Here is a 144,179-nt window from a genome sequence, read left to right as displayed (position 1 = left end):
TCTTTCATATCTTTTCAATTTTAAATTACATCTTTTCCTATCATACTTATCTTTTCTAAATCACATTTTCTATCATATCTTTTCAAAAATTTTCGAAAACCCACCCCCTTCCCTTTAAATCCTCGTTCGGCCTCCCCCTCTCTTCCACAATTCAAACTTGGCTCTCCCTCTATCCCTCTTCTTTCCTTTCTTTTGCTTGGGGACAAGCAAACTTCTAAGTTTGGTGTGTTTATCTGTGATCACTAAGCCAATACCCCCCAAGATCATGGCTCCTAAGGGAAAACAAACCACCTCAAGAGACAAGAAAGAGAATATTCCAAAACCACTTTGGAATCAAGGGAAGTTCTTAACCAAAGAACATTCAGACCATTACTACAAAATAATGGGTCTAAGGTCAGTGATCCCGGAAGTTAAATTCAATCTGAAAGAGGACGAATATCCGGAGATCCAAGAGTGAATTCGAAACAGGAGCTGGGAAATCCTAGCTAATCCTGAAACAAAGGTGGGAAGAAACATGGTTCAGGAATTCTACTCTAATCTGTGGCAGACAGACAGGCAGAGAATAGCTGGAACCGCATTCTATGACTATCGAACTCTGGTCAGAGGGAAGATTGTTCACACCAACCCTGATAAAATAAGGGAGATCTTCAAGCTGCCTCAACTGCAAGATGACCCAGACTCCTTTAATAGGAGAATGATGAGACCAAATCAGAGCTTGGACAAAATTCTAGAGGACATATGTCTCCCTGGAGCCAAATGGACAACCAACACAAAGGGTGTCCCAAACCAACTCAAAAGAGGAGATCTCAAACCAGTCGCCAGAGGTTGGCTGGACTTCTGATGCGGGGAAAACTTGTCTCTCAACAAATCTTCCTTCGACAAGTGTATCGAAGTTGTCGTCAAGTAAAAACTCACAATAGAGTGAGGTCGAATCCCACAGGGATTGATTGATCAAGCAACTTTAATTAGAAGAATGTTCTAGTTGAGCGAATCCAGAAATTGGGTTGAGAGTTGCAGAAAATAAAATGGCGGGAATGTAAATAACAAAAAAGTAAATGCTAGAATTAAAGGACTGGAAGTAAATGACTGAAAATAAATTACAGAATTATAAATGGGAATGGGGGATTTGCTCATAAAAGTAAATCGCAGAAATTAAAGAGAATGGGTAAGATTAGAGATGGGGAGTTCATTGGGCTTAGGAGATGTTGCAATTCTCCGGATCAAGTTCATTTTCATCTCTTCCTCAATCAATGCACTCAATTTGGTCACTGATTATACCACATGCATTTCCCAAACCAAGTATTGAGAGGGTTACAGTCACATACCCATCCAAGCCCAATTTGGTCCAGCATGAGAAAGCATTTCTAGCTTGATCTCTTCATTCCTCTTCCAAGGTTCAAAAGAGATCCAAGTTTGAATAGCTTCTCTTCCAAGATAACTACTCAATTGGATGAAGATCGAAAGCTTTCAAGTAAAATCAAGAGGAAAGATAGAAGAAGAACAATGAAAATTAGTATTGATCCATCAAATTACAACAGAGCTCCCTAACCCAATGAAAGGGGTTTAGTTGTTCATAGCTCTTGAAAATGAAAACAAAGATGGAGAATACATCATAAAACTAGAAATTGCAAAGAAAGTAAAATACAGAGAGTGGTTCTTCAGCCTCCAGAACTCTCTTACAATTCAAAGCTACTCCTATATATACTAGTCTTCTCAGCTTCTAGTTCACTCTTCAAGTCTTGGGCCTTTGGATCTTGAGTTTGAAGCAGTTCCTTTCTTTATTTGGGCTTGGCTTTACTTGCAGAGAGAAAGTGCGGAGTGGGCAGAGACTTAAGCTCAGGGCGTAAGGAGTGTTAATCATTTAGTGAAAGTCCAAGTTCAGGAACGTTAGTGACACTTAACATTGTCACTAACGTTCCAATGCACCCCTTTTGCCTCACGTTAAAACCCACGTTAACTAGGTTAACGTGGCTTTTAACGTTGCCTTGTCAACCTTCGAGAACGTTAGTGACACTCAACATTGTCACTAACGTTCCAGTGTGCCCCTTCTTGCTTCACGTTAAAGCTCACGTTAACTAGGTTAACGTGGCTTCTAACGTGGCCTTTGCCATCCTTCGAGAACGTTAGTGACATTCAACATTGTCACTAACGTTCCAATGTGCCCCTAGGTCTCACGTTGGAGTCCACGTTAACTAGGTTAACATGGCCATCTTTCAGCCATCCCAACGTTAGTGACAATGTTGAGTGTCACTAACGTTGGCTCATCCTTCATTTCTAATCGTTAGCTTCCACGTTAACCAAGTTAACGTGACTCTTGGGGGTTGTGTAGTTACTTCAACGTTAGTGACAATGTTGAGTGTCACTAACGTTGTCGACAACTCTTCATCTTCTACGTTAGTTCCCACGTTAACCAAGTTAACGTGGGAGTTAACGTGGTACTTTGCACCATAGGCCAACGTTAGTGACAATGTTGAATGTCACTAACGTTGGCTTCTCTTCCCCCCTTTAACGTTAGAGGCCACGTTAACTAGGTTAACGTGGCTTCTAACGTGGCCACTTATGAGTGATTGCCAACGTTAGTGACAATGTTGAGTGTCACTAACGTTGGCTCAACTTCTCTTCTCCACGTTAGAGTTCACGTTAACTTGGTTAATGTGACTCTCTAACGTGGGCATTGATGGCTTTTTTGAGAGTGTTATTGGCAATCACTTTTCTCATTAATCTTGCAAGTTACCTCCCCTTTTCTTGCTTCTTTTTGGTCCTGAAATCAAGCAACAAAATGCATCAAAGCTCTAGTCCAAGTCATGAGTAATGCAACATAATATTTGTCACTAAACTTATGCAAAATCCTCATGAAATCATGTAAAATGCACAATGTATGCTTGAGTCAAGGCATAAGTGAATATTTACCCAAAACTAGCTTATTTCCTAAAGAAATGCATGAAACTAACCTAAAAACAGTAAAGAAAAGGTCAGTGAAACTGGCCAAGATGCCCTGGCATCACAATACCAAACTTAAAGCTTGCTTGTCCCTAAGCAAGTACTGGAACAAGAAAATGATGAATGGAATATCCAGAGGAATGAGTCATTCTTGTGGAAGTCATATTACTGATTTTATGGTGGTTTCATGCATAGCAACTTAGGTTCATTCCATTACTGGCTTTCAGACCTTTATCATGTCCCTAAACACTTACTTTGTTTATATCTCATGAGACTTTTATTCATTGATCCTTTTATTGTTATTTCAAGGGTTATTTGTGTTATTTAGGCTAAGTGCTCTGTAAGGGGGCAACTCTTTAAGATAAACTTTCAGCCAACACTCCCGAACCAGTTGGTTCAAGGTGCTAGGTGTTGAAGCACCCCTAAGGACTTACTCCCTCAAGTCTCTCCCCCATACATACACACTACAGGCATTTAGTTTATTTATTTTCTTTTCTTGAGACCTTGGTGTCCAGCACCTCTTTGGGTTACTAAGTGTTCTGTAGTGAAGGTTACTCTTGATAGTGGACTTTCAGCTGATAATCCCGAGTTATTTAACCCAAGTTACCAAGTGATAAGGCACCCCTAAGAGCTTATTCATCCAAGTAGATCCCTCACACATGAGCACCACAGACACTTGCCTCAAGATTAAACTATTGATGCCTAACCTTATTGCTTACTCTTTTTCTTTTGTTTTTCACTTCCATTGTTCTTTCCCTTTTCTTTTCTTAGGATCTTGTTATTATCTTAGTCTCATGAGTATATCCAAAGTCAAGTATTCAGGATAGATAGTTGTCCTCCTAGCCTTGTGGTTGAACCAACTTAGCTAACTTATGACTACCCCAAAGATTCATGAATGCACTTCCACAATATGAACCCTACTCTGGTCTTTTAAAAACATAAACATTCTCTTCTTCATTTGATAAAAAGGGACAAGCTTACAAGTAAATAAGGGAATGATGCAGTGACATTTAAAAGACAGAATTTTTTTTTTTAACATGACATGGAAGCAGGTTCTATTTCATACAAGATCTTCCTTATTTAAAGCATAGAAAACGATGGACTAAAAGGAACTCCACCACCTTTCATTCATGTGGATGCCCGTGCTCCCCTCCTTGCTTGTCCTCATTGTGTCTCTCTTGAGTGCTTGTGCTCCCACTTCCTTTGCCTTTTCCAAGCAGCTTCTTCCAGAAACCACTATCTTCCATCTTCTTCTTGAGTGTCTCCTTTTGCTGTTTCACTTTCCTCTCTTCTTGTTCTACAAATTCTTTTTGGACCTCATCATATGTGGGGATGGCATAGTGTAGATGATGCATATTACTGGTCATGTAGTTTAACTCGGCTTGAGTGTTTACATAGAACTCCTCCCTATATAGTTGCCTTCCTTCATTGAGTACACTGAACTCATTGAAAGTTTTCATTTGGGCTATCTGCCGCTGGTTGAGCTCTTGCAAGTGCTTCTCTTGAATCTCTTGCTTCTCATTCACTTGGTTGATGGCTTGAGTGAGCTGGGAGTATTGTTCCTGCTGCTGCTCCATTTGTTGTTTTTGCCATGCTTCCTGTTGACTCAGCCGGTTCAGTATTTGCTCTTGTCCTTCCATATGTCTCTGTCCTAAATCTTCAATGGCTCTTAGAAGGTGAGTCATATTCAAGTTGGCTGGGTCATGATGCTCTTCTTGTTGATATTCTTTCTGATGGTATTCTTCTTGATGAGCTCCTTCCTGGGCCCTTTGCCTTCCTATATGTGGCCTTCTTAGTTGCTGAGCCGGTGTGGTATAGACCATTCGCTCGACTGTGACTGGCCTCCCTGGGTTCACCCAGTCTGGGCTGCTGTCCTCAAATATTACCTTGGCCTTGTTGCACAGGTGGAGAATGGTGCTGGGGTACCAAAGTCTGGCACCTGAGTCAGCTTTCTCAGCTGACTCTTGAATCCCTTCGGCAATGAGCTCATGCACTTTGATTTCCCCACCTTTGTACTAAGCATTGTACCATAGTGGCTCGATTGATGTTGACCTCTGAATTATTAGCAGCTGGTAGGATGGACCTCCTTACAATCTCAAACCACCCTTTAGCCTCAGGGTGGAGGTCTCCCCTTTTTATGAATTTTGGTCTCCCATCTGAATACCTCTCCCAGTCAGCGGCTATGACACAGATATCTGATGCTATCTCTGAAAGCTCATCCTTATCGGGGCTTCTACTTATCCTTGCCTGATAACTCTCCTCATCAAAATGAGGTGATTTCAAGCGAAGAGCTCTTGTTATGGCACTTGGGCTGAAGTCCACCTCCCTTCCTCTCACATAGCTTTTGAAGGTTGGGTCTTTGGTCTTATCCTCTCTAACTGCATTTGCATAGAATTCTTTGATGAGGTTTCCATTGATCTTCCCCTCTGGACTGGTGAGCAATTGCCACCCCCTCGGTTCGATTTTTCTCCAAATCTGTGGTGATTCATTGGCATTGATTTGGAAGATTAATTCTGGCAATATCCTTCTGGCACTTATCCGCTCAAATTCATGCTCATGAAAGGCAGTCTTGAATCTTTTGTCATCAAAAGGAGTACTCACCATAGGTTCCTTCCTCTTTTGCCTCTTTGAGCTTGATGATGCCATGACTTGAGTTGTTGTTTGAGGGGGGTTTGAGGCTTCGGATAGATGAAGAGTGGGTTGGTTAAAGCAATGTGTGATGAAGGGTTTAATGTGCCAATAGAAGTGTGGAGAGTGGGGATTTGAATGTGAGGAGTGAGCATGCACTAAGGTTCACTTATATAAGAAAATCATGAGTGAATGAAGGGTGTGGATTGCATGAATGTTTACTAGATGGACGGATGGGGTTGTGTATGATGGAAAGACAAGGATCATTACTTAATGAGAGTGATTGGTTCGGTCTTCAAGGGTCTTCTTTCTCCAATGTTGCATGGCAGCGTTTCCCCATGCGTTCCCTCTTGAGACATGTGTGTAGTGCTCTTCATTAAGTGGCGAAATCTCCCCCATTTAAGTGTCCAATCAAATCCCTTTTTATGCTTCTTTTCCTTTCCTATAAAGATTTGAAATAAGGGAATTAATATATAAGAAAATTAAAACTCTACGGCTAGAATAAAATGAAAGAAAGGATTTGATTGTTTGTTTATGAATTTCAACTAACTAACTAACTATTGGTGGTTCCTTATATGCATTTTGGTGGCACCATGGGGTGACATCAAACTTAGTTTGAAGCACTGTGATGAAAGTTTTGTGTTCAAAGCTCCCAAGACTAGCATGCAACTTGGTTTGCTTTGAACACCAAACTTGTTCCTCACTATATTCTGCATAAGAAGATTTTCACCAATTGTTTGTTAAGTTTGGATTGAAGCTCATAAAGATTGACTTATTCATTATCATCTGAAAGCATATAAAACATGGGTTGCCTCCCATGAAGTGCTTCTTTAGCGTCACTAGCTTGACGTTTTTCTTTCATCACGGTGGTTGGTAGTGCTTAAAGTCCTCCCCTCTTGCTGTGGACTTGTATCCATTGGTTGGATCAATGATCTCCACATGTTCCAGGGAAAGAACTCTATTGATAGTGAAGACCTTGGGTAATTGAGATGGCACAGTAGGGAGATTAGGGGGAATATCTGGGAAGTAGGCTGAGACAACTCTATCCCCTGGAGAGAAGTCTTCCGTAGGGATCTTCTTGTTCCTCCATCTCCTTGGTACCTTCTTCTTTGTTTCTTTTGAGGTTGCCTTCCCCTTGGTGACCTCTTTTCTCCAAGGAGTTGTGACGCTGTCTTCACCTGCCTCTAGAGGTTTGGGTTCTTTCAACTTTTCCTTGAGCTGTGGCAATTGCTGTTTTCCTTGTTTGTCAGTTAAGGGGGTCTTAGAACGAACTGGCTGTGCTTCAGTGCTTGTTTCCTCCTTTAGTGTCTCATTATCATTTGTGCTTAGTTCCTTGTCCTCTTAATCTGTTTCTTGTGAGAGTTTGAAAACATTGAAGCTGAGTCGTTCATCATGGATTCTCAATATTAGCTCCCATTTCTCTACATCGATAAGTGCTCTGGCCGTAGCTAGAAATGGTCTTCCCAATATGATTGGGTGAGTGTGACTTTCTTCCATGTCCAGAATGACAAAGTCTATTGGGAGAAAGTACTTCCCAACCTTTAGCAACACATTTTCCACCACTCCTATTGCATGCTTTTGAGTTTTGTCAGCCAGTTCGATAATGACATCTGTAGGCATTATCTCATTGATCTGCAGCCTCTTCACCAGGGATAAGGGCAGTAAGTTGATGCTGGCCCCTAAATCGCATAGTGCTCTGTCGAACATGTTTTCACCTATGGCACAAGGGATATGAAAACTTCCTGGGTCTCTTCTTTTTGTAGGCAACTCAGGTTGAATAAGGGCACTACATTCCTTGTTCATCACTATAGTCTGCCCTCCCTTGAGTGAGCTTTTCCTGGGAAGAAGTTCCTTCATATACTTGATGAATGCAGGCATTTGTTGAATTGCCTTGATGAATGGTATGTTCACATGCAGAGATGAAAATAAGTCTAGGAACCTTGAGTATATTCTTTTTCCCACAGCACCATTGAGCAGTTGAGGGAATGGTGCATAGAGCTTCAGCAGCTCTTGTTGTGAGATTTCTGGTTCTTTGTGATCTCTATCCTCCTCCTTTGTTGAGTTGTCTTCAGGTTGTTTGCACATTTTTCCTTGCTTGTCTTCAATCTCTTGATCACTTGTAGTGACCATTTTGCAATCTTCCCATCTTACTTTCTTTGCTTCTCCCTTGGGGTTTTTCTCAGTGTCACTTGGGAAGCTATCAGTAGGTTTGGAAATTTTTTCAGCTAAATATCCCACCTGGAATTCCATCTTCCTAATGATTTCTCCCTGGTTCTTAATATTGGCTCGCACCTCCTCTTTGAACACCTTATTTTTTTGAATCTCTTGGCATATTCCTTCAAGTAAGGCTTCAATCTTAGAGAGCCTGTCATCAATTGATGAGTGGTTCGGAGCAGATGTGTTGTTTTGGTTTTGATAAGTATGTGGAGAAGTGTTGTTGTGGGGGTGTTGAGATGTCCTCTGGGTGAATTGTTGGTGAGCTGCATTGTTGTTGGAGTTGTAACATCTCTGGTCTTGGTTTTGATCTTGCTCACTTCCCCACCCAAAGTTCGGGTGATTTCTCCATCCAGGGTTGTAAGTCTTGGAGTTTGGATCATAGTTTTTCCTTGGTGAATTCCCAATGTAGTTGGCTTGCTCCTGACTCCCTTCTGCTTCTTGGTTTACTCCTTCTTGTGTTGTTGATGAAGTGGAGATTGCTGCTACTTGGTTCATCTCCATCTTCTTGGTGAGGTCAGCCAGCTGCTGGGTAATGAGCTTGTTTTGGGCCAACAGAGCGTCTACATTGTTTAGCTCCATCACTCCTCTTGTGTTCCCTCTTTCGGAAGCATAGAAGTAGTCGTTTTCTGCTACTATTTCAATAACATCTATGGCTTCCTCAATGGTCTTCTTCTTGTTCAAGGACCCTCCAGATGAATGGTCTACTGCCTTCTTTGACTTATAAGAGAGCCCTTCATAGAAAATGTGCAGCTGCACCCATTCGTTGAACATGTCAGGTGGACACCTCCTTGTTAAGTCTTTGAACCTCTCCCATGCTTTATACAGAGTCTCACCATCTTGTTGCCTGAAAGTTTGAACCTCAGCTCTCAGCCTATTGATTCGTTGAGGAGGGTAGAATCTTGCTAAGAATTTGTTCACCACATCCTCCCAAGTTGTCAAGCTCTCCCTTGGGAAGGATTCCAGCCACTTGGCTGCCTTGTCTCTAAGTGAGAAGGGAAATAAGAGCAATCTATAGGCGTCAGGATGAACATCATTAGATTTTACTGTGTCACATATTCTCAGAAAGGTGGTCAAATGTTGGTTGGGATCTTCTTGAACACCTCCTCCAAACGAACAGTTGTTCTGAACAAGGGTGATGAGCTGTGGTTTAAGTTCAAAGTTGTTGGCATGGATTGTTGGCTTTTGGATGCTACTTCCACAATTTCCTGGGTTTGGATTAATGTAAGAGCCCAAAACTCTTCTATCCTCCCCAGCATAATTTGCTCCACCTCCTCTGCCATAGTTGTGAGTCTCTCCTTCATGATGATTTTCCATGTTTTCTTCCATGTTTGGTTCAAAGTATTCCTCAAACTGTTCCTCCTCTTCTTCAGCACCAACTACTCATTTTCCTTTTGCCTCCCTCCTTAGTCTAAGGAAGGTTCTCTCTGGTTCAGAATCAAAGGAAGTTGAAGCCCCACTTCTTCTCCCTGTCATACAACCAACAAGTACAAGCAAAGAAAATAGGTGCAGACAGTATTTGTGTCAGAGTTATTGTTAGTTGTGGGTGATGCAATATATCAAACAGTTAGTGGGTTAGCAAACAGAATTGAAAATAACAAAGAAAAACAAACGGGTAGAGGGAGAAGGGAAGAAGTTTAGCTAAAACAAAAAGTAAATCACTCAAACAGGAAAATGAAATTCACAAAATAAAATGCTCAATCTAGTGATCTTCCAATCTAATCATTGTTGATCCAAGTTTGAATAGCTTCCCTTCCAAGATAACTACTCAATTGGATGAAGATCGAAAGCTTTCAAGTAAAATCAAGAGGAAAGATAGAAGAAGAACAATGAAAATTAGTATTGATCCATCAAATTACAACAGAGCTCCCTAACCCAATGAAAGGGGTTTAGTTGTTCATAGCTCTTGAAAATGAAAACAAAGATGGAGAATACATCATAAAACTAGAAATTGCAAAGAAAGTAAAATACAGAGAGTGGTTCTTCAGCCTCCAGAACTCTCTTACAATTCAAAGCTACTCCTATATATACTAGTCTTCTCAGCTTCTAGTTCACTCTTCAAGTCTTGGGCCTTTGGATCTTGAGTTTGAAGCAGTTCCTTTCTTTATTTGGGCTTGGCTTTACTTGCAGAGAGAAAGTGCGGAGTGGGCAGAGACTTAAGCTCAGGGCGTAAGGAGTGTTAATCATTTAGTGAAAGTCCAAGTTCGGGAATGTTAGTGACACTTAACATTGTCACTAACGTTCCAATGCACCCCTTTTGCCTCACGTTAAAACCCACGTTAACTAGGTTAACGTGGCTTTTAACGTTGCCTTGTCAACCTTCGAGAATGTTAGTGACACTCAACATTGTCACTAACATTCCAGTGTGCCCCTTCTTGCTTCACATTAAAGCTCACGTTAACTAGGTTAACGTGGCTTCTAACGTGGCCTTTGCCATCCTTCGAGAACGTTAGTGACATTCAACATTGTCACTAACGTTCCAATGTGCCCCTAGGTCTCACGTTGGAGTCCACGTTAACTAGGTTAACGTGGCTTCTAACGTGGCCATCTTTCAGCCATCCCAACGTTAGTGACAATGTTGAGTGTCACTAACATTGGCTCATCCTTCATTTCTCATCGTTAGCTTCCACGTTAACCAAGTTAACGTGGAAGTTAACGTGACTCTTGGGGGTTGTGTGGTTGCTTCAACGTTAGTGACAATGTTGAGTGTCACTAACGTTGTCGACAACTCTTCATCTTCTACGTTAGTTCCCACGTTAACCAAGTTAACGTGGGAGTTAACGTGGTACTTTGCACCATAGGCCAACGTTAGTGACAATGTTGAGTGTCACTAACGTTGGCTTCTCTTCCCCCCTTTAACGTTAGAGGCCACGTTAACTAGGTTAACGTGGCTTCCAACGTGGCCACTTATGAGTGATTGCCAACGTTAGTGACAATGTTGAGTGTCACTAACGTTGGCTCAACTTCTCTTCTCCACGTTAGAGTTCACGTTAACTTGGTTAACGTGACTCTCTAACGTGGGCATTGATGGCTTTTTTGAGAGTGTTATTGGCAATCACTTTTCTCATTAATCTTGCAAGTTACCTCCCCTTTTCTTGCTTCTTTTTGGTCCTGAAATCAAGCAACAAAATGCATCAAAGCTCTAGTCCAAGTCATGAGTAATGCAACATAATATTTGTCACTAAACTTATGCAAAATCCTCATGAAATCATGTAAAATGCACAATGTATGCTTGAGTCAAGGCATAAGTGAATATTTACCCAAAACTAGCTTATTTCCTAAAGAAATGCATGAAACTAACCTAAAAACAGTAAAGAAAAGGTCAGTGAAACTGGCCAAGATGCCCTGGCATCAACTTCATTGGGCGCTCTATACTGCCCACTAGCAACCGCTCTGAAGTCACCATCGAAAGAGCAGTGATGATTCATTGCATTATGCTGGAAAAAGAAGTGGAAGTTCATCAGCTGATTTCTTGTGAGCTTTACAAAATTGCAAACTAGAACTCCAAAGATGCCAAATTGGCTTATCCAAGCTTGATCTCCCTGTTATGTAAAGATGCTGGAATAAAAATGGGAGTAGATGAGTATATTTCAGTTGAGCAACTAATCACCAAAAAGTCAATGGAAGGGAGAGCACAGGAGTTCCTCCAAGAAATTCCTCAATTTGAATACTGGGGGCGCCTAGAAGCATCTATCACCAAGTTGCAAGAAGCTATGGATCAACTGAAAGAAGAACAGCAAAATCAAAACAGCATGCTCTGCAAACTGCTTAGGGAACAAGAAGAGCAAGGACGTGAACTGAAAGAGCTGAAGAGCCAAAAGCTATCTCTTGAAGGGCCAAGCACCCCACAGACTAAAGAGGCATCTACCTCCCAAAGCAAAGGTTGTTGAGTCCTAACTCTGTGATAACCTTTTATCTATTTTAAGAGTATATGAGTATTAAAATTAGAGTCATTTGTCTTTATGTCTTTAGTTTCTTTTCTTTTTTTGCTAAGTGTCTGCTTTTATGCCTAATTTATATTATTTCCATCAAATAATAAATAAAGATTAGAGTCTATGCCTTAAAGTTATGAATATCCTATGAATCCATCACCTCTCTTAAATGAAAACTGTAACGACCCAATTTTTGGTACGTCATGATCATACTAGAAACTGAGCTCTACCAACTTGTCTTCCTAATTATTATCTATTATTTATTATATGAGCCTGAGTCATTGTTAAAAGCATAATTAGTTTGCGAGGTACCTTTTTTTTTAAACATTTGGATTAATAAATAGAATCATTCATAAGCAATTCACAAATAATAAAGGATAAAACGGTTATAAACAACCACACATAAATACATCTCAAGCAGTTGATAACATTCCGTGATCCAGCTTTATTAGAGTATAGCCTTTTAGTTAGAACACCCCTAGATATAGCTAAATAATATCTATATACATATATATACATACAACATCGCAGGTCCTGACCTGTTCAAGAAGTCCCTAAGCTGGCGCCCAGGCTAGCCTAGACTCTATACTCACCTAGTCCCTCTAAACTACTAAAGCGAGGGAAAGTACGTTCTAGGTCTTCAAAACTCAAGTCAGGTGGATCATCATCAAAAGGTGGAAGGTCGTCTACTAATCCTCTGCACGATCATATGTCATCAAAGAACGTCTCTCAAGTACTTCATCGAGTGGCCACATAACAGCAACATCGTACGGAGGACTTAGGCTAAAGTGCGCATACGAACGGGGTTCAGACGTTGGCTGGTCTCATACTATATACATATAAATCCTGTGTACGAGATTCACCCTAGACTCAGAAGACTACCTAGAGCAGAGTCCTTTTTGCGTACGATCGTTAGCGAACTACGGAAGGGAACACATGCTTCCTTCTGAAGGGGGAAGGGAGAGAGAAGGGGTAAGAACTGGGGAGTTCTTAGTAGGGCCGGGGTTATTAGTTAAGTTCATTAATTCCGTGTTGTTTAGCAGACGAATAGCAAAATACCGAGAAGTAGTGAACAGAAGATATAGATAAATAGAGAAAATAGAAAAAACATAAAGCAGAACGCAAACAAAAGAATACAAGAAAATAAAACACAAATACAAAGAATAGAATACAAACAAACAGAGCATACATTCATTCAATAATCATAACAGAGGAAATGCACAACCAAGTATGATGCATGTCTGTCCTATGCAGGCCATGAGCTCACGTGTCGGTTTACACCCTGCAGCCCGACATTACCTAGGAACAAGTCCCAGATATGGTTTCCCTTTGTGTCCTTAGTGCATACGTGTCGGTGGTAAGAATACCACTCCTTCGTGACTATTGGCAGTCGGCGCAAAGCTCGACCGCATAATATACGCACAAGGGAAAACAATGATCCTCATTTCGTGGGCGTCTCCGAGATCAACATACAACAACAAACACGATCCTCAGTTTGTGGGCTATACCCGAGGTCAATACTCAACAATATAGTAATCTTCAGTTCGTGGGTTATACCCGAGATCAACATACAAACAAAACAACGATCTTCAATTCGTGGGTTATACCCGAGATCAACATACAACAGTTCATGGGTTATTCCCGTAATCAATGATTATCAGTTCGTGGGTTATTCCCGACGTTACCCAGCAACCTCTGTCTGGATAAGGCTTTCCTGTTGGCAATATGCACTGCAAGCAACCTTTGTCTTACAGGGCGGAACTTATTAGCCGATATACGCCCAACACACTCACTGTAAGCAACCTCTGTCTTACAAGAGCACACTGATCTCGATACCTCTGTAAGCAACCTCTGTCTTACAGCAAAGCATTATAACAAGGTATCCCAGGAAAGCATTCTCAGTGGTCGTACTACCATCCATCTGACTGCCACAATGCAGCAGATGAACACATAGATATCTCTGGGGTTGCCTTAACGCAACAAATGACCTTTCAACAGGCCCTTTACTTGTTCTCTATTCTCCTTATCATATTACTCTTTTCTCCTTATATCTCTTTACTCTGTTCTGATTACTCTTTTCTTTCTTTATTCTACTCTTGTTACTCTTTTCTCTGTATCTCTTTACTTTTTTTCCAGTTACTCTGTTCTCTGTGTTTTTTCTACTCTGCTCTGATTTCTCTGCTTAACGTATGTATTTAAAGCTTATGTAAATTTCGGTATGAATAGTTATCCTATCCCAAGTATAGGTTCATTAAGTCTATACTGAAACAATTTAACTTTTCATATAATACCTAACCCTAGTCGCAACTCAAGGACTAACTATGTTGCCCTAGTTCGTTCACTAATTTCTGTCTGTTTTTCTGTCATTAGAATTTTATAGACTTTTCCTTGATTTTTATATCTTCTTTAACTTTTTATCTTTCCTTTTTCTTTGCCTCACTAATATATTTTTACCACTCCCTAAGTGTTTTATGAAGGTAATTATGAGATTCTGCACTTAAAGTTTTTTTTCTAAAGCTTTTACAGAAAACTGCCTTTTCCGCATTATTTTATTATTTTTATTAAAATATTATTTTTAATTAAATATTATTATTTAATATTTTTTTATTTTTTTTATTATTTTATTATTAAATTTTCGAAAATTAACTTACTTTTACTTTTAACCTTTAAAATTCACTTTTTACCACCCGTAACTTTTAATATTTCTACTTTTACCACCCTAACTTCCAGAAATTACCAAATAACCCCCCAAACACCAAAATATTTACTTCCTTGCCCTTTTATGGATCAAAAAGTTGTTCTTCATTGTTCTTCATCACACTCAAAGTGTTCTTCATGTTCTTCATAAATTCTTCAGATTCTTTCTCTGTTTTTACCCGTTTTTCAGTCTTTTCAGCAACCGATTTTTACTATAATTCATAATAAATTAGCAGCCACTAAAATCACATCTTTTTTACATGATTTCAACACAAATTGAACCTCAATTTAAGCTTAGGGTTTTGTTTTTCCAGCTGCCCAAGAACATGAACTTTAAAGCTTGAATTTCATCAAATTTCATCAAAATTTCACCAAATTTTCACCAAGAATCAATCATATATGCAACCAATTTTTAGCACAGCCAATTTATACAATATTCACACAACTCAAACACAAATAATCAAGATTAATTTTGTGACACCCTACCTGGTTTTGCTGCTCCTAATTCGGTTAGACTTTCAGGTGGTCCTTAAGCACTTTTTCCTCCTAAATCACATCAAGAACAACTTTAAATTCAAAAACCCTCAACTAACCAAATCTCACTCAGCATGTTAGGAAGTGATTTCTAACCTTAGACTTGTTGTAAATTCACGTTTCTTGGCCCTCAAGTCAAGTTAAGCATGATTCCTAAGGAAAAACATCAAGAAAACACATGTTTTGCATGGTTTTCCTTGAAAACCGAATTGAAATGGGAGGGAGACAGACATCTCACCTTATTTACAGCCTTTATATGTTATATGGTTATGTAGAGGAAGAAGAGAGGATCATTTTGGTGAAATCGGAGTTTTGATTTGAGTTTTAGTTCAGAAGAAATCAAGCTTTGAAGATTAAGTGTTCATGAAAGTTTCTCTCTTTTCTCTCTTGTTATTTTCGGCCAAAATGATGAAATGAGACATCCTTGGAGTGTCTTGGGGGTGTAGGGTGAGTTTTGATTGGTTGGCTTGAAGGTGGATTAAAATAATATTAAAATATCTCAAGTGTATAACTACTAAAACTAGGTGTATCGGAACACTCGTAAAAACATCTCTAAAAATTATTTTCTGAGCTACTAGCATAAATGACACTAGTAAAATATTTATTATGAGAATAGAACATGTATAATGAGGCCTTAGCATTGTTAAATTCATCAAAGAGTGCTGGTGCTAAGCTGCACCAGTAAACCGTAAACCCGGTTAAACCGATTTTCTGCTTTTTAACTAAAACAGACCAGGTAACCTTATAATATCATTCAAGCATTTTCTAATACTAATATAATGATAATATTATCCTATTATCTCTCTTCTCTCATGAATCAAGTCCGGTTCGTCAAACTGAGACTATTTACGAAAAACAGAATCAAAACTCCTAACCGATACTGTTCAAAAACTTGGCTCTTCGTGACTGCATTGTCGAGCTTGCCTCATAAAATGTTCTATATTAAAGATGACATAATGACAATGAGGATTGAGATACTTGATGATATATCAGAGGTTCTCCCCTTACTGATCTTCCGGAGGATTCCGTGCCTTCGAAAAAGATCTCGCATACTCGAAAATCAGGGTTGTTACAAAAACTGTTCTAAAAACAAAAGAACAAGAAGTACATGGTTTTGAATTCATCCTTGAAATTAGTTTAAATATTTTGATGTGGTGACAATACTTTTTGTTTTCTGAATGAATGCTTGAACAGTGCATATTTCTTTTGAATTTGTTGTTTATGAATGTTAAATATGTTGGCTCTTGAAAGAATGATGAAAAAGAGAAATGTTATTGATAATCTGAAAAATCATAAAATTGATTCTTGAAGCAAGAAAAAGCAGTGAATACAAAAGCTTGCAAAAAAAAAAGAAAAGAAAAATGGCAAAAAAATAGGAGAGAAAGAAAAAGAAAAAGCAAGCAAAAAAAGGCAAAAGCTCTTAAAACCAAAAGGCAAGAGCAAAAAGCCAATAGCCCTTAAAACCAAAAGGCAAGGATAATAAAAAGGATCCAAGGCTTTGAGCATCAGTGGATAGGAGGGCCTAAAGGAATAAAATCCTGGCCTAAGCGGCTAAACCAAGCTGTCCCTAACTATGTGCTTGTGGCGTGAAGGTGTCAAGTGAAAACTTGAGACTGAGCGGTTAAAGTCAAGATTCAAAGCAAAAACAGAGTGTGCTTAAGAACCCTGGACACCTCTAATTGGAGACTTTAGCAAAAGCTGAATCACAATCTGAAAAGGTTCACCCAGTTATGTGTCTGTGGCATGTATGTATCCGGTGGTAATACTGGAAAACAGAGTGCTTAGGGCCACGACCAAGACTCATAAAGTAGCTGTGTTCAAGAATCAACATACTGAACTAGGAGAATCAATAACACTATCTAAATTCTAAGTTCCTATAGATGCCAATCATTCTAAACTTCAATGGATAAAGTGAGATGCCAAAACTATTCAAGAGGCAAAAAGCTACTAGTCCCGCTCATCTGATTGGAGCTAAGTTTCATTGATATTTTGGAATTTATAGTATATTCTCTTCTTTTTATCTTATCTGATTTTCAGTTTCTTGGGGACAAGCAACAATTTAAGTTTGGTGTTGTGATGAGCGGATAATTTATACGCTTTTTGGCATTGCTTTTACATAGTTTTTAGTAGGATTTAATTAGTTTTTAGTATATTTTTATTAATTTTTAAATAAAAATCACATTTCTGGACCTTACTAGGACTTTTTGTATTTTTCTGTGATTTTAGGTATTTTCTGGCTGAAATTGAGGGACCTGAGCAAAAATCTGATTCAGAGGCTGAAAAAAGACTGCAGATGCTGTTGGATTCTGACCTCCCTGCACTCAAAGTAGATTTTCTGGAGCTACAGGAGTCCAAATGGCGCGCTCTCAATTGTGTTGGAAAGTAGACATCCAGGGATTTCCAGCAATATATAATAGTCCACACTTTACTCGAATTTAGACAACGCAAACTGGTATTCAACGCCAGTTCTCTGCCCTATTTTGGCGTTAAACGCCAGAAACAGGTTACAAGTTGGAGTTAAACGCCCAAAACATGTTACAACCTGGCGTTTAACTCCAGAAACAGCCTAGGCACGTGTAAAGCTCAAGTCTCAGCCCCAACACACACCAAGTGGGCCCCCGAAGTGGATTTCTGCACTTTCTATCATAGTTTACTCATTTTCTGTAAACCTAGGTTACTAGTTTAGTATTTAAACAACTTTTAGAGATTTATTTTGTACCTCATGACATTTTCACGTTTTACATTGTATCTCTACTGCATGAGTCTCTAAACTCCATGATTGGGGGTGAGGAGCTCTGCTGTGTCTTGATGAACTAATGCAATTACTTCTGTTTTCTATTCAATCACACTTGTTTCTGTTCTAAGATACCCGCTCATACTTAACCGTGATGAATGTGATGATCCGTGACACACATCACCATTCTCAACCTATGAACGCATGCCTGACAACCACTTCCGTTCTACCTTAGATTGAGAGTGTATCTCTTAGCCTCCTGGTTCATGATCAAAGTCTTCGTGGTATAGGCTAGAATTATTGGCGGCCATTCCTGAGATCTGGAAAGTCTAAACCTTGTCTGTGGTATTCCGAGTAGGTTCTGGGAAGGGATGACTGTGACGAGCTTCAAACTCACGAGTGCTGGGCGTAGTGACAGGCGCAAAAGGATCAATGGATCCTATTCCAACATGATTGAGAATCGACAAATGATTAGCCATACGGTGACAGCGCACTTGGACCATTTTTACTGAGAGGATGGATGATAGCCATTGACAACGGTGATCTACCAACATACAGCTTGCCATGGAAGGAGACCTGTGTGCATGAAGAAGAAGACAGTAGGAAAGCAGAGATTCGGAAGACAGAGCATCTCCAAATCCTCAATCTGTTCTCCATTACTGCATAACAAGTATTATTTAATTTATGCTTTTTACTCTTCATAAATATAATCACTCTTATCATTGATTTCCTGATTAAGAATTACAAAATAACCATAGCTTGCTTCAAGCCGACAATCTCCGTGGGATCGACCCTTACTCACGTAAGGTATTACTTGGACGATCCAGTGCACTTGCTGGTTAGTGGTACGAGTTGTGAAAAGTGTGATTCACAATTCGTGCACCAGGGACCACCTTAGTGATGGCGACTACCACTTCCTCTAGAGAATACAATAGAGCACTTAATGTCTTCAATGTCACGCCCTTGTCTTTGTTGTTCTTCTCTCATGGCTCTTTGATCTTCTCTAAATTCATTGAGGATGGTGGAATGCTCTTGATGCTCCACCCTCAGCGGATTCATGTTAGAGCTTAATTCTCCCATAGAAGTATGCCATTGATCCCAATAGCCTTGAGAAGGAAAATTCATCCCTTGAGGCATCTCAGGGATCTCATGTTGAGGCGGTTCCACATGCTCATGTTGTGGTTCATGTGCCGGCTCTCTAGTATGCTCCATCCTTCTTTTAGTGATAGGTTTGTCTTCCTCAATTGGAATGTCACCTTCTATGACAATCCCAGCTGAATTGCATAGGTAATAGATAAGATGAGGGAAAGCTAACCTTGCTTGGGTGGAGGACTTGTCTGCCACTTTGTACAACTCTTGAGGTATCACCTCATATACTTCCACCTCGTCTCCGAGCATGATGCAATGGATCATGATGGCTCGGTTTATAGTTGCCTCGGACCGGTTGCTAGTAGGAATGATAGAGCGTTGGATAAATTCTAACCATCCTCTAGCTACGGGATTGAGGTCAAGCCTTCTTAGTTGGATAGGCTTGCCTTGGGAATCTCTTTTTCACTGTGCTCCTTCCACACAGATATCTGAGAGCATTTGATCCAGCCTCTAATCAAAATTGACTCTTCTAGTGTAAGGATGTAGGTCTCCTTACATCAAGGGCAAGTTGAATGCCAACCTCACACTTTCCGGACTAAAGTCTAAGATTCTCCCTCAGACCATGGTGCTCCAATTTTTAGGATGTGGGTTCACACTAATGTCATGGTTTTTCGTGACCTATGCATTAGCATAGAACTCTTACACCATTAAGATCCCAACCTCCTAGATGGGATTTGTTAGGACTTCCTAACCATTTCTCCGGATTTTATGTCGGATCTCCAGATACTCATTCTTCTTAAGCTTAAAAGGGACCTTAGGGATCACCTTTTTCTTTGCCACTACTTCATAGAAGTGGTCTTGGTAGGCTTTGGTGATGAATCTCTCTATCTTCCAAGATTTGGATGTGGTAGCTACGGCCTTTCCTTTCCTCTTTCTAGAGGGTTCTCAAACCTTGGGTGCCATAAGTGGGAATGGAAAACAAAAAGCAAGCCTTTTCCAATACCAAACTTAAAAGCTTTGCTCGTCCTTGAGAAAAAATAAACAAAAGAGAAGCATGGAGTAGAAAAAGAAGAAAATAGATGGAGATGGAGGGAGAAGAGCAATCGGCTAGGTGAGTGCTAAAGGTGTATGAGTAGTGTGTCGGATAAGTGGTCTCAGGGTGATATTTATAAGGAGGTTATGGTTAGGGTTTTGAATGAATGGGGGGGGGATATGAGTGGGAAAATTTAAATTTTAGTGGGTGGGGGTTGGTGGGAGTTATGATGGTTTGGGAAAGAGGTATGGATGTGATTGGCTGAGGATTTATAGGGAAGAGTGTATGGAAAAGTGTGAAAAGAAGAGAGAAGAAGGTGGGGGTAGGTGAAGATGCTGTGGGACCCACTAGTCCTGAGAGGCTAGGGAATTCAAATTCCCTGCCCCTTTATGGGCATTGAACACCCAGCTTATGCTCCATAGCTGGCGTTCAACACCAGCATGCTCAGGGCGTTGAATGCCCAGGAGGGACCTCCTTCCTAGCGTTCAACACTAGGTCTTATGTCTCTGTTGGGCGTTGAATGCCCAGCTTTTGTTCCTTGACTGGCATTCAACCCTAGTAATGTTAGCCTTTGTGGGCATTGAACTCCCATTCTTGCCTTCTTGTCTAGCGTTCAATGCCAGCAAGTGGTGCAGATTTTATAACCACAAACTAACCGACAAGTGCACCGGGTCGTACCAAGTAGTACCTCAAGTGAATGAGGGTCGATCCCACAAAGATTGATGGACTAAGCAACAATGGTTGATTAATTTACTTAGTTAGACAAGCAGAAAATGGTGTATTGAGAGTTCAAAAGCATTAACAGTAAATTCAGAATATCAAAAAGCAAGTAGTAAACAAGTTGTGAAATATATATGGAGAAAGAGTTAAGGCTTCAGAGTTATCTATTTTCCGGATTGACTTTTCTTACTAACTATTTTAATCATGCAAGATTTAATTCATGGCAAACTATAGGTGACTAAACCCTAATTCCTTAGAACTTTTTAGTCTCCTCTAAAATTCTTCAATCGCCAATTCCTTGGTCACTTGATTCCAATTAGAGGGTGAAGTTCAATTCTAGTTTATATGCCACAAAAATCCTAATTACCCAAATATAAGAGGATTATATGTCACGTATCCTGTTAAGTCCAGATAATTAGAAATTTAGAGAATATGTTTTCAAGATATTGTTCAAGTAAAGAGCTTTTCCAAGTTAAACAAGAACTCAATTAGAAAGAGGGTCATACTTCCGTTCCACCCAAATTCATAAGATAAAGAACAAAAATAATTCTTGAAATATAAATCAGTACATGAATTAAAATAGAAAAATAATAGAATCAATCCATACAATAGACAGAGCTCCTAACCTTAATAGTGGAGGTTTAGTTGCTCATGGTTCAGAGTGAAAACTAGGATTCTGATAAATTTTAAATTTTGAATGAGGTAGAAGAGAAGAAAGATTCTTTTTCCTTTTATATCTAATCCTAATTAATGTAAAATATATTTTCTAAAATTAAAATAATATCTTTTTCTATTATAAAATAAAATACAAACACTACAAGATTAATATTGATTTGAGGGAGTATTTTAGTGGAGGTTTTTAAAAACCTCCACAATACATTTTATTTATGGCACTTTAAAAAACCTCCACTCATAATTAATTAAAATTCAAAATTTAAAAAAAAAAGTCATTTTCTTTTTTTCTCAAAATGAAAGGTGCAGAGTTAGCTGAGAGAGAATGAAACCCTAAGTTTTCCATGCCATTTTTGCTATCGTTCTCGTTGCGGTTTCTGGTGCTGGTGCCGTTACCACTGCCGTGCCCGTTGCAATAGAGAGCTTCTGGATCGAGCCGCCCCTTCTATCAACGCGTTTTCGGATCTGTTCTCTCTGTCTGTCATTGCTGCCACTTTGCCATCGCAGTTTCTACCGCCGTTGCTGCCACAGGTTTTGCCGTCGATGCCACTGTAGTTGCCGTGGTACAATGCATTTGCAGATCTGTTCACTCCTGAGCTTCTTCTTCAACGCCGCTTTATCTCACTCCAATTTCTCCTTTGAATTGACGTCAGTACTTCTTTTTCTTCTTCTTCTTCTCTATTACTTTGCTGATATTTCTTCTTTGTTAACAATAAATTTCTTCTCTGTCTTGCCTCCTCAGTTCTGTTGCAACTTTCTTATTGTATCCCCTCTTGCTTTGTATTTTTTTTATTGTTTTTCATTTGTGTTGATAAGGAGTCTTGGAAACAAGGCAAGAAAGACATGATAATTGTTTATTGAAGCTGTTTTGTTTCATGACAATAGTTAGTGGATTTTTTTGTGTTATGAGTGATTATTAGTTACTTTGTTAGGATTTTGATTGAGTCTTCTATAGATTAATAATGGTGATGTTGACATGTGTGTTGTCTTTTAAATTATGCAAATTCAGTGTTGTTACTAGTTGAGGCTAGATTATTCTTTACAATCACTTTTAAATTAATGGTGAATTGACAAGGTGTTGAAAAACAAGGATTTATTTAACACATTCAAACAGTATCACTTGGAAAAAGGCTAGTTCCTCATGGCTTATTTGTAGAACTTTAAAGGAAGAAGTGAATATTACAGGTTAAATCACTGCAGGGCTCCATCTAGTTTCTCTCAAATTTCAATTGGGTTATTCTGATTTAAAAATTAATGATTGAGTCTTTACACTATTATGCGTTTAATAATGTATTTGAGGTGTTGTATTTTAGGACCACTTGGATTTCAAAATGAGGAATATAATGGGAGCTTGCCTACTTTGGTCTATAGGCCATACTTATGAACAAAGGTGTGGATTATCTGCATTTATTTGCTGAATATATAGTTTGGCATTCATTTTGTTTATTTTATCAAATCCTTTTAGATTTTTCTTTTAGTAATTTTGTACATCTTTGTTAATGCCTTTAGACAGTGAGTAAAAGAGGTATGCATTATAGCCAATTTGAAAAGTTTAACAAGTTTCTGCATAGTTCTATTCATCTGTATTTTCCATTATCTCTGTGATTTAGGAAAAAACAGCTTTGGGTTGGTCATGAGATTGGTTTCCCTTAGATTCTTATTGAGTTGCATCTTTTTGCCAAGTGAGCAGAGAAAGACGGTGTATCTTTATTTCATAGAAGAATCTACAGTTAGCATAAAGTCATCTAAATAGTCTTAATTGGTATTTCTTGCTACCTGTTGCAATGTTCAGTTATGACATTCTATATGTTTTTACTTTCCCAATAAGTATATAAGCTGACATTCAATTGAAGCCAATTAACTATTGCCTAGTAACGTGGATTTGCATTTGTTAACAAATCGTCTATGAGATAATTTTAATTGCACTAATTTACTCTACAGTTAACAAATCCTATACCTCCTTAAATTTGGATATGCTTTTTGTAACTTCTGCTTTTTGTCAAGTTGTTGATTTAAGATTCTTCTAGGTGAAATCTGCTATTCGGCAAGGCAGGAGAAGTATGCCAGTTAATGGATATGAGGAAAGGGTTGTTATGGCTCTTTTGCAATGTGCTGAGACATTGCAGGGTGATCTAAAAGTGGCCATAAAGGAAGACAAGGACTGGTATAGTCGTTTCATGCCTCTTACAGAAGTGGTAAATGGTGAAAGAAGTTATTGGATCTATAAATTATGAATATTATTATGTCTCTGATAGCTTATTCTTACCTAAACGTGCTTGCAGATCATGGAATTTGTCGTTAATCGATCTTTAGTTAAAATGATAGAACAAATTGAGGTAAATAAGAACTCACTTTATGTAAATTATATTTGTGTGAACTCACTTTTTTGAGACTATATTTTCTTATCCATTAGCGGCAATGAAACACTACAATAATGGGCTAAAAGAGGTAAATTAACTTCTTAGTCCTAGTCTATTAATTTGTTTTGATTATAGTACCTTTATTAAACAATAAAAAGAAAAATTCTTCTCTGTGATGTTTTTCAGGAAGAGCAATACAATGGAATTGACGTTTATTCTCTCTTTAGTGATAGTAAGATACATTGATTTATATATTTATAAGAGTTTATATTGACTTTTTTTATTTTGAAATTGGAGTGCTGAAGGTGAAGGAGGAAAGGAAGGGTATTGGGAGTAAGAGTCATTGTTTCCCTTTTTATAATATCTTTATCTCCTGCATACGGATTATGATTCCTAATTGAAAATTGTTTGGCTTACGCCGTTACTTCTATTTGTTTTTCTATGTCTTCTGCAGTGGTTATCACTCCGGTCCTCCAGAAATTGTTTGGGCAGGCAGAGACCCAAAGGTCGTAGAAGAAGTAGCCGCCAAGAGAAAGAAAAAATGTTGAATGGATCTTAGAAGAATTGAACAACTAATGTCCAGTTTGTGATCATTACAACTAATCAAGTTATAAATAACCTCAGTGAAGAGAGAAACTTTTGCGTGGTCTAGAAATTCGCAGATAAATCCTCGTTGCAGATATAGCTTCTAAACCAACAAAAGTCCTTTCTTACAAATGTTTTGGTTGTCACAAGTAACAAACCCCTTTTTAAAATTGATAACCGAGTATTTAAACCTCGGGTCGTCTTCTCAAGAAATTGCAGGGAGGTATGTTCTTATTATTGGTTATGAGTCTTGTAAATTGGGGGTTTTGAAAGTAAGGAAGCAGTATGTTGAATGATAATAAGAATAAAATAAATAACTATAAAATAGACTCTTGGCAAGGTATGAAAACTGGAAGTCCTATCCTGGTTATCCTTATCAATTGTAATGAGAATTGATTTTTTCTCCCACTTTGTTAACCTCTAACTATGAAGGTAAGTTAAGTGGATGAATTAATTCTGATTCCTCAAGTCCTAGTCTTTCCTTGGGAAAATTTAGAGTTATTGGAACCCGAATTAATTCTGGAAGAATTCCAATTTTCAATCAACCATGAGTTTGATAACTCAAGCGTCTCCAATAACTCAACCAAAGCCAAAAGGGAAAAATCTAAATTATTTATATAAATAAAAGAAAGCAATCATAATTCTGAAATACCTCAAATTATATTAAATAAAGAAATCAATTCTAACATGGAGTTCATAAGCCAATTAGGAAACATAACTAATACAAGCATTAAAGCATCTGAAAGTAAAAGAGAAATATAAAATAAAAGGAATATTGAACCTGTGACTGAAGATGAGTTGAACTAAACTAATAGAAATCCTAAAATCCTAATCCTAAGAGAGAGGAGAGAACCTCTCTCTCTAAAAACTACATCTAAATCCTAAAATTGTGAATTATCAGCTTATTCTCATGAATTAATGGATTCCCCCACTTTATAGCCTCTAATATGTGTTTTCTGAGCCGCAAACTGGGTCAGAAACAGCCCAGAATTCACTGGTTGCGAATTCAAACACGCTGATTTTTTGTCACTGCGATGCATCGGCGTAGAGCGCGCGTTCGCGTTACCTAGCATCAGAGAAACTTTGACATATTATATATCAAATCGAAGCTCCGGACGTTAGCTTTCTAATGCAACTAGAACCGCATCATTTGGATCTCTGTAGCTAAAGTTATAGCCGTTTGAGTGCGAAGAGGTCAGGCTGGACAGCTTAGCAATTTCTCCAACTTCTTGCATTCCTTCCACTTTTGCATGCTTCCTTTCCATCCTCTGAGCCATTCCTGCCCTATAAACTCTGAAATTACTTAACACACATATCAAGGCATCTAATGGTAATAGGAGAGGATTAAACATAGGGAACTTAAGGCCAAAGAAGCATGTTTTCAATCAAAGCACATAATTAGGAAGACAAATGTAAAACCATGCAAATAGTATGAATAAGTGGGTAAAGAGTTGATAAAAACCACTCAATTGAGCACAAGATAAACCATAAAATAGTGGTTTATCACTCAGCCATCGAAAGATTTCATTCAAACTCAGGTTGACCACAATCATAACTTAGGCCCTGGCTTATCATGCTTCTTCCATATCTCTATTTTTATTCTTTCTTTATTTTATTCCTTAACTTGCTTGATAAATTATTTGGATTTTATATTACTTTTGAGTATAGATGATGACTAACGGAATTTTCTAATTTCAAGCCTAACCTGTGATTTTAAACTTCTCTGACTAATTCTTCTATTTTGTTAACCAATGATTATTTCTTATAATTCCCTTTGCTTTGTTGCAGGGAACAACATTGGTGGTACTCGCCGGACTTGTCGTTGGTTGCCACCACTAGTTCCTCAAAGCTTGGAAGAGAGAGTTTCATAGATCTTAACCTCCCTGCCCTAGCCGAAGAAGATGATGCGAGCCAATTCGAGGATTCCGCAGTTTCGGATGCAGAGTTTGTGAATCCGGTGAAGGTTTTTCCTAGATGAAAGTTTTTTTTTTCACGATGACTATAATGATTATCTTGGTTGTTATTGATCCAAAAAGGTACTAAAAAGTTTTGGTTCAATAATTTTCTTTCTTTTTTCTATGTTCTCTTCTGAAGAACAATTTTTAGATTTGTTCAGTTACAGCTAATTGGAATGATATGGTTTACTCTATAGTTGTTATTTACTTAATAATTTCAATATCAATTATCATTCTTTTCTGATTCTAACTCTAATTCAGTTCTTCTAACCTCTTTTCATACTTGTTCTGTTAGTCATATTTAACTAAAATTTTCTTCTTGTCTTTTGAATATAATTTAATAATAGAATGAAATTCTGGGATATTCATGCTGAACAAAGACTTATTTTAGAGATTTTTATTTAATTAATGATTAAATAAATATATAAAATGAGTACAGATGACATATATTAAAGTTTTTTTTTGTTTTAATTTATAATTTTAAATTTTGATATTAAAAAATAAATTTTTAATTTGAGAATATATAAATGAAATGAGATTAATAAATTATTTGAAATTAAAAATAAATAAATAATTATAGGATTTGTGGAGGTTTGAAAATCTCACAAAATAGTTAATTTATGTTAAATTAAAAAATTAATTTTTGGGGTTTTAAAACTGCCACAAAAGTGATTTAAAATTGTCACAAAAGTCCAATATAAAATTCCCACAAAACACACACAAAATCCCCCACTGAATAGATTGTGGAGGTTTCTAAAAACCCCCACAAAAGACCTCGTGGCACCTCAAATTTTGGGAGTTTTAGAAATTCCCACAAACCATTTGGTGGGGTTACAAACCTCCACAAATAAGAAAAAAAACTGCCACAAATAAACAAAAACCTTGTAGTGAAAATTCAATCAAAATAAATCTGGCTTTATTCGCAGATTTTCTTGAATGCCTGGGGACCACTTGGTTGTTAGGATCCACGCTGAACTTGAAAAACCTCAAGTTCAGCGTGGAATAAGCAGAGGCATCCTTATTACATTCCATTGGGTCCATGCTGAACTTGGAAATTTCCAAGTTTAGCGTGGAGGTGGCTGTGACATTTCTACGCTTTTCCTTTGAATCCACGCTGAACTTGGCAGAAGCCAAGTTCAACGTGGAGGAGGCAGAGGTTTCTAGAAAAGAAATGTGCACTATTATATATCGTTGGAAAGTCCTGGAAGTTAGCTTTCCAATTCCGCTAAAATCATGTCAATCAGACCTCTGTAGCTCAAGTTATTACTGTTTGAGTGCAAGGAGGTCAGGATTGACAGCATCATTCGCTTTCTTCCTTTTCTGCTACAAAACTCTGTCAAATCTATCTGAATGCTACCTAAAATAAATAGAATTGTACACAAAACAAAAGTAACATCTATAGTGGCTAAAAGATATTTAAATTTTGATCAAACTCAACAATTTGAATGCAAATTTACTTGGAAAAGATAGAGAAGATGCTCACGCATCACAACACCAAACTTGAATTGTTGCTTGTCCTCAAGCAACCAAAATAAGTGCATGATTAAGATGTGAATTTGCATGAGAAGTGAGAGTTTAGTCATGCTTAAGTCTATTCTTAGTGGGGTTTACTCATTGTAACTCTGAACAGTATTGGCATATCACTTTCCTTTGAATCAGAGGAATGTTAGTGTCATTCGGAACTAGAATCCGGATCATATTATGAATTCTCTAATCTTTATACTCCAGTTTAATCCTTGAACACAGCAAAATTTTCTTTAATTCTCTTTTCTTTGGTGCTTTTTACCTTGAGCCTAGCCGTGACTTTAAATGTTTTGTCTCAAACTTTACTTGACATAGGAACACCACCACATTTAAGTAAATATGATTAATCTTAGATATAAACTCACTCTTTTCATGGATTACATCACTTCTTTCTTTTCTTTTGATTTTCAAGCTCAGTGAGCAATACATGAGACACTGACGATCGGTTTTTCTATCGGTTAAGAAATATAAAAAATATGATCGCGTTGTAAGTATAGCTTCTAAACCAACAGAAAATCCTTTCGTACAAACGTTTTGGTTGTCACAAGTAACAAACCCCTTTAAAATTGATAACCGAAGTATTTAAACCTCGGGTCATCTTCTCAAGGAACTGCAGGGAGGTATGTTCTTATTATTGGTTATGAGTTTTGTAAATTGGGGGTTTTGACAGTAAGGAACAAGTAATTTAAATGACAACTAAAATAAATAAATAACTGTAAAATAAACTCTTGGCAAGGTATAAAAATTCAGAAGTCCTATCCTAGTTACTCCTATGAGAATGGAAGTTAATCCCACTTAGTTAACCCTTATGAAAGCAAGGGAAAGTCAAGTGAACTAATTAGTTAGATTCCCAAGTCCTAGCCAACTCCTAAGGAAAGACTAGAGTTAGTGGAATACTAGTCAATTAGCCGACATAACAACCAATCATGGATAGTTGATAACTCAAGAGATTCCAATTAATCATTAAAGCCAATAATATAAAAAACTAAATAAGAATCTTAGATCTGAAGTACCTCAATTGCATTAATAAGAGAAAATCAATCTAAACACAAAGAGTCCATATGCCAATCGGGCAACATAAGTAATTAAAGGATAGCATTAAAGTATCTGAAAATAAAAGAGAAATATAAAGTAAAAGAAATATTGAACCTGATGAAGAGTAGAAATCCTAAATCCTTTAAGAGGAATCCTAATCCTAAAACCTAAGAGAGAGGAGAGAACCTCTCTCTCTAAAACCTACATCTAAATTCTCAAAAGTGAATAATTGAAGGCCTTCTCATGAATGGATGTATTCCCCCACTTTATAACCTCTAATCTGTGCTTTCTGGACTTGGATCTGGGCTAAAAAGGGTTTCAGAAATTGCTGGGATCAGTTTCTGCAGTTTCTGGTGCGTGGCGTCTGTCACGCGTCTGCGTGGGTCACGCGGTCGCGTCATCTGGGAGTTTTCCTTGTCACACGTTCACTTCGGTCACGCGCACGCGTCATCTGTGTTCCGCTTAAGGCGCGCGTTCGCGTTAGTCACGCGTTCGGGTCACTGCCTTTTCGCGCTAGGCATGCGGCCGCGTTGTCCATGCGTTCACGTCGCTGCCAGTTTCTTCAAAAACTCTATTTTGTGCTTTCCTTCCATTTTTGTATGTTTCCTTTCCATCCTTTAAGTCATTCTTGCCTTAGAAGATCTGAAACTACTCAACACACAAATCACGACATCGAATGGTAATAAAAGGTAATTAAAATAATTATTTTTAAAGCATAGGAAACATGTTTTTCACATATATCACATAATAAAGAAGGGAAAGTAAAACCATGCAATTTAGATGAATAAGTGGGTGAAGGGTTGAATAAATCACTTAAATTGAGCACAATATATATCATAAAATATGGGTTTATCAACCTCCCCACACTTAGACAATAGTATGTCCTCATGCTAAATCCAAGATAAAGAGTAAGGTAAGGTTAAAGTGGTAGAATCTCATGCAATGCAATCTATTCTAAATGCAACTACCTAAATGAATCATGCAATTCTAATTGTTATCCACTTGTATATAAAACTTACATGTAGTTAAATTAATTCATATCCTCAAGGAATCATATATGCATAGCCAAACCCTAGATAATGTTAAAGCACTTTTATAATTGAGATGGGTAAAAATATTTCACAAACTTGCAAGACAATTAACAATTTAAGCAGAGATATATGGTGATGAGCTATTGAACCCTCACTGGATTTTTGTGTTTACTCTCTAGTCACTCAGTGTTTATTGGGTTAATCACTCTATTCTTCTTTTTATCCTTACTTTCTATAACTTTGTTCTTCATCTAACCAATCAACAATTATAGAATACAGACATACAAAAATCATGAGGTCTTTTTCAAGGTTGTAATGGGGCCAAGGTAAAGATAAGGGTATATGTATAAGGCTAAGTGAGCTAATAAGTGAATCCTTGATTAGTCTAAGATCTCACCTAACATACATATTTTATAAATCAAAGTTTCTTAACCTATTTGCCCAAATTTTTCCACTTTGTAGTGCAAACTCATGCATTAAATTTAACTTTGTCCCATGTGCATTGATTCTTTTTATTTTGCAATGGGAGAATTTTTGTATCCCCTTTAAATATAAATTATATATATATATATATATATATATATATATATATATATATATATTCATTTATTTATTTATTTATTTTTTTTCAATGCATCTGGTAATTGTTTTGATTTCACATGAGCATGCTTCCCAAATTTTTATTTTGAAACATCTTATCCCTTTTTAAATTCCTACTTTGTTTCTATCATCCCATGTTCCCATAAAAATTCCCTACACTTAAGTAGGGGTGTGCAAAAAAACTGGTTTCACTGAACTGAACTGAAACTGAACTGAAACCATAGTTTTTATGAAAACCAGTTTATTAAAAACCAGTTTTTATGGTTCAGTTTAGTTTTAAACCAAATTAAAACTGGTTTTATTTAAACTCTAAAATTAGTTTTTACATACTATTTCTCTCTCCCCTTCCTCTCTCTCTCCTCTTTCTCCCCCTCTCTCCCTTCTCTCTCTCTTTCCCCTTTCTTCATTCTCTCCCTTCTCTCTCTCTCTCTCTCTCTCTCTCTCTCTCTCTCTCTCCGTCTCTCTTCCTCTCTCTCTCCCCCTTCTCTCTCTCCTTTTCCTCTCTCTCTCTCTCCGTCTCTCTTCCTCTCTCTCTCTCCCCTCTTATTCCCTCTCCTCTCTCTCTCCCTCCCATCTCTCCTCGTCTTTCTCTCTCTCTCCCTTCTCTCTCTCCTTTCCCTCTCTCTCTCTCTCTCTCCCTCTCCCTTCCTGTCTCTTTTCCTCTCTCTCTCTCCTCCTCTTTCTCCCTCTCCTCTCTCTCTCTCTCTCTCTTTCTTCCCCTTACTTTCTCTCTCTCCCCCTCCCATCTCTCTTCGTCTTTGTTTCTCTCTCTTTCTCTCTCTCTCCTTTCCCTTCTCTCCCTCTCTCTCCCAATTCCTTCCTCTCTCTCTCCTCCCTTCTCTCTTCTTTTCTCTCTCTCCCCCTCCTTTTCCTTGCTCTCCCATTTTCTTTCTCTCTCTCCTCTCCCACATCTCTCTCTCCCCCTTCTTTCTTCCTCTCTCTCTCTCTCTCTCTCTCTCTCTCTCTCTTTCTCCTTCTTCTCTTTCTTCCCCTCCTCTCTCTCTCTTTTTCCTCTCGCTCTCTCTACCTCTCTTTATTTTTTTCACCTCTCCCTCACCCCCTCCTTTCCCCTTTCTCTCTCTCTTTCTCTCTCTCTCTCTCTCCCCCTCTTTTCCCTGTCTCTTCCCTTTTGTTTCTCTCTCTCTTCTCCCTCCTCTCTCTCTCTCTCCCTCCCTTCTTTCTTCCTATTTCTCTCTCTCTCTCTCTCCTTTTTCCCTTTTCTCTCTTTCTCTCTCCCCCTTCCCTTTCTTTCTCTCTCCTCTTCTCTCTCTTTCTTCACCCTTCTCTCTCTCTTTCTCCTCTTTCTTCCCTTCCTTTCTCTCTTTTCTCTTTCTCTCTCAACCTTCTCTCACTCTATATCCCTCTTCTCTCCCCTCCCTCCTCTTTTCTCTAAAATAAGAGAGAAATGAGGGAGAGAGAAAAAAGAAAAAAATAAGGGAGAAGGAGAGATAGAAAAAAGAGAGAGAGGAGGAGGAGGAGAGAGACAAAGAGAGAGAAGGGAGGAAAAGAAACAGCACAAGAGAGAGAGAGAGGAAGAGAAAGAGGGAGAGAAAGTGAGAGAGACATAGAGAAAGAGAGAGAGAGAAGAGGGGAATAGGGAAGGAGAGAAAGTGAGAGAGAAAGAGAAAGGAAAGAGAGATAGAGAGAGAGAGGAGGGGAAGAGTGAAGGAGAGAGAAGGAGAGAGAGATACAGAGGAAGAGGGATAGGGGAGAGAGAATGAGAGAAAGGGATAGAGGGAGAAAAGGGAGAGAGAATGAAAGGGTAGGGGGAGAGAAAGGGGCAGGGGAGAGAGATGAGGGGAAGAGAGAGGAAGATAAGAAGAGAGATGGGGAGAGAGAGAAAAGAAAAACGGTGGGAGAGAGAGGAAGACAAAGAGAGGAAAAGGGGAGAGAGAGAAGAGGAAGAGTGAGAGGGGAAGGAGAGAGAGAAATGGAGAGAAGGAGAGAGAGAGAAAGGATGGAGAGAAAGAGTTAGAGAAGAGGAGAAAGAGAGGGAGAGGGAGGGAGAGAGAGGAGAGAAGGGAGAGAGAGAGAAAGAGAGAGAGAGAGATAGAGAGGTGGGAGAAAAGGAGAGAGAGAAAGAGAGAGAGAGAGATAGAGAGGAGGGAGAGAGAGGGAGAGAAAGAGAGAGAGAGAGAGAAGGAGAGAGGGAAAGAAAGAGAATGTAAAATCTAATTTTATATATGTTAAGAGAGTGAAAGAGAGAGAGAAAGAGAAAGAGAGAGAGGAGGGGGGGAGAAAAGGAGAAGAGGGAGAGAGAGAGAGATAGAGAGAGGAAGAGGGCTAGAAGAGAGAGAGAATGTAAGAGAGGTAGAGAGAGAGAGAGAGAGAGAGAGAAAGAGAGGGGAGGGGAAAAAGAGGGGAAGGGGGAGAGTGAGAGAAAAGGAAAAGAGAGAGAGGAGGGAGAGAGAGAAAGGAGGGGGAGAGAGGGAGAGAAGGAGAGAAGAAGAGAGAGAGGAAGAGGGGAAGGAGAGAGAGAGTGGGAGAGAGAGAGAGAGGAGGAGAGGAAGAGAGAGAGAGGGGGGAGAGAGAGGGAGAGAAGAAGAGAGAGTGGGAGAGAGAGGGGGAGAGAGAAAATGTAAAAACTAATTATATATATGTTAAAAGTTAAAACTAGTTTTAGCCTATAAACCAGTTTAAACTTGTTTTTTCAATTAAAACTGGTTTTATTTTTATGAACTGGTTTAAACTGGTGCACTGTATTGTAAACTGGTTTAAAACCAGTTTCTTATTTGACAAAGTAGTTTGGTTCAGTTTCTAAATCATTTAAAATGGTTTAGTGCAGTTTCAGTTTAGTTTATGAAAAAACTGAACCATGAACACCCCTACACTTAAGCAATGCACAATTTCTATCTTAAGCTAACCAAGGATTCAACTTGGGATTTTTATTTTGTCTTTCTGCTTAAGGCTAGTTATGTGGTTTATAGAGCAAGAGAGGATTAAGAAGCTCAAGGGAGCTAACAAGGGTGATGTAAAAGGTAGGCTAATTTGGGAATAGTGAGGAAAAATTCCGATGATGGCCTCAATCACTTTTTTGGTATGTATCTATATTCTATAATTGGACATATAGATTAAAACAAAGTAAAGAACACCAGAATGAAAAAGAAAGGCAAAACACACAGGAATAAAAATTATGGTTTGAATGTAACCATACAATTAAGCTCAAAACTCACAGGCTGTGTGTTCTCCAGCTCAAAAAGCATATATCAGTTGTACATGTCATGCAAGTAAAAATTAAGAGTTCCCATTATTCTCAATGTAAAATTTTTTTGGGTGGCTTTAAAGTTTTAGTGTTGTTCCTTGATGAAATGTTGTTAACTAATTAACATGTAATGCTATATATACAAGGTGTGTGGATTGTTTTGATTTACTAGAGTTTCTAGTTTACTTCCTTTTATTTTCAATTTAAACCAAACTATCATATGCTAAAAGGGTAAACTATACTAATGAATCCACATTTTCTATAACTAATAAGTTAGAATTGCAACTAAACTAACTGGCTAAGGTATAAACTAAAGTGCAAAATGCGGAAATAGAGTAAAAATATAGCAAAAGAATAATGTGCAAGTACTAAAAAATAAAAACAAAGATAAAAATACAAAAAAATAAATAAAATAAGATAAAAAGAGTCTGTATTAGTTCTCCAAAAAGATATGCCAGGGATGGCTACCTCCCCACACTTAAAATAAAGTATTGTCCCCGATGCTCACTCAAGCTGGGTGTGAAGGGGTGTCATCGCCGGAAGGATGGGCTGCTGGAGTCTCTGTGGTGGCCTGAGGGTCTGCAGACTGGATGAGGATAGGAGGATCTGTCTACTACAGTGGAGGCTCTGACTGGATAGGAATCTCTGTATCTGTGGCCTGTATCTGGTGTGGCTCCTCCTGCTGTGGCGCAGCCTGCTCTGAGCCTGCCTGCTCAGCCTCTCTCTGTGGATGGGTCTCCTCCTCATGCTCGTCCATCTCCTCCTCAGATGGCTTTGATGGTGTGTCAGACTCGGAGGGAAAGTCGCCACCAGATCGGATCATCAACTTGAGGTGCTCATAGCGTCACTTGTTGCGATGCTCAGATCTCTCATATCGCCGCCGGTTGCGGCGCTCCATCTGGTCTAGCTGCTAAAATAAGCGGTGCACGAGGTGGTAAATGGGCTCTGAGGCAGGTGGAGGTGCAGTGGGTGGGGCTGGTGCAGCAGTGGAAGAAGAAGGAGGGAGGGTTCGAGGGTTGTGGGGTGGAGGGTGGTTGTGATGGTGGAAGGCGGTGCTGGGGGCGGGCGGTGGTGGTTCGGCCGTGGTGAGGGGCAGTGGCGGAGGGGGAGAAGAGAAGGAAAGAGAAAGAGGGGAGAAGGAAGAAGGAGGGGGGGTGGGCATCGCGGTGGGTCTGGATGGTTGGCGCTGGGGCGGCGGCTGGAGGTGGTTGGCGGTGGCGATGGGTGTAGAGAAAGGAGGGAGAGAGAGCAGAGGGGGTTGGGGAAGGAGAATGGTGACGCGGGGGGGGGGAATAGGGTTTTGCGTGGTTGGGTTAGTGATTTTGAATAAACGCGAACGCGTGGAGCATGCGATCACATGGCTAGGGTGGAATGGGGTTGACGCGGTCGCGTGAGTGACGCGAACGCGTGGAAAGGATAAAAGATGGATGACACGGACGCGTGAGGCATGCGGCCGCGTCGCTGGAAATTGTGCTAGACGCACACTTCCAGCGTCGTTTTAGCGCAACTCTCTGTCTCCATTTAGGGGTCCATGATATCCATGCGACGCGAACGCGTCGCTCACGCTTTCGCGTGGGATAAGTGTGTTGCAAGTGACGCATTCGCGTCAGGGACGCGGATGCGTGGACTGTTTTGTGCGAAACGTATACCAGCCGCATGATTCCAGCCTAGATTTCTGGGCGTTGGTTTTTACGCCGATTTTCCAGATCACACGTCCGCGTGAGTGACGCGAACGCGTGGGGGGTAGTTTTCGCAACTAATGCGAACACTTTAGTGATGCGGTCGCGTGGGACAATTCGTGCCAAAGGCACGCCTCCAGCCACGCTTTCGCGTGACTTTCTGTTCACTTTCCTTTTCCTCCTAATGCACTTGTGACGCGGACGCGTCAGCGTCGCTTACACGTCGCGTGCAAAAATTTTTTTTTTGTATGCAATTATGCAATATGCAATGTCAATGCAAATGCTATGAATAATATCCAGGTCCAATAATATAACATAAAAACAAACAATACGAAATAAAAAATTGAAAAAGAAACGACCATACCATGGTGGGTTGTCTCCCACCTAGCACTTTTAGTTAAAGTCCTTAAGTTGGACATTGGATGAGCTTCCTGTTATGGTAGCTTATGCTTAACTTCATCCAGAAATCTCCACCAATGTTTGGAATGCCAACAGCCTCCGGGGTCCCAAACTAGGCATGTAAAGCTTTTGAGCAGCTTTAAACAAATTCTCAGGCTCCCGGGGTGACGAATGTCAGAATAGATTCCAGGATCCCAAACTTTGCTTTTAAATCTGCCGTTGTCTTGATCTATATTCTTCGATCCGGGCGGTTTAGAAATTGTATTCTCACCAAGATGACCAAACGTCTTCCGAGACCCATTCAATTGCACTTGGTACCAATCCGTGCACTTCGAATTGAAGCGTGGAACCTTATTAAACCTTGTACACCAGCTCTGAGTACGAGCCATTTCCCTCTTACTCTTAAAGCCGCAGAGAGCTCTAAGCTGGCCATCTGTTTCAAACAAACCATATTCAAGTGGAAAAGTAAAGATAAAGGTTAAGGATTGTACCCACTTGAAGCTTGTATTAGTTGGTAATGGCCTTGGGATAGGTGTTTCCAGTGGTTCTGTAAGCTCTACTCCCTTGTATTCTTCTGTGAATTCCTCCACTTCTTTGCAAAAATCTTCAACTGCAACTTTGTCCTGATCAAAGTCTTCTATATCTTCCTCATCACTTAAGTCATACGTTGGAGGTTGAGAGAAATCTACCTCGACATCATCTTCGTATTCACTTGGATAAGGTTCTTCAGGTTCAAGGAATTCAGTTGCAGATGTGAGTTCGTGACTAGGAGAGCTTGATTCATGATCATCACTGCCCATGGAATCAACTTGTTGGTCTGTTCCGTCTAATTTTTCACAAGGTATATGCATTGGAGGTTGTGCACTGTCCTCTTTGGCATCAATTTCGGACTTCTCAGCAGAATCCTTTACAGTTCTTGATTCCCATGGAGGTTCAGCATCTCCTAAATCTTCAACCACTTCTTCCTCTACAGCTATCATGGCTTCCTCTACTTATTCCAATACAAAGCCATGCTCCTCATTGTCCACTGGAGTTTCTAGTGTTTCCTTCATGCTACGCTCTTCTTTTGATTCTCCACATGCAGCCATGGGAGTACTTTGAGTTCTCAGATGTCGGGAGGCTATTATATTTACTACCTCGGTTAAGGCAGTAGTGAGTTCCAGTACGCCCTTTTGTATCCTTGCTTGCCCTTGAAGAAGAACACGAAGTTTGTAATTCATTGGAGGTTGGGGTGGGTATGAGGGTTCATTGGTTGGGGGAGAGGGTTCAAAATAATAATATCGTGGTTCTTGGGAGTAATTAGATTGGGATTGTGGTGGATAAGGGTCATACGGTGGTGAATGGTGAAAAGGAACTTGTGAGTGTGGTGGTTCAAAGCTACGTTGAGAGGTGGTCTATAAGCACAGGGTGGGGCTTGTCGGTAATTACAAGGGGGTCCACCATGTCTATTAGCTTGGTATGCATTGTATAGTGGTCCTCGTCCATGATATCTTGGAGGGTGTTGTTGCCTAAAGGGTTGATCAGATCCTTTTGGCTCCATCCATCTTTGATTGCTCTGACCTTGATGCATGTTCCTACTATAGCTTTCGTTCCCTTCAACAATATTAGAACCAAACTCAAAGCGAGAGGGGTGAGAATTCATAGTAGCTAATGGAAATAAAAGGAGAAAACAAAAACAAATAAACAAGTAAAAGAAAAATATTTACAATAACCAATAATAAGGCACACGTTTGCAGTTCCCCGGCAACGGCACCATTTTGACGATCGGTTTTTCTATCGGTAAAGAAATATAAAAAATATGATCGCGTTGTAAGTATAGCTTCTAAACCAACAGAAAATCCTTTTGTACAAATGTTTTGGTTGTCACAAGTAACAAACCCCTTTAAAATTGATAACCGAAGTATTTAAACCTCGGGTCGTCTTCTCAAGGAACTGCAGGGAGGTATGTTCTTATTATTGGTTATGAGTTTTGTAAATTGGGGGTTTTGACACTAAGGAACAAGTAATGTAAATGACAAATAAAATAAATAAATAAAATTCGGAAGTCCTATCCTAGTTACTCCTATGAGAATGGAAGTTAATCCCACTTAGTTAACCCTTATGAAAGCAAGGGAAAGTCAAGTGAACTAATTAGTTAGATTCCCAAGTCCTAGCCAACTCCTAAGAAAAGACTAGAGTTAGTGGAATACCAGTCAATTAGCCGACATAACAACCAATCACGGATAGTTGATAACTCAAGAGCTTCCAGTTAATCAATTAAAGCCAATAATATAAAAAATTAAATAAGAATCTTAAATCTGAAGTACCTCAATTGCATTAATAAGAGAAAATCAATCTAAACATAAAGAGTCCATATGCCAATCGGGCAACATAAGTAATTAAAGGATAGCATTAAAGTATCTGAAAGTAAAAGAGAAATATAAAGTAAAAGAAATATTGAACCTGATGAAGAGTAGAAATCCTAAATCCTTTAAGAGGAATCCTAATCCTAAAACCTAAGAGAGAGGAGAGAACCTCTCTCTCTAAAAACTACATCTAAATTCTCAAAAGTGAATAATTGAAGGCCTTCTCATGAATGGATGCATTCTCCCACTTTATAACCTCTAATATGTGCTTTCTGGACATGGATCTGGGCCAAAAAGGGTTTCAGAAATCGCTGAGAGCATTTTCTGCAGTTTCTGGTGTGTGGCGTCTGTCACGCATTCGCGTGGGTTACACGGTCGCGTCATCTGGGAGTTTTCCTTGTCACGCGTTTGCTTCGGTCACGCGCAGGTGTCATCTGTGTTCTGCTTAAGGCGCGCATCCGCGTTAGTCACGCGTTCGGGTCACTGCCTTTTCGCGCTAGGCATGCGGCCGCGTCGTCCAGGCGTTCGCGTCACTGCCAGTTTCTTCAAAAACTCCACTTTGTGCTTTCCTTCCATTTTTGTATGTTTCCTTTCCATCCTTTAAGTCATTCCTGCCTTAGAAGATCTGAAATTACTCAACACACAAATCACGGCATCGAATGGTAATAAAAGGTAATTAAAATAATTATTTTTAAAGCATAGGAAACATGTTTTTCACATATATCACATAATAAGGAAGGGAAAGTAAAACCATGCAATTTACATGAATAAGTGGGTGAAGGGTTGAATAAATCACTTAAATTGAGCACAATATATATCATAAAATATGGTTTTATCAGACACCCTTTTTTTTTTCAGCATAAAAAAGAAAATCAAATAACAAAATAGGCAACAAGTTAACTAGACCTAGGAATTGAAATAACCACTGATCTTGCAATAACAAAATAAACAGAAAATAGGAACCTAATATAGTAAGAACGGGAAGGAATATAGAATAAAAGAAACTCAACCACCTCAGTTATCCTAGTGGCCATTTCAATCTTCAGGCTGTGCTCCTCTGTGAAGATAATTCGCCTCCCTTTGGTGTCATTAAAATAAACAGAAAATCCACAAGCAAAGCGACAACACCAAACTTAGAAGTTTGCTTGTCCTCAAGTAAAGAAGAACTGAAAATAGGGAGGGCCATAAAAAGATAGACGGAGGAGGAAAAACAAATATTAGTGCAAAAAAATAAAGTGATAAAATGACAAGAGAGGTTAACATAATTAATATATATATATATATATATATATATATATATATATATAAGAGGGGGGGAACGTATATATAGTATAAGGGGGTCTGGGAAAAAGAAAAAAAAAGAGGGGAATCAGGAAGGGATGGGGGCCAAGATTATGGAAAAAGGGTAGGTGAAGCAAGAAGAAAAGGAAAGGGAATCAGTAGGGGGTGGGGGACCAACAATCAAGGGATTGGGCGCAGATTTGATGGGGTTTCAATGAGTATATATCACGTGGACTGACACTGAACTTGGTGGATTTTAAGTTCAGCGCCAACACCCCCGAATGCAATCTCTCCTCTCCCCGCTGAACTTGGCGCAGCCCAAGTTCAGCGTGGACTCCCTTTTTTTTTCGAATTTTCCACGCTTTTTTTATGATATGCTTTTTTTTTTTTCAAATTTTCCACGTTGAACTTGGAAGTGGCCAAGTTCAGCGTGGACCATCCCGAATGCAACTCCCTTTGTATGCATGCATCCATCCTGAACTTGGGGAATTCCAAGTTCAGCATGGAGTCTGGCCTTGATTCACGTTAATTATGTTGTTCTCCACGCTGAACTTGGAAAATTCCAAGTTCAGCGTGGGCCTTCATCAAAGGCACACCAATTACATCGTTTGCCACGTTGAGCTTGGGATTTTCCAAGTTCAGCGTGGACTTGGCAAAGTCTCCCTTCCAGTTTGCATGCACATGCCACGCTGAACTTGGAAAATTTTTCCAAGTTCAGCGTGGAACTGGCAGAGGCTACCTTCTCCAGAGTGTTCAAAAATTTTTCTAAGTGTTCGGTTCCTTTTTTAAAAATTCTGCATGATCAAAACACAATTAAAACAAAGGAAAACAGTAAAAACTCAATAAAAATCAAACAAATAATATAATCAACGCAACGGAAAAATAACTAAGGATACGAAATTATCGGGTTGCCTCTCGAAAAATGCTTCTTTACCGTCACTAGCTTGACGGTCAGCTCCTCTAAGGAGGAGGATCATAAGGGCTCAGCTCTTCACCTTTTACTTTGAACTTTTTTCCTGTGTCTCCATAAAGTAGCTCAATATGCTCCAGAGAGAGGATTCTGTTTACTGTATAAATCCACACTGGATTGCTAGTCAACACCACTTTCATTCCTGGGGAGAAATCTTCAGTGGGGATCTTTTTGTTTCTCCATCCCCTGGGTACTTTCTTCTTTATGGGAACCTCCTCCTTGGTGGATGATGCATTCCCAATACCAAACTTAGGTTTGATGTCAGGGAGAAGTTTGTTGATTGTCACCAAGGGAGGTTTGAGCTGCAGATTCTGTGGTGCATCATCAGGGGGTTTTTGAAGGTTTGGATCAATAAGCTCAGTCTGCATGCAGCTCTCTTCTTCACCTGCTGAATGTATATCTTTGAAGACATGAAAGACTAGTTGCTCATTATGCACTCTAAGTACTAATTCACCTTCTTCCACATTAATCAGAGCTCTTTCAGTGGCTAGGAACGGTCTTCCTAGGATTATAGAGGCACTCTCATCCTCTCCCGTGTCAAGAATCACAAAATCTGCTGGGAGGAAGAACTTACCCACTTTGACCAATACATTCTCCACTAATCTATATGCAGGCTTTATAGATTTGTCTGCCATCTGTAATGCTATCCTTGTGGGTTGTGCCTCTTGAATTTGCAGCTTCTTCATCACAGACAAGGGCATTAAATTGATGTTGGCTCCCAGATCACATAATGCTTTCTCAAAGGTTGTGCTCCCAATGGTACATGGAATTTGAAAGCTCCCTGGATCTGGCATCTTCCTTGGCAAGTTATTCTGAATTATGGCACTGCATTCCTTAGTCAGGACCACTGTCTCATCTCCCTTTAAGGGCTTCTTCTTTGATAATAGCTTCTTCATGAACTTGACATAGAGAGGCATTTGCTCCAAAACCTCAGCAAAAGGAATATTGATTTGTAACTTTCTGAAGACTTCCAAGAACGTTGAAAATTGGTTGTCCTTGGTCTCCTTTTGATGTCTCTGAGGATATGGCATTTTAGGCTTGTACTCAGGAGCCTTTGGCAATGTAGGATAAGTGTCAAGAGAGTCTGGGAATGGGTTGTCCGCACACTTTGGAGGGACGCGCTCTACTTCTTCCTTCTTCTCCTCTGGAGCTTCTTTTTCAACTGGATCCTCATTAACTTGTGCTTTCGTACTTGCCACTTGTTGACTTATCAAGGTGATAGCCTTGCATTCCTCTCTTGGATTTGGAATTGTGTTACCAGGAAGGTTATTAGTGGTCCTCTGATCAATTTCATTAACTTTTGTGGCTAATTGACCCATCTGAATCTCCAAGTTCTTGATTGATGCTCAGGTTTCCGGTCTAAAACTTGCCAACATTGCTTCCAAATCATTGTTCTGCTGGGATTGAGAAGTTGCTTACTGAGATGACTAAAACTGGTGGTTATTAAAATTATTCTGTTAAAAACCTCCCTGAGAATTATTATTAAAATTCTATGGCCTCTGAGGTTGCTCTCTCAACCCAAAATTTGGGTGATTTCTCTACCCCTGATTGTAGGTCTTAGAATAGGGATCATTATTGGGATTTCTAGGAGCACTCCCCATATAATTGACCTGTTCAGAAGAAGATTGAGCATAATCATAATTTTCATTTTGCATAAAATTACCTGTCATGTCATAAGGGACATCTTGATGTGCATTCTGAGTGTTGACAGCTAAAACTTGCATTCCACTAAACTGTTGAGTAATTAGATTTAGTTACTGAGTCAAAAGCTTGTTCTGAGCAAGAATGGCATCAACAGCTTCCACTTCCAAAACACCTCTCTTCTGAGGAGTCTCAGAGTTCACAGGATTCCTATTAGATGAGTATAAATATTGGTTGCTAGCAACCAACTCAATAAGCTCAATAGTTTCTTCTGGTGTCTTCTTCATATGCAATGAACCACCTGCAGAATTATCTAAGCACATCTTGGACATCTCACCCAAGCCTTCATAAAAGATATCTAGTTGGGTCCATTTGGAGAACATGTCCGGAGGGCATTGCCTAGTCAGTAGCTTGTATCTCTCCCAAGCTTCACAAAGAGTTTTACCATCCTTCTGCCTGAAGGTCTGAACCTCCACCCTAAGCTTAGTTAGCTTCTTTGGTGGGAAACATTTAGTAAGAAACACAGTAATAAATCTGCAGAAAATTAGAAATAAATTGATTTAGGTCTTCTTGGGGAAGACCATGATACTGGCAGTTTTGTTGCACCAGGGTGACCAATTGTGGCTTCAACTCAAAGTTGTTTGCAGCTATAGGAGGCACCACAATGCTTTTTCCATAAAGATCTGCAGTAGGAGCAGTGTAAGAGCCAAGCACTCTTCTAGGTTGTTCATTCCCATTCGGATTTGCCATATTAGCATTAGCAGCATTATTATGATCCATAGTAGATTCTGCAGCCCTGTAAAGTCTTGCTTGTTGCAAACGCTGCCTGAAAGTCCTTTCAGGTTCAGGATCAAAGTCTAAGAGAGGTTCCTTATCTCTGTTCCTGTGCATAAATAGAAAGAAGACAAGAAAAGATGGAACTCTCTGCGCAGAGTGCAGAGAATTCCCAGTGAGGTAACCTGTGTAAAGAGATAAAATAAAAAATAAAAAATAAAATAAACACTAAAATTCAAAAATTACTATTAAAATTAAGACAAAAAATTTTGAAATTATTAGGCAAATTAAATAAGAGAAATTAAAATAAGACTAACTAGGGAACACCAAACTTAATTTCAGAAATTAAAAAAAATATTAGTGCGATTTATTTATTTATTTTTTTTCGAAAATACTAAAGCAAAATTAAATAAAATTAAAAATAAAATGCCTAATCTAAGCAATCAAACAACTAATAGTTGTTAATCACTATCAATCCCCGGCAACGGCGCCAAAAACTTAGTACGGATTTTATAACCACAAACTAACAGGCAAGTATACCGGGTCGTACCAAGTAGTACCTCAAGTGAATGAGGGTCGATCCCATGAAGATTGATGGACTAAGCAACAATGGTTGATTAATTTACTTAGTTAGACAAGCAGAAAATGGTGTTTTGAGAGTTCAAAAGCATTAACAGTAAATTCAGAATATCAGAAAGCAAGCAGTAAACAAGTTGTGAAATATATATGGAGAAACAGTTAAGGCTTCAGAGTTATCTATTTTCCGGATTGACTTTTCTTACTAACTATTTTAATCACGTAATATTTAATTCATGGCAAACTATAGGTGACTAAAACCTAATTTCTTAGACCTTTTTAGTCTCCTCTATAATTCATCAACCACCAATTCCTTGGTCACTTTATTCCAATTAGAGGGTGAAGTTCAATTCTAGTTTATATGCCACAGAAATCCTAATTACCCAAATATAAGAGGATTATATGTCACGTATCCTGTTAAGTCCAGATAATTAGAAATTTAGAGAATATGTTTTCAAGCTGTTGTTCAAGTAAAGAGCTTTTCCAAGTTATACAAGAACTCAATTAGAAAGAGGGTCATACTTCCATTCCACCCAAATTCATAAGATAAAGAACAAAAATAATTCTTGAAATATAAATCAGTACATGAATTAAAATAGAAAAATAATAGAATCAATCCATACAATAGACAGAGCTCCTAACCTTAATAGTGGAGGTTTAGTTGCTCATGGTTCAGAGTGAAAACTAGGATTCTGATAAACTGTAAATTTTGAATGAGGTAGAAGAGAAGAGAGATTATTTCCCTTTTATATCTAATCCTAATTAATGTAAAATATCTTTTCTATAATTAAAATAATATCTTTTCCTATTTTAAGATAAAATACAAAATTCAATCAAAATAAATCTGGCTTCATTCGCACCTTTTCTTGAATGCTTGGGGACCACTTGGTTGTTAGGATCCACGCTGAACTTGAAAAACCTCAAGTTCAGCGTGGAATAAGTAGAGGCGTCCTTATTGCGTTCCATTGGGTCCATGCTGAACTTGGAAATTTCCAAGTTCAGGGTGGAGGAGGCAGTGATAATTCTACGCTTTTCCTTTGAATCCACGATGAACTTGGCAGGAGCCAAGTTCAACGTGGAGGAGGCAGAGGTTGCTGGAGGAGAAATATACACTATTATATATCATTGAAAAGCCCTGGAAGTTAGCTTTCTAATGCCGCTGGAATCACGTCAATTGGTAGCTCAAGTTATTCCTGTTTGAGTGCAAGAATGTCAGGATTGACAGCATCATTTGCTTTCTTCCTTTTCTACTACAAAACTCCGTCAAATCCATCCGAATGCTACCTGAAATAAATAGAATTGTACACAACTCAAAGTAGCATCCATAGTGGCTAAAAGATATTTAAATTTTGATCAAACTCAACAATTTGAATGGAAATTTACTAGGAAAAGATAGAGAAGATGCTCACACATCAGCAAGAAACGTACTCCAGGGTATTCTGTTTTCATTTCTGAATGTTTTAGTCTCTGTTCTGACTAATGCATGTGATCATGAACCTAAAGAAACAACTAAAGAAAAAATAAACTTAAGGAATGGTGCACGAAATTACAATCACACTTTTGCAACTCCGCACAACTAACCAACAAGTGCACTGGGTCGTCCAAGTAATACCTTACGTGAGTAAGGGTCGATCCCACGGAGACTGTCGGCTTGAAGCAAGCTATGGTTATCTTGTAACTCTTAGTCAGGGTATCAATAATTCTCAGATTTAATTGTAAAAAGTAAAAGAATATGAAATAAATACTTGTTATGCAGTAATGAAGAACAGGTTGAGGCTTTGGAGATGCTTTGTTTTCTAAATCTCTGCTTTCCTACTATCTTCTTCTTCATGCACGCAAGGCTCCTTCCATGGCAAGCTTTATGCGGGGCATCACCGTTGTCAATGGCTACTTCCTGTCCTCTCAGTGAAAATGTTCTAAATGCGCTGTCACCGCACGACTAATCATCTGTCGGTTCTCGATCATGTCGGAATAGGATCCATTGATCCTTTTGCGTCTGTCACTACGCCCAACACTCGCGAGTTTGAAGCTCGTCACAGTCATCCCTTCCCAGATCCTACTCAGAATACCACAGACAAGGTTTAGACATTCCGGATCTCAGGAATGGCCGCCAATAATTCTATCTTATACCACGAAGACTCTGATCTGAATCATGAGGCTAAGAGATATGCATTCAATCTAAGGTAGAACGGAGGTGGTTGTCAGGCACGCATTCATAGGTGAGAATGATGATGAGTGTCACGGATCATCACATTCATCAGGTTGAAGTGCGAATGAATATCTTAGAATAGAAGCAAGCGTGATAGAATGGAAAACAGTAGCAATTGCATTAATTCATGAAGAACAGCAGAGCTCCTCAACCCCAACAATGGGGTTTAGAGACTCATACTGTAGAGAATACAATACGAAACGTGTAAAGTGTCATGAGGTACAAGATGAATCACTAAAAGTAGTTTTTATAGTAAACTAGTGACCTAGGGTTACAGAAAATGAGTAAGCTAGGGTGTTTAGTGTAAAAATCCACTTTCGGGGCCCACTTGGTGTGTGCTTGGGCTGAGCATTGAAGCTTTCATGTGTAGAGACTTTTCTTGGAGTTAAACACCAGCTTTTGTGCCAGTTTGGGAGTTTAACTCCAGCTTTTATGCCAGTTCCGGCGTTAAATGCCAGAATTCTTGAGCTGACTTGGAACACCTGTTTGGGCCATCAAATCTCGAGCAAAGTATAGACTATTATATATTGCGGGAAAGCCCAGAATGTCTACTTTCCAACGCAATTAAGAGCGAACCAATTGGGCTTTTGTAGCTCCAGAAAATCCACTTCGAGTGCAGGGAGGTCAGAATCCAACATTATCTGCAGTCCTTTTTCAGCCTTTGAATCAGATTTTTGCTCAGGTCCCTCAATTTCAGCCAGAAAATACCTGAAATCACAGAAAAAAACACAAACTCATAGTAAAGTCCAAAAATGTGATTTTTAAATAAAAACTAATAAAAATATAATAAAAACTAATTAAAATATTCTAAAAACATACTAAAAATAATGCCAAAAAGCGTATAAATTATCCGCTCATCACAACACCAAACTTAAATTGTTGCTTGTCCCCAAGCAACTAAAAATAAAATAGGGTAAAAAGAAGAGAATATACAATGAATTCCAAAAACATCTACGAAGATCAGTATTAATTAGATGAGCAGGGCTTTTAGCTTTTTGCCTCTGAACAGTTTTGGCATCTCACTTTATCCTTTGAAGATCAGAATGATTGGCTTCTATAGGAACTCAGAATCCAGATAGTGTTATTGATTCTCCTAGTTAAGTATGTTGATTCTTGAACACAGCTACTTTATGAGTCTTGGTCGTGACCCTAAGCATTTTGTTTTCCAGTATTACCACCGGATACATAAATGCCACAGACACATAACTGGGTGAACCTTTTCAGATTGTGACTCAGCTTTGCTAGAGTCCCTAATTAGAGGTGTCCAGAGCTCTTAAGCACACTCTTTTTGCCTTGGACCACGACTTTAACCGCTCAGTCTCAAGTCTTCACTTGACACCTTCACGCCACAAGCACATGGTTAGGGACAGCTTGGTTTTGCCGCTTAGACCAGGATTTTATTCCTGTGGGCCCTCCTATCCACTGATGCTCAAAGCCTTGGATCCTTTTTATTACCCTTGCCTTTTGGTTTAAAGGGGTATTGGCTTTTTCTGCTTGTTTTTTTTTACTGCTTTTTCTTGCTTCAAGAATCAATTTTATGATTTTTCAGATCATCAGATAACATTTCTCCTTTTCCCATCATTCTTTCAAGAGACAACAATGTTAACATTCATAAACAATCAAATTCAAAAATATGCACTGTTCAAGCATTCATTCAGAAAAACAATAGTATTGCCACCACATCAAAATAACTAAACTGTTTTAAAATTCGAAATTCATGCACTTCTTTTTCTTTTTCAATTAAAAACATTTTTTATTTAAGAAAGGTGATGGATTCATGGTACATTCATAGCTTTAAGACATAAACTTTAAATTTTTATTGATTATGGAATAAAAATAAGACTCAAAAATAAATATAAGAGTAGACCCATAATAATAGAAGACAGAAAATTAAAAGCAGAAAAATAAATGACTCTTAAAATAGACTCTTAATAATAAAGGTTATCACAGAGTTAGGACTCAACAACCTTGATTTTGAGAAGTGGATGCTCCCTCAATTTGTGGGTTGCTTGGTCCTTCAAGGGAGAGCTTCTGGCGCTTCAGCTCCTGTAGCTCACGCCCCTGCTTCTCCTGTTCCTTCAGCAGTTTGCAGAGCATGCAGTTCTGATTCTGCTATTCTTCTTTAAGTTGTTCCATAGCTTCTTGCATCTTGGTAACAGATGCTTCTAGGCGGGTCCAGTAGTCAATTTCAGGAATTTCTGGGAGGAACTCCTGCGCCCTCCTTTTGATGGAGTTGTCTTGCATTTGTCCTTCCATTGACTTCTTGGTGATTGGGTGTTCGATTGGGATGAATTCATCTACTCCCATCCTCACCCCAGCATCTTTACATAGCAGAGAAATTAAGCTTGGGTAGGCCAGTTTGGCTTCAATGAAGTTCTTGTTTGCAATTGTGTAAATCTCACAAGAAATCAGATGATGAATCTCCACTTCTTTTTCAAGCATAATACAATGAATCATCACTGCTCTTTTGACAGTGACCTCAGAGCGGTTGCTAGTGGGCAATATAGAACGCCCAATGAAGTCCAACCAGCCTCTTGCAACTGGTTTGAGATCTCCCCGCTTGAGTTGGTTTGGGACACCTTTTGAATTGGTTATCCACTTAGTTCCAGGGAGGCATATGTCCTCTAGAACTTGATCCAACCCCTTATCTACTCTCACCATTCTCCTATTAAAGGATTCTGGGTCATCTTGTAGTTGAGGCAATTTGAAGACCTCTCTTATTTTGTCCAGATGGAAGTAAATAAGCCTCCCTCTGACCATGGTTTGGTAGGTATGAAAGGCGGTTCCAGTTATTCTTTGCTTATCTGTTAGCCACAGATTTGAGTAGAATACCTGAACCATGTTTCTTCCAACCTTTGTTTCAGGATTAGCTAGAATTTCCCATCCTCTGTTTCAAATTCGCTCTTGGATCTCCAGATATTCATCTTCTTTCAGATTGAATTTAACTTCCAGGATCACTGACCTCAGACCCATTATTTTGTGGTAATGGTCTGCATGTTCTTTGGTTAGGAACCTCTCTTGATTCCAAAGACTCTTTGGAGTATTCTCTTTCTTGCCTCTTGATTTGGTTTGTTTTCCCTTAGGTGCCATGATCTTGATGAGTCTTAGCTCAGTGATCACAAAAAAACACACCAAAATTAGAGGTTTGCTTGCCCTCAAGCAAAAGAAAGGAAAGGGGAGAGAGAGGAGAAGAGGCAAATTCGAATGATGGAGAGGAGGGGATGGCCGAATTTATATTTATAGGAGGAGGGGAGGGATTTCGAAAAATTTGAAAGAGATATGACATAGAGATATGATTGATGGAAGAAAATAAAATCATGATATGAAAGAGATGAGATTTGTAATTGATAAAGATATAAAGATGTTAAATCTGAAAATTTGGTTATGCATCTAAGAATTAAGAGATGATATGATGAGTTGAAAAAGATTTGGAAAGAAATTAAGAAGATAATTGAGTTTTTGAAGAAGATTTGGGAAGGATTTGAAAGAAAATTGAAAAGAAATTTAGAAAATTGTTGAATTTTGGAAAATTGAGGGTGAATGATGGAAGTTTGAAACATGTTTATGCAGAAAATTATGAGTCAAAACATGAAAATTTGAAAAAAATTTGAAGTTGGAAACTAAATCTCCTCCCCCTGCCTTTCTGGCGTTAAACGCCCAGAATGGTATCCATTCTGGCGTTTAACGCCCAATTGTTGGCCATTATGGGCGTTTAACGCCCAGCCAGGTACCCTGGCTGGCGTTAAACGCCAGAAACCCCTTTATCACTGGGCCTTTTTCTGAACGCTCAGGATGCTGCAATTCTGGCGTTAAACGCTCAGAATGGTACCCATTCTAGCATTTAACGCCCAAAATGGTACCTTTACTGGCGTTAAACGCCCAGAATGGTACCCATTCTGGCGTTTAATGCCCAAAATGCCCTTTACTGGCGTTTTCTTGCCAGCAAGCTCCTTTTCTTTGCTTTTTGCACTGAATCCTTCTGTAACTCTGTGAATTCCTTCAATTTTGATGATTAACCTTTGAAGAAAAATGTATATCAACTTCTACAAGTATTAATTAAAACAAATAACTTGCTAATGGCTGGGTTGCCTTCCAGCAAGCGCTTCTTTATTGTCTTTAGCTGGACCTTTACTGAGCTTCATTCAAGCCTCAGTTTTGAGCATTCTTGCTCAAAATTGATTTCAAGATAATGTTTGATTCTCTGTCCATTAACAATGAACTTTTTGTCAGAATCAATATCTTGAAGCTCAACATATCCATATGGTGACACTCCTGTAATCACATATGGTCCCCTCCACCGGGATTTTAATTTCCCGGAGAATAATCTGAGTCTAGAGTTGAACAGCAGAACTTTTTGTCCTGGCTCAAAGACTCTGGATGACAATTTCTTGTCATGCCACTTTTTTGCTTTTTCCTTATAAATTTTTGCATTTTCAAAAGCATTGAGTCTGAACTCCTCTAGCTCATTTAGCTGGAGCAATCTTTTCTCACCAGCTAACTTAGCATCCATGTTTAGGAATCTGGTTGCCTAGTAGGCTTTATGTTCCAGTTCCATGGGCAGATGACAGGCCTTGCCATACACAAGCTGGTATGGAGAGGTTCCAATAGGAGTCTTGAATGCTGTTCTGTATGCCCACAGAGCATCATCCAAGCTCTTTGTCCAATCCTTTCTACGGGCAATTATAGTCCATTCCAGGATTCTCTTTAGTTCTCTGTTAGAGACTTCAGCCTGCCCATTTGTCTGTAGATGATACGGAGTTTCTACTTTGTGGCTAATTCCATATCGAACCATAGCAGAGTAAAGCTGTTTATTACAGAAATGGGTGCCCCCATCACTGATTAGTACTTTGGGAACACTAAATCTGCTGAAAATATGTTTCTGGAGGAACTTCAGCACAGTCTTGGTATCATTAGTGGGTGTGGCAATTGCCTCCACCCATTTAGATACGTAGTCTACTGCCACCAGAATGTAAGTGTTTGAGTATGATGATGGGAAAGGACCCATGAAGTCAATACCCCATACATCAAACAACTCAATCTCTAAGATCCCTTGTTGAGGCATGGCATAACCATGTGGCAAGTTACCAGCTCTTTGACAACTATCACAGTTACGCACAAACTCTCGGGCATCTCTATAGAGAGTAGGCCAATAGAAGCCACAGTGGAGAACTTTAGTGGTTGTTCGCTCACTTCCGAAATGTCCTCCATACTGTTATCCATGGCAATGCCACAGGATCTTCTGTGCCTCCTCTCTAGGGACGCATCTGCGGATCATTCCGTCTGCGCATCTCTTAAAGAGATATGGTTCATCCCATAAGTAGTACTTTGCATCAGAAATTAGTTTTTTCTTTTGCAACCTGCTATACTCCTGGGGTATGAACCTCATAGCTTTATAATTTGCAATGTCTGCAAACCATGGTGCTTCTTGAATGGCAAAAAGTTGCTCATCCGGAAAGGTTTCAGAGATCTCAGTAGGAGGGAGGGACGCCCCAGCTACTGGTTCTATCCAGGACAGGTGATCAGCTACCTGGTTCTCTGTCCCTTTTTTGTCTCTTATTTCTATATCAAACTCTTGCAGAAGCAACACCCATCTTATGAGCCTGGGTTTTGAAGCCTACTTTGTGAGTAGATATTTAAGAGCAGCATGGTCAGTGTACACAATCACTTTTGATCCTACTAAATAGGATCTAAATTTGTCAATGGCATAAACCACTGTAAGTAACTCTTTTTCTGTGGTTGTGTAATTCTTCTGTGCATCATTTAGAACACGACTGGCATAGTAAATGACATGCAAAAGCTTGTTGTGCCTTTGTCCCAACACTGCACCAATGGCATGGTCACTGGCATCACACATTAATTCGAATGGTAATGTCCAGTCAGGTGCATAGATGACTGGTGCTGTGACCAGCTTGGCTTTCAGGGTCTCAAACGCCTGCAGACACTCTGTGTCAAACACAAATGGCGTGTCAGCAGCTAGAAGGTTGCTTAGAGGTTTTGCAATTTTTGAAAAATCCTTTATGAACCTCCTATAGAATCCTGCATGCCCCAGAAAGCTTCTGATTGCCTTAACATTGGCAGGTGGTAGTAATTTCTCAATTACCTCTACCTTGGCTTGATCCACCTCTATTCCCTTGCTTGAAATTTTGTGCCCAAGGACAATTCCTTCAGTCACCATAAAGTGACATTTTTCCCAGTTTAAGACCAGGTTAGTCTCTTGGCACCTTTTCAAGACAAGTGCTAGATGATCAAGACAGGAGCTGAATGAGTCTCCAAATACTGAGAAGTCATCCATGAAGACTTCCAGGAACTTCTCTACCATATCAGAGAAGATAGAGAGCATGCACCTCTGAAAGGTTGCAGGTGCATTGCACAGACCAAAAGGCATTCTTCTGTAAGAAAATACTCCAGATGGACATGTGAATGCTGTTTTCTCTTGGTCTTGAGAATCCACTGCAATTTGGTTGTAGCCTGAATAGCCATCCAAAAAGCAGTAGTATTCATGGCCTGCTAGTCTCTCTAGCATTTGGTCTATGAATGGTAAAGGAAAATGATCCTTTCTAGTGGCTGTATTGAGCCTTCTGTAGTCAATACACATACGCCACCCTGTAACTGTTCTTGTGGGAACCCGTTCATTCTTTTCATTATGAACCACTATCATGCCTCCCTTTTTGGGGACAACTTAGACAGGGCTCACCCAGGGGCTATCAGAAATAGGATAAATAATCCCAGCCTCTAGTAACTTAGTGACCTCTTTCTGCACCACTTCCTTCATGGTTGGATTTAGCCGCCTCTGTGGTTGAACCACTGGCTTAGCATCATCCTCCAATAGGATCTTGTGCATACATCTTGCTGGGCTAATGCCCTTAAGATCACTTATGGACCACCCAAGAGCTGTCTTGTGTGTCCTTAGCACTTGAATTAGTGCTTTCTCTTCCTATGGATTTAAAGCAGAGCTTATGATCACTGGAAAAGTGTCACCCTCTCCCAGAAATGCATATTTCAGGGATGTTGGTAGTGGTTTGAGCTCTGGTTTAGGAGGTTTCTCCTCTTCCTGAGGGATTTTTAGAGGTTCTTTTATTTCCTCTGGTTCCTCCAAATCAGGCTGAACATCTTTAAAGATGTCCTCTAGCTCTGATTCAAGACTCTCAGTCATATTGATATCTTCCACCAAAGAGTCAATAATATCAGTGCTCATGCAGTCATTTGATGTGTTTGGATGCTGCATAGCTTTGACAGCATTTAACTTGAACTCATCCTTATTGACTCTCAGGGTCACTTCCCCTTTTTGTACATCAATAAGAGTTCATCCAGTTACTAGGAAAAGTTTTTCTAGAATGAGAGTTGCACTCTTGTACTCCTCTATTTCCAGCACTACAAAGTCATTGGGAAAGGCAAATGGCCCAACCTTGACAATCATGTCCTCAATGATGCCTGATGGATATTTAATGGAGCCATCAGCAAGTTGAAGATATATCTGGGTTGGTTTGACTTCTTTAGTCAACCCAAGCTTTCTAATAGTGGATGCAGGTATTAGGTTGATACTTGCTCCAAGGTCACATAGAGCTATCTTGGTACAAGCACCCTCTAATGTGCACAGTATCATAAAGCTTCCTGGATCTTGAAGCTTTTCTGGTAAGCTTTTTAGAATGACTGCACTGCATTCTTCAGTGAGAAACACTCTTTCAGTTTCTCTCCAATCCTTCTTAGGACTTAAGATCTCTTTCATGAACTTAGCATAAGAGAGTATTTGCTCAAGTGCCTCTGCAAACGGGATCTTTATTTTAAGAGTCCTGAGATAGTCTGCAAAGCGGGCAAATTGTTTATCCTGTTCCGCTTGGCGGAGCTTCTGAGGATAAGGCATCTTGGCTTTATATTCTTCAACCTTAGTTGCTGCAGGTTTATTCCCTACAGAAGTGGTTGGAGAAGCCTTCTTATAGGGGTTACTATCAGCACTTGTAGGTGTCTGATTCCTCATTGGCGTTTGAACGCCAGGATTGGGTGCTGGATGGGCGTTTAATGCCAACTTTTCCCATATTTTCTGGCGTTTGAACACCAGAGTTATTCCTCTCTGGGCTCTTGATGTCCTCAGAGGGATTTTGGGCAGTGGTTTGGTCATCCTCTGTCATTTGTTCCTTTCTTGACTTTTTGTTACTTTGAGCTGAGTTATTCAATGTCTTCCTGCTCCTTAGTTGGATAGCTTGGCATTTTTCTGTTATCTGTTTAGATAGCTGCTGTTATGTCTGATTCAATTGTGCTTCTATATTCTTGTTAGCATTTTTAGTGTCTTGGAGCATCTCTTTGAATTCTGCTAATTGTTTTGTCATAAGGAGTAATTGCTGATTAAGTTCAACAATCTGTTCTTGAGGATTAGGATCAGTAGTTACTGCCAGAGCCTCTTCTTTTATGGATGACTCACTGTTTGAGTACAGATGTTGATTTCTAGCAACTGTATCTATAAGTTCTTGAGCCTCTTCAATTGTTTTTCTCATGTGTATAGATCCACCAGCTGAGTGGTCTAGAGACGTTTGAGCTTTTTCTGTAAGTCCATAGTAGAAGATGTCTAACTGTACCTACTCTGAAAACATTTCAGAGGGGCATTTTCTTAGCATCCCTCTGTACCTCTCCCAGGCATTATAAAGAGATTCATGATCCTCTTGTTTAAAGCCTTGGATGTCCAGCCTTAGCTGTGTCATCCTTTTTGGAGGGTAAAATTGATTCAGGAATTTGTCTGTTAATTGTCTCTATGTTTTTATGCTTGCTGTGGGTTGGTTATTTAACCACCTCTTAGCTTGATCTTTTACAGCAAATGGAAACAATAATAATCTGTAGACTTCCTGATCCACTTCTTTATCACGTACTGTGTCAGCAATTTGTAAGAACTGTGCCAGAAACTCAGTAGGTTCTTCTTGTTGAAGACTGGAATACTGGCAATTTTGCTGCACCATGATAATGAGCTGAGGATTTAGCTCAAAGCTGCTTGCTTTGATGGGAGGTATACAGATGCTACTCCCATATGCAGCTGTAATGGGGTTAGCATATGATCCCAGAGTCCTTCTGGACTGTTCATTTCCACTTATGTCCATGATGGAGAAAAGGGAATTGATATGAATTGCAAATAAATTATATTTTTATTTTTATTTATTTAATTAAAAGTAACCAAAATTAAAATAGAATAAACTAAAATAAATGGAAAATAAAATAAAATTTCGAAAAAAGAAAATAAAATAAAAGCAGATTGAAGACTAAATTAATTAATTGATTAAAAAGATTTTGAAATTAGCAATCAAAAAGATATGATTGTAAATTATTTTGAAAAAGCTATGATTGAGAAGATATGATTGCAATTTAAAAAAAATTAAGATGTGATTGAAAAGATATGATTGAAGAAATTAAAAAGATTTGATTTTTGAAAAAGATTTGAAAAGATCAATTTTTGAAATTGGAATTTTGACTTGACTAAAAAGAAAAGATATGATTTTGAAAATCTTTGACTACTTTAATGCAAAATTTCGAAATTTATGAGTAAAATAAGGAAAAGATATTTTTTTTTATTTTTGAATTTTAATGCGGAAAGAGAAAAACAACAAAATGACACTAAACTTAGAAACTTTAGATCAAAACACAGAGAACAAACAAGAAAACTTTGAATGTCAAGATGAACACCAAGAACACTTTGAAGATCAAGATGAACACCAAGAACAAATTTTTGAAAAATTTTTAAGTAAATAAAATCACAAAAACACCAAACTTAAAATTTTTTAGAAAATCAAACACAAATTTTTGAAAATTTAAAGGAAAACACAAAGAAGACACCAAACTTAGAATTTTTAAAGATCAAGAAAGAACTAGGAACATGCAAATTCGAAAAAAATTAAAAAAAATAAAAGCATGCAATTGACACCAAACTTAAAATATGAAACTAAACTTAAATAAAAGACTCTAAACCAACAAAAATAAATTATTCCTAATCTAAGCAACAAGATAAACCGTCAGTTGTCCGATCTTGAACAATCCCCAGCAACGGCGCCAAAAACTTGGTGCACGAAATTACAATCACACTTTTGCAACTCCGCACAACTAACCAGCAAGTGCACTGGGTCGTCCAAGTAATACCTTACGTGAGTAAGGGTCGATCCGACGGAGATTGTCGGCTTGAAGCAAGCTATGGTTATCTTGTAACTCTTAGTCAGGATATCAATAATTCTTAGATTTAATTGTAAAAAGTAAAAGAACATGAAATAAATACTTGTTATGCAGTAATGAAGAACAGGTTGAGGCTTTGGAGATGCTTTGTCTTCTGAATCTCTGCTTTCCTACTATCTTCTTCTTCATGCACGCAACACTCCTTCCATGGCAAGCTTTATGCTGGGTATTACCGTTGTCAATGGCTACTTCCCGTCCTTTCAGTGAAAATGTTCCAAATGCGCTGTCATCGCACGGCTAATCATCTGTCGGTTGTCGATCATGTCGGAATAGGATCCATTGATCCTTTTGCGTCTGTCACTACGCCCAACACTTGCGAGTTTGAAACTCGTCACAGTCATCCCTTCCCAGATCCTACTCAGAATACCACAGACAAGGTTTAGACGTTTCGGATCTCAGGAATGGCCCCAATAATTCTAGCTTATACCACGAAGACTCTGATCTGAATCATGAGGCTAAGAGATATGCATTCAATCTAAGGTAGAACGGAGGTGGTTGTCAGGCACGCGTTCATAGGTGAGAATGATGATGAGTGTCACGGATCATCACATTCATCAAGTTGAAGTGCGAATGAATATCTTAGAATAGAACCAAGCGTGATAGAATGGAAAATAGTAGTAATTGCATTAATTCATGAAGAACAGCAGAGCTCCTCACCCCCAACAATGGGGTTTAGAGACTCATGCTGTAGAGAATACAATATGAAACGTGTAAAGTGTCATGAGGTACAAGATGAATCACTAAAAGTAGTTTTTATAGTAAACTAGTGACCTAGGGTTACAGAAAATGAGTAAGCTAGGGTGTTTAGTGTAAAAATCCACTTCCGGGGCCCACTTGGTGTGTGCTTGGGCTGAGCATTGAAGCTTTCATGTGTAGAGACTTTTCTTGGAGTTAAACGCCAGCTTTTGTGCCAGTTTGGGCGTTTAACTCCAGCTTTTGTGCCAGTTCTGGCGTTAAACGCCAAAATTCTTGAGCTGAATTAGAATGCCTGTTTAGGCCATCAAATCTCGGGCAAAGTATGGACTATTATATATTTCGGGAAAGCCCAGAATGTCAACTTTCCAACGCAATTGAGAGCACGCCAATTAGGCTTCTGTAGCTCCAGAAAATCCACTTCGAGTGTAGGGAGGTCAGAATCCAACAGCATCTGTAGTCGTTTTTCAGCCTCTGAATTAGATTTTTGCTCAGGTCCCTCAATTTCAGCCAGAAAATATCTGAAATCACAAAAAAACACACAAACTCATAGTAAAGTCCAGAAATGTGATTTTTAAATAAAAACTAATAAAAATATAATAAAAACTAATTAAAATATACTAAAAACATACTAAAAATAATGCCAAAAAGCGTATAAATTATCCGCTCATCAAGGAATTAATCATGTAAAATAAACTTTAAAAGAAATAGAAATAACTAAATATGGTTGGGTTGCCTCCCAACAAGTACTTCTTTAATGTCACTAGCTTGACGGTTAGCTCCTTACGAAGATGGATATAGGCTCAGAATTTCGCCCCTTACAGTGAACTTTCTTCTTGTCTTTTCATGGATGAGCTCCACATGCTCTAGAGATAAGATGCGACTCACTGTATGTGGTATGAATGGTTTCTTGGTGAAGACAAGGCCTTCAGTGGGATCTTTTTGTCCATCCAGCCTTTAAGTACTTTCTTCTTAGTACCTTTGTTCTTAGTGCTTGTTGTTGGCTGCCCAACACCAAACTTAGAATTGGTGTTTGGAGGTTTAGTAAAGCTCTGCACTGAAAGAGATGGTGGGAACACTAAGTATTGCACAATTATCTCTCTTCTCTCAGAGAGAGAGTTGGGGTGAGGCATCTTGAACAAGATGTGTTCCTTTCCTAGTTGTAAAATCAGTTCTCCCTTTGCTACATCAATGATAGCATTGGCAGTGGCTAGGAAATGTCTTCCAAGGATGATGGACTCATCCTCATCTTCCCCAATATCTAGGATTATGAGATTTTCAAGGATGTAAAGGTCTTTAAACTTCACCAAGACATCCTCTACTAGGCCATATGCTCTTTTCATTGACTTGTCTGCCATGTCTAGTGAGATATTTGTAGCTTGTACCTCAAAGATTCCCAACTTCTCCATTACAGAGAGTGGCATGAGGTTTATACTTGACCCTAGGTCACACAGAGCCTTCTCAAAGGCCATGGTGCCTATGGTGCAAGGAATCAGGAAGTGTCCGAGATCCGGAAGCTTCTGGGGTAGCCTCTGCTGAACCAAAGCATTGAGTTATTTGGTAAGCACTGGAGGTTCTTCCTCCAATGTCTTTACTCCAAATAACTTGGCGTTTAGCTTCATGAGAGCTCCTAGGTACCGAGCAACTTGCTCTTCCCTAGTTTCTTCATCCTCATCAAAGGATGAGTATTCATCATAACTCATTAATTGCAAGAGTGCTTGCAAGGGGACCTCTATGGTCTCTACATGAGCCTTGTCTTCCTTTAATTCTTGGATAGGGACTTCATAAGTGGGGGTTGAATACTCAGTAGGAGCACCTTCACTGGTGTTCAACTCCATCTCTTGTGGCTTTTTGGGCTTTGAACGCTTAGTTGGAACATCCTCACTGGCGTTCAATGCCAGCTTCTATGCCATTTTGGACATTGAACACCCAGTATGGTCTTCCTTACTAGCGTTCAACGCCATTAAAACTGTAGTATTAGGCGTTGAACACCCAGTAAGGACTTCCTTACTGGCGTTCAACGCCAAGAATGGCATATCATTGGGCGTTGAATGCCCATTAGGGATCTCGTTATTGGCATTCAACGCCAAAATTACTCCCTTTAGATTTGGCCTCAGCTTCAGTAGTGATGTCTTTGTACTCTTCTCTTGGGTTTACTTCAGTGTTACTAGGAAGATTTTCAGGGATTCTCTTGCTTAATTGACCAAATTTTACCTCCAAATTTCTGATGGAAGATCTTATTTTAGTTATGAAACTTTGAGTGGTCTTAGAGAGGTTGGAGACTATAGTAATTAAGTTAGAAAGGCTCTGCTTAGGATTTTCCATATGTTCCTAAGAAGATGGGAATGATGGCCTGTTGTTGAACCTATTCTGGGTTCTTCCACCTTGATTATTTTTGAAGCCTTGCTCAGGCTTCTGTTGATCATTCCATGAAAGGTTAGGATGATTCCTCCTGAGGGATTACAGGTGTTTTCATAGGGTTCTCCCATGTAATTCACCTCCTCCATCATGGGTTGATCAAGATCATAAGCTTCTACTTCAAAGGAAGCTTCTTGGGTGTTGCTAGCTGCAGCTTGCATTCCAGTCAAATGCTGAGAGATCATATTGACCTGTTGGATTAAGATCTTGTTCTGAGCCAATATGGCATTTAGAGTGTCTACTACAAGAACTCCTTTCTTCTGAGCTGCCCTATTGTTCACAGGATTTCTCTCAGAGCTGTACATGAATTGGTTGTTTGCAACCATCTCAATGAGTTCTTTTGCCTCTTCAGGCATTTTCTTCAAGTGCAGTGATCCACCTGTGATGCGTGAGCATCTTCTCTATCTTTTCCTAGTGAATTTGCATTTGAATTGCTAAAGTTTAATCAATATTTAACAAATTTTAGCCACTATGGATGCTACTTTGAGTTGTGTACAATTCTGTTTATTTCCGGTAGTATTATGGACGAATTTGACAGATTTGGAGTCAAGGACGGGAAAAGGAGAACTTGCTGCCATCTCTACACCGAACTTGAATTTGCGTCAAATCAAAAACTTCAAGAAAAACACGCTGCCTCCTCCACGCCGAACTTAAAGTTCTTCAAGTACGGCGCCAGCATGAAGCCCCAAGGAGAAATCAGCATTGCCTACTCCATGCCGAACTTGAAGTTTTTCAAGTTTGGCGCCAGCTTGAAGATTTCAAAGGGGAGTTACGCGCATCAATCCACGCCAAACTTGGATTTTCCAAGTTCGGCGTCAACTCTTCTAACCCAAGTGGGCCCCAATTCGTTCCAAAGGCTACACAGATCAATTAAATTAATTTTCATTTAAACTTTTATTAGTTTTAGAATTAGGAAAAGAGATTAATTAGTTTTTAGGAAATATATTTTACATTAATTAGGATTAGATATAAAAGGGAAAAGAATCAGCCCTTCGGGCTCATCTTTTCTTCTCCTCTACCGCATTCCGCAATTTACAGTTTTTTTGAATCCTAATTTTCTCTCTGAATCATGAGCAACTAAACCTCCACTGTTAAGGTTGATGTGTGGAAAACGATCCAACACGAAACTAACCGGCAAGTGCACCGGGTCGAATCAAGTAATAAAACTCACGGGAGTGAGGTCGATCCCACAGGGATTGAAGGATTGAGCAATTTTAGTTTAGTGGATGACTTAGTCTAGCGAATCAAGAGTTGATTTGAGTGGTTTGTATTTGACAGAAGCTAAATTGCATGAAATTTAAAAGGAAGAGGGACAATTGACAAGAAATTAAAGAGGGCAGAAAATAAAAGTGCTGAATCTTAAAGAACCAGAAATTAAATTGCAGAAACTTAGATTGCAAGAAATGTAAATTGCAGAATCTTAAGATACAAGAAATTTAAATAACTTGAATCGTAAAGGGAATTGGGATTTGGATTTGCATAAAATAAACAAGAGAAAGTAAAATTTAACAAACAGAAATGTAACAGATGGACTCAATTAAATCGGATCTTGAATGAAAATGAAAATAAGCTTGGTGTAGCAACGAAACAAGGAAATTGAAATTGAAAGCTGTAGATCTCAGGACTCAAAAGACTAGATAGCCAAGTCTAGATCTCACTGCCTTCCTAGATCCAGCAAGAACAATTGCAAAGGAAATGAAGAAAAGTAAATTGCAGAAATAGTAGAAGAAGAAGCAATTAACAGAAATGGAAATTCAATTATGCAAAAAATTAAACAAGATCTCAAGGTGAGATTGAAACAGAAGTTCCTCAATTCTCCACCCAAGATCCAAAGCAAGAAAAGTAAAGAGTGCTGAGCAAGAACAAGGAGGAAGAGAGATCAATTCTCCTTCCTAATTCTCTTCAATTCTAAAAACAACAACTAAAATGTAAAGGTGAGCTCCCTCTCTAAGTGTTCTAAGAATTCTAAAAGAAAAGCTCTCGGAAAACTTAAATCCTAAGCTATTTATACACTTTCTTCAAATGGTCTTCAAGCCTTGAATTGGGCCTTTGCTCTTAATGGAATTGGGTTGATAAAAGCCTCTGTTGATTGCACTTGGAGTTGGAAAGAAACCCATTGTGAATCGGGACATAAAGCACAAAAGCTTGAGTCAAAGTTTGAGGTAAACTTTGGCTCAAGCTTTTTATACCAGCCACCCCCTTTTGCTGCTATCCACGTTTGAGCTAAAGTTTGAGGTCAAACTTTAAGCCAAATGTGGATCCCCTTGTATGCATGTGTGGCGCCAACGTTTGCCAAAAAGCTTGAGGCAAACGTTGGCGCAAGCTTTTCTCCTCCAGGGTGTTGGTGTGTGGCGCCAACGTTTGCCAAAAAGCTTGAGGCAAACGTTGGCGCAAGCTTTTGCTCCATCCAGGGTGAATTCAACTCTTCCAAAAGTTTGAGCTAAAATTTGAGGCAAGCTTTTGCTCAAGCTTTTTGTTCTCTCTTGCTCCTTGCCCTTTCTTCTTTCTTCAACCTTCTTCAAAGCTCTTTTCACCTATCATCAATCAATCAAACACATCAAAGCTATGCTCAAAATCATGAGTTTGTTATTCTTTCATAATATATGACAATTATAGCACAAAATCTCATGAAATTGCATTAATTCATCCATGGTTGATTGAATCAAAGGAAATATGAAATTCTACCAAATTGGCTTACTTATGGCTCAAGAAAGTGCATAAAAACAATTGAAAACAAAAGAAAAAGACTAGTGAAACTAGGCTAAGATGACTTGTCATCACAACACCAAACTTAAAGCTTGCTTGTCCCCAAGCAAGAAAGGAATTATGATCAAAGGTTCTTTTAATTAAGACGGATTGAAGAATAACTTGTAAGGTCTTGTGAGTGAAGTGATTAAGTGACAGTGGGGTGAACTCTAAATCATATGCTCATGCAAGGGCCTCAGTGCTTACTAGTCCTTACATATTGGGGGTCTTAGGTCCTAGGACTTTCATCCAAATGATATCATGGAGATCTCTCTATAGGTAATCACCTTGAAGCAGCTTATAGTTGCTGTGCTTTGGCCTTGACTCTAAGTGTCATGTCTCAAAGCGGCTCTTTAGATAAGCTTTCAATCAATACTCCTAAACCAGTTGGTTTTAAGGTATTAGGTGTTAAAGCACCCCTAAGGATTTACTTACTCAAGCCTCTCTCTTTGACACAATTCGACCACAAGCATTTACTAGGATAACAACTCTTTGAGTTCTTGTTTCTTTTCTTCTTCTCTGCCTAGTAATTGATGCTCAGAGCCTTGGGCCATGTTCTTTTTGTTTTTGTATTTTCTTTATTTTCTTTTGTTTTGTTTGCTTCTTCTTGGATCAATAAATGTTTGAGAATCTCCACAACAATTCTTTGAACTCTATGTCCCGCCTATGAGCTCCCATGCAAGTTTTCATAAGCATGCAACCTCAATACATGATGCATTTTGCTTGCCTCAAAATTGTTTAATTCCTTAATCCTTCTTTTCAAAGAACTTTCATGTGATGCATTTTTGAAATATTGAGTGCAAACAAGTTTGGAGAGTATAGTGTTGTAAATGATCAAGCATCTTGATTATAGAATTGCAGAAAAACTATACTAGACAGAAGGACAGATAGGGGTATAATATCACTTTTAATCACGACAATATCTGATAATGAACAATACAACCTTTTGGAGTTTACTTGCTGTCCTCTTCCTCATCATCATTGCTGGTCTTCACATTCCTCTTTCACCTCTTTGATTGATGATGCTAAATCTTCCAAAAGTTTGTATGGTGCTCTGCAGTGATATTGAAAGTTGCTTGTTCCCCAAGCACTTGAAAAATGGTTAGCATGCATGAATTATTTGTGGGCCTTTGAACTTACTTTGGTGTGGGAACACCAAACTTAGTACCTTGCCAATGGTTCTCATGCATCAGATTAACCATGTGTGAAACTCTTTTTCTTTTTCAAAAGCAATAGAACTAAAAACTAGGAAACAGTAGAATAGTTAACTAGTTCGTCTAGATGCTTGAAGCTAGCATTATGCAGTAGGTGAGAATATATTTTATGATGAAATTTTGGTGAAACACCAAACTTAGAATCCTTCATTCTCCCTTAGATTGTTTTGGTTTGTAACACCAAACTTAGCTCCTTGCAACATAGATAAAACTAATTAACCTTTTTATTGAAATAGATATGAAAAGATAGTTACCTCCGGTTGGGTTGCCTCCCAACAAGCGCTCTTTTATTGTCACTAGCTTGACATTTTTCATCCTCGGATCATGGAAGTTGAGGCTTCTGTTGCCTTTGGTTTCCTCCTCTCACTATGGGCTTCCTTTCCTCTGTTTCTTTTTGTGGAATTCCTCTGTTGTGTCTTTCTTTGATGATTATTTCCTTTTCCATAGCCTTCTCACTTTCCTCCATAACTGCTTTCCCTTTCAACCCAGCAGCTTTTTCGCTGTTCTTTGGGTCATCTTCAGTGGCCTTTAGGACTATATTTGTCCTCCTCTCGCCCATTTCTGCAAGGTATCTAGCTAGCTGTTCCATTTGCCTCTCAATTCTTCTGAGTGAGGCCTCTTGGTTCCTGCTTATCATCTCTTGATTTTTTCTTGCTTCTTCCTGCTCTATTATTATCATCTCTTGAACTTTCACGAACCTTTCCATCATCATTTCTAGAACATAGAGTCTTTGAAAGTTTGGAATTGGTCGTTGTTGTGTTAACTGTGATGGTTGATGAGAGTCATTTTGGGCGAGTTGTGAGGTAGGATGAGGTTGGAAATGTGTGTATTGGGGTGGTGCATGATGATTGTTGTTGTGGGGGTGGTTTTTATGCTGGTTTTTGAAGTTAGGATTGTTGCAGTTGAAGTCCCTTGGTCTTTGACTTTGGTTTTCAACCCCCCTCCAGTTGGACTGAGTTCTCCAGGGTGGGCTGTACACATCATTCTGAGACCTGTATTGGAATATGCTAGAGGAACTGTTTGGAGAATGTGATTGCTCATAACTTTGTTGTTCATGGTTAATTGCTCCAGAACCTTGTTCAGCTTGATTACACCCGTAGGAGTTTTGAGTTAGGTTGTACGCATGTACTACAGCAGTTCTCAGCTCATTGATTTTTCTGACCATCATGTCTAGTTGTTGTAGAGTTTGCTGATGCATCTGCTTGTTTTGGTTCATGACTGCACGGACACCTTCAATTTCCTTCTCTTGTGTGAATGGTTGCACTTCTGCCTCTGGTTTAATAATTCCCTGAGGTGGTTTCAGCTTGGCTAGGAGTTCACTCATTAGTTCTTCCCATCCGATAATGTTTCCTTGTAGGAAAGCTTCAAACCACTGAGCAATGTCGTTCATGGTGACGAGTGGGTGCTTCAAGTTATGGGTTGCATTATCATCTAAGGTGGGGACATTACTACCATGCTGACTGGGATTCGTTGGGTTCTTCTCCATGATCTGCACAATCACAAATAGTCCAAATGAAGATTGAATACATTCATGTCCAAAATGTGGTTAAAAGGTTTAGCTGACACAATGTATCAAACAGTTGATAGGCTTGAAAGATTAGTAAGAGAGAATTGCTTCTCTCGTATATTCAACAAGCTGAAGTATGAGAATCATACGAAGCCAGAGAAACCAAGAAAACTTCACTTTATTGCTAAAGTGAGGTTTCAGTTAGTTCAAGCAAAAATTCAAACAGTTAGTGGGTTAATCCAAAGTTAGAGAAACAGAAAATAAAAATGCTAGATCTAGATCTCCACTTCACTTAATCATTGTCAATCTATTTCAATCCCTGGCAACGGCGCCAAAAACTTGATGTGTGGAAAACGATCCAACACGAAACTAACCGGCAAGTGCACCGGGTCGCATCAAGTAATAAAACTCACGGGAGTGAGGTCAATCCCACAGGGATTGAAGGATTGAGCAATTTTAGTTTAGTGGATGACTTAGTCTAGCGAATCAAGAGTTGATTTGAGTGGTTTGTATTTGACAGAAGCTAAATTGCATGAAATTTAAAAAGGGAGAGGGATAATTGACAAGAAATTAAAGAGGGCAGAAAATAAAAGTGTTGAATCTTAAAGAACCAGAAATTAAATTGCAGAAACTTAGATTGCAAGAAATGTAAATGGCAGAATCTTAAAATGCAAGAAATTTAAATAACTTGAATCATAAAGGGAATTGGGATTTGGATTTGCATAAATTAAACAAGAGAAAGTAAAATTTAACAAACAGAAATGTAACAGATGGACTCAATTAAACCGGATCTTGAATGAAAATGAAAATAAGCTTGGTGTAGCAACGAAACAAGGAAATTGAAATTGAAAGCTGTAGATCTCAGGACTCAAGAGACTAGATAGCCAAGTCTAGATCTCACTGCCTTCCTAGATCCAGCAAGAACAATTGCAAAGGAAATGAAGAAAAGTAAATTGCAAAAATAGTAGAAGAAGAAGCAATTAACAGAAATGGAAATTTAATTATGCAGAAAATTAAACAAGATCTCAAGGTGAGATTGAAACAGAAGTTCTTCAATTCTCCACCCAAGATCCAAAGCAAGAAAAGTAAAGAGTGCTGAGCAAGAACAAGGAAGAAGAGAGATCAATTTTCCTTCCTAATTCTCTTCAATTCTAAAAACAACAACTAAAATGTAAAGGTGAGCTCCCTCTCTAAGTGTTCTAAGAATTCTAAAAGAAAAGCTCTCGGAAAACTTAAATCCTAAGCTATTTATACACTTTCTTCAAATGGTCTTCAAGCCTTGAATTGGGCCTTTGCTCTTGATGGAATTGGGTTGATAAAGCCTCTGTTGATTGCCCTTGGAGTAAGAGAGAAACCCATTGTGAATCGGGACATAAAGCACAAAAGCTTGAGTCAAAGTTTGAGGTAAACTTTGGCTCAAGCTTTTTATACCAGCCACCCCCTTTTGCTGCTATCCACGTTTGAGCTAAAGTTTGAGGTCAAACTTTAAGCCAAACGTGGATCCCCTTGTATGCATGTGTGGCGCCAACGTTTGCCAAAAAGCTTGAGGCAAACGTTGGCGCAAGCTTTTCTCCTCCAGAGTGCTGGTGTGTGGCGCCAACGTTTGCCAAAAAGCTTGAGGCAAACGTTGGCGCAAGCTTTTGCTCCATCCAGGGTGAATTCAACTCTTCCAAAAGTTTGAGCTAAAGTTTGAGGCAAGCTTTTGCTCAAGCTTTTTGTTCTCTCTTGCTCCTTGCCCTTTCTTCTTTCTTCAACCTTCTTCAAAGCTCTTTTCACCTATCATCAATCAATCAAACACATCAAAGCTATGCTCAAAATCATGAGTTTGTTATTCTTTCATAATATATGACAATTATAGCACAAAATCTCATGAAATTGCATTAATTCATCCATGGTTGATTGAATCAAAGAAAATATAAAATTCTACCCAATTGGCTTACTTATGGCTCAAGAAAGTGCATAAAAACAATTGAAAACAAAAGAAAAAGACTAGTGAAACTAGGCTAAGATGACTTGTCATCGAAGGTTAAGAGCTCTGTCTATTATATGGATTGATACTATTATTTTTCTATTTTAATTCATGTACGGATTTATATTTCAAGAATTATTTTCGTTTTTTATCTTATGAATTTGGGTGGAATAGAAGTATGACCCCTTTTCTAATTGAGTTCTTGTATAACTTGGAAAAGCTCTTTACTTGAACAACAACTTGAAAACAATTTCTCCTAAATTTCTAATTATCTGGACTTAACGGGATACATGACATATAATCCTATTGTATTTGGGTAATTAGGATTTTTGTCGCATATAAACTAGGATTGAACTTTACCCTCTAATTGAAATTAAGTGACCAAGAAATCGGCGGTTGATGAATTTTAGAGGAGACTAAAAAGGTCTAAGGAATTAGGGTTTAGTCACATATAGTTTGCCATGAATTAAATGTTGCATGATTAAAATAGTTAGTAAGAAAAATCAATCTAGAAAATAGATATCTCTGAAGCCTTAACTGCTTCTCCATTTATTATTCAGAACTTGTTTACTGCTTGCTTTCTGATATTTTGAATTTACTGTTAATGTGTTTTGTAACGACCCAACTACCAGAACGTCATGATCGTACCTAAAGTAAGGAGTTACTAACCTATTTCTTCTTTTAACTACTTAATATTGAGCCTTTAGTTCGATATCGCGATTTAGTTTTATAGAAAATTCCAGAAAAATTTTGTTTTTATTTATTAAAATCATATATCAAAGATCACCGGATAATAATAGTCACATAATTATTAATAATAATAAATTCTATACAAGTAAATTCAAAATGAAACTCGAATACAATTCCTATCCCTCTGTACTAAATAAAAATGTTAAGCAATAAGGGCGAGGAAACTCTATGAAAGCGAATTAACTCATACAATTAACTCATAAATAAATACTATAATCGCCCGTGATGGTGTTTTTGTGGAAAAATGAATTCCAAACATACAAATCTAACCGGCAAATATACCGGGTCGCATCAAGTAGTAAAACTCACTTAGAGTGAGGTCGATCCCACAGGGATTGATGGATCAAGCAACTTTAGTGGGTGATTAGTTTAGTCAAGCTAACATTGAGTGATTAGGTGAAATTGATCAACAGAATGTAAAATTGCAATGAATTTAGATTGAAGAAAGTAAATGGAACTGAAACTTAAAGAGCAAGCAATGTAAATTGTAGAAACTTAAATGACAAGAAATTTAAATTGCATCAAATATAAAGGGGAGTGGGAGCAGGGAAATTAAATGAAAGCAGTAGATCAAAGCTTAGAATAATTGAAAGGAAATTAAAATTGCATGAAAAGTAAATTCAGATCACAATGGCTCAAATGTAAAGGGCAGAGGAACACACGTGCAGGAAAGTAAATTGGGAGCAATATGAGCAGAAAGTAAAAATTGTAGAGAAGGAAATTATAGCAGAAAATGAAATCAGCAAGAAGACTTAAATCAATTTTGAAATCTCAAAGAGCACTCAACAATTTCAATGAAATAGTAAAAAAAAAACAGCAAAGCAAAATTGCTTGAGAAAGCTAAACAGAGATGAAATTCAGCTTAATTGCAAAATGAAATTGAAGATCTCAGGAAATCAAAGAGACTAGAAAATAAGTCTAGATCTCAATTTCTTCCTTGATCCAACATCAATTAGATTGAAGAATAAAGACAAATGGAAGCAGTAAATGAAATCTTTGATTCAAATCACAATTTTTTGAATTATGCAGAAAAATAACAAGAGAAGTTGCAGATGGAGAATGAAAATAGAATTCCTTCCAATCTCAATCTAAAATTTTAAAACAGAAAAGAAAACTAAGAGAGAAAGCAAAATGAAAACTAAAGAGTGCAAAACTCCCTATTGGAGCTAGCCTTCTCAATGGTGCTCCTTAAAGAAATGAAGCAGATGCCATTTTATAGGCTTTTCACAAAATGAAAATGAAAATGAAAAATGAAATTCTAAACAAATCACAATTAAAAATAAATTCCTAAGCTAACTTGTTCTTGTGCCTTGAAGTGATGTCCATGGGCTTTTAAATTTTAGTGCAGGATTGAATTAATTTGATTTTTGGACCATTGGTCACACTCCTAGGGCAAAGCTCTCCCCAATAGCTTCAAAGCTCTCCGTAAGAGCTCTATTAGAAGCACCCCTTTGTTTTGGAGAGAAACTCCAAGTTCGAACCATGATGGAAGCATTTTGTGAGCCCTTTTTCTTACATTTTCATGAGGAGACCCACGATAAAGCTCTCAAGGAGAGCTTTAGAGCTCTCAAGGAGAGGGCTACTTCCTTGCTTCCCTTGGTCTCCCTCTTCAAATCCTGGTGAAGCCACTTTGATTCATTTTTGCTTGTTTTTGGTCCTTAAAGATGCCTTTCACTCATACCTCAATTTCATGCCAAATATGGATTGCCATATATCGTTGGAAAGCTCTGAATGTCAACTTTCCAACACAACTAGAAACACATCAATCGGATATCCGTAGCTCAAGTTATAGCCCTTTGAAGGAGGCATTGTCATGCTGTGAACGCCCAGATTTTAACTTAGCGAAAATTCTTGCCTCCCTCCCCCTTGGTCTTGGGTTCAAGCCTTGGTGAGTGCATTGTTGAGCTCTTTTTCCCTTGATTTTTCCTTGAAGTAGCCCAAAAAAGCTCTTGGCAAGAGCTTTGCATGTGAGCTTGCCTTGCTTCCTTCTTCCATGTGCTTTTGATAAAGCTCTTAGCAAGAGCTTTTAAGCTCTTGGCAAGAGCTTGGCTTTTGATTATTTGAAGTAAAGCTCTCCACAAGAGCTCTAAGCTCTTGGCAAGAGCTTTGTGCTCTTGCTCCTTGTTTTGAGCCACACTTTTCTTCTTTGATTTGGTCATGGGCCACGCTTTTAAAAGCGTGGCCTAAGGCTCCAAAGTGTGCTCTAACTTCAAAGTGTTCCCCAAATCTCTTTTTTTCTCCTTTTTAGCTTATTTTGTGCTTCTTTGCTTCTTTTTCTTCTTATTTCCTACAAGATTTATAAAATTAAAAGATCAAGAAAATATACCATTTAAGCACAAAAGCATTCAATATTTAAGCACAAATCATCTATTTCTTGTATAAAAAAGCATAGAAAAACATGACATGGTGACATGTCATCACAACACCAAACTTAAACCTTGCTTGTCCCCAAGCAAGAAAAGAATCATGCAATAAAGATTTACAATCCAAGGTAAGAAGAATAGCAACTCAATGTTCATGGTAAGCTAGTTTTCTAAGCATGCTACAATCACAAAAGAAATGTAAATGATTGATGCTTTTATCTAGCTCAATTTATGAAATCTTTTTCTTATAATTTTCCCTTGAAACAAGCTTTTGATTTTCTTATTAGCTTCTCCTTTTGGGTGCTTTGCCCCATGAGTTAATAACAAAGCTACGATTCTAAATGCTTTGTTTTCAAGTATTACCACTTGATACATAAGCACCACAAGCATTTGAATTAGAGGACTTCATTAAGCTCATTTTTCTTTTCTTTTCTTGACTCTCTAATCATTGATGCTTAGAACCTTGAGCTTTGAGGGAGTGCTTTTGCACTTGAGCCTAGCCTTGACTTCTAAGTGTTTTGTTTTCAAGCATTTGGCTTGATACATAAACACCACAAGTACTTAGCAAATAAATTGCCATTGGTACTCAGAGTCTTCAGCTTTCTCATTCTTTCCCTTTTTCTTTCTTGCTTTATTTGCATTTACTTCTTTCAAGGTTTTCATGATTTCAAAAGATTTCACAAAATGTCCTAGATGAAAACTTCAATTAAATAAAATCCAATGCAATTGAGCAACAATTAATCATACTAGCTTTCCAATACTTGTATGCACATGCTAAAATCTTCTTTAATTCCTTGTTTGTTTATGATCATGATGCTTTATTGCTTTTGAACTCACAAAACTCAAGTTGGTAATCATAATGCCACAGCAACATATTACAAATCAAGATTCAAGCTATGCTTTATTCATACACACATGTAAACAGAAAAGATGAAGACAATCATGAAATTTAAATGCTGGAAACAAATGAGAAGAAAAGGAACTCTACAACCTTGTAGTTCATCTTCATTATTGTTGTCCTTTTTCCTCTATTCTTCCTCTTTCCCTTGCCAAACTCAGAATGCTTGCTCATCCTCAAGCAACAATTAGAACAATGGCTATGGGGCTAAGATGGATCATGAGTATCTCACACAATGAAAAGTTAGTAGTACATGTGTTCTAAGCAAGCAAAATTAAAGATAATAATCAAGACACAAGAGACAGAGACATTGTGATTTGCAAACTTAAGAAGGTGAGCACAATACATTGCATAAAAGATAAGTGGCACACCAAACTTAGTATGACACTTTCACTTGGAATTAATGCAAGTATCCAGTAAAGATTGGAAGCAAATTTTGTTGTATAGCAACACCAAACTTAGAATGCAGTCACATGTCCATTTTATTTGAATTAAAACTAAACAAAAGAAACTGTTATATGTTAAGTGCAATCACCAAGCTAAGAATATGTCATGAATAAGGATCTCTTGGTGATGTATTAACAAAAACAGTTAATAAAAGAAAGCACTAAAAACAAGTAAATGAATAAAATAAAGAGAGAAACTAAATTATCCAACTAAGAAGAAAAATGACACTGCAAAGGGCATTATGATTATGCATACAAGTGGTGTTGCTGAATGAATTGCATAGAAAATAAGTGGCACACCAAACTTAGAATCTTGGTGTGTCTCTTTCATTTTTGATTTGATGCAATCATCCAAAAATATTGAAAACAATTTGTTGCAAGGCAACACCAAACTTAGAATGTAACCATATGCCAATTTATTGAATTTAAACAAAGCAAGGAGAAGAAATGTTACCTACGATTTACCTGTTCTTCACTTTCTTCCTCTTCTTCCAATTTGTTAAGAGGAATGACCTCAAGGGGGGAGAAGTTTCAGCTATTGTCCCCTTTCTTGGTTTCCTCTCAGCAAGCCTCCTTTTGTACATAGCTTGATTGAGCTTGCTTGCTGGATCAGGGGAAGGGTTGGTGCTCTTGCTAGTTGCCTTCACTCCTTTGGATTCAAAACTTGGTTGTTGTGTGATTATTGGAGTTTTGTCTTCATCCTGAGCTTTTGAATTGATGGCTCAATGAGCTCTTCCTTCATGTACTTCTCTGCCCCACTTGAGTGTGAATTTTCTTGAATGACTTCCTCGCTTTTTTGTTCCTCCACTCCTTTCTTTGCACTCAACATTTGACTTAATAGTTCTTTTATGGAGGAGGTTTGTTGTTCTTCCCAAGATTTCTTCATCTCCTCTTCATATTTTTCGATCACAGATTCAAGAAAAGTTTGTGAGGGTTGTGAATGTTCATGTTCCTTTGTCACCTCAAGTGTAGTTTCATTTTCAACTACCTCATTCTTCATTGAAAGTTCACTTGATGCAGTAGCCTCCTCATCTTGCTCTTCCAGTTTATCCTTCACATCCATCAATTGGTCTTCATTTTCCTTGCTTAGTAGTTCTAAGCGTTTCTCTGTGTCCTCCAATTGCTCATCCGTCTCCTGAGAAAGGATTTCTAGTTCTCTCCGAGATTGTTGCTGTTCCTCCACAATTCTGTTGAACATGGACTCAAGCTTTGAGAGTCTTTGGCTCGTGGAAGTTTGTGTTGAGGCATATTTAGATGATGATAAATTTTCAAATGTGGAAGTGGGAGGTGAGGTTGGACAGTCTCTCATGTGAGTTGACTGCTCAGAATTGGCAGTTTCTTGGTAATACTCCCAACCACCATTAGAATAATGACTTGAATCATCTTGTGGTGGAGGGAAATATCCCATATGATTTCTTTCTCATCTTGTGGTTCTGAAGCATAGCTCCATGAATTGGAGTGCCCAGAATTTGAAGTTTCTTGGTGATATTCCCAACCACCATTAGAGATTGGTGATGGTGGGTGATATCCCATAAAATTTTGTTTGACCATAAGATAAGTTGTACTCCATTTGTATTTTGTAAACATCAATGAAAATTGAAATTCATGTCACAGAGAAAGAATTTCTTAGTGAGGCAATAGCTCAAACACCTTGCTATCAACTTAAAACAGAGAACAAAAACAAAGAAAATGCTTGATCTAGACTTCTCACCCACTTAATAATTGTTGATCTAAATCAATCCCCGGCAACGGCGCCAAAAACTTGATGGTGTTTTTGTGGAAAAATGAATTCCAAACACACAAATCTAACCGGCAAGTATACCGGCTCGCATCAAGTAGTAAAACTCACTTAGAGTGAGGTCGATCCCACAGGGATTGATGGATCAAGCAACTTTAGTGGGTGATTAGTTTAGTCAAGCTAACATTGAGTGATTGGGTGAAATTGATCAACAGAATGTAAAATTGCAATGAATTTAAATTGAAGAAAGTAAATAGAACTGAAACTTAAAGAGCAAGCAATGTAAATTGCAGAAACTTAAATGACAAGAAATATAAATTACATCAAATGTAAAGGGGAGTGGGAGCAGGGAAATTAAATGAAAGCAGTAGATCAAAGCTTAGAATAATTGCAAGGAAATTAAAATTGCATGAAAAGTAAATTCAGATCACATTGTTGAGCTCTTTTTCCCTTGATTTTTCCTTGAAGCAGCCCGGAAAAGCTCTTGGGCAAAGCTCTTGGCAAGAGCTTTGCATGTGAGCTTGCCTTGCTTCCTTCTTCCATGTGCTTTTGATAAAGCTTTTAGCAAGAGCTTTTAAGCTCTTGGCAAGAGCTTGGCTTTTGATTATTTGAAGTAAAGCTCTCCACAAGAGCTCTAAGCTCTTGGCAAGAGCTCTAAGCTCTTGGCAAGAGATTTGTGCTCTTGCTCCTTGTTTTGAGCCACGCTTTTCTTCCTTGATTTGGTCATAGGCCACGCTTTTAAAAGCGTGGCCTAAGGCTCCAAAGTGTGCTCCAACTTCAAAGTGTTCTCCAAAGCTTTTTTTTCTCCTTTTTAGCTTATTTTGTGCTTCTTTGCTTCTTTTTCTTCTTATTTTCTACAAGATTTATAAAATTAAAAGATCAAGAAAATATACCATTTAAGCACAAAAACATTCAATATTTAAGCACAAATCATCTATTTCTTGTATGAAAAAGCATAGAAAAACATGACATGGTGACATGTCATCAGCCCGCAGCTTCAAACTGAGTCTTCGAACCTGTGTCACTGAAAAGGCGGAGGATTTTGGGGTGAGAACAAACCACACGTTCTCAGTAGAGAATGGGAATGCCATAAAAGTAATGAAATAAAATGCAAATAATTAACATACTCAAGGAAACTATATATCATCAAACCTTTTGGATATATTCTTAGCTTTACTTTAACTAATTGATCACCTCTTCGAAGACTCTAAACTCAAACAGATTTCAATGACAAGATTAATTATATCAATCATTTTTCAACCACTTAATAAATTTCCAATCACAAATGCAGATGCGCAAATAAGGATGATGCATGTCTAGCCCTAGTGCAGGTAATGAGCTCATTTGTCGGTTTCTACCCGCTCTCGACGTAACCCGAAGCAGCTGAAACGGGTATGGCTTTCCTGTTGGCTATACCCCTGTGTACAGGAAATAACCCCTCTGCCACCACAGGGTCCACTGCACGTAGGAAATAACACATCTACCACTGCAGGGATGTATGCCGACACACCTTCTGTATACAGAAAATAACTCCTCTGCCACTACAGAAATGGAACAGGTGGTCACGGTACTTTTGTAGCAGGAAATAACCCCTCTGCCTTACAGAAATAAAATATGGATCTGTATCGCAGGAAAGCGTTCTCAGTGGTCGTACCACCATCTATCTGACTGCCTTCACGTAGCAGATCATCACATAACTATATCTGGCGTTGCCTTAACGCAACAAATGAATAAACATATCTCTTGGGTTGCCTCAAGCAATAAATGACCTTTCAACAGGTCCTCTACTTTTTATTCTCTTTTATAATCATAGATACGCAAGCAGGACAAAACCCATGTCCTTGCCAACAATTTCATAAACTGAATACCTTTCCTCAAAAGAATCAGTGCAATTATCATCATAAGTTATCATTCTCGTTATTCATCTCCAGTTACATATCCTTATACAATATCTCTCTCTTTCTTTGTTCAATCATGTTGTACAAACTTCATGACTTCCACTTTTGCAACCTCTTAACTCGAACCAATTTTAAAACTATTTTCTAGTTTAATTTTTTTCGAAAGACTCAAGAAAATCATTTATTTTAAATTCGCTAAATACTTTTCAAAACATCACCCTCTTACTAAAAGTAACCAAATAAAACTCTTTTTCAAGTTTACTAACTTCCCAAAGACTCAAAAACCATCTCTCTTTACCATTCAAATTCAAATATTATATATTAATTAAACTTATAAAAAGTAATCCTTTATTTCAAACCCCAAGCATAACTCTCTTCATATTGAATAAATCTAAAAACATAACTTCTTTTATAAATAATTCAAACTTGAACATAAACCTTGGTAATTCAAATACAAAATAGTATAATTCTTTTCTTACCTAAATAAAACTCCAATAATATAATTTTTCAAGTTCAAATCTTCTAAAATTACTTTTCAAATAAAACCTCAGATTTTTATAAAATTTCGACAGCACTTGATGCCAGGGCATCTTGGCCAGTTTCACTGACCTTTTCTTTACTGTTTTTAGGGTAGTTTCATGCATTTCTTTAGAAAATAAGCTAGTTTTGGGTAGATATTCACCTACACCTTGATTCAAGCATACATTGTGCATTTTACATTATTTCATGAGGATTTTGCATGAATTTAGTGACAAATTGTATGCTGCATTACCCATGACTTGGACTAGAACTTTGATGCATTCTATTGTTTGATTTCAGGACCAAAGGAAGCAAGGAAAAGAAGGTAACTTGCAAAGTTAATGAGAAAAGTGATTGCCAATAACACTCTCAAAGCCATCATTGCCCATGTTAAGAGTCACGTTAACTAAGTTAACGTGAACTCTAACGTGGAAGAGGAAAGTTGAGCCAACGTTAGTGACACTTAACATTGTCACTAACGTTGGTAAACACTCATGAGTGGCCACGTTAGAGCCCACGTTAACCTAGTTAACGTGGCCTCTAACGCTAAAGGGGGAAGAGAAGCCAACGTTAGTGACATTCAACATTGTCACTAACGTTGGCCTAAGGATGCAACACACCACGTTAACTCCCACGTTAACTTGGTTAACGTGGGAGCTAACGTAAGAGGTGAGAATTGTCGACAATGTTAGTGACACTCAACAGAGTCACCAACGTTGGAAGCAACCACACAACCCCCCAAGGAGCCATGTTAACTTCCACGTTAACTTAGTTAACGTGGAAGCTAACGATGAGGAATGAATGATGAGCCAACGTTAGTGACACTCAACATTGTCACTAACGTTGGGATGGCTAAGAATGGCCACGTTAGAAGCCACGTTAACCTAGTTAACGTGGACTCTAACGTGAGATCTAGGGGCACACTGGAACGTTAGTGACAATGTTGAATGTCACTAACGTTCTTGAAGTTTGGCGAGGCCACGTTAGAAGCCACGTTAACCTAGTTAACGTGGGCTTTAACGTGAAGCAAAAAGGGGCACACTGGAACGTTATTGACAATGTTGAGTGTCACTAACATTCTCGAAGGTTGGCAAGGCCACGTTAGAAGCCACGTTAACCTAGTTAACGTGGGATCTAACGTAAGGCAAAGGGGTACATTGGAACGTTAGTGAAAATGTTAAGTGTCACTAACGTTCTCGAACTTATACTTTCACTAAATGTTAACACCCCTAATGCCCTGAGCTAAAGTCTCTGTCCACTTAGCACTTTCTTTCTGCAAGTAAAGCCAAGCCCAAATGAAGAAAAGAACTGCTTCAAACTCAAGATACAAAGGCCCAAGACTTGAAGAGCCAACTAGAAGCTGAGAGAAATAGTATATATAGGAGTAGCTTTGAATTGTTAAGGAGTTCTGGAGGCTGGAAAAAGAGAACTACTCTCTGTATTTTATTTTTCTCTGCAATTTCTAGTTTTATGATGTATTCTCCATCTTTGTTTTCATTTTCAAGAGCTATGAACAACTAAACCCCTTTCATTGGGTTGGGGAGCTCTGTTGTAATTTGATGGATCAATACTAATTTTCATTATTCTTCTTCTATCTTTTCTCTTGATTTTACTTGAAAGCTTTCGATCTTCATCCAATTGAGTAGTTATCTTAGAAGAGAAGCTATTCAAACTTGGATCTCTTTTGAACCTTGAATGAGGAATGAAGAGATCAAGCTAGAAATGCTTTCTCATGCTAGACCAAATTGGGTTTGGATGGGTATGTGACTATAACCCTCTCAATACTTGATTTGGGAAATGCATGTGGTATAATCAGTGACCATACTTCATCTCTTCTCATGAGCAATTGACCAAGGAATTGGCTATTGATCAAGATTTGAGAGATTGAATTGCAAGAAATTGTAATTCAATCACTTAAGATTGCCAAGGAGATCAATGAGTGCATTGATTGAGGAAGAGATGAAAATGAACTTGATCCGGAGAATTGCAACATCTCCTAAGCCCAATGAACTCCCCATCTCTGATCTTACCCATTCTCTTTAATTTCTGCCATTTACTTTTATGAGCAAATCCCCCATTCCCATTTACAATTCTGCAATTTATTTTCAGTCATTTACTTCCAGTCCTTTAATTCTAGCATTTACTTTTCTGTTATTTACATTCCCGCCATTTTATCTTCTGCAACTCTCAACCCAAATTCTGGATTCGCTCAACTAGAACATTCTTCTAATTAAAGTTGCTTGATCAATCAATCCCTGTGGGATTCGACCTCACTCTATTGTGAGTTTTTACTTTACGACAAATTCGGTACACTTGCCGAAGGGAGATTTGTTGAGAGACAAGTTTTCCGTGCATCAAGTTTATGGCACCGTTACCGGGGATTGATTGTGCATCAACAATGATTAAATTGGAAGATCACTAGATTGAGCATTTTTGTTTTTGTGAATTTCATTTTCTGTTTGAGTGATTTACTTTTTATTTTAGTTAAACTTCTTCCCTTCCCCCTCTGCTCTTTTGTTTTTCTTTGTTATTTTCAATTCTGTTTGCTAACCCACTAACTGTTTGATATATTGTATCACCCACAACTAACAGTAATTCTGACACAAATACTTTCTGCACCTATCTTTTCTTGCTTGCCCTTGATGGTTGTATGACAGGGAGAAGAAGCGGGGCTTCAACTTCCTTCGATTCTGAACCTGAGAGGACCTTCCTTAGATTAAGGAGGGAGGCAAGAGGAAAGAAAGTGGTTGGTGCTGAGAAAGAAGAGGAATTCTTTGAAACAAACATGGAAGACAACATGAAAAACCAACATGAAGAAGAGGATCACAACCATGGGGGAGGAGGTAGAGCAAATCAAGCTGGGGAGGATAGAAGAGTTTTGGGCTCTTACATCAATCTAAACCCAGGCAATTGTAGAAGTAGCATCCAAAAGCCAACAATCCATGCCAACAACTTTGAACTTAAACCACAACTCATCACCCTTGTTCAGAACAACTGTTCGTTTGGAGGAGGTGTTCAAGAAGACCCCAATCAACATCTGACCACCTTCCTGAGAATTTGTGACACAGTGAAGTCTAATGGTGTTCACCCTGACGCCTATAGACTGCTCCTATTTCCATTCTCACTTAGGGACAAAGCAGCCAAGTGGCTGGAATTTTCCCAAGGGAAAGCTTGACAACTTGGAAAGACGTGGTGAACAAATTCTTAGCAAGATTTTACCCTCCTCAACGAATCAACAGGCTGAGAGCTGAGGTCCAAACTTTCAGGCAACAAGATGGTGAGACTCTATATGAAGCATGGGAGAGGTTCAAGGACTTAACAAGGAAGTGTCCACCTGACATGTTCAACGAATGGGTGCAGCTGCACATTTTCTATGAAGGGCTCTCTTATGAGTCAAAGAAGGCCGTAGACCATTCATCCGGAGGACCTTTGAACAAGAAGAAGACTATTGAGGAAGCCATAGATGTTATTGAAACAGTAGCAGAGAACGACTACTTCTATGCTTCCGAAAGAGGGAACACAAGAGGAGTAATGGAGCTAAACAATGTAGATGCTCTGTTGGCCCAAAACAAGCTCATTACCCAACAGCTGGCTGACCTCACCAAGAAGATGGAGATGAACCAAGTAGCAGCAATCTCCACTTCATCAACAACCCAAGAAGGAGTGAATGAAGAAGCAGAGGGGAGTCAGGAGCAAGCCAACTACATTGGGAATTCACCAAGGAAAAACTATGATCCATACTCCAAGACCTACAACCCTGGATGGAAAAACCACCCAAACTTTGGGTGGGGAAGTGAGCAAGATCAAAACCAAGACCAGAGACGTTACAACTCCAACAACAATGCAGCTCATCAGCAGTTCACACAGAGGACATCTCAACACCCCCACAACAACACTTCTCCACATGCCTATCAAAACCAAAACAGCACATCTGTTCTAAATCACCCATCAATTGATGACAAGCTCTCTAAGATTGAAGCCTTACTTGAAGAAATATGCCAAGAGATTCAAGAAAATAAGGTGTTCAAAGAGGAGGTGCGAGCCAATATTATGAACCAGGGAGAGACCATCAGGAAGCTGGAATTCCAGGTGGCATATTTAGCTGAGAAGATTCCCAAACCTACTGATAGCTTCCCAAGTGACACGGAGAAAAACCCCAAAGGAGAAGCAAAGAAAGTAAGATGGGAAGATTGCAAAATGGTCACTACGAGTGATCAAGAGACTGAAGACAAGCAAGGCAAACTTTGCAAACAACCTGAAGACAACTCAACAAAGGAGGAGGATAGAGATCACCAAGAACCAGAAATCTCTCAACAAGAGCTGCTAAAGCTCTATGCTCCCTTCCCTCAACTGCTCAATGGTGCTGTGGGAAAGAGAATATACTCAAGGTTCCTAGACTTGTTTGCATCTCTGCATGTAATCATACCATTCATCAAGGTAATTCAACAAATGCCTGCATTCATCAAGTATATGAAGGAACTTCTTCCCAAGAAAAGCTCACTCAAAGGAGGCCAGACTATAGTGATGAACAAGGAATGTAGTGCCCTTATTCAACCTGAATTGCCTACAAAAAGAAGAGACCCAGGGAGTTTTCACATTCTTTGTGCCATAGGTGAAACTATGTTCGATAGAGCACTATGTGATTTGGGGGCCAGCATCAACTTACTGCCCTTATCCCTGGTGAAGAGGCTGCAGATCAATGAGATAATGCCCACAGATGTAATCATCAGGCTGGCTGACAAAACTCAAAAGCAAGTAATAGGAGTGGTGGAAAATGTGTTGCTAAAGGTTGGGAAATACTTTCTCCCAACAGACTTTGTCATCCTGGACATGGAAGAGAGTCACACTCACCTAATCATATTGGGAAGACCATTCCTAGCTACGGCCAGAGCACTTATCGATGTAGAGAAAGGGGAACTAATATTGAGAATCCATGATGAACGACTCAGCTTCAATGTTTTCAAACTCTCACAAGAAACAGATCAAGAGGACAAGGAACTCAGCACAAATGATAATGAGACACTGAAGGAGGAAACAAGCACTAAAGCACAGCCACTTCATGCTGAGATCCCCTTAATAGATAAACAAGAAAAACAGCAATTGCCACAGCTCAAGGAAAAGTTGGAGGAACCTAAACCTCTAGAGGTAGGTGAAGACAGGATCACAACTCCTTGGAAAAAGGAGGTCACCAAGGGGAAGACAACTTCAAAAGAAACAAAGAAGAAGGTACCAAGGAGGTGGAGGAACAAGAAGATCCCTACGGAAGACTTCTCTCCAGGGGATAGAGTTGTCTCAACTTACTTCCCAGATATTCCCCCTAATCTCCCTACTGTACCATCTCAGTTACCCAAGGTCTTCACTATCAACAGAGTTCTTTCCTTGGAACATGTGGAGATCATTGATCCAACCAATGGATATAAATCCACAGCAAGAGGGGAGGACTTTAAGCACTACCAACCACCCTGATGAAGGAAAAATGTCAAGCTAGTGACGCTAAAGAAGCGCTTCATGGGAGGCAACCCATGTTTTATATGTTTTTAAAATAATGAATAAATCAATGTTTATGAATTTCAACCCAAACTTGACAAACACTTGGTGCAATCTTTATCATACAGTATATAGTGAAGAACAAGTTTAGTGTTCAAAGCAAACCAAGATGCATGCTAGTCTTGGGAGCTTTGAACAAAACTTTTCATCACATTGCTTCAAACTAAGTTTGGTGTCACCCCATGGTGCCACCAAAATGCATACAAGGACCCACCAATAGCTAGTTAGTTAGTTGGAATTCATAAATAAACAATCAAATCCTTTCTTCCCTTTTTATTAATATTAGCCGTAAAGTTCATATGGTCATTTTAATATCTTTTCTTACTTTTCTTAGTTTGTCTTTATAGGAAAAGAAAAGGAGCATTAAAAGGGATAGATTGGACAACCAAACAAAGAAGGTTCGGACACCATAAAATGAGGGGATAGACACTTGTTCTAAAAAGGGAATACATCGGAAAATGTTGCCATGCAACATTGAAAAATGGCACCCCTAGAAGACCGAGCAATCCCCATCATAAAGTGATGATCCTTGTCTTCTAGCCATGCATAACCCCAACCGTCCATCAAGTGACCACTTCATCAATCTACACCCTCCATTCTCTCACAACTTCTCTATATAAACGACCCTTGTCTATACTACCCTTCATTGTCATCACACACCCTTCACCACTCTTCCTTTCAGTACAAGACACCCTCTATCCGATTATAAACATTCCTCCCCTCACTATCTTCATTGCCATAAAACCCTAAACAACCAAAAGTCTCCACATCCTTACCACCTTCACATATTAACTATCATTCATGGCATCTTCGGGTTCTAAAAGAAGGAAGGGAAAGGAACCCATGGAAGAAACCCATATGATGAAAGGAGATTTAGAAGCTTGCATCATGCATTGCAATACGGGTGGATGGTTGATAAGGAAATCATTTATGAGCTGGGATTTCAAGTTATAGAGACTGAGTACCCCAAAATCACAGAGAAGATAGAAAGGAGAAGATGGGAGCTCCTCACTGACCCGGTCATTAAGGTGAATGCAAATCTCATAAGAGAATTTTATGCAAATGCGGTTCGATATGATAAGAAGGATGAGTCTTACACAAGCTTTGTGAGAGGAAAGATGGTGGACTTTGGTCCCATGAGTGTCATGAGGGCATTGAAGCTACGGTCTATACAATTTGAAGAAGAAAGCTATCACTCAAGATTGGACAACCCCAATTATGACCAGATGCTGCAAGATATTTGTGTACCAGGAGCTGATTGGGAAAGGGGTGCGGGAAATAACCCAAAGTTCATCAAGCGAACAGATCTCACTCCTGAAGACAAGGGGTGGTTTGAGCTAGTGAGAAGGTCTATTCTCCCAGCTGCAAACAACTCGGAGGTGAATGTCAAGAGAGCCACAATGGTGCACTGTATACTGAAGGGAGAAGAAATCAAGGTTCATGAACTCATAGCTGAAGGTATTAGAAAGATGGCAGAGAAAAGAGACTCAAGAGGAACGTTAGGTTACCCCAGCACTATTTACCGAATATGCAAGAAAGCTGGGGTAGTTTTTGAAGATGAGAACCCCATGTGGATAAAGGAAGGCATCCCAATAACTGTACGAAGGATGAAAGCTGCAGCATCCCCTTTGCCTCAGCGGAAGCAAAGGAAGAAAACAGCCCCTCAAGTAGTGGAAGGACAAGTCTTAGAGGGTCAAGCACAACAGACCTTGGACATGCACCAATTGCAGAAGGCCATTGATAGCTTGTCTAGACAATATTTGGAAAGCCAAGGAGCACAGAAAGAGCTTCAACTACAGATGATGGGGCAGCAAGAGGAAACACTTTCAAGATGGATGACTCAGCAAGGTGAGTGGCAGAGGCAAATGATAGAACAGCAACTAAGTCAAGTACAACAATGGGGAGAAACATTCAACAGGATGGAACAAAGGCAAAACGAGCAACAAGAATCTACCCAGAGGCTAATCAACATCCAAGCACATCAAGGGGCGCACATACATAAGATGCATCGAAGACAAATAGAACAGGCAGAACTATTGGACGAGCAAAGGGCATTCGCAGAAGGAGTTTACATGAGCGAAATAGGACATCATATAAACACTCAAGCCAGGCTCGGTTACTTAGTGGGACAGCTGCGAATATTGCATCTAGGAATAGCCAAGTATGACGAAATGAAGGATGAATTAGCACGAAAGGAAAGACAAAGGGTGGAAGAGAGTCATGAGTCAGTGAGGAAGGCACTTGAGGATTGGAAGCAAGCAAGATTGGCACGGATGCGAGGAAATGCAAGAGGAAAAGAGCATGGACATCCACAACAGTAAAAGGTGGTGGAGTTCCGTCTTTGTTCCATCTTTCTCTATGTTTTAAATAAGGAAGATCTTGTATGAAATAGAACTTGCTTCCATGTTATGTTTAAACCTTTTTCAATTATGTCTTTTAGGTTTTTGGTATTGAAGAAAGTCTATGTGTGCTAGTCTTTATGTCACTGCATCCTCCTTAACTTTCTTGTAAGCTTGCCCCTTTAAATCAAATGAAAAAGAGAATGTTTATGTTTCAAAAGACCAAAGTAGAGTTCATAATGTGGAAGTGCATTCATGAATCTTTGGGGTAGTCATAAGTTAGCTAAGTTGGTTCAACCACAAGGCTAGGAGGACAACTATCTATCTTGAATACTTGACTTTGGATATACCCTTGAGACTAAGTTAATAACAAGATCCTAATAAGAGAAAAGGAAAAGAACAATGGAAGTGAAAAACAAAAGAAAAAGAGTAAGAAATAAGGCTAGGCACCAATAGTTTGAACCTTCAAACAAGTATCTGTGGTGCTCCTGTGTGAGGGATCTACTTGGATGAATAAGCTCTCAGGGGTGCTTTATGACTTGGTAACTTAGGTTAACTAACCTGGGATTATCAGCTGAAAATCCACTATCAAGAGTAACCCTCACTACAGAGCATTTAGTAACCCAAAGAGGTGCTGGACACCAAGGTCTCAAGAAAAGAAAATAAATAAACTATATGCCTGTGGTGTGTATGTATGGGGGAGAGACTTGAGGGAGTAAGTCCTTAGGGGTGCTTCAACACCTAGCACCTTGAACCAACTGGTTCGGGAGTGTTGGCTGAAAGCTTATCTTAAAGAGTTACCCCCTTACAGAACACTTAGCCTAAATAATACAAATAACCCTTGAAATAACAATAAAAGGATCAATGAATAAAAGTCTCATGGGATATAAACAAAGTAAGTGTTTAGGGACATGATAAAAGTTTGAAAGCCAGTCATGGAATGAACCTAAGTTGCTATGCATGAAACCACCATAAAATCAATAACATGACTTCCACAAGAATGACTCATTCCTCTGGATATTCCATTCATCATTCTCTTGTTTCAGTACTTGCTTAGGGACAAGCAAGCTTTAAGTTTGGTGTTGTGATGCCAGGGCATCTTGGCCAATTTCACTGACCTTTTCTTTACTGTTTTTAGGGTAGTTTCATGCATTTCTTTAGGAAATAAGCTAGTTTTGGGTAGATATTCACCTACACCTTGATTCAAGCATACATTGTGCATTTTACATTATTTCATGAGGATTTTGCATGAATTTAGTGACAAATTGTATGCTGCATTACCCATGACTTGGACTAGAACTTTGATGCATTCTATTGCTTGATTTCAGGACCAAAGGAAGCAAAGAAAGGGAGGTAACTTGCAAAGTTAATGAGATAAGTGATTGCCAATAACACTCTCAAAGCCATCATTGCCCACGTTAGTGACACTTAACATTGTCACTAACGTTGGCAAACACTCATGAGTGGCCACGTTAGAGCCCATGTTAACCTAGTTAACGTGGCCTCTAATGCTAAAGGGGGAAGAGAAGCCAACGTTAGTGACATTCAACATTGTCACTAACGTTGGCCTAAGGATGCAACACACCACGTTAACTCCCACGTTAACTTGGTTAACGTGGGAGCTAACGTAAGAGGTGAGAGTTGTCGACAACGTTAGTGACACTCAACATAGTCACTAACGTTGGAAGCAACCACAAAACCCCCCAAGGAGCCACGTTAACTTCCACGTTAACTTAGTTAACGTAGAAGCTAACGATGAGGAATGAATAATGAGCCAATGTTAGTGACACTCAACATTGTCACTAACGTTGGGATGGCTAAGAATGGCCACGTTAGAAACCACGTTAACCTAGTTAACGTGGACTCTAACGTGAGATCTAGGGGCACACTGGAACGTTAGTGACAATGTTGAGTGTCACTAACGTTCTCGAAGGTTGGCAAGGCCACGTTAGAAGCCACGTTAACCTAGTTAACGTGGGCTCTAACGTAAGGCAAAGGGGTACATTAGAACGTTAATGAAAATGTTAAGTGTCACTAACGTTCTCGAACTTATACTTTCACTAAATGTTAACACCCCTAACGCCCTGAGCTAAAGTCTCTGCCCACTTAGCACTTTCTCTCTGCAAGTAAAGCCAAGCCCAAATGAAGAAAAGAACTACTTCAAACTCAGAATACAAAGGCCCAAGACTTGAAGAGCCAACTAGAAGCTGAGAGAAATAGTATATATAGGAGTAGCTTTGAATTGTTAAGGAGTTCTGGAGGCTGGAAAAAGAGAACTACTCTCTGTATTTTATTTTTCTCTATAATTTCTAGTTTTATGATGTATTCTCCATCTTTGTTTTCATTTTCAAGAGCTATGAACAACTAAACCCCTTTCATTGGGTTGGGGAGTTCTGTTGTAATTTGATGGATCAATACTATTTTTCATTATTCTTCTTCTATCTTTTCTCTTGATTTTACTTGAAAGCTTTCGATCTTCATCCAATTGAGTAGTTATCTTGGAAGAGAAGCTATTCAAACTTGGATCTCTTTTGAACCTTGAAAGAGGAATGAAGAGATCAAGCTAGAAATGCTTTCTCTTGCTGGACCAAATTGGGTTTGGATGGGTATGTGACTATAACCCTCTCAATACTTGATTTGGGAAATGCATGTGGTATAATCAGTGACCATACTTCATCTCTTCTCATGAGCAATTGACCAAGGAATTGGCTATTGATCAAGATTTGAGAGATTGAATTGCAAGAAATTGTAATTCAATCACTTAAGATTGCCAAGGAGATCAATGAGTGCATTGATTGAGGAAGAGATGAAAATGAACTTGATCCGGAGAATTGCAACATCTCCTAAGCCCAATGAACTCCCCATCTCTGATCTTACCCATTCTCTTTAATTTCTGCCATTTACTTTTATGAGCAAATCTCCTATTCCCATTTACAATTCTGCAATTTATTTTCAGTCATTTACTTCCAGTCCTTTAATTCTAGCATTTACTTTTCTGTTATTTACATTTCCGCCATTTTATCTTCTGCAACTCTCAACCCAAATTCTGGATTCGCTCAACTAGAACATTCTTCTAATTAAAGTTGCTTGATCAATCAATCCCTGTGGGATTCGACCTCACTCTATTGTGAGTTTTTACTTGACGACAAATTCGGTACACTTGCCGAAGGGAGATTTGTTGAGAGACAAGTTTTCCGTGCATCAGCACTTCCCCTAAAATTCGGACTTAGCCACCCTTATGGGTTCCCTCTTTCTCAACAAATCACCAGCCCTTTTATCAGCAGTTTTCACAACAACAGAATCTCAGTAATCATTTCATCATAAATCAGTTTAATAATCGACATCCTAACATTATTTAAAATCAGAGTTTTCATAAACCGTTCTTTAAAGGTAGATCAGTCCAGCCTCAAGAATTCATAACTAATATTCCAAACACCATCCTTTCATATTTCTAGTTATTTTTAAAGTTATTTAGTTATTAGCAAAGTTACTATTTTAATTCTAAAGATCATGCTTCAAGAAAATAGTTCAGTAGTCAACCTTCAATCCTTTAACCGTCCTCAAAACCAACTCTAGTTAAACTTAAATCAACAATAATAACCAACTTGACATAATCGACTAAAATCGGAATTTCCAGCAATTCTAAAATAATCAAAAAACCAATAACAATCACAGCCTCCAACCAAAGTAAATCTCATCAATTAATTACTCATGACAACGAAGCCAGTCAATATCTCATCCATAACCCAAACTCAATTCACATCCGCATCCAATTTCAATCATAACTCGGAGCAATCACCACAACTAACTTTTCTCATATACATTTCATTCAATAATTAGCTTATCATATTTCAATTTAATAAGTAATATTAAATGAATCACCACTTACAGCCATATTTCAACCAATTCCAACCCATCACAAGTTCATTTCACAGCCATTCCAATATATTAAAATTCCAATCCAATATCAAATAATTCAAAATAACTCATTCAAGATTAGAATCTCAGCCAACTCATCACAGAAATCAGTAATTCAAAGTACAATTCACACCCAGATTTCAACCAATTCAGCAATATCACATAAGATCAGAATTTCCAACAAATCCATCAAAATTAGAAAACCAATATCAGTCACAGCATTAACCGAAATTAATCTTGTCAAGTTAATTACTCATGATAACAAAACCCAGTGACATTCTCCGCCATAACCTAAACTCAATAAACTAACTGAAACACCAGAATATCATCTCAATATCAAACTTAATCCAAATTTGACAACCTCAAACCAAGCTTATTCCTATCAATTAATCATATTTATGAATTATTTGCAATTACTCACTAAACCTCATTGGCATTCATAAGTTAAAACTGTTAATTTTGAAATAAATCCCCTACCTCAATTAGTCGAAACCGTCGAATTTAAACACAACGATCCCTTTCTTTTTCCCAGTTTACAACAGCCAATGCGGCCGGAACAGCAGCAGCAGCAGCCTCACTTCTTCTGGGGCAGCAATAATAATGACAATCGCGCCTATCCCAATCATCTCTATAGCGGTGACATCAGTGGTTCCGGATAAGGACGATAATACTAAACAGAGACATTAACATATACTATTGTAATCAAAACAAAATATGGTAGAGAAATAGATTCGGGAAACAGAGCATGAGCAAGAGTGTTACAGTTTCAAGAATGGAATTGGGAATGCAGTGGAAGCTACTGTCGAGCAATAGCAGTGGCGCTTCCCTTCAAGCTTGATGGTAATTGAACTGTGACGGCGAGGTTTCCTTCAACGGCAATGGTGACAATGGCGTGCGGCGTTGGCGTCGAAGATTCCAGTGCAGCGACGAGAATGAAGCTTCTTCTCGGTCAGTGGCTCACAGCTCGCAGTTCCCTCTCAACGTCTCTCTCTCATCTCTGTTCCATAGCAGCGACCTTAACTGGTGCCAGCGGCGGACTTCACTCACGGCTATAGGGACGGCTCGGACAACAGCGACGGCACACGACGGCGTGCAACGACAACACCAAATCCCTCTCTGCGCGACTTTGACTCTATGCCTCCCCCTTTCTTCGACTCGGACCTGACGACGGACTCCAAGGCGGCGGCAAGAAGCTCGACGACGTTTGGTCTCCATAGTGACGGCGGTGAGACGCTGGTGATGGCGAGCTAGACAGCGGCTGGGTGCGACGATGGAGTCTCCTTCAACGGCAAGCACGGGCTTTCTCTCTCTCCAGCGGCAGCGGCTCCGACCACACCAGCGACAGCGACGCATGGGTTAACGACGACGGCTCCATGGAACGGTGGTGACGGCACAGGCAAGATGCGGCAGTGGCGGCGAACTGGATGGCGTAGAGTACGGCTCCTCCTTCTCCGATTCCAAGTCCTCTGTTCTCCCTTTCTATTTTTCTGAGTTCCTTTCTTTTTTTTGTGTTAGTGTTTAGGATGAAAGGGGGTGGGGCAGCGTTCAGAGGCTAGGGAAAGGGAAAAAATTAGGGTTAGGGTTTTTGGGAATTAGGGTTTAGATTCGATTTAGAATTTTATGTTTAGGAATTAAGGATTTTATAAAAGAATATGGATAGATATGAATAGATATTTTGATAAAATTGGAGGGTAGAGTAATTTTAAAATCAAGTATACTCTATTAAAAATATTTAGGAACATTATTTATCATCATATTACTAAGTTCAATTAATTATTTCTAATTTAAAATACAAAATAAATATATTAATCGCATTTTTATAAAATATAGTTTAACTCAATATTAGTTATTCAAATTAAATAATATAACTTCTCATTATTTTTCTATCTCCAAAACTTTAATTTCAAATTGTAAAATAACTAATAATAAAAATTGTACAAAAATATTAATTGACTTAAACTTAAAGTATTTATAAATATCAATCTAATCATTTCTAATAAAATAATTTCTAGGAGTTCAACATAATTCATTCAAAATAGAATTTATTTAAATTAAATTATTCAATTCTTCTTATTTTTCAATTATCAAAATTATAATTTCAATCATACCAAATATCTAATAAAGATTATATAAAAATTCTAATTAATTTAAACTCCAATTATCATGAAACTCCATTTAATTACCTTTAGTAAAATAATTTTCTTAAAATAAAATTATCAACAAATAAAATAAATCACAAATAACTATTTTATTTGATTTTCAAAAACTAGGGTTGTTACACGTTTGAACTCTCAAAACACCATTTTCTGTTTTTCTGACTAAGCCAATCACTCAATCATTGTTGCTTGATCCATCAATCCTCGTGGGATCCACCCTCATTCACTTGAGGTACTACTTGGTATGACCTGGTGCACTTGCCGGTTAGTTTGTGGTTGTAAATTCCGCACCATGTTTTTGGCGCCGTTGCCGGAGATTGACTGTGATTAACAACTATTAGTTATTTGATTGCTTAGATTAGGTATTTTAGTTTTAATTTTTTTTAATTGTTGCTTTATTATTTTCGAAAATTAGTACTAGTATTTTTCCTTAATTTCTAAAATTAAGTTTGGTGTTACCTAGTTAATTTTATTTTAATTTTTTCGTTTAATTTTCCTGATATTTTTGAATTTTTCTAGCTTTCTATTGATCATTATTTTCGAATTTTTCTTGTATTAAGTAGTAAGTATTTTATTTTATTTCTTTACACATGTTACCTCATTGGAAATTTTCTGCACTTTGACGTAGAGAGTTCCATCTTTTCTTGTCTTCTGTCTGTTTATGAGCAGGAACAGGGACAAGGAACCTCTATTAGACTTTGATCCTGAACTTGAAAGGACCTTGAGGCGGCATTAGCAACAAGCAAGAGTTTACGAGGCTGCAGAGTCCACTATGGATCATAATAATGCTGCTAATACCAATGTGGCAAATCCAGTTGGGAATGAGCAACCTAGAAGAGTGCTTGGCTCTTACACTGCTCCTAATGCATATTTATATGGCAAAAGTATTGTGGTGCCTTCTATAGCTACAAACAACTTTGAACTGAAGCCACAGCTAGTTACTCTTGTGCAACAGAATTGCCAATATCATGGGCTCCCTCAGGAAGATCCAAATAAATTTATCTTTGATTTTCTGCAGATTTGTGATATAGTGAAGACCAATGGAGTGAATCCTGAGGTATACAAACTCATGCTCTTTCCATTTGCTGTGAAGGATAGAGCAAAGCTGTGGTTAGATTTTCAACCTAAGGAGAGTCTGGATACTTGGGACAAGGTGATCACTGGATTTTTGACTAAATTTTTCCCACCTCAAAAGCTAACTACGCTAAGGGTGGAGGTTCAAACCTTCAGATAGAAGGATGGTGAGACCCTTTATGAAGCTTGGGAAAGATTCAAGCTACTGACTAGGCAATGCCCTCCGGACATGTTCTCTAAATGGAATCAGCTGGATATCTTTTATAAGGGCTTATGTGAAATGTCCAAGATGCGCTTAGATAATTCTGCAGGTTGTTCTTTACACAGGAAGAATATACCAGAGGAGACTACTGAGCTTATTGAGTTGGTTGCTAACAACCAATATTTATACTCCTCCAACAGGAATATTGTGAACTCTGAGACCCCTCAGAAGAAAGGTGTTTTGGAAGTGGAAGCAGTTGATGCTCTTCTTTCTCAGAACAAGCTTCTGTCTCAGCAAATATATTAATTACTCAACGGTTGAGTGGAATGCAAGTTTTAGCTATCAACACTCAGAATACACCTCAAGAGATCTCTTATGACATGACAGGTAATTTTATGCAAAATGAGAATTATGATCATGCTCAATGTTCTTCTGAATAGGTCAATTACATAGGGCATGCTCCTAGAAACCCCAATAATGATCCATATGCTAAGATCTATAATCAGGAGTGGAGAAATCACCCAAATCTGGGGTGGAGAGAGTAACCTCAGAGACTACAGAATTTTAATAATAATTCTCAGGGCAATTTTCAGCAGAATAATTTTAATAACCACCAGTTTCAGTCATCTCAGCAAGCAACTCCTCAGTCTCAGAAGACTACTGATTTGAAAGCACTAATGGCGAGTTTTATACATGAAACCAGAACATCAATCAAGAACTTGGAGATTTAAATGGGTCAATTAGCCACAAAAGTTAATAAAATTGATCAGAGGACCATTAATAGCCTTCCTGGCAACACAATTCCAAATCCAAGAGAGGAGTGCAAGGCTATAACCTTGATAAGTGGACAAGTGGCAAGCACGAAAGCACAAGTTAATGAGGAGCCAGTTGAAAAAGAAGCTCCAGAGGAGAAGAAAAAGGAAATAGAACACACCCCTCCTAGGCATGCAGATAATCTATTCCCAGTCTCTCTTGACACTCATCCTACATTTCCTAAGGTGCCCGAGTACAAGTCTAAAATGCTATATCCTCAGAGACTTCAAAAGGAGACCAAGGACAAGCAGGTTTTAAAGTTCTCGGAAGTCTTCAGAAAGTTGTGATGAATAGATTTTTTGACGGTTTAGAATTCACAAATGATTTCTCGTTGTAAGTATAGTTTCTAAACCAGCAAATAATCCTTTCATACAAAAGATTGTTTGTCACAAGTACAAAACCCCTAAATTTATAAACCGAAGTATTCGAACCTCGGGTCGTTCTCCCTAGGAATTGCAATAAAGTGTTTTGTTATTGGTTATGAGGTATGTTTTGGGGTTTTTGGGATAAGAGACATGAAAGATAAATGACAAGGAAGTAAACTAATGTCTAAAAAAGATCTTGGCAAGGTTTGGTGGTCAAGGATCTCTATCCCTATCACTAACCATAACATGAGAATTAGCAAGGATCAATCCCATTAAGTCATCCTCTAACTAGTAGTAAAAGAAAGTCAAATGAGCTATATCAATCCAAGTCCATAAGTCCTAGTTCTCCACCAATTCAATTAGTGAGATCTAGAGTTAATGGCTCCCAATCATCAATTACTTGGACATTAGTAACTCAAGAGTTCCTAAGTTACCTTCCCAAGCCAAGAGCATAAAATTCTACTCTAAAATCCAACCAAGCATTTCATCAAATACTTAGAAGGCATAAAAGGAAAGCATAGTAAAATTTCAAGGAAAGTAAATCTACACTACTCAATTACAAGGAATTAAACAACAACAAATCAAATGAACAATAAAGGAACATGAATCATAAATTGCATTAGAAGGAAATAAAAGAAACAAAAGTGCATCAACATAAGAGTAGAGAATTACAAGAATTAAATGCTAAACTAGAGAGAAGAGGTGTAGAAGAAGAACAATTACAAAAGGAAAAGTAAATCAAAGCATGAAATTAATCTAGATCTAAGAAATTCTAATCTAGATCTAACCTAATCCTAATCCTAGAGAGAAGTGAGAGCTTCTCTCTCTAAAACTAACTTTCCCTCCAAAACTAAACTAATTATGACTAGATGTGTCATCCCTCTTCAATCCTTGGGTTAAATAGCATCAGAAATGAGTTGGATTGGGCCCACAAGGATTCTAAAATCGCTGGCCATGAGTTGCATTAAGTGAATCATGTGCAACCATCGATATGTACAAGTACAGTGTGCGTGCGTACCCCTAAACACGATGAAACTATGGCAAATATTATATCATTTCGAAGCTTGGGATGTTAGCTTTCCAACGCAACTAGAACCGCCTCATTTGGATCTCTGTACCTCATGTTATGGTTGATTAAGTGCGAAGAGGTCGAGCTTGACAGCTTTGCGATTCCTTCATTTCTTCATGAGTTCTCCATTTCTACATGCTTTTTCTTCATTCCCTCAATCCAATCCTTGTCTTCTAAACCTGAAATCACTTAACAAACATATCAAGGCATCTAATGGAATCAAGGTGAATTAAATTTAGCTATTTTAAGATCCAAAAAGCATGTTTTCACTCTTAAGCACAATTAAAGGAGAATAACAAAAACCATGCTATTTCATTGGATAAATGTGGGAGAAGGCGATAAAATCCTCTAAATTCAACACAAGATAAACCTTAAAAATGGGGTTTATTAACCTCCCCACACTTAAACAATAGCATGTGCTCATGCTAAACCAAGAAGGATAAGAGAAAGGGTATGGACATTTATTCAATGTAACCTATCTATATGCATCCTATCTAAATGAATGCAACTAAATACAAAATGATTCTACCTACTTGGTTAAAAATAAATGAATCCTCCAAGAGCATGTATAAACGGGTAGGGCTAAGGTCATATGACGACTCATGAATCCTACCAATTTAAATATAAAAATGAAGTTCAAGTAGACTTGCAAGAAGAAAGCTCATGAAAGCCAGGAATCAAGGAATTGAGCATCGAACCCTCACCGGAAGTGTTTGCACTCTAGTCGCTCAAGTGTGTAGGGTCGATTCTCTCAATTCTCTCCTAATCATGCTTTCCAAGATTTGTTTTTCATCTAACAATCAATATTTATTTCATGCATGCATACAACTATCATGAGGACTTTTCATAGGTTGTAATGGGGCTAGGGTTAAGGTGATACATATTTGGTTAAGTGGACTTGAAATTTGAATCTTTGATTACCTTGAACTTCTCACTTAACCTATATAGCAACCTATACAATTCTAAACAAACCTAACTACCCATTCTTCATTTTTTCACATACTCATGCATTTTTTTTTTCATTTCACAACACACACGCATTGATCTTTATTGAACTTTACTTTTGGGCATTTTGTCCCCTTTTTATTACTTTTCTTTTCCTCTTTTTTTTTTTCTTTCTTTTTTTTCTTTTTCTTTTGATATCTACATATATTTTTTTCTTTATTCTTATTTTCTCATTTTTTTCTTTTTGCAATAAAGTATATACAAAAGTATCAATGCATATAGTTTTACATTTAATTAACACATGAGTATGGACCCAATTCCCAAATATAGAAATATAAAACAAAAACACCCTTTTATCCCAACCAATGTCCCAAGTTTCCCACACTTGAATGATACTCACACTCACTAGCCTAAGCTAATCAAAGATCCAAATAAATGACAATTATTGTTTTTCGCCTTAGGCTTGTAATGTGCTAAAATTAAGAATAAGTGGGTTAATCGTAAGCTCAAAGTTGGCTAACAATGGAAGACAAAAGGTAAGGCTATTTGGGTAAGTGAGCTAAATGAAATGATGGCCTCAATCATATAAGTGCATGAATACAAGGAATAATGGACATAAAGAATCAAACAAATCAAAGATTACAATCATAGAAAGAGAATAATGCACACAAGAAGGAAAAATAAGTGGTTATAAGATGTAACCATGTCATTAGGCTCAAATCTCACAAGCTTATATTCTTAGCTCAAAAACCATGTTCCAGAATAAATTCTTTCGAGCAAGTTCAACCAAAATTTTTTTTTATTTCAAATTGGTAGGGTGCCCTAAAACAGTTTCTTGGAAAAGAAATCATCATCCTAACCAAGTAGTCCTAATAAGAAAGAAATGGTAAAAATATGTACAAATTCTAACTAACATGCAACCTATCATGTAATGCAACAACTAATCTAACACTGGTGTTGAAAAAGAAAATTGTTACCTATGGAGATCGGTCAGACGACCTCCCCACACTTAAAGATTGCACCGTCCTCGGTGCATGCAAAGAAAAGCAAGGTGGATGGGTTGCTACAACTGATGAGTTCCGTCAAAAGATTGTGCGGATGACTTATTTGGTGCCCCATTTAGTAACTTTTCCTTTTCCTTCTTTCTTGGTGGCCAACCTAAAAGGAGAGAAAAAGAAAGAAAATTAAGCCTATAATAAAGATATCAAAGCAAATAGAACATAGGTGGGGGCTAATGCCAAATAAAAGTAGGGTTCTCTACTACATGGTAGCTACAACATGTGAGTGAGAAAACAATGTAAGCTAAGGCATATCATTAGGCTTGAGGCAAGAGTAAAGTCAAAGCATGAAGAGCATATCGAGCATCAAGTTCAAATAAAAATTGATACAAACAAGATTAGTGATAGGCATGAGACATTTGGTTCCATCCTAACCCAATGATAATGAGGCACAAGAACAAAGAGTAATCAGTTAGGAAGGCTAAAGCACTAATCTCGTGTGTAGAACAAACATCACAATTAATGCTACAAGTCATGAAGCACCAAAATAATACAAGAGAGTCTCAACAATTGAGTAGGAAAGTTCAACACCATTATTAAAATGAGAAACTTAAGAGAAAAATGAAAACAGGCTATAAAAAAACAAAATTGAAATGCAAAGAATAAAAGTGTGCAAATGCAATAAACAAAAGAAAATGGAAGATGAGAAAAAAAACTCTCTTTTTTTTTACCGACACGGACGTGTCATGCATGCTTACGCGTGAATACGCAGATTGGCCGAAGGGCGCGTACAGGTGCGCGTGCACGCATTGTGCATTTAGAATAAAGGGCGCGTATGCGCCAGGTGCGTGTACGCATGGGTTAGGTTGGGCGCAGGGCACAGTGTCAGCCCAAGGGTGGCCCAACTCTCTGGAAAATGTACCAGAAGGGCAGGTGGCGCTACCGACGCGTGCGTGCACAGCGTGCTTGCGCGTGCATTGCGCATTTAGCTTTATGGATGCGTACGCGCCAGGTGCGCGCACGCGTGGGTTGGTTTGTGCCTTAGGCCCAATGTTCGCACAGTGCAGGCCTAACTCTCGGGTTTTTGGCTGGGGATGGAATTTTTTTGCATCCATACGTATGCGCCATGTATGCGTGCGCGTGGATGGTCGAAAATGCTTGGGTCACGCGTTCGCGTCCAGTGCGCACACGCGTGGGTTGATGCTCTGTTTTTCAAAATTTTCCTAAGTTCTTGCACCAAACCAAGCCTTCCAAACCTCCGAACAGCTACCAAAACACCCTAAAACCTTATTTAACATACCAAACTACCAAATAAACTCAACTAACTAAACTAAACATGAAATTAAACTAATTCTATTAATATGTACAAAAGGGAAAAATGAAAAGAGTTTACCATGGTAGGGTGTCTCCCACCTAGCACTTTTGTTTATTGTCCTTAAGTTGGACTTATGGGAAGCTCTTTGTCATGGTGGCCTATGCTTGTACTCATCCTTGATTCTCCAAGGATCTTTGCTCCTCAAATGGTTGACAGAAGTTCCAACCATCTTCACCAAGTTTGGATGGAGTTCCACCTAAGATATGAGCTCCCATAGTTGATCTTCATGCTTCGATCCGGGATCCCGTATCTTATTTTCGCACCCATCTTCAAGTTGATCTTCATAAATTTTCCATTCGGGTTGTTGACAAATAGAATTCCCTTTAGGATACCAAGTCTTCTTCATAGACCCATGTGAAGTAGCATTCTTCCAATCATAGTCCCTATGCTTTGAAGCTTTGACCTCAATGAGCCTAATTCCAAACTTCCAACCACTACACAACTCCTTTTTACTCTTAGTTTCACAAAGAGCACTAAGTTGTCCATCCATTTCAATCAAGCCATATTCAAGTGAGAAAGTGAAGCTTAAGGGTAAGAGTTTTACCCACTTGAATGATGTGTTGGATGGTGATTTAGGGAGGAAAACCTCCCCACACTTAGACAATGCAAGGTCGACTTCCTTATACTCTTCTTTGTGTATTTCAACCTCTTGACAACTTCTGTCATCTTCTTTGTGCATGTTGACTTCTTCCAATTCCTCCTCACCATCAATCAAATCAAACTTGGGAGGTTGTGTGAAATCGACTTCCATATCAACTTCACCTTTGACGGAAGTGTCTTCAATGATATCACCAACATCATTTGGTGTTGAGTTGTCTTCAATATCTTCAGTTTCACTTCCCATGGGAGAGAATTCAATTATTGATAAGAAATCATTGATGATTGAGTCCATCTCTTGATCAACATTTTCATATTCTTCAATCTTGATATGTTCCGGAGGTTGTTGAGATGTCCATGGTGGTTTCGCATCTCCTAGATCTTCAACCACTTCTTCCTCTTTTTCAATGACCCTAGGTTTTTCCAATTGCTCCAATACAAAGCTTGACTCTTCTTTCTTCTCCACCAGATTTTCCAATCTCTCTTTCATACTCTGCTCATCTTTTGATTTTTCGCATGTGGCCACGGATGCACCTTGAGTGTTCAAGCATTGGTAGGCTAAAGTGTGCACTACCTTAGTCAAATTAGTCACAAACTCTAGGGTGTTCCTTTGCATATACGCTTGGCCTTGAAGTAGCAAGGTGAGAGAATCGTCTATTGGGGCTTGGGGTGGATAGAAAGGTTCATTATTTTGGAGAAAGGGCTCATAATGAGAAGGTGGTTCTTCATAGTATGGGTATGGAGATGGTGTGCATTGAGGTGGTTCTTGGTAATAATCACAATGGAATCGTGGTGGTTCTAAAGGTTCTTGATCATAACGGTCACAAGGAGATGGAATGGGTGATTGGTCATACAATGGATGTGGGTCATAAGAAGGTGCTTGGTAAAGATGGGCTTGTGAGCATGGTTGATAGTCATGTTGTGGATAAGGTTCCTAAGCATATGGTGGTGGTGCTTGATTATCACAAAAAGAGTCACCATAGCCATTAAATTGGCATGCACTAGGATGTGAATTATACCTATAAGTGTCTGGAGGTTGTTGCCAATAGGAGTGATCAATTCCTTGAGGCTCCTCCCATCTTGGAGTATTCCATCCTTGTTACATGTTATCATTAAAGTCCACATTTCCTACAACATAGAGAGAACCAAACTCATAGCCAAGAGGGTGAGAATTTGATGACTTGCATCATCTACCCTTCTTTCTTGCATAAAGAGGACCATAAAAGAGCATAAATCTCATTTGATCATTACAATTCATGCATTATTTGATGAATATCATGGTACATTGCTTTAAGATGAGTTGTGCTGAATTTCAGGTGAAAAAGACATCAAAAATGGGAAGAAAGCAACACAGAAGCTGGGCGTGTGAATCTGGCGTGCCACTTGGAGCAAACGCCACAAAAATGCACTGGCGTGGCACGCCAGGAGCTAGGCGTGGCACGCCAGTACTGAAATCCAGAAGGGAGTCTCAAGCATTCACATGGGCATGGCACGCCAGGGACTGGGCGTGGCACGCTAGTACAAAGTTCCAGAGTGCAACAATGGAGGACACTAAAGGGGCGTGGCAGACCAGGTTGGGCGTGGCACGCCAGCTCATTACTCCAGGAGGAACCATCACTGTGGCGTGACACTTGGTATTGAAGGCGTGGCACGCCAACTCCAAAAAGTCACTTGGGCGTACCACTTGAGGAACCAGGCGTGGCATGCCAAGCTTGAGAAGTCCACAAATGTATGGGCGTGCCACTTGAGCAGCATGGCATGGCACGCTGGTACAAAATCCCAGAGAAGGGGCTGAAGGTCAAAGACGTCTGGGCGTGCCACTTGAGATCGAAGGCGTAGCAAGCCAGGCTCTCATTATCCCTTTGGCATGCCACTTGAGCAACCAAGCATGGCACGCCAATGCACAAAGAGGCCAAAGCAAGGGCTGGGCGTGCCACTCGGTATCGAAGGCGTGGCACGCCAGTCCAAGAATCTCACTATGGCATGCCACTTGAGTGCTGGGCGTGGCACGCCAGCTAATGGAACCAAGGCAAGGTCATAGGCGTGGCACGCCAGCCTCTAGGCATGGCACGCTGGTACAAGTTTCCAGAAAGAATGAAGGAGGCCAAATACATGGGCGTGCCACTTGGTGTCAAGGGCGTGGCACGCCATTCACTATTCCTCACTTGGGCGTGCCACGTGAACCCCAGGCATGGCACACCAGTGTCATTCAGGAAGCAAAAGCCATTGGGGCGTGCCACTTGAGTTCGTGGCGTGGCACGCCAAACAGAAGAATCATTTGCTTACAAAGTGCGTGGCACGCTAGACCTTGGGCATGCCACGCTAGTTCAACTTTCCAGAGAGCTTGTTCAAGCATGCAGCAAAGGCGTGGCACGCTAGACCCTGGGCGTGCCATGCTAGTTCAAGTCTCCAGGGACAAGAAGAAGAGGAAAGAGTTTAGGGCGTGCCACTTAAGCTCGAAGGCGTGGCACGCCAGGCTACATGGGTATTAAAAGACCCTTGGCATGCCACTTGAGCTCGAAGGCGTGGCACGCTAGGGATGTTATTGAAGAAGAGCATGCCACTTGAGGAATTGGGCGTGGCACGCCAAGCCAGAATTGGAGGAGCACATGACACGCCACTGAAGCGCCAGCCACACGCCAGCTGGGAAGTCACACTTATTGAGTTTCTTTTCCCTCCGAATTGTAATTTTCCTTTTTTACTTTTGTAATTCTTTTATTTTGAGAGCTAGGAGAAGTATAAATACCCCCAAGAAGTACTAAAAAGGGGGTTAAGCAGTTAGAGAGACTAGTTTTAGATTCACTTTTACACTTCATCATCTTCTTTACTTTTGAGTATTTTTCTTTGAGATATGAGTAGCTATATTCCCTCTCATTGAGAGAGGGAGCTCTGTTGTACTTGATGGATTGATGATAGTAAAATTCTTTTTCTCTTCATCTCCTCTTTGATTTGCTAGAAAGAATTAAGTTCTTAATGCTTAGTGTTCAATCATCTTGGGAAAGAGATTGAATGCAAAATGGGTTTCATGGGAACCTTGGGAAAGGAAACATGAAACTATGCTTGAAATCCCTTCTCACACGTGAGTAGGATCTGGGTTTTGGTGTTCGGATATGGTGACATATAATCCTCCCTCTACTTGTACCTATGATGATGTGTGGTATAATCAGGGACCAAGCATATCTCTCTTCATGAACAATTAGACCAAGGAATTGGCTATTGATCAAGATCTGAGAGATTGAGTCACCAAGGGATTGGGGCTCAATCAATCATGATTGCCAAGAGGTGAATGAGTTGCATGATCAAAGATGAGATGTAAGCTGGAATTGATCCAAAGAGACAACATCTCCTTATCTCAACGAATTTCCCCATTCTTATCTATCACCTTCTTTATAGTTTGCTTTTACATTTTGCAATTCCCCATTCCCATTTACAATTAAGTCATTTATGATTATGCACTTTACATTCTGCCATTTTCATTTCTGCACTTTATTGCTTTCCTTTACATTTTAGCCATTTACAATTCTGTCATTTATAATTCTGCAATTACAATCTATCTGCCCGCTTGACTAATTCATCAATTGATTAACACTGCTCAAATTTACCAATCTCTGTGGATACGATCCCACTCCACTGTGGATTATTACTTGGTGATAATTTTGGTGCGCTTGCCAAAAGAACTGATTCACCATTTTTTTGAATGGGGTGTGAATTCAGACTCATCAAGTTTTATGGCGCCGTTGCCGGGGATTGGTTTAAATTTGACAGTAATTAAATTGATTGGAGAGCTAGATTAAGCATTTTTTTCTCTTGTTATTTACCTTTTGGCTCTTTACTTTTCTGTCTACTCTGTTTCCTTAGTTTTACTTTGATTATTTTAGCTATTCACTGTCCATATTTCAATTCTTCTAACTGTTTGATTAATTGCATCAACCAAGCTAACCACTAATCTTACTACATTCATTCTTTCACTCGTCCTCCACTTGCTGTTTGTTGAATGTATGACAGGTAGAAGGAGAGAAACTTCATCTTCCTTTGATTAAGGAGGGAAGCAAGAGGCAAAGGCATAGTTGGAGAGGAACTAGTGGAGGAAGATCTGCGAACCACCATGGATGACGAAGTACAAGACAATGTTGGAGGAGTTGCTGGAAATCATGTTGGACAAGAAAGGAGAGTCTTAGGCTCCTACATCAACCCAAATCTAGGAAACTGTGGCAGCAGCATCCTCAAACCAACGATCCATGCCAATAACTTTGAGTTGAAACCTCAACTCATTACACTTGTCCAGAATAACTATTCATATGGAGGAAGTGGCCAAGAAGACCCAAATCAACATCTCAACACATTCTTGAGGATATGTATGTGATACTGTAAAGTCCAATGGGGTACACCTTGACACCTACAAGCTACTCTTATTCCCTTTCTCACTCAGAGATAAGGCAGCAAAGTGGTTGGAAGCATTCCCTAAGGAGAGCCTAACCACATGGGAGGATGTTGTAAACAGATTCCTTGCAAGATTTTATCCTCCACAAAGAATCAACAGGCTAAGAGATGAGGTGCAAACTTTCAGACAACAAGATGGTGAAACACTCTATGAGGCCTGGGAGAGATTCAAGGATTTGATAAGAAGATGCCTATCAGAAATGTTAAATGAGTGGGTGTGATAAACCCATATTTTATGATGTATTTTGTGCTCAATTTAAGTGATTTATTCAATCCTTCACCCACTTATTCATGTGAATTGCCTGGTTTTACTTTCCCTTCCTTATTATGTGATATATGTGAAAAATATGTTGCCTATGCTTTAAAAATTTTAATTTTAATTACCCTTTATTACCATTCGATGCCGTGATTTGTGTGTTAAGTATTTTCAGATCTCCCAAGGCAGGAATGGCTTAGAGGACAAAAAGGAAACATACAAAAATGGAAGGACAGCACAAAAATGGAGTTTTAAAGAAAAGGGCAGCGACACGAACGCATGGACGACGCGGCCGCGTGCCTACCGCGAAAAGGCAGCGACGCGAACGCGTGACTAACGCGGACGCGTGCCTTGAGCGGAATACAAATGACGCATACGCCTGACCGAAGCGAACGCGTGACAAGGAAAACTCTCAAATGACGCGACCGCGTGACCCACGTAGACGCGTGACAGACGCCACGTGTAGAAACTGCAGAAAATGCCCCCAGCAATTTCTGAAACCCTTTTTGGCCCAGATCCAAGTCCAGAAAACACAGATTAGAGGTTATAAAGTGGGGAAATGCATCCATTCAAAAGAGAGGTTTTCCATTATTCACTTTTCATAATTTACATGTAGTTTTTAGAGAGAGAGGTTCTCTCCTCTCTCTTAGGATTTAGTTTTAGGATTTAGGATTATTTCTTCTTCATCACAGGTTCAATGTTCCTTTAATTTATTTTCCTACTTTTAATTTTATTACTTTAATTGATATTTATCTTTTCAATTTAGCTTATAAACCTTTCCATGTTAGATTTGAATTTATGTTTAAACGTAATTTGAGGTATTTCAAATTTATGATTACTTTATTCTATTTATGAATGCTTTTAATTTAATTTAGATATTTTCTTTCTTTTGGCTTTGATTAAGTAATTGGTAAAACTTGAGTTGTCAAACTCAGCAGTGGTTGAAATTGGCAGATTATTAATTGATCTAGATCGCTCTAAAGCTAGTCTTCCCACAGGGATTGACTAGGACATGAGGATCAAACTAATTAGTCCACTTGACTTTCCTTTGCTTTAGTAAAAGTTAACTAAGTGGGATTAAAACTCAATTCTCATCACCATCGATAAGGATAACTAGGATAGGACTTTCAATTCTCATACCTTGCCAAGAGCTTTATTAGTTACTATTTTAACGACTTGTTATTTTACATTACTTGTTCCTTATTTTAAAAACCCAAAACAAAATTCTACCTTTTCCATAACTAATAATAAATCATACCTCCCTGCAATTCCTTGATAAGACGACACGAGGTTTGAATACTTCGGTTTATAAATTTTATTGGGTTTGTTACTTGTGACAACCAAAACGTTTGTACGAAAGGATTTTCTGTTGGTTTAGAAGCTGTACTTACAATACGATTATATTTTTGTAAATATCTTTACCGATAGAAAATCAGTTCGTCAAAATGGCGCCATTGCCGGAAAATTGCAAACGTGTGTCTTATTATTGGTTATTGTAAATATTTTTCTTTTGCCTGTTTAATTGTTTCTGTTTTCATTTTTTTATTCTTATTAGCTACCATGAGTTTTCACCCCTCTCGCTTTGAGTTTGGTTCTAAATTTGTTGAAAGGAGTGGAAGCTATAACAGGAATATGCATCAAGGTCTAAGCAATCAAAGATGGAAGAAGCCAAGAGGATCTGATCAACCCTTTAGGCAACAACACCCTCCAAGATATCATGGGCAAGGACCACTCTACAATGCATACCAAGCTGATAGATATAGTGGACCCCCTTGTATTTACCAACAAGCCCCACCCTGTGCTTATAGATCATCCTCTCAACATAGCTTTGAACCACTGCACTCACAAGTTCCTTTTCACCATTCACCACCGTATGACCCTTATCCACAACAATTCCAATCTAATTACTCCCAAGAACCACCTCTGTATTATGAGCCCTCCCTCCCAACCAATGAACCCTCATATCCACCCCAACCTCCAATGGATGACAAACTTCGTGTTCTTCTTCAAGGGCAAGCGAAGATGCAAAGGGACGTGCTGGAACTCACTACTGCCTTAACCGAGGTGGTAAATAAATTAGCTTTCCAACATCTGAGCACTCAGAGTACTCCCATGGCTACATGTGGGGAATCAAAAGAAGAGCGTAGCATGAAGGAGACACTAGAAACTTCGGTGGACAATGAGGAGCATGGCTTTGTATTGGAACAAGTGGAGGAAGCCATAATAGTTATAGAGAAAGAAGTGGTTGAAGATTTAGGAGATGCTGAACCTCCATGAGAATCGAGAACTGTAAAGGATTCCGCCGAGAAGTTCGAAATTGATGCCAAGGAGGATAGTGCACAACCTCCAATGCATATACCTTGTGAAAAATTGGACGGAACAGACCAAGAAGTTGATTCCATAGGCAGTGATGATCATGAATCAAGCTCTCCTAGTCACGAACTTGCATCCGCAACTGAACTCTTTGAACCTGAAGAACCTTATCCAAGTGAATACGAAGATGATGTCGAGATAGATTTCTCTCAACCTCCAACGTATGACTTGAGTGACAAGGAAGACATAGAAGACTTTGATTAGGATGCAGTTGCAGTTGAAGAATTTTGCAAAGAAGTGGAGGAATTCACAGAAGAATACAAGGGAGTAGAGCTCACGGAACCACTGGAAACACCTATCCCAAGGCCATTACCACCTAATACAAGCTTCAAGTGGGTACAATCCTTAACCTTTATCTTTACTTTTCCACTTGAATATGGTTTGCTTGAAACGGATGGCCAGCTTAGAGCTCTCTGCGGCTTTAAGAGTAAGAGGGAAATGGCTCGTACTCAGAGCTGGTGTGCAAGATTTAATAAGGTTCCACACTTTAATTCGAAGTGCAAGGATTGGTATCGAGTTCAATTAAATGGGTCTCGGAAGGCGTTTGGTCATCTTGGTGAGAATACAATTTCTAAACCACCCGGATGGAAGAATATAGATCAAGACAAAGGCGGATTTAAAACCAAAGTTTGGGATCCAGGAATCTATTCTGACATTCGTCACCCCGGGAGCCTGAGAATCTGTTTGAAGCTGCTCAAAAGCTTTACATGCCTAGTTTGGGACCCCAGAGGCTATTGGAATTCCAAATACTGGTGGAGATTTCTGGATGAATTCAAGCATAAGCCACCATAATAGGAAGCTCATCAAATGTCCAACTTAAGGTTTTTAACTAAAAGTGCTAGGTGGGAGACAACCCACCATGGTATGATCGTTCCTGTTTCAATTTTATTTTGTTTTGTTTGTTTTTATATTATATTATTTTCATTGAACCTGGATATTATTTGTAGCATTTACATTAGCATTGCATACTGCATAATTTTAGATTAAAAAAAAAGAGAGATCACCCCACGCGAGCGCGCAGGCCATGCGTGGGCGTGAAATGGAAATCGGCGTAAAGATCCAACACCCAGAAAGTTGGGCTGGAATCGTGCGGCTGGTGTGCGTTTAGCACAAAACGGCCCACGCGTTCGCGTCCCTGACGTAAACGCGTCACTTGCAAAACACTCATCCCACGCGAATATGTGAGCGAAGCGTCCGCGTCGCGTGGATATTATGGCCCCCTAAATGGAGACAGAGAGTTGCGCTGAAACGACGCTGGAAGTGTGCATCTAAATGGAGACAGAGAATTTTACCCAACCCACGCGACTGCGTCAACCACGCGATCGCGTCAAACCCATTTCATCCTAGTCACGCGATCGCGTGCCCCACGCGTTCGCGTGGATTTGAATCCACTAACCCCAAGTCACGCGAACCCTAACCCCATCGCGTCGCCCATTCACCCCCAACCCTCCTCTCACCCCTTCCTTCTCTGCAACCATCACCACTGCCGCCCTCCTCTGTAACCACCCACACCACCGCAACCACCCAGACCCGCCGCAACCCCCCTCTCTTCTTTCTCCCCTTCTTCCCTTCCCTCTCTTCCACCCTTCTCAACCACCACTGCCCCCCCCCCCACCGCGGCCAACCTCAGACCGCTGCCTCCCACCACCGACCACCACCATAATATCACCACCCTCGCCCCCTTCTTCCTTCCTTCACCCCTCGCCCAACCCTAACCCAACACCTCGCCCCTGCTCCACCACCACGCCACCGTGCTCCTTCCCAGCACCGCCGCATCACCACCACCTTTTCTCTGCCCTCATCTCTGTTCCATACATTTGTACTTCTACACACCAGGTTCCGCCATACTGCAATTTCTCTTTTCAATTCCTTAGTTAGTTTTTCAATTTTTGTTCAGAATAGGATAGTTAGAGATGCATGTTTATAGTGGATTTTAGGTGGTTAGGTAGCTAGGATGTGGTTAGTGGATTTAGGCCTGATAATTGCGCCGTTCTTGTTACTTGTTTTATCTATTTCGCAATTCTGATTTTGCTGTGATGTTCATATTGTTCATACATTGCTCTTTCATGTTTCTTGCTGCTGTTACACTGCTCTTTCATGTTCATGTTATTTGTGTCTATTTGCAGCTTTATTTAAATTTATATGAACCGATTTTTCCTGCTGTTTCTTACCCGGGAACATCCAATTTTAGCCGGAATGCTGCCCAATTTTCTGCAAATTGTTTCCTTTTCATTCATGTATTGGTTTTGGCAATTTTGCATTTTGCATTACTTAGCTATAACCAAACCAATTCATGAATGCACGGGCTCGCATTCTTATTCCCTTCGATTCCCTGGTTAATAAATTGCGTTATTGATGATTTCATTTTAATTTTTGCTACTCTCGTATCTATCTGAATTATCATCAATAACCTGTTATCCTTGCTTGAATATGAGTTGACTGTTCTTTAAACTTGTGAGATTTATTGTTAGCTAAAAAACCGATTATTATGCCACTTACTTTATCTTTCTTTTACTAACTCACGGCTTTCACTTTCTAACTTCCTTTTCACCTATTAACCGCTTTTAACTTTCTAACTTCTCTTTTTGCTTTTAACCTAACTACTTCAACTTTCTAACTCAGGGCATAATCATTGTTTTTTCCTATTTAACTTGAATTCCGCTTATCATATATTTTGGATTGCATTTTTTTCTTTTCAGACTTTTTCACTCGTATACAATCCAAATTGCACATATATTCAACTCATTTCATGCTTCTCTTGCTCTTTTGCCACTATGTGCTTATATTGCTATTATTCTATTTGTCTACTTATTTTCTTGCTTTTGTTCTTCAATTATATCCTGAAATTTCTGCTTTTCAGGATGTCTGACCCTCAACGCAAAGGAAAAGGCAAAGCAACTACTGGTAAAAGGAAAAGAGGCGAATCCTCTATGTCCATCCTCGACATTTTGCATGACGACTCCTAGCGGGAAAAGCACTTTACCCTGTAGGAGAAGGCTGACCAGCTCCTCACTGCCACAGATCCAGTTAAATTTGCAAACAGATACTGTGAGCTAAAGTATCCAGTGTTTGCCACTTCCAGGAACCTATACCTGGAAAGAACTCTAAAAATTTCAGAAGAACTACAGTAGTACACCTCCGAACAGATTAAACAGAGAGGCTGGTTCTTCTTGGAAAGAAACTTGACAGAGGTCAATGCTTCCTGGGTCAGAGAATTTTACTGCAACTATTTCAAGACCTCTCTGGATGCAGTACACCTCAGAGGGAAACAAATTTTGGTCACTGAGGAAGCTATTGAGGACATCCTCCACCTTCAGCCTAAGTCAGATCAGCCTGACGGTTACCAAAAGGCTGAAGAGGATATGAGATTTATGATATTTGACTGGGATGCTATCAAGCAGAGAATAGCCCTTGATCCTACTGTCCCATGGGTCATGGGTAAGAACACAATGATGCCTAAGGGAATCAAGCTGATATATCTGAATGATGAGGCTCGACTCTGGCACCAGATTCTGAGCAACTATGTGATGCCGAGCATTCAGCTGCCCACTGCTATGATCACCCTCATCTGGTGTGTGATGGAGGGTAAGGACCTGTATCATCCATGATTCTTCTGGTATTACATGGCCAGGGTCCATGTCAGAGGCACTCTCCCTTTCCCTTATCTGATCACCCAGCTCGGCCGTCGAGCTGACGTGCCTTAGGAGCTTGCTGATGAGAAGCCACTTACTGCAGACTGCAAGAAGATTATCCCTCACAGCAGGAAGTTTCAGCCTTTAGGCCACAGACCCCCATTCTTCACCACTTCTGATGAGGCAGCCACTCCTTCAGCTGCCCCTTTTGGATCTACTGCTGCACCAGCCTCATCCACTGCACATCCACCTGCTCCTGAGCCCATTTATCATTTGGTGCATCGACTCTTCACCCGCCTAGATCGTATGGAGCGTCACAACAAGCGGCGCTATGAGCACCTTAAGTTGATGATCCGATTCGGCAGTGACATCCCCTCCGAGCCCGACACCCCTTCTGATACTTCTGAGGTGGAGGCGAATGATCATGAGGAGGAGACACACGCCCAGGTCGAGCAGGCAGGACCAGAGCAGGCTGCGCCACTGCATGAGGAGCCACACCAGATCCAGACCACAGACCCGGAGATTCCTCTACAGTCAGCACCTCTACTGCAGCAGACAGATCCTCCTATACTTATCCAGTCTGCAGACCTTCAGGCCGCCACAGAGACTCCAGCAGCCCATCCTTCCGGTGATGACACTTTTTCACACCCAGCTTGAGTGAGCATCGATGACGATGCTTTATTTTAAGTGTGGGGAGGTCGCCATCCTTGGCGTATCTTTTTGGTGAACCACTACAGACTCTTCTATCTTATTTTGTTTATTTTTCTGTATTTTTATTTTTATTTTTATTTTTCAGTACTTACACATTGTTCTTCTGCTGTATTGTTATTTTATTTCTGCATTTTGCACTTTAGTTTATATCTTAGACATTTAGTTTAGTTTGCAATTCCAAACTTATTAGTTATAGAATATGTGGATTAATTAGTATAGTTTACCCTTTTAGCATATAATAGTTTGGTTTAATTGAAAATAAAAAAAGGAGTAAACTAGAAACTTTAGTAATTTAAAACAATCACACACCTTGTATATATAGCATTACATGTTAGTTAGTTAACAACATTTCTTCAAGGAGGAACACTAAAATTTTAAGGGCCACCCTAAGATCTACATTGAGTTGAATGGGAACTCTTAATTTCCACTTGCATGACATGTATAACTGATATATGATTTTTGAGCTAGAGAACACACAGCTTGTGATTTTTGAGCTTAATTGTATGGTTACATTCAAACCATAAACTTCATTCCTGTGTGTTTTGCCCTTCTTTTTCATTATGATGTTCTTTACTTTGTTTTAATCTATATGTCCAATATAGAATATAGATACATACCAAGAGATGATTGAGGCCATCGTTTGAATTTTTCCTCACTTATCCCAATTTAGCCTACCTTTTACATCACCCTTGTTAGCCCCCTTGAGCTTTTTAATCCCCTCTTGTTCTATAACCACATTACTAGCCTTAAGTAGAAAAACAAAATAAAAATCCCAAGTTGAATCCTTGGTTAGCTTAAGATAGATATTGTGTACAATTTAAGTGTGGGGAATTTTATGGGAACATGGGATGATAGAAACAAAGTAGGGATTTAAAATTAATAAGTTATTTCAGAAATTTGGGAAGCATGCTCATGTGAAATCAAAACAATTAAACTACCATGTGCATAGACTAAAAAAAATATTATAAATATAATTTTAGTATTTAGATAAGGGGATACAAAAACTCCCCAAATGCAAAATAAAAATCAATGCACATGGGACAAAATTTCAAAAAAATTAAAATTAATGCATGAGCTTGTAAATACAAAGTGGGAAAATTTGGGTCAATAGATAAAGGAACTTTAAATTATATGAAGTATGTATGTTAGGTGAGATCTTAGACTAATCAAGGATTCACTTTGTTAGCTCACTTAGCCTTATACATATACCCTTACCTTTACCTTAGCCCCATTACAACCTTGAAAAAGACCTCATGATTTTTGTATGTCTGTATTCCATAGTTGTTGATTGGTTAGATGAAGAACAAAATTTTAGAAAGCAAGGATAGAAAGAAGAATAGAGTGATTAACCCACTAAACACTGAGTGACTAGAGAGTAAACACAAAATCCAGTGAGGGTTCAATAGCTCATCACCATGTATCTCTGCTTAATTGTTAATTATCTTGCAAGTTTGTGAAATACTTCTACCCATCTCAATTGTAAAAGTGCTTTAACATTATCTAGGGTTTGGCCTTACTTATACATATATGATTCCTTGAGGATATGAATTAATTTAAACTACATGAAAGCTTTATATACAAGTGAATAATAACTAAGAATTTCATGACTCATTTAGGTAGTTTGCATTTAGAATAGAATGCATTGCATGAGATTCCACCATTCTAACCTTACCCTTTCTCTTGGATTTAGCATGAGGACATGCTATTGTTTAAGTGTGGGGAGGTTGATAAACCCATATTTTATGATGTATTTTGTGTTCAATTTAAGTGATTTATTCAATCATTCACCCAATTATTCATGTGAATTGCATGGTTTTACTTTCCCTTCCTTATTATGTGATATATATGAAAAACATGTTTCCTATGCTTTAAAAATATTAATTTTAATTATCATTTATTACCATTCGATGCCGTGATTTGTGTGTTAAGTATTTTCAGATCTCCCAAGGCAGGAATGGCTTAGAGGACAGAAAGAAAACATACAAAAATGGAAGGAAAGCACAAAAATGGTGTTTTGAAGAAAAGGGCAGCGACGCGAACGCATGGACGACGCGGCCGCGTGCCTAGCGTGAAAAGGCAGCGACGCGAACGCGTGACTGACGCGGACGCGTGCCTTGAGCAGAACACAAATGATGCGTACGCGAGACCGAAGAAAAAGCGTGATAAGGAAAACTCCCAGATGACGCGACTGCGTGACCCACGCGGACGCGCGACAGATGCCTCGTGCAGAAACTGCAGAAAACACGCCCAGCGATTTCTGAAACTTTTTTTGGCCTAGATCCAAGTCCAGAAAACACATATTAGAGGTTATAAAGTGGGGGAATGCATCCATTCAAAAGAGAGGTTTTCCATTATTCACTTTTCATAATTTAGATGTAGTTTTTAGAGAGAGAGGTTCTCTCCTCTCTCTTAGGATTTAGTTTTAGGATTTAGGATTATTTCTTCTTCATCACAGGTTCAATGTTCCTTTAATTTATTTTCCTACTTTTAATTTTATTACTTTAATTGATATTTATCTTTTCAATTTAGCTTATAAACCTTTCCATGTTAGATTTGAAATTATGTTTAAACGTAATTTCAGGTATTTCAGATTTATAATTACTTTATTCTATTTATGAATGCTTTTAATTTAATTTAGATATTTTCTTCCTTTTGGCTTTGGTTAAGTAATTGGTAACATTTGAGTAGTCAAACTCAGCAGTGGTTGAAATTGGCAGATTACTAATTGATCTAGATCGCTCTAAAGCTAGTCTTCCCACAGGGATTGACTAGGACATGAGGATCAAACTAATTAGTCCAGTTGACTTTTTTTTGCTTTAGTAAAGGTTAACTAAGTGGGATTAAAACTCAATTCTCATCACCATCGATAAGGATAACTAGGATAGGACTTCCAATTCTCATACCTTGCCAAGAGCTTTATTAGTTACTATTTTAACGACTTGTTATTTTACATTACTTGTTCCTTATTTTAAAAACCCAAAACAAAATTCTACCTTTTCCATAACTAATAATAAATCATACCTCCCTGCAATTCCTTGATAAGACGACACGAGGTTTGAATACTTCAGTTTATAAATTTTATTGGGTTTGTTACTTGTGACAACCAAAACGTTTGTACGAAAGGATTTTCTGTTGGTTTAGAAGCTGTACTTACAACGCGATTATATTTTTGTAAATTTCTTTACCGATAGAAAATCAGTTCGTCAGGGTGCAACTACACATCTTCTATGAAGGGCTGTCCTATGAATCAAAGAAGGTCGTGGATCATTCTGCAGGAGGCTCATTCAACAAGAAGAAAACCATTGAAGAAGTCATAGATGTCATCAAGACTGTAACTAAAAATGAGTATTTCTATGCCTCAGAAAGAACTCAGAAGAAAGGAGTACTAGAACTCAATTATGTGGATGCCTTGTTGGCTCAAAACAAGGCAATTGCAGTACAAATAGCAGCCTTAACCAAGAAGGTGGAGGCTAATCAAATCTCAGCCATTCAAGAACAAACTCCTCAACAAGAAGGAAGTGCATCAGAATCTGAAAGTGACTGGGAACAAGCTAATTATGTAAACAACTCACCTAGACTACTATATGATCCAAACTCTAAGACATACAATCCAGGTTGGAAGAACCACCCAAATTTTGAGTGGGGAAACTGATGACAAGTCATCTTAGCCTAGTTTCACTAGTCTTTTTCTTTTGTTTTCACTTGAATTGTGCACTTTCTTGAGCTACAAGTAAGCTAATTTGGGTAGATTTTCATGCTTCCTTTGATTGAATCAACCATGTATGAATTCATGCTATTTCATGAGGTTTTATGCTATAATCGTCACATATTATGATAAAATGAATATCTCATGATTTTAAGCATAGCTTTGATGTGTTTGGTTGATTAATGATAGGTGAAGAAAGCTTGGAGAAAGGTTGAAGCAAGAAGGAATGGCTAGGAGTAAAGAGAGGACAATGGAATAAGTGAAAATAAACCAGGAAGCAAAAAGTTGGACCAAAAGTTAGCCTCAAACTTTTGCACAAACTTTTGGGTGAAAAGTTAGCCCCAACGTTAGCCCCTAACTTTTGGGCTAACGTTGGCACATGAAAGTTACTCCCTGGGCACCAAAAGTTTGCGCCAACGTTAGTCCCTAACTTTGTGGCTAACGTTGGCATGAGAAAAACACTCCCTGGGCACCAAAAGTTTGCGCCAACGTTAGCCTCTAACTTTTGGGCTAACGTTGGCACATGAAAAACACAAAGGGGGAGCAAAAGTTTGCGCCAACGTTAGCCCCTAACTTTTGGGCTAACGTTGGCGCCATAAGTGCACTAAGGAAGGCCAACGTTGGAGCAAAAGTTAGACCCCTAACTTTTGCACCAACGTGGGTATCAGCAAAATATGGGGGCTGATATGAAAAGTTAGACCAAAAGTTTGCCTCAAACTTTTGGTCAAACTTTTACTCAAACTTTTGCAAAACTCCAACCCGGTTCACTTGGTTCACTTTGGTTCCTCTCCAAACTCCAAGAGCAATTAACCAAGGCCTCTCTCAACCCAATTCCACCAAGAGCAAAGGCCCAACTCAAGGCTTGAAGATCATTTGAAGAAAGTGTATAAATAGGATAGAATTCAAGTTCTTAAGGGAGCTTTCCCTTTGAATTTTCATAATAGTTTTCGGAGAGCTTTGGATATTGAGTGATCTTTAATTTCTTAGTCTTGGGGAAGGAGAATTCACTTCTCTTCCTCTTAGTTTTATTGCTTTCAATTTCAATTACAATTGTCTTGGATCTTGGGTTGGAGAATTGAAGAAATTCTGTTTCAATCTCATCCTTAGATCTCTCTGCTTTATTTACTGCTTGAGTGAATTTAATTTCTGTTAATTGCTCTTCATCTACTTTCCTTGCAATTTACAATTCCCTTGTAATTGTTCTTGTTGGATCTAGGAAGGCATTGAGATCTAGACTTGGTTTTCTAGTCTCTGGGTCCTGAGATCTGATTTCCCAATTTTACATTCTCTATTTACTGTTTTCAATGTTCATTTACTTCTCTGCTCTGAGATCCGATTTGATCCAAATCCTCTTTTACTCTTCTGTTTGATGCAATTTACTTTTCCTTGTTTAAATTCTGCAAATCCAATCCCTAATTCCCTTTACATTTCCAGCCATTTACATTTCTTGCACTTTAAGATTCTGCAATTTACATTTCTTGCATTCTAAGTTTCTGCAATTTATGTTACTTGCACTTTAAGATTCGGCAATTTAATTCTTGTTTTCTTTAATTTCATGCCAATCACCCGTTCCCTTTACTTTCCTTGCAATTTAAATTCTGCAATTCGCCAATCAATCAACCAAATCTTGATTCGCTTGACTAAATCAACCACTAAACTAAAATTGCTCAATCCTTCAATCCCTGTGGGATCGACCTCACTCCCGTGAGTTTTTATTACTTGATGCAACCCGGTGCACTTGCCGGTTAGTTTTGGGTGTTTTGGAGAAATTCGTTTCTCCGCGAAAATATCCCATCAAGGTTTTGGCGCCGTTGCCGGGGATTGATTAGATTGACAATGATTAAGTGAGGTGGTGATCTAGATCTAGCATTTTTATTTTCTGTTCCTTTAATTTTCAATTAACCCACTAACTGTTTGAATTTTTGCTTAAACTAACTAAAACTTCATTCTAGCAATAGATTGAAGTGTCACTGGTTTGTGTGTTTCTTATGTTCTGCTTGTATGTCAGGTACAAGAAGAAATACACCCATCTTTCATGAACAAGACGAAAGAACTCTTAGAAGGTTAAGAAGAGCTGAAAGAGGGAAAAATATTGTTGGAGAAGAGGAATCAGAGGAAGAATTCCAAGATATGGAGGAACATTCAACTAATCCACCAGGTGGAGCAGACAACAACAATAACAATCCACCCTAGAGGAGAGTTTTAGCTTCCTATACTTTTGCAAATCCTAGACATTGTGGAAGTAGCATCTTAACTCCAAATGTCAATGCAAACAATTTTGAACTAAAGCCACAACTTATCACTTTGGTTCAAAACAATTGCTCTTTTGGTGGAGGACCACTTGAAGATCCGAACCAACACCTATCCACCTTCTTGAGGATTTGTAACACTATTAAAACTAATGGTGTGCCTCCTGACAGCTACAAGCTATTGCTATTCCCATTTTCTCTCAGTTACAAGGCCACTCAATGGTTGGAATCCTTTCCAAGAGACAGCATCAATAATTGGGATGATTTGGTAACCAAGTTCCTTGCCAAATTTTACCCACCTCAAAGGATCATAAGGTTGAAGACTGAGGTACAAACATTTACACAAATGGAGGCTGAACCCATCCATGAGGCATGGGAGAGATACAAAGCTCTAATCAGGAAATGTCCTCCTGAAATGTTCACTGAGTGGGATAAGTTGCAGAATTTCTATGAGGGCTTAACATTGAAATCTCAAGAAGCTTTGGATCATTCAGCTGGAGGTTCCTTGCAACTCATGAAAACTGCAGAGGAAGCTCAAAATCTCATTGATATGGTGGCTAACAACCAATATTTCTTTGCTCATCAAAGAAACCGCCAACCATCACAAAGAAGAGGAGTAATGGAGCTAGAAGGAGTGGACTCAATCTTGGCTCAAAACAAGATGATGCAGCAGCAAATTCAACAACAATTTGAACAAATGGCCAAGAGGATTGATAGTCTCCAAGTTGCAGCAGTTAACACAAGCCAACCATCATCCACATGGGGGCAAAATGAAGAAACTCAAGAAGAACAACAACAAGAGCAAGTACAGTATATGCACAACCAAGGACCAAATGAAGTGTATGGTGATACATACAATCCATCCTGGAAGAACCACCCAAACCTCAGGTGGGGAGATAATCATACCCAAAACCAACAACCATGGCAGAGGAACTCAAATCAAAACAACCCAAGAAACAACCAAAACCACAACCAGCAGCAGACCAACCAAAACCCCTACAGAAGACCTCAAAACAACTACCCCAACCCCAGCCAGTACCAATCCAATAACCAACCCACCAACCGAAATGCCTATCATCCACCACCCACATCTCATAACCCACCTCAAGTATCACCTGAAGCCCAGAGAATCACTAATTTGGAGGCCGTGATAAACAAAATGTTGAAACACCAGGAAATGGTAACCAAGAATCAGGAAGCATCCCTGAAAAGCCTAGAGAGACAGATGGGGCAAATCTCCAAACAGATTTCTGTTGAGAGACCTTCAAGCTCACTGCCGAGTGACACAATCCCAAATCCTAAGGAAGAATGCAAGGCAATACAATTAAGGAGTGGGAGAACATTGATGAGCAACAATGACACTACTAAGAAGCAAGTAGAGAGCAGCAAAAGACCAATAGAAGAGGAACAGCCAACACACACAAAGGAAGCCAATGATGATGATGCAATAGCAAGCAAGGAAGCTTCAAAGCAAACTCAGGCAAAGGAGGAACAATAAAAAATTCCAAAAAAAGGGAATGAAGCAGTTGAAAAGCCAACCAAGAATCAAAAGCAACAAATAGAGAAAACCTTTGTACCTCCACTGCCATATCCCCAGAGGTTCAACAAAGAAACCAAAGACCAGCATTTTCACAAGTTCCTTGAAACTTTCAAAAAGCTGAAAATCAATATTCCTTTTGCTGAAGCACTTGAGCAAATGCCTCTGTATGCCAAGTTTTTGAAGGAGCTTATCAACAAGAAAAGAAGTTGGGATGAGAAAGAAACCATACTGCTCACTGAAGAATGCAGGGCTTTGATTCAAAAAGGATTTCCCCCTAAGCTTGAAGATCCAGGGAGCTTTTTGCTACCTTGCACCATTGGGGAATTAACCATCACTAAAGCAATGTGCGATCTAGGAGCAAGTATCAACTTAATACCATCCTCCTTGGTAAAAAAGCTGCATATAAAGGAAGTCAAACCAGTACAAATATCTCTAGAGCTAGTAGATAAGTCAACAGTATACCCCAGGGGTATGATTGAAAACCTGCTGGTCAAGGTGGACAACTTCATATACCCTGCAGATTTTGTGCTTCTAGATTCAGAAGGGGATGATGGTGATTCTATTATTCTGGGAAGGCCATTCTTGGCCACTGCTAGAGCTATCATAGACATAGAGGAAGGAGAATTAACTCTTAGAATGCATGATAAGAGTGTCACTCTGAAGGTATTACCAGAGGCACAATTTAGCAAGGAGAAGAAAGACTATATGAAAATTGACAAGGGAGAATCACAGTTAAAGGAAGACACTAACAAAGAGAGTCACAGCAACATCCCAAGGCTAAGGATTATGCAGACTGATGAAGAGGCCTAAGAGGATATTGGAGTATTAGCCACTGAGAAGAGAGGCCCCCAAGGGAAGCCTACGGCCAGAAAAGAAAGATCAACAAAAGGAAAGATGAAACGGAGAAACAAAACAAAAAGGGGTTGGAAGAACAGGAAGATCCCAACAGAGGGGCTTTCCAAAGGTGACAAAGTGCAACTGATATATCAACAGCTGGGGGCAAACCAACAAACTGAGGACTACTACACTGTCAGCAACATACTCTCATTAGAGCATGCTGAAATTGAACACCAGAGAACAAAGAAGAGGATCACAGTCAGGGGAGACAAATTGAGGCTCTACAAGCACCAACCACCATAAAAGAAAGCCTCAATGTCAAGCTAATGACAATAAAAGAGCGCTCCATGGGAGGCAACCCATGATTTAAGATTCATGTCATTTTACATTCAATAAGTTATGATCATTTGAGCATGAATTTTTCTCTTTTCATGAACATGGCCATTGATTGCATGCACTGTTTTGAAACATATGCTGAGAATTCTAAGTTTGGTGTGCCTTCAAGCACATTAAACCAATGTTACAAATAATTCCGTTTTGCAAGCTTAAAGTGTCTTGACAAAGCATATGGCCAAACACTAAAGTTTGGTGTACACATAGCTTCATGAAAATTTGAAATTCATGCATCAATAATCATACAATTGTTGTTTTCCAAAATCTTATAAATGGAAAAATTCTTATTCGGTAATGAAGGCATCAATTGTGATGTACCCTTTGACAAGAAACAAGTTTGGTGTTCATCAAACTTTGATGCACCGATTTAGGGACACAATTGACCCTTCATGAAGAAAAAAAAAAGAGAAAAAGAAAATTAGGATGAAAGCAATTCTTATAAACATTTAACTAAGAGTGACATTGGGATTTCACTAATTGGAGGAAGAGACACAATTTTTTTTTTCATACATGATCAAACATTAAGTTTGGTGTCCTCCAAAGATGAGTCACGGTTCAATTGGATATAAGAATTGATGATTCATATAATATTAATAAAAGGAATACTCTTGCCACAGTTGGACAAAACTAATGTATGTTGTGATGACTAGGTGGTCAAAGAATCTTCAATGAAAGAGACAAGACAAAAGAAAGCATAGCATGAGGACAAAAGCTCATCACATGCTTCGAAAAAGAAATCTGCCACTCCTTGAGAATGATCACGGCAAAGGCAAGTGAAGAAACAAGCTTTGTCTTCATTCATCCTTACATGCACACCTTTGATTCCCATAGTGTCTAGTTGCATCTTAGCCTTTCATTGCTCAAACGTACCACCTCAAGCCATGCACATGACCGAATCACTCCAACCTTGGAAACTTCATTCCCTTCATCACTCCTCAACATCACAAGCACAGTTCAACATTTCTCTTGCTTTAAACTCCAACCATTTAAACTTCCTTTCATCATTTCTTGTCATAGCAAATTCGATCTCAATTTCTTCTTGCTCCAAACACACATCAAATTTCCAACATTCTTCACACTCCCTCTAACCTCACAAAACTCAACCAACCAAGTAATCATGGCCTCTTCCTCAAGAACCAAACGAAGAAAAGGGAAAGACCCCATGGTGGAGGAAGACACACATGAATATGACCAATGGAGATTCAAGTCTCTGTACCATCAAATGCAAATTGAATGGATGAACGAGAAAAGGATCTATCCTGAAATTCCACTCTTGTTGCCGGATGATGGATGGCAAGAAATGAAGGACAAAATTCGAAAGAGGAGGTGGGAGGAACTTGCATCACCAGCCACCCGAATCAATGCCAATATCATAAGAGAGTTCTATGCAAATATCTCAAGGCTTGACATGCGTGAGCCCCCAACGTACAAGAGCTATGTGCGGGGGGTGGAAGTAGACTTTAGCTCGGATGCAATCAAGAAAGTCTTGAGACTAAAGTCAGTCCGCTTTAGTGAACCAGGATACCAACAAAGATTGAATGAAGATCAGGATTATGATGAGATTACGAGAGATATTTGTATGGAGAACTCAGAGTGGGAAGGAGATGACAAGAACAAATATAAGTATCTGAAGAGATGTAACCTCACCCCGGAAGCAAAAGGATAGTATGAGTTGATAAAAAGATCAATTCTGGGCACAGTGAACACCTCAGAAGTTAACAGGGAGAGAGCCGTGATGTTGCATTGCATCATTGTGGGAGGAGAGATAAGAGTTCATGAAATCCTTGCAAAAGACATTCAAAAGCTGGCTGAGAAGAATTCGGCCGGATCTTGGTTGTACTATCCGAGTACCATTTAGAGGTTGTGTGCAAAGGCTAAAGTTCCAATGGAAGAAGAGAATCCAATGTGGTTAAGCCAAGGCATGCCTATAACCATTGAAAGAATGATGATGCCCCCTGAAGCACATCAAGGCCGAAGACCACATGGAAGAAGGGAAAGAGAGGAACCAATGGAGGGAGAAGAATTACAAGAGGAAGAAGAGCCACAAGAGGAGGAGGAACAGCCGCACTTTTTCCCACATGGCAATATGGATATGACTCAAATGCAAGAAGCAATTGGAAGATTGTCACAACAGTACACAAGAATTCAAGAAAGGCAAGAGGAATATCATTCACTATACATGAAAAACCAACAAGCACAAGAAGAACGGGAGCTAAGAATGATGAACAAACAAAGTGAATTCGAGTCAAGATTCCTTGTGATGCAAGAAGAACATGCTTTTCAATCTCATGAATCATTTGGAAAGTTGGAACAAATGCAAGCTGAAAATTTGAGGGCTCTCAAAGAGTTCACAGCACTCCAAGATGCAAGGTATGAAGTACAGGCCGATTACAACATCAATAGCCAAATCAAACTAAACTATATTGGAGAACATTTGCACAACATGGATCCGACCTTCCCAACTTTTGATGAATTTTTCAAAAAGAGAAGTGAGGTAGAGGTAAGCAATGCTATGAGACTCGAAGATAGAGTAGAGGAAGCAATGAATAGAGCTGGGTTCTGGCGGGATCAACAGACAACAGATATGAACACAGGGAACACCAGCAACCAGGTGTATGAAAGAAGAAAGAAAAAGCATGACAAATAAAAGGTGGACTTGATCCTTGTTCAACATTAAGAAAGCATGCATTGTGTCTGTTTTAAGTGGTCCTTGCACCTTTAAGTAGTTGTCATAATTAATAGTCTTTGCATTTTGTTTATTTCTCTTAGAATAAGTAAGCTAGTCTATGTGTGTGCTTGTGTGTTTACTTTCACTTAGCAAAAAGCATGTTTTGCCCCCTGCATCTTTAAGTTCAATAAAAGAAATGTTTGAATGTGAAGTAAGATGGTCTCTGTTAGATAGAAGTAGAATAAAAGTAAGTGGTGGTATGTGTGTGATTGTATAATAGCTCACTTTTAGTGAATAAAGAGCTAGGATATCTCCTTCTAAGTATAGAGTGGCCTACTGTCTATGAATCTCAATCGAATAAAAATCCTTGGTTAGAAAGAAAAAAAAAAGAAAAAAAAAAAGAAGTGACAGATCAAAAGAAAAAGAAAAAGAAACAAAGCTGGACACCAATAGCTTGAACCTTAGAATATATGCCTGTGGTGTCTCTGTATTAGGATCTGCTTGGATTATTAAGCTCTTTGGAGTGCATCAACACTCGGTGACTTGGGTTAACTAACCCGGGATCATCAGCTGAAAGTTCACTATCAAGAGCAACCTAACTACAAGGCACTTAGTAGCCCAAAGAGGTGCTGGGCATCAATGTTCTAAGAAGGAATGTGAGCCAAGTGTCTATAGTGAATAATGTGTCAAGTATAAAGAAAAGGAAATGAACTTGCTACACATGACACTCAAATAAAGCTTATAAACAAAGTAATAGCCAAGGATAAAGGAATAATGAGAGGTCATAGCAGTATGTTACTTGAAGCTTGAAGGAGACTTTCTAGGCCTAGGAATCAATAAGAAGTGAGTATTTACATATCCACACAAAATCCCATGAACTATCAATAATACTCTGCTAGCATGAACATCCTCTTCCATTTCATCCTTTCTTCTCAATAAATCTTTTCTTGCTTGGGGACAAGCAAGCTTTAAGTTTGGTGTTGTGATGACAAGTCGTCTTAGCCTAGTTTCACTAGTCTTTTTCTTTTGTTTTCACTTGAATTGTGCACTTTCTTGAGCTACAAGTAAGCTAATTTGGGTAGATTTTCATGCTTCCTTTGATTGAATCAACCATGTATGAATTCATGCTATTTCATGAGGTTTTATGCTATAATCGTCACATATTATGATAAAATGAATATCTCATGATTTTAAGCATAGCTTTGATGTGTTTGGTTGATTAATGATAGGTGAAGAAAGCTTGGAGAAAGGTTGAAGCAAGAAGGAATGGCTAGGAGTAAAGAGAGGACAATGGAATAAGTGAAAATGAACTAGGAAGCAAAAATTTGGACCAAAAGTTAGCCTCAAACTTTTGCACAAACTTTTGGGTGAAAAGTTAGCCCCAACGTTAGCCCCTACCTTTTGGGCTAACGTTGGCACATGAAAGTTACTCCCTGGGCACCAAAAGTTTGCGCCAACGTTAGCCCCTAACTTTGTGGCTAACGTTGGCAAGAGAAAAACACTCCCTGGGCACCAAAAGTTTGCGCCAACGTTAGCCTCTAACTTTTGGGCTAACGTTGGCACATGAAAAACACAAAGGGGGAGAAAAAGTTTGCGCCAACGTTAGCCCCTAACTTTTGGGCTAACGTTGGCGCCATAAGTGCACTAAGGAAGGCCAACGTTGGAGCAAAAGTTAGACCCCTAACTTTTGCACCAACGTGGGTATCAGCAAAATATGGGGGCTGATATGAAAAGTTAGACCAAAAGTTTGCCTCAAACTTTTGGTCAAACTTTTACTCAAACTTTTGCAAAACTCCAACCCGGTTCACTTGGTTCACTTTGGTTCCTCTCCAAACTCCAAGAGCAATTAACCAAGGCCTCTCTCAACCCAATTCCACCAAGAGCAAAGGCCCAACTCAAGGCTTGAAGATCATTTGAAGAAAGTGTATAAATAGGATAGAATTCAAGTTCTTAAGGGAGCTTTCCCTTTGAATTTTCATAATAGTTTTCGGAGAGCTTTGGATATTGAGTGATCTTTAATTTCTTAGTCTTGGGGAAGGAGAATTCACTTATCTTCCTCTTAGTTTTATTGCTTTCAATTTCAATTACAATTGTCTTGGATCTTGGGTTGGAGAATTGAAGAAATTCTGTTTCAATCTCATCCTTAGATCTCTCTGCTTTATTTACTGCTTGAGTGAATTTAATTTCTGTTAATTGCTCTTCATCTACTTTCCTTGCAATTTACAATTCCCTTGCAATTATTCTTGTTGGATCTAGGAAGGCATTAAGATCTAGACTTGGTTTTCTAGTCTCTGGGTCCTGAGATCTGATTTCCCAATTTTACATTCTCTGTTTACTGTTTTCAATGTTCATTTACTTCTCTGCTCTGAGATCCGATTTGATCCAAATGCTCTTTTACTCTTCTGTTTGATGCAATTTACTTTTCCTTGTTTAAATTCTGCAAATCCAATCCCCAATCCCCTTTACATTTCCAGCCATTTACATTTCTTGTACTTTAAGATTCTGCAATTTACATTTCTTGCAATCTAAGTTTCTGCAATTTATGTTACTTGCACTTTAAGATTCGGCAATTTAATTCTTGTTTTCTTTAATTTCATGCCAATCACCCGTTCCCTTTACTTTCCTTGCAATTTAAATTCTGCAATTCGCCAATCAATCAACCAAATCTTGATTCTCTTGACTAAATCAACCACTAAACTAAAATTGCTCAATCCTTCAATCCCTGTGGGATCGACCTCACTCCCGTGAGTTTTTATTACTTGATGCGACCCGGTGCACTTGCCGGTTAGTTTTGGGTGTTTTGGAGAAATTCGTTTCTCCGCAAAAATATCCCATCAGAAACCAACAGAGCCATAACCAGGACCACAACGAACCTTATCCATCAAATCAACACAACACACACAACCCCAACCATCAAGAAGACAACCATAGACCTTATTATAACTCACAAAACACATCATACCATGGCAACCAACCGACACACAACAACCACCATCAAGACACACCACCCTCAACTATGCAACCATGTGAAATCAAGAGTAACTTTGAGAGGATAGAGGCTGCAATAGCACAACTATCATCACAGCTTGCAGGAGCCGTCTCCACCCTTATAGAGAGACAAACACAGACTGACAGAAGGATAGATGCCAATCAAGTAGAATACATGTCAAATTTGAAAAATCATGGCGCAGCAATCTCAAAGTTGGAAGCACAAGTAGGGATCTTATCCAAGCAAACCCCAATGTCCACACACACATTTCGCAGTGATACCATGGCCAACCCCAGAGGGGAATGCAAGGCCATTACACTTAGAAGTGAGAAATTTGTGGAGGAAGGAACCCCAAGCAAAGGCAACCATGAAGAAGAAGTTGTAGAAAAGCATGAAAACAAGAATGAAAAAGAGACCCCTGCTCCACCTTCATCAAAACCAGTCTTAAAGCCTTATGTGCCAAAGGAACCATACCCACAAAGGCTGGGAAAAGATGGGAAAGATGGCTAATTCACTACCTAGAGATCTTCAAGAAGCTCCAAATCAACATACCATTTGCTGAGGCATTAGAGCAAATGCCACTTTATGCCAAATTCTTGAAAGAGCTTATAACAAGAAAAAGGAACTGAGAGGCAAAGGAGACCATAGTACTAACTGAGAAATATAGTGCCATCATACAAAAGAAGCTACCTCAGAAGATGAAGGACCCAGGGAGTTTCCAAATCCCCTGCATTATAAGGGATATCACTATTGAGAAAGCCTTGTGTGACTTGGAAGCTAGCATAAATCTCATGTCCCTAACCATGATGAGAAGGATGAAGATTGTGGAAGCCAAACCAACAAGAATGGCACTCTAATTGGCTGACAGAACATTTAAGTTTCCACATGGAGTAGTAGAAGACTTGTTGATGAAAGTGGGGGAATTCATCTTCCCAGCTGATTTTGTTGTGCTGGATATGGAAGAAGAGGCCAACACATCAATCATCCTAGGAAGGCAATTCCTAGCTACTGCTGGAGCCATCATTGATGTGCAAAAAGGGGAACTAGTCTTGAGATTGCATGAAGAGAAGATGGTCTTCAACGTCTTTAAGGCAATGAGTTACCCAGGGAGTCCGTAGGAGAATGCATGATGGTAGACACCATAGAACAGATAGTTCAAGGGGTTTTAGAAGAAGAACAATATGAAGAAACTATGGGGCTGGAACAACAAGCCTCAAGTGGAGAACTATCACAAGGAATCATGAAGAATTCAACCATGCCAACCACCACGGACAACAAAGAAGCAGATGCACCAAAACTAGAGCTGAAAACCTTACCACCCAGCTTGAAATATGCATATTTGGGTGCCAATAACACTTACCCAGTGATCATAAATTCAAGTCTGAGTAAGGAGCAAGAAGAGGAGCTTATCCAAGTGTTGAGACAACACAAGGATGCCATAGGCTGGACATTTGCAGATTTAAAAGGGATCAGTCCTTCAATGTGCATGCACAAAATCCTACTTGAAGAAAATGCCAAACCTTTAAGGAAACAACAAAGGAGGCTGAATCCAACTATGAATGAAGTGGTTCAAAAAGAAGTGTTGAAATTGTGGCAAGCAGGGGTGATCTACCCCATCTCAGACAGCCCTTGGATAAGCCCGGTGCAAGTAGTCTCAAAGAAGGGAGGGATCACTGTTGTGTCAAATGAAAAGAATGAACTGATACCCACAAGGACAGTAACCGGATGGCGTATGTGCATTGACTATCGGAAACTCAACGAAGCCACTCGGAAGGACCACTTTCCCCTGCACTTCATAGACCAGATGCTTGAAAGACTCGCATGGCACGAATACTACTACTTCCTAGACGGTTACTCTGGCTACAACCAAATAGTTGTAGATCCCAAGGACCAGGAGAGACCTCTTTTAGTTGCCCCTATAGAGTCTTTTCTTATAGGAGAATGCCCTTTGGATTGTGCAATGCACCTGCAACATTCCAAAGGTGCATGCTCTCCATCTTTTCGGACATGGTTGAGAAGTTCATAGAAGTATTCATAGACGACTTTTCTATGTTTGGAAACTCATATTCTGATTGCCTATGTCATCTTGCCCTGGTGCTAAAAAGGTGCCAAGAAACCAACCTGGTTTTGAACTGGGAGAAGTGCCATTTTATGGTAACTAAGGGGGTGGTTCTTGGACACAAGATTTCAAAAAATGGCATAGAAGTAGATAAGACAAAGGTGGAAGTAATTGAGAAATTACCTCCACCTTGCAATGTCAAGGCAATCAGGAGCTTTTTGGGACACGCTGGGTTCTATAGGAGGTTTATTAAGGACTTTTCAAAGATTGCAAAACCTCTTAGCAACCTACTTGTCTGAAATACTCCCTTTGTTTTTGATAGAGAGTGCATGGTAGCCTTTGATGAGCTTAAGAAGAGACTCTCCTCTGCACCTATTATAGCACCACCTAACTGGGATCTTCCCTTCGAATTAATGTGTGATGCATCTGATTTTGCTGTTGGTGCTGTTCTAGGACAGAGGAAAGACAAGCTAGTACATGTTATTTACTATGCTAGCAAGGTCCTTAATGAGAATCAAAGGAACTACACCACCACGGAGAAAGAACTTTTAGCCATAGTCTTTGCTTTTGATAAGTTTAGATCATATCTTATTGGCTCTAAAGTAATTGTGTTCACTGATCAGGCAGCACTCAAATACTTGCTTACTAAACAAGAATCTAAGCCCAGATTAATAAGATGGATTCTGCTACTACAAGAATTTGACATTGAGATTAAAGATAGGAGTGGAGCAGAGAACAAGGTAGCTAACCACCTCTTAAGGATTCCACAAGAAGAAGAGACGCACCAAGTTGCAGTTAATGAAAGCTTCCATGATGAGCAGTTGATGATGATCCAAGTAGCCTCTTGGTTTGCAGAAATAGCTAACTTCAAGGCTATTGGGGAACTACCAACCAACATCAACAAACACATGAGGAGAAAGCTAATCAAGGATGCCAAGCACTACATCTGGGATGACCCCTATTTATTCAAAAAGTGTGCTGATAGAATCTTGAGAAGGTGTGTCTCCCATAAAGAAGGGCAGGAAGTGCTGTGGCAGTGCTATGGATCCGCATATGGAGGCCACTTCAGTGGAGAAAGAACAGCACCAAAAGTGCTTCAATCTGGATTTTACTGGCCAACAATGTTCAAGGATGCTAAAGAATTGGTGTCAAGATGTGATGAGTGCCACAGAGTTGGTAATCTAACCAAAAGAAACGAGATGCCACAGCAATTCATACTAGAGCTTGAACTATTTGATGTATGGGGAATTGACTTTATGGGACCTTTCCCAACCTCCTACTCAAATAGTTACATATTGGTGGCTCTTGATTATGTCTCAAGATGAGTAGAAGCCATAGCCACTGCGACAAATGACAAGGTTGTGATAAGCTTCTTGAGAAGGAACTTCTTCAGCAGATTTGGGGTTCCTAGAGCCCTCATTAGTGATGGAGGGACACACTTCTGCAATAAACAACTTGAGAGACACTCCTTCTCAGGTATGGAGTCAAGTAAAAGGTGGCAACTCCATACCACCCACAGACGAATGGGCAAGCTGAGATTTCAAACAGAGAACTAAAAAAAATTCTTGAAAAAAATGTTGGAAGCTCAAAAAAGGATTGGTCTAAGAAGCTGGACGATGCATTATGGGCCTACAGGATAGCCTACAAGACACCTATTGGGATGTCCCCATACTAACTGGTATATGGCAAGGCTTGTCACTTACCAGTTGAGCTTGAGCATAGAGCGTTTTGGGCTCTAAAAATGCTAAACTATGATGAGCAAGCTGCTGGAGAAAGAAGATTAATGCAACTCAATGAGCTGGAGGAATTTAGAAATCAAGCATATGAGAATGCAAAAATCTACAAAGAGAACACAAAAAGGTGGCATGATCAAAAGATAGCAAGAAGGGAGTTTAGTGAAAGACAAAAGGTGCTGCTGTACAACTCAAGACTCAAGTTCTTCCATGGAAAACTTAAGTCTCGATGGTTAGGACCCTTCACCATACTCAAGGTGTTTCCTTATGGTCATGTAGAGCTCATGGAGGACAAGACTCAGAGAACTTTCACTATCAATGGCCATAGACTCAAACACTACTTGGGAGGTTCCTTGGAGGAGCAGAGAGTGAGCTACAAGCTCAACTAAAGATGGATGAGTGTCAAGCTAGTGACAATAAAGAAGCGCTAGTTGGGAGGCACCCCAACACTTTATCCTTTTGATAGTATAAGTTTCAGTTTCATACTTGTGTTGCATTACCATTTAGAATTAGATTGCAAGTGGAAGGTTAGGAAGTTTAAATATCAGTTTTGGTACTTAGGATACCCTTACATCCTTTTGTTTCTTTTAATCTGGAGTTGCAACTTGATGAATGCATTACTAATGATGAGTAAATGGGCTGAGAACTAGCTAAAAGGCTAAGTTTGGTATGGTCACTCACCCACTTAATCTAGGCTTACAACCATTTTGATAACTTGATTTTGAAAAGTAAGCCTAGAGATTAAGTTTGGTGTGGCCACCACGATACATGGATCACCTAGCAAGCCCAATTCTATTCAATCTGAAAGCATTTAATATTTTGGCAAGAGCATGATCGTGGTTTAATGTGTTCAGAAGAGGTTAGAAACAAAAGAAAATGAAAAGAATTGAATTATCCCATCCTTATGAACATATTAAATGCACAATGATGAAACCAATTTATTAAGATGCAATATGATTAAGTTTGGTGTCCCAAGGGACACCCATCAGTTGCAATCCCACTCACCCATGATAAGAAGGAATGTGAAGGATTTTTTTGTCATTACTAACGGTTTTCAGTTTCATTTTCAGGAGAAAAGATGGGACCCACATGGTGAATAACTCATAAAGCAAAGAAGTCAAAGTGTACTTACACTTTGGAACTCAACACATGTAGGAGGCTGATAAGGATTTAATTGGGGTTTTAAGGGTTTAATATATTCCAAGTAATAAAATCCTAATGGAAGGGGATAAGAAAAGAATGACATCAAGAAGAGGAATTTATTGGCATCAAGAGACACAGCGGAAACATAAAGATAGATAAAGAAAAACAAAAGGATAGATACAGTTTTCCTACTAGACCTCTAAGATACTTGTTCTTAGCAACCTAGGTCACTGGAAAGGATTCCCTACTAGACCTTCAAAGAACCTGTCCTTGACAACCTAGATCAGAGGGACGAAAACTGAAAGAAACCACCACACAGATCACCTTAGTGTTGGATCCTCCAATCTTCCTCATGCAACAAGTGAAGCAAATCACTCACCTCACTTCTCACACAATAACAAGTGCTTAAAAGCAACTGAAATTTATTCATCAAAGTTATGTAAATTGTCTCACCAGAAGGTGTTTAAATAGACCTCAACAAACTAGATAAAAGATAAGATAAGATAACTAATTTAAATCAGATTTGATCTTATTGGATCAGATAAGATTTGATCTAAATTTTAAAATCCTAAAGATATGATAACTAATTTAAATCAGACTTGATCTTATTAGATTAGATCAGATTTGATTTAAATTTAAAAATTCCTAAAAATACTACTAAGCATAGCAGATAAAACAAGTCTTCTAACAACTTTTGACCACATAACAAACTTAGAACAAAAATCTAGGATTTTCAAAATTTAAAGATAAATTATGCCTTCCACTGAATTTGGAAAGCATTATTGGGCTTCTTGCTGTCCTGACTTAATCCAATGGGTCTTGCCCATTTTTCCTTAGTTAGAACTTGATGCAGCTCCATATGCATAAGCGCTGCCAGGTTTCCAAAGCTCTCCTTGAGCTTCTTTGCACGTGCTCTAGTGATGGGTCCCTCTGGAAGTGTGAAATTCCCATTCTGCCCTTGTGTCTTAGAATGCCTCTGTTGTCTTTCCGAGCATGTATCATTCCCTCCTTCCTCAAAAAGATTCGTCCTCGAATCTGTGCCCATAACAAAAGGAGAGAGATCAGAAACATTAAAAGTGGCAGAAACATTATACTCACCTGGTAGGTCAATCTTGTAGGCGTTGTTATTGATCTTCTCAAGCACTTGGAATGGGCCATCCCCTCTAGCATCAAGTTTAGACTTCCTCTGAGTAGGAAATCTCTCTTTCCTCAAATGTACCCAAACCCAATCTCCTGGTTCGAAGACTATATGCTTTCGGCTCTTGTTAATCCTTTCTGCCATGGCTTTGTTCTTCTTCTCAATGAGGTCACGAGCCTTTGCATGTATTGCTTTAACTTTTTCAGCCTTGCTTGCTCCATCTAAGCTAATAAGATCACTCAAGGGTAGAGGCATTAAATCTAAGACAGTTGGAGGATTAAAACCATAGACAAGTTCAAAGGGCGAAAAACCAGTGGAAGAATGGATTGTTCGGTTATAAGCAAACTCAATAAAAGGTAAACAATCTTCCCAGGTTTTCAAATTCTTACCAACAACAGCACGCAACAAGGTTCCCAATGTCCTATTTACTACTTCAGTTTGACCATCAGTTTGAGGATGACAAGTAGTTGAGTATAACAATTTTGTTCCCAACTTACTCCACAAAACTTTCCAAAAGTGACTTAAGAATTTGACATCACGATCAGAAACAATAGTTTGGGGAACACCATGTAAGCGCACAACTTCTCTAAAGAATAGGTCAGCAATATTTGTGGCATCATCAGTTTTATGGCAAGCAATAAAATGAGCCATTTTACTAAATCTATCTACCACAACAAAAATGCTATCTCGACCTCTCCTAGTTCTAGGCAAACCAAGAAAAAAATCCATAGAAATATCAACCCATGGATGCATAGGAACAGGTAAAGGAGTATACAAACCATGTGGTAAGGACTTAGATTTAGCTTGTTTATAGGTAATGCATTTGGCACAAAATTTTTCGACATCTTTACGCATGTGGGGCCAGTAAAAGTGCTCAGATAAAATATCCAAAGTCTTATGCACACCAAAATGACCCATCAAACCCCCACTATGTGATTCTAGAACAAGTAGCTCCCGAATAGAACAAGTAGGTACACAAATCCTATTACCCTGAAAAAGAAAACCATCATGCTTGTAAAATTTGTTATGTGCACCATGTTCACAGGCAACATAGATAGAGGCAAAAGTAGAATCAGATGCATATAATTCCTTCATACACTCAAAACCCAACAGCTTAGAAGTAAGGGTTGTGATTAATGAATACCTTCTAGATAATGCATCAGCAACCACATTCTCCTTACCTTGCTTATAGGCGATTACGTACAGAAAGGATTCAAGGAATTCTATCCATTTTGCATGTCTCTTGTTTAGCTTCCCTTGACCCTTCAAGTGATTGAGGGATTCATGGTCAGTATGTACCACAAATTCCTTAGGTAGCAAATAATGCTGCCACACTTCTAAAGCTCGCACCAAGGCATATAGCTCCTTATCATAAGTTGAGTAGTTGAGACGGATCTATTCAACTTCTCACTAAAATAGGCGATTGCTTGCTTTTTCTGCATTAAAACAGCACATATACCAATTCCGGAAGCATCACATTCGATTTCAAAAGTTTTAGAAAAATCCGGTAAAATAAGAATGGGGGCAGAACACAATAATTCTTTCAAGGTGTTAAAGGCAATTTCTTGTTCGTGATCCCATTTAAAGTTAACATGTTTCTTGATGATTTCAGTTAAAGGTGCAGCAATAGTAGAAAAATCTTTAACAAACCTCCGATAAAAACCCGCAAGACCATGAAAACTTCTAACATCAGAGACACTCTGAGGTGTGGGCCATTCTCTAATAGCCTTCACCTTCGCGTCATCTACCTCAATCCCTGCAGAACTTATCACAAAACCTAGGAATACGACTTTACTCAGACAGAACGAGCACTTTTGGAGATTAGCATACAATTTTTCCTTTCTAAGTACCTCTAAAACAGATTGAACAAGCAAAATATGATCATCAAGGCATTTACTGTAGATAAGGATATCATCAAAATAAACAACCACAAATTTACCTAAAAATTATCGCAAAACATGATTCATTAATCTCATGAATGTACTAGGTGCATTAGTCAAACCAAATGGCATAACTAACCACTCATACAAACCATATTTAGTTTTGAAAGCTGTTTTCCATTCATCACCAAGATTCATTCGTATTTGATGATAACCACTCCTTAAATCTATTTTACTAAAAATAACAGATCCATGTAGTTCATCAAGCATATCATCAAGTCTAGGAATAGGATGGCGATACTTTACCGTAATCTTGTTTACAGCCCTGCAGTCAACACACATCCTCCATGAGCCATCCTTCTTGGGTACCAACAGTACTGGAATAGCACAAGGACTCATGTTTTCTCTCACAAAACCCTTAGCCAAAAGGTCCTCGACTTGCCGTTGTAGTTCCTTTGTCTCCTCAGGATTAGTTCGGTAAGCTGGCCGGTTAGGAATGCTTGATCCGGGAACAAAGTCAATTTGATGCTCAATGCCTCGTAACGGAGGTAAACCTGGGGGCAGCTCATCTGGAAAGACATCGCCAAATTCCTGCAAGAGTGAAATAAAAGCACTAGGCAGGTCATCGTTAGTTTCAATGGTAGAAAGTAAAGACTCTCTAAATCGTACTAGCACCAATGCTTTTTTTCCTAAACTAGCATGCTTCAGATCCCTCTCTTTTTCATAAAAACATATTTTGTGAGCACTCTCACTCTCTACAGATGTTTCTCTTTTAGAACTCTCTTTTTCACTCAGACTCAGACTCTTTTTCTCACACGTGTCATCTCTCAGAGCTCTCTCTTTACCCTCTTGTTTTTCAATTTTCTCACATCCTAAAGACTCTGTAGTAGATTTGTGCATGCTCAGTTGCTCCAGGTACACTTCTTTAGGTGTCAAAGGTGCAAGGGTAATCTTCTTCCCAAGATAGGTGAACGAGTATCGGTTTGTGAAACCATCATGGATCACCTTCCTATCATACTGCCATGGACGGCCTAGAAGTAGATGACAAGCCTGCATGGGAACCACGTCACAAAGTACCTCGTCACTATATCTCCCAATAGAGAACTGTATGCGGGCTTGCTTCATAACCTTCAATTCACCCACATCACTTAGCCACTCCAGTTTGTAAGGGTTAGGGTGTTTGGTGCATTTCAACCCCAACTTTGTGATCAACGTAAAGCTAGCAACGTTTGTATGACTTCCAGCATCAATGATCATGAGTCCAACCTTACCTCCTAACAAAACTTTTGTATGAAAGATGTTCTCTCGCTGTTCTAGACGATCGTCCTTGGCTTGTACATTTAAGATCCGCCTAGTAACAAGGGTCTCGCCACTAACAGCATACTCAACTATATCTTCATTATCTGTAGCATCATCCGCATGTGGCATGTCTTCAAACCCATCTGAGTTATCAGATTCTGAGAAAATATCATTTGCTTTAATTACCATGGTCCTTTTATTTGGACACTCGGAAGCATAATGGCCTAATCCGCGACACTTAAAGCAGGTAATATCACGATGCCGTGCAGGAGGTTTAGAAGTGGAATTAGGCGTGTGCGTCTTCCTGTGCTGCTCTGTGGGCTTCTCCTTTGATTCGGTAGGTTTGGATCCAGTCTTCTCCCCGAAATTAGCACCTCTCGAATCCCACCTTGAAGTCGAATTACGCAGCCCTTTTCCCTTTTGCTGTCTTTCCACCTTGATAGCGAGGTTCACCAAGTCTTCCATAGTCACATATGGGAGATGTTCGACAGTATTTGCAATGTCTCGGTTCAGCCCACTTAAGAAACGTGCCATAGTAGCCTCAGACTCTTCCTCAATGTTTTCCTGGATTAGTAGCATCTCCATCTCCTTATGATACTCATCTACAGACTTAGAACCTTGGTATAACCGTTGGAGCCGTTGATGTAGCTCCCTGTAGTAGTAAGAAGGGACAAACCGTTGTCGCATGACCTTCTTCATCTTCTCCCAAGACAGAATTGGTGGTTTGTCATTCCGCCTCCTCTGTTTGTCCAGCTTGGCCCACCAGACAAGGGCATAATTCGAGAATTCGACAGCCGCTAGTCTTACCTTTTTCACATCAGAGTAGTTATGACATTGAAATAAGAGCTCCACCTTTCGTTCCCATTCCAGGTATGCCTCAGGGTCACTTCTGCCTTTAAATTCTGGGATGCGCATCTTGATAGCATTAAGGTTACTATCAACATCTGCCGAGTGTCTATGAGGCCGGGATTTGGATGAAGGCTCCCCCTCAGACTCCGTAGAATCTTTATGAACAGATTCTCGTGACCGTGCTTTTTGCTTAGGGGAGAAAGAGTTAATGCGGGAATCCATGTCATCAAGACGTTGTTGAATCTTTGTAAGGATGCTAGTAAGTGCGTCGATGCGAAAAGTTAGTTGTGGATCGGGGTTATCTTCAGTGTTAGCCATCAATGAACCTGTAAAAGAAAAGGCTTTACAACACTCCTCTCCCGTGTATCACTCAGAGTAGGACACTCGTGTTTCACTTAATACGTGGCTTTTACCCTCTGTTGAGCTCACCACTCTTGCCTTTTTCCACTCTTGGATTACGTTAACAAGTTGCACTTCGGGAGATGAGGAATTGAGACACCAAACTAAGATAATCGGAATGATAGAGACGTTCAACTTGACAAGAGGATAAGTAAAGTATGTGACAAAGGAAACAAGAAGTGATACTAGGATGACAAAACTAGCAAAATTGAATCCTTATTAAGGATAAAACAAGGAGAAAATTTAAAATTTAAAATTGAAATTTTTTTTTTTGCTTTTTTTTCGCTTTTTTTTTACTGGAATAAACAGAAAGTGCAGTAATTGAATTTAAGGAAAAAAATTTTCGTTTTTTTTTAAAGTAAATTTGCAGAAATTATAGAGAAAAATAAGGAGAAAAAAAAAAATTCCTGGAACGTGCAGGTAAATAAGAATTTACCTACGACCTGTAACTGATACCAGATGATAAGGATTTAATTGGGGTTTTAAGGGTTTAATATATTCCAAGTAATAAAATCCTAATGGAAGGGGATAAGAAAAGAATGACATCAAGAAGAGGAATTTATTGGCATCAAGAGACACAGCGGAAACATAAAGATAGATAAAGAAAAACAAAAGGATAGATACAGTTTTCCTACTAGACCTCTAAGATACCTGTTCTTAGCAACCTAGGTCACCGTAAAGGATTCCCTACTAGACCTTCAAAGAACCTATCCTTGACAACCTAGATCAGAGGGACGAAAACTGAAAGAAACCACCACACAGATCACCTTAGTGTTGGATCCTCCAATCTTCCTCATGCAACAAGTGAAGCAAATCACTCACCTCACTTCTCACACAATAACAAGTGCTTAAAAGCAACTGAAATTTATTCATCAAAGTTATGTAAATTGTCTCACCAGAAGGTGTTTAAATAGACCTCAACAAACTAGATAAAAGATAAGATAAGATAACTAATTTAAATCAGATTTGATCTTATTGGATCAGATAAGATTTGATCTAAATTTTAAAATCCTAAAGATATGATAACTAATTTAAATCAGACTTGATCTTATTAGATTAGATCAGATTTGATTTAAATTTAAAAATTCCTAAAAATACTACTAAGCATAGCAGATAAAACAAGTCTTCTAACAACTTTTGACCACATAACAAACTTAGAACAAAAATCTAGGATTTTCAAAATTTAAAGATAAATTATGCCTTCCACTGAATTTGGAAAGCATTATTGGGCTTCTTGCTGTCCTGACTTAATCCAATGGGTCTTGCCCATTCTTCCTTAGTTAGAACTTGATGCAGCTCCATATGCATAAGCGCTACCAGGTTTCCAAAGCTCTCCTTGAGCTTCTTTGCACGTGCTCTAGTGATGGGGCCCTCTGGAAGTGTGAAATTCCCATTCTGCCCTTGTGTCTTAGAATGCCTCTGTTGTCTTTCCGAGCATGTATCAGAGGCACAGTGAGATAAGGGTTGGCACCTCTTCCCACGCTAGGCGCCACTCCCCAAGTGGGAAAACATTGAATCCTTTTTATTTCCCACCATTCAAATTACACCATTCACCCCTTATAAAAGCCTCACCCTCCCAACTCTTCTCCCACTTCAAACCCCTAATCACACACGAAAAATAATCCAAACACCTTTCTTCTTCTTTTCTCTTTTTGCCTTCCACTACTTCTCTTCTCCTACTTCTTTTCCCTTTTCTTGATTGGGACAATCAAGTCCTAAGTTTGGTGTTGGAGCAAAACCTTGTTTTGCCTGCCTCTCTTGCAACCTTCCCCAATTTTTTTTTTCTTTTTTTCCACAACCTCAAACACACTCTCTCAACTCAATGGCACCACCAAAAAGCTCAGACTCAAAGAAAAGAAAAACCAAGGAACTAACTTCTGGATCCTTAAGCTCATCTTTCAATGAACACAAGTTCCTGTCTGCATTCAACCAAAATCAATTCTATGGTTGGGTGAGTGAGAGGGAAATTATCCCAGAGGTTGGGTTCCAATTAGGGAGGTAGTAGAGAGCCTGGTGAGGGAGTTTTATGCTAACGCTGTGCCTCAACCAGGACAACCCTATGGATACATTAGCTATGTGAGGGGGAAGTCCATTGACTATAGTCCCTCTAGCATAGAGAGGTTGCTAATAGTGAAGAGGACAAGCTCCACCCGGAGCTATGAAAAAAGAATGAAGCAACACGACCCTAGGTTTGATGAAATCCTGAACGAGATTTGCATGCTGAATGTACAATAGATCAAGGACAAGGATGGGATACCAAACCAATTGAGAAGAAGGAATCTGAGCCCCCATGTTAGAGGGTGGTTGGAATTTGTGAGGAGGTCCCTAATCCCCCCATCCAACACTTCAGAGGTGACCAAGGAGAGAGCTGTGCTCATATATAGCATCATGAAAGGTGAGAATGTCAATGTGGGGGAGCTAATTGCCAACAACATTAACAAAGTGCTGAAAAGCACCAGTGAGAACACAAGGTTGGCATTCCCAGCATCATACAGAGGTTATGTGATGAAGCTGGAGTTGAAAAGATCATTGATGAGGTGCTAGTAAAGCAAGACAAATTCATAACTGCCAAGAAGATGGCCAAAGTGGTGGCTGTTCACCCACTTTAGAGGGCCAGAGGACAAAGAGCTCATGCTCATGAGCCACAACAACAACAAAAAGAAGAAAAGGCAGAAGAGCAACCACACTTTCTAGCACTTCAACCACCACCACACTACCAATACTAACAATTTCCTGAAGGATTCAACTGGGAACAACTGCAAGGAGATGTACACCAAATGAAGGGAGACCTGCAGCACCTGAGAGAAGATGTCAATCAACTCAAGGAGACTTAGCAACAATAATGGAACCAAGTCAATGAGAACATCCACCAACTCCAAGGGAGTTGGGAGCACATAAGGAAGGAGCAGCAAGAACAGTTTGACTGGGGAGAGGTGCGAAGTGCACTTGACAAAATAGTAAAGCAAGGAAAATGGCAACAGAGGAACCTTGCTGAATTCAGGCATCTCTATGATGCCAGAACTATCTCCAGGAGGCAATATGACATCAACACACAAGCAAAGCTGAATCACTTGTGTAATGCCGTGGCCGCTCTAAACCCAGGATACCCAACGTTCATGCAAGGAATAGAGGAGCTGAGTGCAAGACAAGAGGAAATTCTAGCCAAACACAAGGAGGATGAAAGGAAGAAGGATCCTCCAAGAAGGAAGAAGATGACTCCTCCCCTTCTATGAAGAAGGACAAAGGAAAAGGGCCAATGAACTGAAGATTTAAGCTGCTCAAGGTTGTTAAGTCCCATGGTTGACACCCTCTAAATTCTGAATCATGTTTAAGCTTTTGTTTGATTTACTTTCTGTCAAAAATAAATAGTCATGCTAGAGTAGTTTATGTTTTCTGCTTAGTTTTATTCATGCTTGAAGTCCTTTATGAGTCCTTTAAACTACAAGAAAGAAAATGCAATGTATTTCAGAGTCTTCATTTTCAACATAAATAAAGTAGAACTTGTCTCCATAAGAGTTGCTGTGAGCTGTGCAAAGAAACAAGATAAGAGAAACCAAGGCCAAGAGAGATCATTCAACAAACTAAGAAACAAGGAACAAAGTGTAGAACCTTGAATGAACTTTTACTTAAGAAAGAGAAAATGAGTCATGGAAAGCAACTAGTCTTACAAGGTATAACAAGAAAAGGTTAAGGGGTGCTCCTTGAATATCCATAGAACCAAGAAGTAGAAAGCAACAAAGACCTAAGGCTCTGAGCATCAACTACTAGGATGGGAAAGAAACATTAAAAAGCTCAAAAAGAGTTAAAAATCCTAGTAGATGCTTGTGGTGAAGATGTGTCAAGAAGAGACCTGGGCAAGTAAATTCTTAGGGGTGCTTCAACACCTAGTACCCTAAAACCAACTGGTTTGGGAGTGCTAATTGAAAGCTTAACTAAAGGGTTGTCTTGAGACAGAACACTTAGAGTCATGGTCAAGAAAGCACAACCAAAAAAGAGAGAGAAATAACTCTTACTACTTCAAGGTGACAATCAATAGAAAGGACCGCTGAAACTTATACTTGAAAGAACCCTCAAAGATCTAAGAGTTCTTTATGACATTAAAACATTCATACATGTGTTGAACACTTAGTCCTACCCTTAGTAATTCATTCAAGGCTAAGGTCTCAATTTATAAAAGGCATACTCACATTGATTTGCTTGGGACAAGCAAGACTTAAGTTTGGTGTTGTGATGACTTGCATCATCTACCCTTCTTTCTTGCATAAAGAGGACCATAAAAATGCATAAATCTCATTTGATCATTGCAATTCATGCATTACTTGATGAATATTATGGTACATTGCTTTGAGATGAGTTGTGCTGAATTTCAGGTGAAAAAGACATCAAAAATGGGAAGAAAGCAACAAAGAAGCTGGGCGTGTGAAACTGGCGTGCCTCTTGGAGAAAATGCCACAAAAATGCACTGGTGTGGCACGCCAGTACTGAAATCCAGAAGGGAGTCTCAAGCATTCACATGGGCATGGCACGCCAGGAACTGGGCGTGGCACGCTAGTACAAAGTTCCAGAGAGCAACAATGGAGGACACTAAAGGGGCGTGGCACGCCAGGTTGGGCATGGCACGCCTAACCCATCACTTACTATGGGCGTGCCACTTGAGCCAAGGGGTGTGGCACGCCAGCTCATCACTCCAGGAGGAACCATCACTGTGGCGAGCCACTTGGTATCGAAGGCGTGGCACGCCAACTCCAAAAAGTCACTTGGGCGTGCCACTTGAGGAACCAGGCGTGGCACACCAAGCTTGAGAAGTCCACAAATGTATGGGCGTGCCACTTGAGCAGCATGGCGTGGCACGTTGGTACAAAACCCCAGAGAAGGGGCTGAAGGCCAAAGAGGTCTGGGCGTGCCACTTGAGGTCGAAGGCGTAGCACGCCAGGCTCTCATTCTCACTTTGGCGTGCCACTTGAGCAACCAAGCGTGGCACGCCAATGCACAAAGAGGCTAAAGCAAGGGCTGGGCATGCCACTCGGTATCGAAGGCATGGCACGCCAGTCCAAGAATCTCACTATGGCGTGCCACTTGAGTGCTGGGCGTGGCACGCTAGCTACTGGAACCAAGGCAAGATCATGGGCATGGCATACCAGCCTCTAGGCGTGGAACGCTGGTACAAGTTTTCTGAAAAGATGAAGGAGGCCAAATACATGGGCGTGCCACTTGGTGTCAAGGGCGTGGCACGCCATTCACTATTCCTTACTTGGGTGTGCCACTTGAACCCCAGGTGTGGCACGCCAGTGTCATTCAGGAAGCAAAAGCCATTGGGGCGTGCCACTTGAGTTCGTGGCGTTGCACGCCAAACAGAAGAATCACTTGCTTGCAAAGGGCGTGGCATGCCAGACCTTGGGCGTGCCACGCTAGTTCAACTTTCCAGAGAGCTTGTTCAAGCGTACAGCAAAGGCGTGGCACGCCAGACCCTGGGCGTGCCACGCTAGTTCAAGTCTCCAGAGACAAGAAGAAGAGGAAAGAGGCTATGGCATGCCACTTAAGCTCGAAGGCATGGCACGCGAGGCTACATGGGTATTAAAAGACCCTGGGCGTGCCACTTGAGCTTGAAGTCATGGCACGCCAGTGATGTTATTGAAGAAGAGTGTGCCACTTGAGGGACTGGGTGTGGCACGCCAAGCCAGAATTGGAGGAGCACGTGACACGCCACTGAAGCGCCAGCCACACGCCAGCTGGGAAGTCACGCTTATTAAGTTTCTTTTCCCTCCAAATTGTAATTTTCCTTTTTCACTTTTGTAATTCTTTTATTTTGAGAGCTAGGAGTAGTATAAATACCCCCAAGAAGTACTGAAAAGGGGGTTAAGCAGTTAGAGAGAATAGTTTTAGATTCACTTTTACACTTCATCATCTTCTTTACTTTTGAGTATTTTTCTTTGAGCTCTGAGTAGCTAAATTCCCTCTCATTGAGAGAGGGAGCTCTGTTGTACTTGATGGATTGATGATAGTGAAATTTTTCTTCTCTTTATCTCCTCTTTGATTTGCTAGAAGGAATTTCGTTCTTAATGCTTAGTGTTCAATCATCTTGGGAAAGAGATTGAATGCAAAATGGGTTTCATGGGAACCTTGGGAAAGGAAACATGAAACCATGCTTGAAATCCCTTCTCACACTTGAGTAGGATCTGGGTTTTGGTGTTTGGATATGGTGACATATAATCCTCCCTCTACTTGGACCTATGATGATGTGTGGTATAATCAGGGACCAAGCATATCTCTCTTCATGAACAATTAGACCAAGGAATTAGCTATTGATCAAAATATGAGAGATTGAGTCACCAAGGGATTGGGGCTCAATCAATCATGATTGCCAAGAGGTCAATGAGTTGCATGATTGAAGATGGGATGTAAGTTCGAATTGATCCAAAGAGACATCTCCTGATCTCAATGATTTTCCCCATTCTTATCTATCACCTTCTTTATAGTTTGCTTTTACATTTTTCAATTCTCCATTCCCATTTACAATTAAGTCATTTATGATTTTGCACTTTACATTCTGCCATTTCCATTTCTGCACTTTTTTGCTTTTCTTTACATTTTAGCCATTTATAATTCTGTCATTTATAATTCTGCAATTACAATCTATCTGTCTGCTTGACTAATTCATCAATTGATTAACACTGCTCAAATTTACCAATCTATGTGGATACGATCCCACTCCATTGTGGGTTCTTACATGACGATAATTTTGGTGCGCTTGCCAAAAGAACTGATTCACCATTTTTTTGAATGGGGTGTGAATTCAGACTCTTCAGAATTCATAGTGGAAAAACAAAATAAAACTAACAAAATCTAGTAAACAAGCAAAAGACAAACCTATTCACACTATTCACAAATATACAATAACCAATAACATAACACCATTGCAATCCCTGGCAACGACGCCATATTGATGAATAGATTTTTTGACAGTTTAGAATTCACAAATGAATTCTCGTTGCAAGTATAGTTTCTAAACTAACAAATAATCCTTTAATACAAAAGATTGTTTGTCACAAATACAAAACCCTAAATTTATAAACCGAAGTATTGGAACCTCGGGTCGTTCTCTCTAGGAATTACAATAAAGTGTCTTGTTATTGGTTATGAGGTATGTTTTGGGGTTTTTGGGATAAGATACATGAAAGATAAATGACAAGGAAGTAAACTAATGGCTAAAAAAGATCTTGGCAAGGTTTGGTGGTCAAGGATCTCTATCCCTATCACTAACCACAACATGAGAATTAGCAAGGATCAATCCCATTAAGTCATCCTCTAACTAGTGGTAAAGGAAAGTCAAATGAGCTATATCAATCCAAGTCCATAAGTCCTAGTTCTCCACCAATTCAATTAGTGAGATCTAGAGTTAATGGCTCCCAATCATCAATTACTTGGACATTAGTAACTCAAGAGTTCCTAAGTTACCTTCCCAAGCCAAGAGCATAAAATTCTACTCTAAAATCCAACCAATCATTTTATCAAACACTTGGAAGGCATAAAAGGAAAGCATAGTAAAATTGCAAGGAAAGTAAATCTACACTACTCAATTGCAAGGAATTAAACAACAACAAATCAAATAAACAATAAAGGAACATGAATCATAAATTGCATTAGAAGGAAATAGAAGAAATGACTAGGTGTGTCATCCCTCTTCAATCCTTGGGTTAAATAGCATCAGAAATGAGTTGGATTGAGCCCACAAGGCTTCTAAAATTGCTGGCCACGAGTTGCATTAAGTGAATCATGTGCAACCATCGATGCGTATGCGTACAGTGCACATGCGTGCCCCTAAACGCATTGCAACTATGGCAAATCTTATATCATTTTGAATCCCCAGATGTTAGCTTTCCAACGTAACTAAAACTGCCTCATTTGGATCTCTGTAGCTCAAGTTATGGTCGATTAAGTGCGAAGAGGTCAGGCTTGACAGCTTTATGATTCCTTCATTTCTTCATGAGTTCTCCATTTCTACATGCTTTTTCTTCATTCCCTCAATCCAATCCTTGCCTCCTAAACCTAAAATCACTTGACAAACATATCAAAACATCTAATGGAATCAAGGTGAATTAAATTTAGCTATTTTACAATCCAAAAAGCATGTTTTCACTCTTAAGCATAATTAAAGGAGAATAACAAAAACCATGCTATTTCATTGGATAAATATGGGAGAAGGTGATAAAATCCTTTAAATTCAACACAAGATAAACCCTAAAAATGGGGTTTATCAAGTTACAAATCAATATTCCTTTTGCTGAGATTTTGGAGCAAATGCCTCTCTATGTCAAATTCATGAAGGAGCTGTTGTCAAAGAAGAAGCCTTTGAAGGGAGATGAGACAGTGGTCTCGACTAAGGAATGTAGTGCCAAAATTCAGAATAACTTGCTAAGGAAGGTGCCAGATCCAGGGAGCTTTCAAATTCTATGTACCATTGGGAGCACAACCTTTGAGAAAGCGTTATGTGATCTGGGAGCAAGCATCAATCTCTAAAACCTGCATATGGATTAGTGGAGAATATCTTGGTCAAAGTGGGTAAGTTCTTCCTCCCAGCAGATTTTGTGATTTTTGACACGAGGGACGATGAGAATGCCTCTATAATCCTAGGAAGACCAATCCTAGCCACTAGAAGAGCTCTAATTAATGTGGAAGAAGGTGAATTAGTGCTTAGAGTGCATAATGAGCAACTGGTCTTTCATGTCTTCAAAGATATACATTAAGCAGGTAAAGAAGAGAGGTGCATGTAGATTGAGCTTATTGATCCAAACCTGCAAGAACCCCCTGATGATGCACAGCAGAATCTGCAGCTCAAACCTCCTTTGGTGACAATCAATAAAATTTCTCCTGATATCAAACCTAAGCTTGGTGTCAGGAACGCATCATCCACCAAGGAGGATGTTATCAAAAAGAAGAAAGTGCCCAAGGGATAGAGAAAAAAATAGATTCCCACTGAAGACTTCTCCCCAGGAATGAAGGTGGTGTTGACTAGCAATCCAGTGTTGACTTATACAGTAAATAGAATCCTCTCTCTGGAGGATATTGAGCTACTTTATGGGGACACTGGGAGAAGATTCACAGTGAGGGGTGAAGAGCTTAGCCCCTATGATCCTCCTCCTTAGAAGAGCTGACCGTCAAGCTAGTGATGGTAAAGAAGCGCTTGTCGGGAGGCAACCCGATAATTTCATATTCTTAGTTTATTTTTTGTTGCGTTGGTTTTATTATTTATTTGATTTTATTGAGTTTCTATTGTTTTTCCTTTGTTTTACGTGTGTTTTGATCATGCAGAAATTTTAGAACAGGAACTAGACACTTAGAAAATTTTTGCCCACCCTGGATTTCCTAGTTCGATGCCGAATATTGCATACAAAAGAGGAATTGGGCTCTGGAAGGCCCACGCCAAACTTGGGATTGGAAAATCCCAAGTTCAGCATGGAGAACGGTGTAACAATAAGCAAAATCAAGCAAAAGTTGACGCCGAACTTGATCCTTTGCAAGCTTGGCATGGGAAATGACGTAGCAAGGTGTCAATTTGAGAAGCATATGGCGCCGAACCTGAGCATTTCAAGTTCGGTGTGGAGGCTGCGCGCAAATGGGGTAGAACTCGCTACTAGGGTGACGCCTGATATGCGAAAAAAATAATTTCCGTGCAATAACTACCGGCAAGTGCACCAGGTCGTATCAAGTAATAAAACACTCTAAAGAGTGAGGTCGATCCCTCGAGGATTAACAGATTAAGAAAACAATGGTTGATTATCAGCCTAGTTAGATGGTTCATTTTGAAGTGAGATGCAGCAGGAATTGTAAATTGACAGAAAAATAAAGGAAAGCAATAAAGTGCAAGAAAGTAGAATGATAGGAATGTAAAGTACAGAAAAGTAAAGTGACGAAAATGTAAATAACCATAAAGTAAAAAGAAGCATTGGATTCAAGAGATATTGAATTCTCCAGATCAAGTTCATTCTCATCTCTTCCTCAATCAATGCATTCATTGATCCCCTTGGCAATCTTAAGTGATTGGATCCCAATTCCTTGGCTCACCAATCTTTCTAAGCATGAACAATTGCCCAATTCCTTGATCTAAGAGCTCATGGGAAGAGATGAAGTTTGGTCACTGATTATACCACACACATTCATAGATCAGAGTATTGGTAGGATTAAATGTCACAATATCCATCCAACCCCCAACCTAATCCAATGTGAGAAAGCATTTCTAGCATGATTTCCTTTTCCCTTTTCCAAGGTTCCATGGAAATCCAATTATGAACAATTCCTCTGTCGAGACAATTGTTTAATTGAATGAAGAACGAAAGCTTTCTAGAAAAATCAAGAGAAAAGACAAAGGAAGAAGAATGAAAATGACAATTGATCCGTCAAATAACAATAGAGCTCTCTAACCTAATGAAAAGAGTTAGTGGTTCATTGCTCAACTCAAATAGAAAAGAAAGAAAGTGCAGAAAAATAAAGAAGAAGACTAAAACTGAAATTGAAACTTCAAAATTCATAAATGAAAACTACAACTAAAACTAAATTACTAGAAAAGTAGAAAAGAAAACAAAACAAAAAAGAGTGTATGAGTGGTGTGTGTCAGGGGATGTGTATGCATGATTCTGGTCTCCCCTCCAATCCATAATAATTCCTCCAATCCAGCTAATGCCTTTATATAGGCTTACAAACTAAAAAATGAAAATACAAATTACAAATGAAAATTCCTAATCTAGATGCTTCTTGTGCCTTGGATTGAGTGATGTTGATGGGCTTTGCTTGCTTGCATGATCCAGGGGTATATTGGCATTCATTGGGGTCATTTTTGGTGTCACAGACATTGAGAAATGCTCCCAGGCTTACTTCAATGTTTAACCCAAAGTTGGACCCAACGTTTGACCCCAAACGTTGGTTAACCAGCATTGAAAACAACGTCCGATTCTAAAGCTCAAACTTATTATCCACTGATGGGTGGCGGAGATCAGCCAATTAAGAATTCAATATAGAAATACGTTGCGAGTATATTTTTTAACCAGCAAAAATCCGCTCATCAATTTAGAAAGGTTGTCACAAAATTAGAATAAAAATACTGGGAGTATGAGTCCCAGGTCGTCTCCCAACGAGTTGACAAAGGAGTGCTATCTTATTAATCAGGAGTTTTCGAGAGGTTTTGAGAGTTGAATGACAGAAAATAAATAATTGTAATTTAATGCAATGAAAATTAAATGGGATTTATATTATTGAAAATAAAAAGCCTTGACTGGGGGAATGATTAATTGAAAGTTCTATCCTTGTTAGAATTCTCTCAAGTGTAGTATAAAGAGGTTGTTGTTTTCACTTAGTTAACCCTTACTAAATAAAGGAAAGTCAAGTGATTGAGCTAACTCTTATTCGCAAATCATAGTCCTCTCCCTTGGGAAGGTCTAGCATTAGTAAATAGAGAATTAGCTGACAATTTCCAATTTAACTAGTCACTTGAGCATTCCAACTCAAGTTTTTCCTCTTAATCAACCCCCATGTTAAGTAGGGAATCTACTCCATTGACATGAATGTAACGCTCATAAAAATATAAGAAAAAGACATGATAACATAAATAAAATAGGGATTGAAAATCAATTAAAGAAAAAAGTAATTCTCTGTATTAATAAATCCAAAATGAAACGTACCTATCTGAACAGGATTAATAAGTAATCAAAAGAGAAAAGGAATAAGAAAACAAACTAGAATAGTATCTTCAACGGAGGTGATGACTCTCTCAATA

The 144,179-nt window shown here is 39.1% G+C and overlaps 2 non-coding genes and 1 pseudogene across 2 annotated transcripts; 1 reads left to right on the top strand and 2 right to left on the bottom strand.

The window, feature by feature from the left end:
• The first annotated feature begins 8,554 nt into the window (after positions 1-8,554).
• Positions 8,555-8,658, top strand: LOC148567697 (small nucleolar RNA R71). The gene has a single exon (XR_015883086.1). It is a non-coding gene; the product is annotated as a small nucleolar RNA R71 (small nucleolar RNA).
• Positions 8,659-35,598: 26,940 nt separating this feature from the next.
• LOC148567696 (uncharacterized) lies at positions 35,599-36,783 on the bottom strand (annotated as a pseudogene).
• A 41,174-nt stretch (positions 36,784-77,957) lies between these two features.
• On the bottom strand, positions 77,958-78,061 carry LOC148567695 (small nucleolar RNA R71). Its single transcript, XR_015881701.1, has one exon. It is a non-coding gene; the product is annotated as a small nucleolar RNA R71 (small nucleolar RNA).
• Between the last annotated feature and the right edge of the window lie 66,118 nt (positions 78,062-144,179).

Source organism: Arachis ipaensis, chromosome B4 (genome assembly GCF_059453495.1).
Source record: "Arachis ipaensis isolate K30076 ecotype BB chromosome B4, ASM5945349v1, whole genome shotgun sequence".
Classification (NCBI taxonomy): domain Eukaryota; kingdom Viridiplantae; phylum Streptophyta; class Magnoliopsida; order Fabales; family Fabaceae; genus Arachis; species Arachis ipaensis.
This window is presented reverse-complemented; position numbering and strand designations above follow the sequence as displayed.